Below are 144,179 nucleotides of genomic sequence, written 5' to 3' on the forward strand. Positions count from 1 at the left end.
GGGAGGGGTGTCAAAGGCAACAAGAAGGCTTTCTGTAATTGTATCAGTCACAAAAAGGGAAAATGTGAGCCTGATGCTGGTGAAGGTGGCAGGGGCCCTGGTGACACAGGACATGAGGAACTGAATGCCTTCTTCACCTCAGTCTCTACTAGGAAAACCTGCCTTCAGCAATCCAAGGACCTGGAGACAGAGGGACAGTTTGAAGCAAGAAACACGTACATGAGGTGGAAGAGGATCAGGTTACAGAATACTTAAGCAAGCTTGACATGGACCCCAGTGGGATGCACCCGAAAATGCTGAGGGAGCTGGCTCATGTCATTGCATTTTACTTATCTTTGGATGATCATGATGACTTGGAGAGGTGCATGAAAACTGGGGGGGGAAGCAAATGTCACTCCTATCTTCCAAAATAACCTGAAGGAATACTCAAGAACGATTTTTTTTAAAGACAAGCTACTGATAACTCTTCTCCAGCCTGCGATAGTCTCAGCTCTCTAACCTAGAAACAGCACAGTGTTGGTTCTGCTGCTGCAGAACTTTGAGCAGCAGCTGTTTGCTTCTTTCAGAACCCTCCAGACTTCATTTTGCGAGATCCCCTTTTTTCCTTGTACTTTGCTGCTGAAAATAAGCTGCAGGTGAGAAATTAGAAAGACCTTTGAACGTGAGTTTGAGTGCCAACCTTCAAGAATTTGCTGGACAAGGATTGGCTCTCTGCTGGCTGACATGCAACATAAGTACAGCCTTAGAAAGTTCAGGTTCATGTTTATTTGTTTGTTTTTACAGGCCCCCATAATTTTCCAGAAAAATTAAGGAAAGAAAAAAACAGTGACTTTTAGGATAATATGACTTTTGTAGCTCAGCCAACCCCTTAAAAGAATTTTGTGGCATAAAGGAAAACCAGAATGCTAGCCTTAGAGTTTTGTCCTTGCCTACATGGTATGTAGTCCTTGACTACATAAATGTGGAACATGTATGTGGTTCTCAAAATAGGTGACACAAACTTTTCTGCTAATAGTTCATCAGTCCAAATTAGAGATTAGATCTTATTTTTATTTCATCTTGTGGCAAATTGAAATCCTTAGTAATAATGATCCTCGTTATTATTATCTTACATTATCCTAATAATGCTTAATTACATTAACTGATAATGGGATTTACATGCCATTTCAGTCACATCTGTAAATATGCAGATCTTGACTACTTTGGTCAATAAGCTCTTTAGCAGGAGCTGTTTCAGAAGAATCTATTGTAGCTCTAATACGCTTTCTAGCACCATGACACACACAGGATCCCTGTTTTCTGCCTGAACTGACAGTTCTCTGTTCTTGCCTATCAGTCCTTCCACAAAGGCTGCACAGAAATTCCAGTTGTGTGAGTTATACGAAAGGTCAATCTCATTTATATAATAGCCAGCTGAGAAGAAGTAGTGCTAAAGTATCTTGCCAGCTCCAGTGCTAGGAAGATCATGTCACTGCAGTTTTGGGCTTTTGAAACAAATCTGTCAGACACATTTTCTATAAAGCAATGTCAAGCCACTCTTTAGCTCCAATGCTTTCTAGTTCAGCATAATGCTATGCTCCATGAACACAGGATGAACTGTGAGTCTTTGAGTGAATATGTGCCCAATTAAAAGTAAATTGTCAGCCACGCTTCCCAGGGACTAATTCTATTTTAAACACCAGGTGTCACTGCAGTATACTGCTGATTCCACACCGAGCTCCCATTAGGTTAAAGCTTTACTTTTATGTGATGTCAAAGCTCATGGAGAACAAAGATGCTTGTACTTTCTCTTCCCAAGTGTCTGCACGCGGCTATATGATTAGCCAGAATCTGGGCAAATTGTTCAATATTTCAACCAGACACGTTTATAGTTCTGTGTGGCTGGCCTCAAACCTGAAGCTAACAATAGTAATAGAGCTATTTTATGGCTGGTAACAACTGTTCAGAATGAAGAATTTAAAAAAAAAATAAATCTATTAAACAGTTTTCCTGATAATAATGCTGCATGCATTTTTTTTGCCCCGAAGAACAGCCCATATTGGATAATATTCAGCAGTTACTTAATAAAAAATTTCTATCAAATTGCAAATTTTGCATATTTTGCAACTTCTTGGCCCATGAACAAATGTTCAGTAAAAAACAATCGTCTTTTACACTTATCAAATCCTGAATGATTTTGCGTATGAAATATTCCTTATTTTTCTCTATTATTCTCTATTTGACCTATAACCTTGTATCTTTTGAGTATTAAAATATACTTATTAGATTAAAAAGCCATTACTTTGACAGTGAACAGATACTACTCGTCAGTCTCTAATTTCTACAGCCTCTCAGCTTGGCATAACTAATCCCTGTCTGCACTGTGAATTTTCCAGGATCCTGTTCATCAGTAACTACTTAGTATTAAGTGGGTAAAGCTGCTCTTTTCCTATCTGTAATTAAAGATAATGAGGAGGAAGGTGCAAGTCATGGAGAGTGAAGCCCCAAAAGGTTAGGCACTACTTTAGCCTCATGCCCTAGTGTACAAAGGAGCCTTGTTCCAGTGAAAAGATGACATTTCTTTGTGTTAGACTTACATGCAGAATCTGTGTTACATATTTAGCAGTGGTCCTAAGTCACTTGCCTCTGAAATGCTTCAGGATGCTCTTAAAAGTATTTCTACACAAATGAGTCTTGCTACTGACAGCAGTGCAGCAAATGGATGGGGAACATTACCTAAAGAGCATCTATAACAAAGGAAAGGGAATCAAATGCCATGGCAATTTCAGAGGATAATCCACAGGGCTGGTAATTGCAACTTTAAAAATGCTGAAAGCTGCACATCTTTGAAAGGCTCAAACCCAATATTCTTACCTGCATTAAAGAGCGTAGTGCCACTACATTCATGGCAGTCCCTGCTTTAGTCAGAGACAACTTATAATTGGTGCTGTTGTGTACATGCTTGAATCTTGACAGGATTGTGGCTTTGGGAGGAGTAAGGTGCTATATATCACAAAGAAGTCTTAGTAGTTCTTGTCAGATAATGAAATCAGCACAAAATTCCCAGAACAAATAGAATTCTGTAAAATAACACAGGTTTTAAGACCTGCAGGATGAAGTGACTGCAAGGACTGAATAATATATTTGTTAACAAAACAACAAGAAGAAGCACAGGTAAAAACTAACCAACCAACCAACCACTGAACAAAACCACTAAAACAAAAGACAAAGCTTATTTATTGTGGTTTATTCTGTCTGGCTATTGAATTTATATATAGATTTTAGTCCAATGAATTTTGCCAGGATTTTTAAATTAAAATAATTTCATTGTAATGTAACATGTTTCCCATTTGACATCATTTACATGGATTTCCGATAATTCCAAGAATTATTTGCAAATATAATAACCAGAGAAAATGGCAGAGTCTCTTTTAAATGCTTTCAGATAATACAGCACAGAATCATATGATTTTTTTTCTGCATATAAACAAGTAAATATTAGGATACTACTGTACATAAATAAAACCTGCATTTTTTATTATTGACTTAGGTTCTTACTTTTAGATAACTGCTTCATATGTTCATGTAGCCTTTTTCCCCCAGAAATATTTACATAAAACTTGTCTACATTTACAGTAAATAACCATAATTGCCTACTGTGCTTTCAGCAGCCAAAAGCTGAATTGGCTATAGAAATATCTGATGAAGATTCTAGGAACAAAGGTATGACTAAATGACATCAATTTGTGTATACTATTACAAAATATTGAGAGGAATTTAGTGGCATTTGTTAATTTACAAAATGCAATTTAGTGTTGGATCTGAACTGCTCTAACAGTAGGATAAACCCTGCAATTACAGTTAAACTACAATTTATGGAACATCCATTCTGCAAAACAACAGTATTTGAGTGTTTGCAGTGGTGTTGATGAAAGTATTTTGATTTCAAACAGGTAGCAAGCCAAATAACCCTTCATGTAGCAAACAAGCCCTAGTAAATGCCATCTCAGAAGCCTGCATGCTTTGACTCCAGGTGCATATGGCACAGTCACTGAATCACTGAGCTGCTCTCACTGCCTACAGAGCTTCTCTTCTCAGTATGTTCAACTATATCCTCTCTAAGATAGCCAGCTCAGTTCTAAACCTCTTTTCACAAGCTCATACTGTTTTGAGGATGTTTTGCAGTTCTGTGTCAGTTATCAGAGACTCAAATAGTTGTTTCAAAAGAAAACTTTTTTTTATAGCTAGAACACTATGTAAGAGAATTTTGCTCAGAGATATTCCAGTAAGACATATTTTTCCATTATAAAACAATAGATAAAACAACTGTCTGTATTTACAAATTCTTATCCGCTATCTTCTAAGTATGCAGTGTTCCATATGTAAAGCAATTTTATGCTGAAGCTCATATAGCACCCAATTTTAAGTTACTCTTACTCTTGAGGCATGATTTTAATCATTATGGACATAATTATCCAAATAACTGACTATTTTTTGTTGTTCTTGTGGAAGTCATGTCAATTCACTAATATAAAAGAAAGAAAAGACATTTCACTGAAAATACAAACAAAAGTACCTATCACTAAACCAAACTTCTAAACTCTTAGGGCCCAATCCTGCAGCCTTAGCTCATGCAAAGAATTCTATTTAAATAAAATAATCCAGTTAGAGCTGGTTTTTTGTTCATTTGGGTTTTGGATTTGTTTTTTGCTAAAAACCCCGTATGATGCAAATCAAGATCTACATATGGTACTTACTTTAGTGCATTTACATTTGTCTATGTTGGGCTTCTAATAGAACAAAGTAATGTATTTAGAATTTATTAATTTCAGTTCTGTTGATACAGAGGCTTGATAAAAGATAATCCAACTGCATCATGGTTGAGTGGTGCTGAATTGCTCCCACCTCTCTGTATATAGGGAATACTGAGAAGAATAAACAATGTTGTCCATCTCCTGTGCAACTCATCCCTTTACTGTAACCTTTTCTGTTTTAAAAATCTTTTGAGGCAGGTTGTCTGTGAGATGGGGGAAGTGCAAATTAAACTTGGAAACTTAGCTATTGTTACTTTACCTCTTTCTTACTAGCTGTGCCTGTCTTACCCTGACAGTGGATGTTTTTTTGTGGGTCTGAAGGTGGGCTCTCAGCACACTTCCATCTAGAAAGACCAGTCAGACTGAGGAGAAGCAGCTCACATGCCCTTCCTTAAGTTTAAGGGGTTGGGACTGTGAAGCAAAAGGCCATTCCTAAGTAGTCACTGCCACAAAGATGAGATGAGATAGGCCCTGCTGGGAATCATCAAGGTGGTACGTGCAGAAACTCAGGAGCCACCACAGTGGCTCATTGCAAAGACCTGTCGGCTGGTAGGACGTTCTGAGGAGACTGGTTATGTGACCTTTCTCAGATACAATGAGCAAATTCCAGGATCCTCAGACAAGTGAGAAAGCAGGTTCTTGTGCTCTTAGATGTCTCTAATAATACATATAAACGTTGTGACACTTCACATCCTGTATGTATCTCTGAGTGTCATGAGTGCTTGCAAGCTACAGAATTTCTTGCCGTGAAAGAAAGTGAAGACATCCACAGATGTCCTCCAGACAGGATGTGATTACCTTGGAACATCTGACTGAAGTCCAGGCTCCTGAGTCTCACAGGCCCATTGAAAAGGGCCCAGTCAGAAGTGTTAATGTCATGCAGTTTCTGCCCCCTCTGTACAACTGTCATATTTCACTAAGGACACAAGAGATACTAAGATAGTGACAGCTGAACATAGGGGGGAAAGAGCAGTTCCATAAATAAGAGAGTAGTCTAAATCCCACCTATGCTGAAAGTTAAAATAGGAGTTAAAATTGTTCTCTTTTTAGATGTTAGGAATTGAAAACATCAGCACTTCACATCCATCAGTGAGGTTTTTTTTTAGTAATAAGATTTGTAAGATTTAAGCCCCCTCCCCAATATAACAAGATTGAAAGGACAAGAGTTGGTTATATTGTCTTGTAGTGAACAGGAGGCATTCTGAAATCTCAAATGAAGCATTTTGAAGGCAAGTGATACTTACACACCTTATAAATAATCTAAACCGATTGTTGCATTATAATAAACTGTAAGAAATAACATAGCTGCTTTCTAAATGAAAAAAACCGTTTTGTATTTTCTGTACAAACACATGCTAGTTAAAATTAGCCAATGAATTTCAGAGACAAACCCTTGTCAGACTGTGCTATTATAACAATAAATGAACAACAGAAATGAAAGCCAGTATTTAGGAGTGTGTATAGCAAGAGAGCACCACATACAGTAGTCAAGTGGCTGTGCAGTAACAGTGAGCATCTTTACCTTTACAGAAACATCCATATTTTTAGGCACTTTGCTATCATATTTGTAGTGACTGTCCTTCTGGCCAGTTTAAAACTGAAGGCCTCCAGAAACAAAACCTCGCAGCTTGTTAAAACAGAACTGTAAGATTTATGTTACCCATAGACTGGGCACAGACCAAGGGGTATGTAATAATAAACAAAGATCATCTGTGCATTTCTATGGAAATTGAGGTGCTGGAGCTAAAATATATCTACATTGTGTAGACACTCTTGCTGACCTTTGGATTATATGTGAATTAAGTTTTATCAGTTAATCAATGGGAACCTTATATTACAAATAAGTTGCCATCTTTCTGCTCTTCAGAAGAAAAGAGCAGTGACTACTGTATGTCATATCCTAATACACTCCTGGAAAATCACCACATAGGCAATTAATTTGTTTAATACATTTTGTAAGCCTGGGATATTTTACACTGACCAACCTAAGGGGTTCTCTCTCCTTGAAGAAAGAGAACCCTGTATTTTAATGTGATGTTCCATTTTCAGCATTCATCTTCAACATAATCCTGAACATATGTTGCTTGCCAGCAAGGGGTATATTTTATATATATATATATGTATATTATATTATATATATATATATACATATATATATATATATGTTTTCTTTTCTGAGGCTGAGATCTGCTCTGGCAATGACTTCAGCCACCACCATCCCAGAAGAGATGCTACAAATCAACTACAACACCAGGGTATGAAATCATATTAACAATAATTATGTTCCCTGCTCCCAGGAAGAGACCTGCCCTTGAAAGTCTTCAGCACACCACCAAAAGAGCATCTGTCAGGCTAAGCATCTTTCTGCATTCTTCTATTTTGTAGCAGACTACCACTCCAAATTACTTGTGAGGCATGTAAGAGCCTTATTCAGGTGTACGCCAATCTCAAAAAATAAAATTTATCTGAAATAAATGGTTATTTGCCTAAGAGCAAAAGTCCCTCACAGGAGTGTGGTCCAAATTAAAATGTTTGTTGCAGAAACAGATTTCTTACAGTCACATGGCAAACAAATGTATATGCACAACAGGAGACAGAAAAAAGGTTCTTGAGCTGGGCTATGATGTTTCCAGTCCCACAGTGCAGAGATGAGTCATGTTGCCTGGCCTGAATGGCTGCTTTTAAACACCCATGTCCCAGCCTAGGCAGGCCTGTCACACGTGGTGACTCCACTCTGGCTCTGGTGAGATGAGCAAGGGACAAGGCAGCGCTGTCAGCTTTTGTAGCCAGGAGTAGCACAGTTAACGCTAAGTTCTGGGAAGCAGACAATACCGGAGAGAGCACTCTGTGTCACAGCTTTACACGTCAGCTTTCAGAAAGCACATGCAAACCATTTATCCAGCATCTTATAAAAGCACCATTGAACGGTTGAACAGAGAGCACCACGTATACGGAACTGTGTTCGAAACAGCGGACAGGAGCTGTTCAGGGAGCCATGGAGAAGCACGCAGCCCAGAAGCATCCCTGCAGGATGGATTCCTTGAAGGCACGATAGATGAGGGCTTGGAGAACAAGGCAGCTGGTCATCAGCCAGTTGAAACTATGGGGATAACCCAACTCTGAGTTAGTCATGAACATGAATCCCCACACCTACTCGTCCCTTACTCCATGGATCCTGCTACATGTAAGCAAGTCTGCAATTTATATTAATAGAAAGACTGAAGCAACGAATTGTTCACAGTTGACATGAACACCACCTCCCTGAATGCTCACTATTGTAAAACCTAGTTTCTTCAAAAGAAGACAGATAATTCTTATTGCAAAGCTTAGTCATCATAGCTACATTACTGGGCTTTTCACTGGATGTTTGGGAGTGAGTATTGCTATTGTAGGGCTAACTGAGGTCCAGTACATTAAATGTGTCTTTATAAAGATGTTTCCAACTTGGAACAAGTAAACGTTGGGGTTGTCCCTTTGTACTTTTGAGTTTAACACATGCAGTATGGAAAAAAGTATGGAAGTACTAGCTACTTTGTAGAAAAGGCACTCTTAACTGATCTAACTGTGGTAATTAGGTACATGCCTGTGCTACATGTATCTGCAAAGAATTTACTTCTGTCTGTGGCTGAGAAAGTTATTCTACACTATGGTAGAAAAGGATGACTGGTTTACATATTGGATTAGCACTGGTTTAGGTATGTGGTAAGAACAATGCTCATGGGAGACACAGATTCATGGAAGAGATGTCTGAACTGCATTTCCTATTTTCTACCAGTTCCTAGAGAGAAATCAAAACCACCTTTTTACTAGTGCAGTTATATTCTGTTATATATATATATACACACACACACACATATATATACATTATATATAGTTATATATAATGTATATATACATTACAGCTTCTCCTGGCCTTACGGTGGCAATTTGATGTGAGATCTTATTGTACAGTTGTGCCAGAAAAAGGAAGCAAAGAAATAGACTGTGAAGCTTCCCCAGAAAACATCACCAGGTAACCAATACTTCATTTTGGATGTTGACATCTTCTTTAGGGATATGGTGAAAGAGTTAAAAAGAACAGTAAAGAGACAAGTAGAAGAGACTCCCTTTTCTTTACAGTCAGATTTATCTCTTTGGGGATTACTGCTGGAAAAATCTTTCTATCAAATATTTTAATGAAAAGAAAGCACTGACAACAGCTATAATGGAACAAGTATTACTTCTGGGAAGAGGGAACTAAACCAGATCCATGATTCTTTGTCAAGAAATGTAAATACTTACCAACCTCAGACTAAATTCTAAAACATTTTCCTTTACCATTAGACTACACAATGGAGATTGCAGGGGAGTTATGGACTCCTCTGTACATCCTTGTTCAGGAGGAGAATTCTTTTTTGCAGCTTCTAAGTCCAGTGTATGTGGGTCTCAAGGCTGAGGGCAGGATCACATCCCAAAAGCAGCAATCCAAAATGTGAACTGTTTCTCCATGAGATTGAGGTCTGATGGACCATTAAAAGGCTGTGACCAGCCTGAAAGTGATTTAAAAAGGAAAGAATGTGCCACTGCCACAGGACTGCAGACATGGTACCAGCTCCCAGTGCAAGGCTGTATGAGACAGATTAAAAACAGAAACCAAAGAAAGAAGAGAGGGGGAGGAAAATTCTTCTTTCACTGTGAAAAAGGGAAGTCTAGGAGGTCTCAGGAGCAGTTGTCAGAACAGACAGAAGAAAGAATGGCAGGACTTGTGTCCCTTCCTACAAAGCAAGACTTCTGGTCTGGCAATGAAAGACAACAGAATGACTGGACAGTCCTATACCATCCTTTGACCTGCTGGTCTCAATGAGGGTATTTCTAGAGTCATGTTTGCTTTTCTTTTTTTTTTGCACCTTAAAATTTTACAATAAAGAATTCAGCGCTATACTTTGCTATCAACTGACATTATCTCAAGATATCTTTGAATTGGTCTTGGAATTGAATCTAGTGAACTTGGCAAACCTCGTGTTCCTACTGTTTCTCTAAAAGCAGTCATCCATGTAAAGGGATAACTAAATCTTGAGATGTATTTGGGAATTTCAGGAGTTGAGGTATGCCTGCCACTAAGCTGCAGGAGTCAGGCTGAGGACTACATATATAAACTGGTACCCCTGAGCAAGGAAGAGACAGCAAACACATAGTTAAAGACTAAAGACATTCTCCAGACTTAGCACAACAAATCTTCTGAAACATGGTGCATTTTATCTTTGGCCTGAAACAGTGTGAAGTAGGAGAGAACATTCACAGGTAAACTTCATGAATTCACATTCAAGGAAACAGACACAAAAACTTTTACAAAGGGAAAAACTCCAGAAAGCAAGACCACAGTCATCCTTAAAAAGCACTGAAGTGGAAGCAAAGGGTTTTCTGCAGCTGTCAAAACATGGCAGCATGGTCAAGATCAGGATGGATGTAGAGTGGTCTGAACTGCTTCTCCTCCAAGGAAGAGTGTTGTAGATCAAGTGTGCTGCACTGTCACACAAGACCAGGATCCATGAAGTTTGAATCACCCTGTGGGCAGAGGCTGACTGCACAACTGCACTGCTTCTCAGAGCTGTACTACTTACAGGCAAAGCCTGTAAATCAGCACGCTTCTTTCAGTTATGAAGCTATTTCTAATAAATGTGTGTAACCAGATCTATGTTTGCTCTTTATAGTACCATGTCAGGTTGAGCACTGACCAAGGATCCGAGAAGGGCTCAACCTTCAAAACCCAGTACCAACTGAGCTGAAAGTAAACCTGTTTTGTTTACTACAGAATAAGTCAACCTCAGTTTATGTACTGTTTATTTTGAATTAAAAATAAACTGCTTTTCAAGCGCATGCCAGATATTACGTATGTGAATGTTTCCAAGTTTGGACTATAACTTATACTTGTGTCCAAATTACAAGTGTATGCTTATATACATGGGGATATGTGCACATGCATGTTACACAATGCTAGTTCTTTCCTGCTGGACTATTCTTGTACTATTGTACTATTTATTGTATTATTCTTGAAGAAAAAAAGTACCAATCCAGTACCCGCGTATTTCATCCAAGCACTGTACTTTGCTTTGCACAGTAACAGAATAACTCAGTATTTTTGAAAAGCCAGTGGCTTTCAAACTGCTTGTCAGAGGCCCAAGAAGATCCTGGTTGCCCCTTGTTCTGCCTTTTAGCAGAAGAACAAAGACGGCCAGTGGCTATACCTAACTAAATCCCACTGTCTCTTTCGCCTCTTTTTTGCCCTTTGGCAGTGTTCTTTTACACAGACTCTATGATTTTAGCTTAAAAACTGCAAGGCATGTTCCATATCCCTGCTCAAGGAGACAGAAAAAGCCAACAAAACAACCCCAAAGCAATTCTCATTTATCTACTTTTGAAATAGGAAAAAAATTTTAAAAACAAAACCAAATAAAGCCCAAATAAAGAATGGGATTCCTCCTGTTACAAACCCCAGTAAGTTAATCTACAAAAACTCTGAAGATGAAAAATATGTTGTAAAAAATAAAAATATTATACACTCAACACAGTACATAATTTTTCCTATATAAGAAACTAGACAAACATATTAAAATATTTAAGTCTTTAAAAAGGGCAAAATTCTGCAAAAAAATTACTCAACACTACTAAGGTTAGACTACACATTATGCCAATGCATTCATCTGCACAGCTTTTTGCAACATGACAATGGTCTGGGGTGTGTATGTGTAGGTGTTTGTATCCATTTGAGGGAAACAGTGCAAGAATGCTAAGGGTGACCACTGCCATTTTAAAGGGATATTTCACAAATAATCAAACAAAACCCCTACAAATACCAGTACACATCTCAAATGCTGCAAGTCACATTCTACAGCCCTTGACATTAAAAAGAAAAAGAAAAAAGAAAAAGCCAGCAGAATTAATTCAAGTACATTTGTAAGTCAGTCCCTTGTGAACTACTGTTGTTTGCACTTTAGTTGCAGTGAAAGTGAACAGAGCTCCCCAAAAGACTCAGAAGTGAGTGCATCTTCCCCAGCCCTGCAAAGAAAGTCTGAGTTGAGGTACAATTATCCGTGGTTTGCTCAACATTGTGGATGCCGAAACTTGAATGAAAAATTATGCTTGAAAAACACTTTGAAGAAAATGACATAAAATAATCTCTTAAAATGAGAAGCTAGTTTTGTGTAAAAGTAGTCTTTTTGGTACATAATCCTTTCAGGATGACGAGCACGGTACTCCCCAAATTACGTTTGCCTTGGAGCTAATAATAATAATAAAGAAACCTTTACATTGTCCTGGTCATCTTTCTGACCTGACGTACCCTTTCCCATGAGCCTTGAACCACCACTCAGAAAAACCAGCGGCTATCACACCCTGGCTGAAATATACATTGCTTCTTCACAACTTGTGTTCCAAACTTAGCTTTGTTCCTCAAAAGGAAAAGCACTTCCCTCTCCATGTTTCACTTGTCCTTTGAAAATAACAGTGGGGAAATCTGCTGCCGGAGTAGTTAAAGTCTGGTGAATTCCCTGTGGTGCTGCAAGTCCCCTATGCTCTCATAGTCATTCTCTCCTGAAAGAGCAGTGTGGTTTGTGTTAGGCACAGACAAGGTCCTCTCTTCTTCTTGGCTCACTGACTGGATAGCTTCATAGTCCGGCTCCAGCTCCCCATTTGGTCTGTCCGCTGACTGAGGCACAGTGGTAGAATTTAGGGTGTTTTCAAAGTCTTTCACACTTGCATAGAGGCCACTGCAAATAGACGGCGACCTCTGAGATGTGATTTCTTGAATGCAGGTGTAAGGAGAGTCCAGTGCCTTGATGGCCTGTCCCGGCTTACTCACCGATGAGTACATGGCTGAGATCTAGGAAAAGGAGACACCTGCTGAGTATGAAGCATGGCATAAAGCTTAGGCATCAGTCTGTACCCTTGTACTACAAGGATGTTGGTTATTTAAGGAAAGACAAGATCTTCTGATAAAAAGATATCCTTTCTAAAAGAATATGATTTTTTCCTTGAAACAAATATAAAAATTATTTCTTACAAATCCTTCTTTTTCTAGTATGCATTTATAAATTGGTTTTCTTTCAAAAAAAGAGTGCTTTATAAAATAATTTTGTAAATGTAAAACTTCCATGAATATAAAACCCTGGCAAGAAAATTAGAACTGGGCAAAAGGAAATGGCTTTGTGACCAGGAGCTCTTGAAAGTTTTGCTGTGGTCCCGGAGTCAATTTGGACTCAACAGGGAGAGAGGCATCAAAAGGAGGATCAGATTGAACTGCTGTAATGTAGGAGAAGGATGCTGTCTGATCCTTAGGGCTTTTAAAACTATTGTTACTATTTTTAATGGTTGTGGCTACTTTTTTGCTTTTAGAGACACTGCAGTAGAAGAATAGCTAATTGTTGTTTTTATAGGCAGGACTAAATAGGCACCAACACATGTGAAGACAGTATTAAAAATCTGTAAATAAATTACTCACACCAGATAACAGCCAATAGTGCCAATACTGATAGGTCTGCTCTGTTGACTATACTCTGCCTACAAAGAAGAGCTGCTTCTCAGGCACTGAGTATGTGAACTTTAGACTGGAGACTGAAACTTCTCAGCTGTAAACAGCAGAAAGGGAGACAGCATTTCATTCCTAACTCAAAATTCCCTCTGGTGAGGTGGTATACTTCAACAAGTGCATGAAAGTGGCCCTTCATGAAATAGTGAGGAGAAGCCCACACCCACACATGTCCTTCTGCTCAGGGATTACCTGGGCTTGGTGCCAAGCACAGGGATCAGGCTTAAATCCCTCTCCCAGGCCAAATGGGTACTAGCCCTTGCACAGGACAGATGGCTGAAATTCCCTGCATGGCATCTCTGGTACCCAGTATGCAACACAGCTCTTCTATTGCATTTAAAGTCTTTCCCAAGCATGCAAGGCCATTCTCGGTTTGTATCGATCCAGTTGAAAGAGTAGATTGGCATGAAATGCGCATTTCCATTCAGCAACACAGACTGAAGCAGATGAATTGGATGACTTCTGATAATTTTGGGATTTTTTTTGGTGTGTGTTTGTGTGAGGGTGAGTTTGGTTGGTTGATTGGTTGGGGGGTTTTTTTTGTTTGTTTTTGGTTTGGGGTTTTTGGTGCTGGTTGGTTTTTGTTTGTTTTAGAGGGACATCAACCTGGAGATAGCAATACTTCTAACTTTTTACGATTTCAGCTAACCAAACAAAAAATGGCTTTTTTTCTCATCTATACTTAACTCTTCTCAGGATTAGATTGCATTAACACAGTTCAAGATCAGGTTATTCATTAACGTCTGGGAATGCTTCTCCTAGCAGAAGGCATTAGCTCACTTAGCTCATTGCCAAGTTTGTGTTTACTTTTATGTCCAGATAACATATTTATAAATGGCATGGGTGTACTGGAGATGATCCCAAACAGCCTTATTTATGTTTAACTTTGCTCTTTGTTTAACTCTCCTCCATTTATCTGACCAACAGACATTTTAAAGAACAGTTTATGTTCCAGTGCTTTTCTTGTGCTTCAATTTACTTCCCAGAGCCCCAAACACTTTGTCTGGGGAAGGTAGAGCATATGTTTCAAAAGGCTGCTGGTTAAACTTGAGAAGGTCTTGTCATCCAAATCAAGCAATTACCCCCTAAGAATCAACTAATTGTGGTCTCCTACTATTTTCTGACACCATTTTTCATCTTTGGGCCTGATACAACCATATGTTAGAATAGTTCTGATTTTAGGAACATGGCAATAGAAACTCTGTGCAAAGAATCTTGGGCTTTAATTTTCTCTTCACACAAGTTTCACCTTTCTTAGATTCTGCTTAATCATGTAGAGCTTATGCTAAATTCTGCCTAAAAATTGGTCTCTAGTTAGTTACTGAATTTAATGCAAGAAACCTACCTCATCTTCTGTAAGAGATGGATCTTCCTCTCGAGACTTGTAAGACACTGAACTAAGCCTCTGTAAAAAAAAGGAAGAAAGAAAGAAAATAAAAGGCACATTACCCATCAACAGTGCAAAATCCGTAACAAAACCCTCCCATTAAAATCAATACATTATATTTTATGGTCATTTGCTCTCAAGTTCCATTATACATAGTTAATATCCCCACTATTCACAGTACTTCTCTGGAGATAACAGCACTGAGGTTAATAAAGCTTTTTAATGTGTCTTCTCTTGTCCTGACCTGAAAAGGGTAAAAATAATGTAATGGTTAAAAGAAACTCTGCACCACTGTACCCCTGCCTTTACACTTATTATGAAGTATCTGCAGAGGCTTCTGAACAACTGGACATCAGCTGTTGTGATACACCAGTTGTCCTTTCAAAAGATGACAAAAGAACAATACTCAGCTGACACCTTTTGGATGATTGTTGTCCTTCACTCTGTAGATCCTGCATGGGAGAGCTGTGTCCTCCCCATCCCTGGAATGCAGTCCCTGTGCAGAGGTGCTCAGCAGCACACAACCACTCAGATCTGCTGAGGCCCACCCTGAGCTGGAGCCAGGTCACACAGCAGTCACTAAAGGATGGAGGGCTTGGTTTGGTATCAAGTCTAATTTCAAGCATCTGAAGTGTTCTGTGTAAAACAGGTAATGATACATCAGGGGAAAAGCATTTTGCTTTTATGAAAAATGCCTTCGGACCTTTACAACAACAAAGACCCTGCTGCTATACAGCAACTGTGGGTTGCCTCCTCCCTGGGGCAAGAAAGTTTTGCCAGACTCCTGCTCCACAGTGATTCAGAGGGAGCCTTCCAGCACTGTTAAAAGGCTGTATTTTGGACTTTCACACAACTTCTCCAACTAAAATACTTCATACCACCTCCAATGCAAGCCAACAAGGAGGACTAGAGCTATTTTTAGCCCAGTTTTTTATTAAAAACCACTTCCAGGTACACAGAACTTTTTTTATTTTTTCCTCTCAGAGGCTCATTGTGATAGATTCTTTCCTCCTTCCATCTTCTTGTTGTTTTTACTTCTGGTAAATACCAAACTCCAGGTTCCTGAGCACTTCTGACAGTTTTCTGGCCCAAAGCATACTGAAGTTCTGCCTGTTGCTCCTGAAGAGCTTCCCTCACACTGACAAACTCCGTCACTTCTTTCTCACAGACTGGTGAACAGTGCTCTTTAACCTGTGCTTTTTTTTACTTAAAAAAAAGGGAAAAGTTCAAATATATTTTGGCTTTGTATTAGATCAGTACAGCAACTTAGTTTAGTCTTTCCTATCTGCAGTATTATTTTTTGTGCTGGGGAGAAAGCTAATTTGATCCTCACACATTAAAACAACCATGTGCTCATAAAATTCTTCAGTGATTTTTCTGTCATCAGTGTGTCAATAAGCACCATGTGTCAGGACCCCTTCTACAGTTTCCCACTCAAGTACTGATAAATACCCCAGGGTGTTTGCCATCCTGTGCTGCTCCCCTGGATATAGCATTCTTCCTTCTAAATGTGAAGCTTGTGACACATCAGTTTTGGAGAATATTGTTATCCTTCAAAGTTAAAAAAATCCCACTTGCCCCTAAACCTTTTGTACCTAGCAACATTTTAATCTATGCTGAAACCTCAAGAGTAGCAACACAGACAACATGTTTCCTTATTTGCCTTCCACTTTCTTTTCGTTCCTCAACAGCACTTGATTTTTTGCTCTTTGGCTCAGCTGCTGCTCCTGACTTGGGCACAAGAACAAGAAGAACATTCTCCTCTGGTGCATTTCTAAGAGATGCTTTGCCCATCCTCGGGCTGTGCAAGGCTGAAATCAGATGGCAGCAGCCAGATGGACACACAGAGAGCATTTCTACTGATGCTCACTCTGGAAAGACCTGGGTGAAAAAGGAGGTCCATACTTCCTTTCTAAATAAAAGAAAGAACTAAAGAAATCTATTCTACTTTCCCAGTATCATTAGAAGAACTATGCACAAGGTTTTGCAGGTGATAGAGGCCTATAAGAGGCTTTGTGCTATTAAAGGTATGCCTTTCTTCACCAAGTCTTTCCAAAGAGTTTGGCTGGGTGACAGCCAAAAACCAGTTTAGGTAAATTTTCATACATTATTTCACACCGTCCTCTTAAAAGAACGCATTGTTGTTTTCATGCTGTTATATATGGGAATGGTCTCTGGCTTGGTGCACCTGGTTCTCTCCCAGACTGGTGTGCTTCAGGGACTGGGCACGGGCTGGGGATCACCCTGGCTGCCCCCTTTTAGCTGGTGAGACTGAAACAGCTTGCACACAGTCTGTTCCCTCTGTTGGTAGGTAGAAGCCTCGGTTACACAGGTGCCTCCCTGCCTGTCCCTTCTTTATGCCCTCATTACAGTGAGGGACACTTGCATGATGTACACACAACCTCTGTCTTCATCAGGGCCAGAGTAGAAGGTTGAAGAGTTTGGGATACAGATGTCATGCTAAACAAAGCAGCTAAGTAGACTCATAGAAGAGGAAGCAAAACCAGAAGCACCTATGGGGTGTAACTAAAAGAGTTATCAGTGTAACACATATTTCCAAGAACCTCTTGGTTTCGGTAGCCACATTGTAAAAACCAAGCATTGCTCTGCACTGCTTGAAGCAGCAAAATAAAGGGAAAAATTATCATCATCACAACAGAAAAACAATCCCACAGCCACCTCCCTGCACAATGCCAACAATAATGACATTTATATATTCCATCAATTACCATATCTCCAGCTCTGCTGCAGCTGTAGCTCTCAAGGACAGGACAGGCGCACACCTCGATGCATAATGCATGTACCCAGCAGCGAGCACGGGAATGATCTGATGCTGCCCAAGATTTAACTCAGGGTGGCTTCAGCCCTGAATAAATTTTAATTAGACAAACACCTTTTTTCTGGCACTTGGGGGACTGCGTGTGTCATCTCCTGATTAATCCTTCAAAACCCGAACCATTTTAATCAATTCCCACTCCTTGCAGTCACTGACACTGCATACATGGTGTGCTGGGGAGCTACAGAGCAGCAAAGCTCTGCATCTGTATCTCTTTTCCTTTGTATCAGTGCCTGGGAAATACAATTACTTTCTGCTTGTCTTTTCACACCTGGTAGGAAAAATGTCACTGTTATGCAAAGCTGTTTATCTAAAAGTTTAATTAGAAATTACTTATGGCTGGAATGTGGGAGGGGGGAATGTTGCTGGACTATTGTTGACAATCACTTCTTAATTTTCTACTTAACGAGCTCATTATTTGTAAAAATGTGCACTGAAGAGTCTAGCTAAACAATTTTTATGCTGCAAGAAGTCTTCAGTTTATTCATTTGGACTCTATTGTGCTTTACAAGTTACATGGTTATTTATTTAACAAGATATTATTTGGCCTTCTTCCTGGATTACTGAAATTCTTCAAATAAGAGAACAACCAGAAACAAGTAACAACACCTCAGCTCTGCTGTGATATTTCACATAAATGCTTACATTTAGAAGACACATTGCATTTTAAGAATTTTTTTAAAAATTTCCTCAAAATCTACCTAATATTATTTGATAACTTGGACACCAAAAATCCGCTAAACCTACAGTTCTTTCATTCACAATTAATAAGATATCTAAACATTCTGAAAAATGCAAACTCAACAGTTTTATGAGAAGTCTCTCCTATGATCTGAAAGCATCCTTAAAATGACTTCTGATAAAAAACTACAAACTGTTGAAAATGTCATAGTTCTATTTTTCAAAGAATTCAGCACAACTCACTTCAAGGGGGAAGCATAAGCTGCTGAGAAAACTTAACTTTTGGCTGTGATTTCAACACTTAGAAATTCCTTATACGCTGTTTATTATGTGACATACAGAATTTGACAAATAAAAAAACATACAGCTGCAATCTCTTTCTATACCTCACTCCTACAGCAAAAGACAAAGTGAGTCACTTTGAGGGAGTGCCTAACACTTGCCCAGCTAAGTCAAGGTGGCCCAACAAAAGAGGCATATCTAAAGTAAGGACACCCACCACGGATGCCCCCTTCTCCTTTTTGTAAGTTGCCGTTTCATTAGGAAAAAAAGAAGAGTGGGCTTCAGAACAAGATATAGATGCTGACAGATACTGGATGTGCTTTGTAATAGCTTCCACAAGTATAGAACCATCAAACAAAGAAGCAGAGGCCTCTTATGCAATTCCTGGATAATATTTGGGAAAAGCCTTATGCAGTGCATAGCTGCAACAATCAAAAATACCAGTGGCAATAGAATGAGCCTATGCCTCTAATGCAAAGACTATACTATACATTATCATATTTCCATTTACAGTCTTGTTTCATCTTGAGAGGGGTTTTTTTCTTGTTATTTTTTGTTACATAGAAATAAAATCCTCTGCCACCCATATGTTCTCTATCATTATTTGGCTATTTGATGAGGAAAAATATTTGCAATATTTACCTTTTCTGGTTTACTTGCTCCTTCTGTCACTTCTTCTTCCACATCTTTTTCTTGCACATTCTCATTTTCATCAAGAAGTTTCATGGGTACTGGAGGGGGAAGCTCATCTTCTACATCTGGTATGCTGTCAAGAGGACTTTCTGAATTTGCACTTTGGCGACTCTTCTTATTTCGGTCAACAGATGCATATTCTGCTGACTCAATTCTGCACTCAGGAATCTGATTCTGACCTTCAGAAACTGTCAGTGAAGCCTTTGATTTGCTGTTAGAGTTCCCTTCCATGCTGACTACTGCTCCAACATCTTTAATTTCCTTCACAGTTTCATACAAGCAGTCTTCAACTATGTTCTCCTGAGAGGAGCTGTCTTTCAAGACTTCATAAGGCCCTTCCATTCCAAGACCTTGATCATTTTCTGCATTTCTAGATGAGATTATAGTTTCCATGGGGTTGTTAGGGGGAATACTGGGTAGTTCCCGGCTCTGGTGACATTTTATAGACTTTCCAAGACTATCCTGTTGATCTAGTAGGTCAGATGTCTGTACTTCTTCATAAGGCTGGATACAGGCAGCTGTGCTGTCCTCAGAAAGAACTAAAAAAAATTACAGAGAAGAATTACAAACAAAGGCACAACTAAAAGGTGTGACTTGGTACTTTCTACATCACTTTGTGATATCTGGAAAGGATAAATGATACTAATGCCTGTAAATTAACAGGCTTTTTGCTTATCAAAAGGTTCCAGTTACAGACATTTCTGCACCCTACTGGTAAAATATCTTTCTGACAACATCTAAAATAGTCTGTACACCCCCGAGTCACATTATATGGCAACAACATTCACTGTCAGAACAGGGGGTGGAAGGTTAGCTTTGCATGGATATTCAGCTGCCTTGTACTCAGTTTCACTGAATGATTAGAGTGCTCAGTAGTCTCAGATGGGAAACAGGTGGGAGGCTCCAACCAAGCGCCTTAAAAAAAGTCCTTGTTAGATTTTCCTCTTTGCATTTCCCCATTCTTTGGAATCAAAAGGAAAGCCTTCCTTCTTCCTCCCTACCACCCCTCAGCTTGTTTAACATGCTGGCCAAATTCTCGTTGGAATTGCACTTTGCTCAGCCTTCCCTGCACGCTCACCAGAAGCTCCTCACTGAAGGCTGAGCCATACTTCTCTTAGTCTCGCAGCACATAATGTAGGTTGACAACCTACTAACGAGCTGGCCATATGTACAAGAGAGAAGACTAGACTTCAGAAGGTAGTGTTAGGCAGAACATGTTGTTTTAGGTCCCAGAAGTGGGCCACATGTCATTGTCACTGGAGTATTAGCGACTGAAATGTATGGGGCTTCTCATCTTACACCACACGTGTGACATTTGCATGCATTCATGGGCGTATACAAGCATGTTTCAAGCATGGTAGGTAACTTTACCTCACACTATTTCTTTAAAAAATCACTTCTGAACAGCTTTACTTTTCCTAGTACAGTTCCTAAGGCACTATCTCAACAAAAACAACCCATTCTTCTGTGTCCTTCAGTGTGCTGACAGTGTGACAGAAGTGCTGCCAAAGCAATCAATGCCCTTGATTTGGTGGTTGCCACTGCCATTGCTTTCTCTTGTTTTCAGGGCATACAGACACAGCATCTGCAGGGAGCCATACTCTGACAGCAAAACTCAGGACAGAAGTGGAGGTGTAAGATGGTAATCACTGACTGAATGGGAGATGGGCATTTTGCCTTTCTGGTCCTTGATTCTAGTGGTTTCTATGCTGTGCTGAGCACCCTTACAGAACTCAGCACACACCCCATTCAGGCTGGAGGGGATAATCAAAAACAATGAGAGCTCAAGTTTCTGTGTTTCTGTGGTTATGGGTGGTAGCACAGAAGGGGTTGGTGTAGCTGAAGGGCTGGCATAGACGAGACAATGCTGGCAGGTTGGGTAAAGGAAAAAAACACAGCATTTGATGGTTCTGCTTCCATAGCTCTGCCCCTGCTCAAAAAGCTAGCAGAAACAATAATAAAAAGAACTACTAATAAAAAGCGCATAAAGTATAAGTAAGAAATAAAAGCATGGGGGTTCCTGTTATTCAGAAGGGCTGATATGCAGAGTGTAAGCTGAGTATAATATCAGACAGTCTGAAAACTGTCTGCTGGTTGACAGCACACCTTTTTGCAGCAGCTCCGACAGCTGCACATGTGGTGACTCATGGCAGAGAGAAATGGCAGAGAGAAATACTTCCATTCTGAAGAGCTTTGCTCTGCACATCAAGTCCCTCAGGGAACCACACCTACATACACAACAAGCCAATGGATGGGAACAGCAATTAGCTGCAAAAGCAAAGTTTAGAAATTACTTTGGGTACGTGTCTCTAGGGGGTAAAGTCTGGTTGCAGGAGATGTAGAGAGCTGTAAGTTGGAGTGCAGTCCCTGGTGCTGGTGTTAGTGTGAAGTCAACAGTTGGCTCCCAGTGGCTCTGAGCTGAGAGTGAGCTTATTTTTAGGTGCAGCTGAATAAAATATTTTCCAGTGATACTTCAGGGTGAATCATTTTGAGTGTTCAGCACAGCAAAGACTAAGGCAAAAAAAGGAAGCCTATTTATGTTGCCTGTTTTATAAAAAGTAAAAATATAAGTGACAGCAGAGAACAGGACTCTGATCCAAAGCTGTAATCCCTGGAGGAGGACCTAAAATATTTCCACAGCCTCCTGGAGCACTTTTGAACCTCTAAGGTGCAACTTCATCTTCTGGTTTCATCCCTGTTCCATAGCTTACCAAGATTAGGGAAGGTCCCAATCTCTGCCTGATGACCTGGTCAATCTGCAGGTATGGCTTGGTGACCCAGACCCAGCAGCCCAGGAGAGGACCTCAGCACTTGCAGTGTTGTCTGTGCCAGAGAGCACACCCAGTAGTGGAGATGCAGCCTAAACCACCCGAATCTCCATGAAATTATCATCTCCACTGACTTCCCAGAAAGGCAAATGATTCCATGGCATTTTTAGAGTTGGTTTTAAGTTCTGTGTGATCTGGTGTCAGACCTGCAGAGGTGTGCAGAGTGTTCAGACAAATGGCTTGCCTATGTGTTTGGGAAGCTGATGGCTAGAAACCTGAAACCTGAGGGATCACCAGGGTGCAGCTAAGGTGGGAGCTGTGAGCACTGTGTTGGTGCCACTGGCTCATCCCACCCACAGGGGCTGCCACTACTCACCCTCACCGTTGCTGAGTGCTCCGTTCTGTTCACTGTTTGGGGGAGGCTCTGTAGCTGAACTTGTGATGGAATGGCTGAAAACCTCCTTCTCAGAAGGCTGCAACACAAATCAGTGACCATTGGAGCAAAATAAATGTTCACATGAATACACACACAACAAACTTCATTCTCATCTCCAGAGCTCTGACTCACAGGTATTATTGGCAGCAGAACCAAACCATGCCAATTAGATTCAAAGATTTAAGTGCCTGTGTTTACAGATGTTAAAAAGAAATAAATGCAAAGATGTCCAGAGTGATGTCCTTTTCAATCTTTATGGTAATAGACACTACTATGGCTTTAACTCCTGAGAAGACAGCAGCTGATAAAGGGTACACTGCCCTTGGGCTGCAAATGGAGTGAAGGAAAGCTGGAGTACAGTGGTGGCAGAAAGGGCACCGAGAAAGTGCAGATTATCAGGATCTACACAAGTTTTCCTCCTCTTCCTGTTCTGCAACTTTTAAAGTTTCCCATGCTCAACCATCTTGAAATTCCTGAGCTATTTTTTTAATCTGCTGTATTTTGCAAGGAGCCTGGTACAAACCAACCACAAGACAGACACAAGCTGCCAGAAATAAATACTTACCACATTCATCAGGTTTTCATGATCTCCATTCTGATTTTTTGCCTTCTTTTCCCTTAATGAAAAAGGCAAATGCATTTTTAGTACAAATTATGCTGATATACAAATACCCATCATTCACAGACCTTACACTCCTGCAGGGAACAGAACTATGATTTGCAATAATATTGAAAATGGAATAACTGAAAATTATTACAGGAATTGGTATGACCTCTGTGTAAAAACACAGTTGAGGCAGAATGGTGATAAACATAACTGAAGAGGTACAACAAATACACAAAACCCTTCTTCTCACTCAGTGTGAGATCACAGTGAGAAGTGACCGGTGATAATTACAATATAATGTAAATAATTATGTAGAGACAGGACATGAGGAAATGGCTTCACACCGAAAGGGAGCAGGTTTAGATTAAATATTAGGAAAAAATTCTTTACTGTGAGGGTGGTGAGACACTGGAACAAATTGCTCTGAGAAGCAACTACTTGTGGATGCCCCATCCCTGGCAGTGTTTAAGGCCAGGTTAGACAGGCTCTGAGCAACCTGCTGTAGTGAAATGTGTCTCTGAAATTCTCAGATATGCATTCTGGTGACAGACTACTTAGGAAATCCCTCAAACTGTGTCAGTAAAAAGTGTGTATCCTATGAGGAATTAGAAAAGGCCAACAAAATCCAGGTAACTTCAGCTAAAAATGCTAGTCAACTTGGCAAGAAGCATGAGCAGTTCAAAAAGGTCTACAAATTTCATAGCAGCACGGGCCTACATTTGTAAAGGAATCCTGCTTCCCTGGGTCCTTCATAGAATTCTAAGTATGGATCACATTTCCACAGTTTTTACCATTTGGGAAATACAGCTCTTATTCAGAAATACTGCAACAAAGTATGAGCTTAATATAATGTTACTCCTTCCCCTAGATGAAATGTCAAGTAAAAAGGCAAGAAAATATTGACAATATGAAATTTTTGCTTCTTCTAAAGTCTGCAGGGAACTGTACTTCCACATAAGCAACTGTTCAAATTCTACCTGATTGGGAAATAAGCAAGTAAGCATGCAGAGCAGAGAAAGCTAAAAGCTGAATTTCCTCTCTGGAAGTTTTTCTGACTCTGATAATTTAGAAAGAACAAATTTTATTCAGTTTTCTGTGTTCTCATCTGTTTTTGAAGAGTAAGCCAGGAAGAAATTCTGCACAACAAAGGTTTCTGCAAAAACAAACTTCCCAACAGAATGTCCTGAAACAAAAGATACTGTGTCCAAACTAGCAACACAAGAATTTATTAAAAAACATCACCAGAACATTTCAGGCAATGTATCTTTGTAACTACAAAGAATACTCAGTAGTTTGACCCATCCTTCCAGAGATGTTTCAAGGATTGTTATGTTACAGAAGAAAACACAGAATTATTGAATCATTTGGGCTGGAAAAGGCCTTAAAGACAATACACAGTACCTAAATGCAATTTTTGTGGAGTAAAGAATATTTAAATAGGCTTTCTACTTTAAAATAAATATATATATTAAAAAACAAACCCTATTTTTTTACACATATATCACATGAAACTGTAACAGTAAGAAGATATTGAAGTGTCAACTTACAGTTTACAAAAGTGTTTCTCCTGAATCACATGAAATTACATGTTCTAACTTAGGCTTTTTAGGGTTTCAACCAACTTCAAGACCTCTTTTTGCCCACAACTGTTTTTTTTGCATGGTGAACATTAGATAAATCCTGCTGAAAAACAGGGTCTTCCACTGCAGACACATCTTGTGCCAATACAGTACGTTTTATGGCTGCACAATTTCCTCAATGTTCCCAAAGCTGAAGGGGTGAAAGCACATGCATCCAAACTGCAGATCTTGCTGCTGTACTGGATTCTTTTCCCCCATATTCAGCTGTGCTTGCAAAATATAGTAATATGGACCACAGCGGTCCCACTCCTCACAGCAAAGGGTCTCTGACTGGTCTGGCCTGTGGACAGGCACCATGGACAGACTGCATGTCCAGCTTCCCTGGGCAGGGCTCAGCTTACATGTCATGAAGGAGCCTTGAAATGTGAATAAACAAAGTCTGTAGAAGTGCTTGTATTGGTGGAATTGAATCCCCTCATGGAGAAGAAAATAAGGATAAGCTATAAAGCATTAATTAGTACTACTATTTAATCCTTACTCATTTTTGCTTGAAAGGCAGGATCAATACTATATTCCCTATACTTCAGGAATGGCCACAGCAAAGCTGAAGTACATAACCACTTCCCTTTCCCCTTCACCTATCATTTTTTTTTTTGTCCTGTTTAGCTCACCTAATGTTCTCAGTTTCAGAGAACAGTTTTAAGGGTGTGATCTGCTAACACTCAGTGTGTCTATTTGTGCTCCAGGCTTCTGCTTAGGGGAAGCCACCAAACAAGCACAATTGTGTACTTCCTTCACAGCAAAAGAAAAATATAATTAGATTTTAGAATGAATAGAACTGTTCAAGCTGAAGTTTGCTCTGAAAACTGCACCTTAATTTAATTTCTGTACCTCAGTCCTCAGTATTTCCTGCTAACTATTTATGCATGAAGCTATGTCCAAAGTGAATCAAGAACCATTAAGCCCTGGAGCCTTACCCATTGCAGCTGGAGCAAAGGAAGATGAGGAAGGTGAGGAACAAGAGTGTCGTCATGGCTGCCAAACTTCCCCACAGGATCACGTGGATCTGTCCACTGCCTAAAAAAACACCCTCTAGCCCCATGGTACTAGCAGGAGCTGGTATCACTTGGGGTTGAAGATGTTACTCCTTGAAGAAGACTGACATCTGTGCTGCATGCACCTTCTGTTTCTGCAGAAGGAAAAACACCATCAGAGGTTAAGAGAAATTCTGAAGATAATGAATCTGACAGCTACGAGTCTGGCAGGAGAGATTTTCAAATCCAGATCTTACGAAAACCAGTTTCAAGTACAAGCCAGACAGCCAAAGAGATTTTCAGCTACATTTCTGACAGAAACATTGACTTGTCAAATATTAATGCAAGCTGTTACCTATCTACAATCTCAACATGAATAAAAGGTAGTACAGCATCTGTGTACTTTTATTTTCAGGAACAGCTTTATAAATCCATTTTGAGGGACAGAGTAATCTATTTTATGGTTATATATTATAAATTTCATTGAAAAGTGAGCTTTCAAAACCCACTACAACTTCTGAGAAGTTAACAAGCCAAAAAGAGCTGCACAACAAGTGCTCATCTCCTTCTCTCTGTCTCTCCTGCCCGCACGTGATTCGAGGCTTAAAGTGCAGTGACAAATAAGCTAGGTAAGTCTTTGACGGGAACAGCACAAAAACCTTTCTCACAGCAGATAAGATCCAGTCTTATTTCTGTGTGACATGCTTATTTTCTTAGTAGTATGTCTGGAAAGTAACAATACTGAATTTTTTTAGCTTCTCCCCACCTGAGTATGAGAAAACAACAGAGCAAAGTAAACTCTGCTTTTTTAAGAAATTAAAAACCACAGCTTTTGCTACAGCACAGCAGCCCATGGGGAGGATTCCTGGGTAAACCCTGTTTGTGACATATAAGTTTTGGTAGACAATATATCCTAAAATTCTGTACATATAATTAATGCAATACATTGTTGACATGACAAAATTAAAAAAATGTTATTAATTCTTCACTGCTGAAGGTATCAATTTCTCCATATTTAGGGAACAGGGAATGCAAAGCCTATTTACAGGCTTTCAGCCTGACTTGATTGATAAAAACTGAAATATAATACAATGGCTCAAAAACAAATGAAAAACTAGCACAAATATGAGACTGACAATGTCTAAAGCCACAAATTGCTTACTTGAATGCATATATTTTCACAGAATTTTTTATTGGCATAGGAAATATGTATGGAAATATATTTATTTCTTTGCAGCAGCAGCATCCTTTTTGAAAACAAATTCAATTAGGTACTAATATCATACTTGTTTACAAAAACATATCACCATTTTGCTATTAAAATCTTATGAGAAAAGAAGATTTATTTCCAGAAAAAGGCCATTCAGATCAAAGGAAATCTGGTGAATCAGAGAAGATACTTAGTTATACATAACAACTAAGTTATGTGACTGTGTAGCTTGGGTAGCTCTTATAAGTAACATCTCTGTTCCTGCAGAAAATTAACTCATTCATTTCAACCATGCAGGATCAGACTTCTGAACACCTTCCAAGAAGAACCTTACTAATTTATCCACAGTGAATAAAAGCTTTTGAAAAATACTTTTTTCTTTAGGTAATAATAGCATGGATATAAACTGAAATGGAAAGAAACAAACAAAAGATGGGAGAAGTTGCTGATCCTGAAAAGACCAATTTCAAGGTGTAGCTAGATATTTTTAGTTTGAGCAAGAAACAAGAAAGCCTGACATTGTGTAACTTCTCCAAACCCCTAAATACACATGAAGAACAGGTGCCACACACCTTGGCAAAGCACATACATCTGACTGGTAGTCTTGAGCACTGACACCCAAGAGCCACCGCTCTTCAGCAATGACAACTGCCAAGCTGTGTGCCTCTCTGGTTATCTTGGCAGAGCCTGAAAAATTAAACATTTAAAAGCAGTGGAAGATCATTCTAAAAGTTATGTATATAGCAGATGATACAGCTTTGCCTCATCCCTATTTCAAAGACCAGGTTGGGTTATTTCTACACTGAGTGATATAGCACTGACTGTGAAATTGGAGAGCCTTGAAGGGAAAATCAATCAGTTTTAGTCAGGAGAAAACTTGGTGTAATGCCCACAAGGACCTCTTGATGTCATGCAAGGGCACTGTGCATTGGTACGGACTCCTGTAAAGGTGATGAACTGTCCTCATCTAGAAAATACTAAAAAGCACACTGTGCTGGCTGCCTTAACTAGCTCCAAACCCTTGTTAATATGGTTGAATACAAAGTACTTCCCTTTTAAACTTTCCTTTTCTTTTTTGTGAATTTTCAAAGACATTTTCTGCCCTGCTAAAACTTAAAAAAAAATTTCTTTAAAAATCTTCTAGTTTCTTTTCTCCAATCACTTTGCCTTCAAAACCCCCTAATTTTCTTCTTTTTTCCCTTGGGAAAAAAATATGAAATAAAAATGGAATATAAAAACAAAGGAAACTGAACAAAATACTTTTTCATAATTTTTGTTTTCTTTTTTTCCTTGGTTTTCCCAAGAAATAAAAAGAATGCAAATGAAAAAAATAAACAAGAAAGAAAGAAAAAGAGAGAATAGGGATTTAAAATCTTCTTCGTAAAACAGAAACACAATTTTATTTTCTTTTAGAGAAGACACAGACCTGTTTTTAAAGATATTTAAATTATTTCTACTAAGTTCATAATTTTGTATCTACTCTGAATACTATATTCTCAGAAGACTACATAATGTAACTTAAGCTAATATAGTAAGAGAAGCGGTTTTTAAAAATTCTAAATACATATTCTTAAGGTTCCAGGACTTTAAATAAAGATAATATTTGAGCTAAGGAAAGCTAAGGATACATGGGAAGCAGCCCCATGGAAAAGCTGGGTCTTTGAAGGCATCAGTACAGAGTTAGTAAGTGTTGGGATGAGCTGGAGCAGATGGAGTTCAGACTGAACTTCAAAAGGAGTGAGATCAGAAACAGTCCATCAAGGAAGACCTTTCGTGTGATTTCAGGAGGAAAGTGCAAGACTGATGCTACATGTGAAGCATCCCACCAGGCAGAAGTCAAAATAGGAAAGGGAAGGACCAAGGCCAAAAGATGTAGGTAATTTACAGGAAAACAGCACAAAATGCTTTGACTATATATGCTGAAAGAGGTCAGAAAAGGACAGAAAAGCACAGTGGCACTTGAACCAGGGGAGGTGACTGCTGCAGACACCTGTGCAGCAGAACAGAAAATAACTAGGAACAGACTGACAACAGGTGAAGCCCTGAATGAAGGAAGCTGAGCAGGCAAAACGTGATCAGTGATTCCTCTGAACTCCTTGAACAGGAGGAGTTTAGCCTAAATGCTAAAGGACCTAGAATCTACTCAGCACATGTGACAACCAGAAGTAAATACAATTGGAACATAAAAACATCTCAGTCTTCCAGTACCTAAAGGGGACCTAAAAGAAAACTGGTGAGGGACTTTTTTAAATGCCATACAGTGATAGAACAAGGGGGAGTGGCTTTAAACTGAGAGTAGGTTTAGCTTAGATCTCAGAAGGAAGCTTTTTTTCAGTGAGGGTGGTGAGGCACTGGAACAGGTTGCCCAGAGAAGTTGTAGACACCCCATCCCTGAAAGTGTTCAACACCAGCTTGGATGGAGCTCTGAGAAAACTTGTTTAGTGAAAAGTGTCCCTGCCCTGGCAAGTGGGTTTGAACTGGGTGACCTTTAATGTTCCTTCCAACCCAGGCCATTCCATGATTCTATGGTTCTAGATTCACCCTCTGTGAACCCTTACCTTGCAGAAGTCATCAATTGACATCAGAGGGCTTACTCCTTCTGTTTAATGCCTCCCAGTAAATGAGGCTGAAATAATATTCACCCAGGCTGATGCCTTTAACAGAGGAGAGTTTCTGGAATGTTTGAAGGTGGACCAGCACCCAGCAGCTGCCCCAACCAGCCCTGGATAGAAACCTGGCAAAGGCATACATTGAGAAGACAATTGCTTGAACTCTCTCTGCTTCCACTGTGTGAATGCCTGGACATTAAAACATCAATGCCTAATACCTTGGATTTAGGAAATGCTCTAGAGGCTAGCTTTAAAGAGAAACTTATTTGAAATCATAATGATGGAACAACAAGCAGCTAATTTCTAAGAGCTCTCTGACAGCTGAAATTATTAACTTCTACTTTTACAATAGAAAGTGATATTGTGCTGCCCTCTGGTGAATCTCTCTGTTTTTGTGGGGATTTGTGGCTCTTACGAGGGTGCTTCAGAGCTCAGTGCAAACTCTGCTGCTACAGATGGAGTTCACATGGGGCCCTTCATCTGTCAGGCTCAAAACAATCCTACCTCCACCCTTGGAAGTCTGTCAGACTCAAATAGTTCAACCTTGCAGACAGACACTGCTGAGACAGAACAGTGGTCAATGGAACTGTTCGGAGTTTTAAACATTATTTTCCTGTGTGATGACCCTTTAAAGATGAACATTTCTTCCACTGTACCCTTTCCACAGAACTCTCCACACAAGCTGTTGGGGATGCTGAACTCTAAAAGAGAATAACAGGGAAAGGCCTGGAACATATGGGTAAAAAACCTGGTTATTTCATCTATGGCAAAGTTTAAACAATAGTCTGCAATCACATTTCAAAATCACTACCAGTTCAGACAACTAATCTTTACAGTATATTGGATAAAATGTCTTCTTCTTGTGGGAACTTCTTGCTTTTTAGACATCAATATTTGCCATTATTGAAATCTGTATGATAAATGATGCCTGTAGCCATTCCTCAAAATTGCACTTAAATGCCCAATTATATTTGAGGTTTCAGAATGACAATATGTGAATAACCCACACTTTTATGGTGAATAATGTGTTATTTTTGCTTGCAGCTGTTGCAGGGATAAAGCAGAGCTGAGGCAGTTCAGCCTGACATGATGATGAGGAGAATGCAATTTTGGTTCCAAAAAATTTGTATCTGGAGTGAAGCAGAAAGACAGGCTGCAACTCTGGGGAGCACATGAAGAATAAATTTTAACTCATGGGGAAGCTGCTGCAAAAGTTTGTAGTGAGACCCGAACAGCTTTGAAGACTAGCATCCAAAAGATCCAGTGCACTTCAGGTACAGGATCTGGCCAGGATTTTCTGAGCAAAGTCCTGCCTGAGTTTATGGTGGTAGATGTAAAGGATGTGCTTGTGACAGGCAGATGCCATGCTTTGGTGTCCCAGCAGGAGACAGCAGCGTGTCCCTCTCCCACCGCCTTCCTCTTGGCTTCTGGGTTTAGAGCAATTTCATTCATGTCCTGCTGCAAACAACACTCGGCCCACGGACGCCTTCCAGAGGGAAAAGAGTGGGAAATGTCAATAGCTTCACTTCTCTGGGTTTCTTAATGAATTATAGATGGAGCGTAGGCAAGAGACTAAATTGTTCTGACAACTGGGCGACTTTGAATGTGAGAAGCCAAACGCGACAGGACAGGAGAGATTCATGGAGGCCGTGGGGATTGCGGCTCCCTGTCCGCGGCTGTCAGGCTGTGTTCGGCTAACGGGGGCACTGCCCAGGTGCTTCATGTGCTCCCCCCCGAGCTTTGTGACAGGACTCCCTTGTGAACTGCTCAGTCTCCCCCTGCCACCCCTCTGGCTCCCAGGGATTTCAGTTATCCACTGTTAAATGGCAAAACAGAACAGGACCATGAGATGGTTTGGAAGATCCCCTCCACCCCGCAGCACAGGCCTGGAAAGGGCAGGGAGAGTGGGAAAGAAGGTGGGAATTTCATATGAGATTTTTATTACTCTGGTAGCAATCCCCCAGAGAGCTGTATTAAACCAGAAAATGGGGAAATGCAAGACATGCAGACCCACAAACTGAGACAGGGACTGAGAAGTATAAAGCCAATGTCCTGTTGTTGACATCCACCAGCAAATGCTGTCATTCAGACACAAAACCAGACCAGAAATCTGGGCTGCAACAAACAGTCATCAGCAGAAACTGTCCTGCAGGTGTGACTAACACTTCTCAATATAAGCTCCTTTCATCTTCTGTTCCTCCAAATCCTGAAAATATACTTTCTCTAGGAAGATAGCGTCCTACAGGAGACCTGAGGACTTACCTTACTCCCACTCCAGAAAATTCCCTCTGCAGCTTCAGACCCAGCTCAGGCACCAGCAGGCAGAGTTTATCTCCAAGGGCCCAAAGACTGAGCACACCCTCAATGTGTGTGACACCCTTAAGGCCACCCTAAAGAAATCATCTGAAAGCAGGCAATCCACAACTCCTGTACCCACAGCAGCTCACACCAAACTACACACCTCATTTAGAGAAGGGGGAGGACATGGCAGATGCACTTTGCTCAATCCATAACCATTTCCATGTCAGGACTGTTCTTCGCATACAAATACCATGGTGCCGGCAGGAAAATGCCATTTGTGCTCCTGAAACAACCCTTAAGTGTAGCACTATGCTGACCTGTGTTAAAATGAAATCAAAGCACTCTTCCTTCACCCAGACAACCTTCCTTTAAACCTGTTGATTTAAAATTGAATGTGTTTTCTGACCTTTTCCACTCTGAGGCCTAAGCAGGCTTTAACTGGGAAGTACCTGGAGGCAGCTCCCGAGTGTCTCCTTTCTGTAACTTGCCACAGTTGGTGGATTCCTGACAGCATAACCTGATAAGGCATTACACACATATTTTATGACATCATCAGGGTTGCATTTGTTCTTGTGTGGGCAAAATACTTGAGTCAAACTTTTCATAGGTATCTCCTACTGCAAGTCCTGCTTTGGAGCCTGTCTGCAGAAAATGGTGGGAGCTTTGAACATTAAGGTTGGGTCAATTGCAGTAAATTAAACATGTTGGAGATAATTGTCTTGTACAGCCCAAGCCCACAATCTTACACTTTATTATTCTCCACAGAATGGTGGTTGTATTATCTTTCAGGAGTGCTCCCTGACCAGAGGTAACTTCTGAGTGATGCATGGGATTGGTTTTGGAAAAGAGCCTTTTGACTGCAGCCAAAATTATGCTTCAGGCTGTTCTAACTTGGTAAAACCACATCTTTTGTGTTTCAGACTGGGCATCTGAAAGTTCATCCTTTGGACCTTAAAGCCCCTGTATTAGAGATCTGGTCTCTTCTCTCTCCTACTACCTCTCCACCACAGGACATGTCCAGCTTTCTATCCACTACAGCTCCTCTTTCTCTTTCAGTTCCAGTCCTGTTTGCTGCCTGATGCAACCACTTCTGCTGCAGGTGAGAAGGACTACATTAAGATATCAAAATAGAAATAAGTGTACATGAGAACCTAATAAAAAAAAAATACAAAGATGACAAAATTTTATCAAAAAGAGACATTTCAAATAATTCTCAGGCATTGCCACATCAAAAAAGATGGATACTATGGAACAGCCTGAATATACAAACATGATCATTGCTTTACAAGTTATTGAGTGAGTAAGAGCAATTGCAATTAAATGCTTCTGCAGACAGTAGGAGACAAGGAATGCTGTTTGGGCTGAGGTGCTGCCTGATAGAACATCTCCTAACACTACAGTGTAACTGGATTCAGGATTGGGAAGTTACTACACAGGCACTTAAAAAAAGTTGTGAAACATATTTATAACTGGTCTAATTGCTGTTTCTGCATCTGAAGTGCCTTGTGTTGGCTTCTAGCTGTCTAACTGTAGATCTAGTACTAAACTACACAAACTTTAAGACTGAAATTACCTTTCCCATGCAGAACCTAGTGTATTTTGCTTTTAGGGCTCCTATGCAGAAATCAGGACAAATCCTTTCCTACAACAGGTTAAAGCTCTTCTGGTGCAGTTGTGTTTTGAGCCGCTTGGCTTGGCAGCACTCATTTATGGAACAGTTCAAGATAGACACATCTTGTTCCAAGCAGTGAAGACCAGATGTGCACAAAAGTAAGGCCTGGTTCTGAAAGCCTGATGCTGGAAGGAATTAGTGACATGGATCAAGTTGCTCTTGCAGGCTGTCAGACAAGGCTTGCAGAGACTGTGCATGCCATAAGCCTTCAAAATAGTTCATGTTTCTGCTTTGCAAAGCAGCAAAATAATCAGGTTCTGATCTAATGTACCTGTACCTACTTCTTCAGAAATCATGGCTGGTTTTTCAAAAGATATATGTGTGTTCTATAATGCAAAAACAGATCTAAGACAAAACCAAACAGTCCCAAACCACTGGTCACTTTTAATCCCTTCTAAGCCTTAACATATTCTAGAGAGAAACCAAGTCTCTCTGAACCCATTTATCTGTGGCACTGCATAAAAATTAAAAAGCCTCTTGCAGCAGTAAAGGCTGATCCATGTCACAATCTGCATTCATACTCCAAGCAACTCATTCATGCCTTGTCAGACCACGTCACCTCAAGGTTAACATATTCAAAGTTGACCTGACTTCTCCTGCCACTCTTTCCTTTCTGTTCCTACTAGAATTCTAGTAAGTCCACACAAGCCTACAGTGCAGGAAAACTCTCCTCAGAAAGAAAGAAGTTTGGGAAAATGGAAAGAGTCAGGAAAGTTGTATGAACAATTAAGTGTGTGAATTCAAGAGCTTTCTTCAAGACCGTGGAGTAGTTTTCTTAAAATAGTGGAGAATTTCAGAAAATAAGAGATGCAACCAGCAAGGTTTCATACCAGGCTGTAAAATTAGATTGTCAGAGGAAGGTGAGCATAATTGCATGTGAATGTGATCACGTCCCCGTGAAACACAGCCTGCATCCTGGGGTTAATACATGAGCATAATTATGCACCTAACCTGCCACAGAGCTATCACATTTATTTCCTGCACTCTCAAGGCCTTTCTGTGTATAAACCATACACTCACCAAGCTCTGCCAAACACAGCTTCCATTATACATCAGGCCCTGAGCAAAGAGGTTTGTAACCAAAAACTTAAAGCTCACAAATACATTCCACAGTGCCTAATAAGGTTCCCCCCATTCCACTACCAGCAGTACAAACCTCCCCAAGCACAAACAGAGAGATGGGGAGTGCTAAGGCCACAGCTCTCAAATGCAGACAGCAATGGCTGGGCTTGCCCAGCTGCTGAGGAAAAAATCCATAATGAAGCCTCTGTGCAACAGCTCCGAGGAACAGCACCACATATTTTCCCCAGGCTTTTGCAGCCAAAGAATGACTGTCTCGAATGCGACAGCAGAAAAGCTTTATCTGCTGAGTGACCATGCCAAAGATTACAGCTTAATTGTAGCATTATTATGTTCTTTCCCACACCCCCACAATATCCCATATTGCTTTCTGGCTGCAGTGAGGTAATTAACCACGATTACTGCATACTTTAGAGCATATAGAAATGAAAGCTGTCTTTGTGTTTTCCAGCTCTGACACAACTACTCCTGATAGCTTTGCTTTTCCTGGAACTAGATGCTCTTTCATGTTAAACAAGGCCTGTTTATAATTGCACTTTGCTGTTTATGTACTTCCACCATGCCAAATCTCCTTTCAGTTTTTGCAGTGCAACCACATTTCGAGCAACCCTTTTGTGAACTCAGGTAATAATAATGGAAACTGAGAAATTCCCCCTAGCCTGGGAAGTAGGCACACACAGAGTTTGCCTCAGTCATCTGACCCGAAAGACCTAAAATCCATGGCAATTGTACTTGTTCAAACTGAGAACTGCCCATGAAACAAAACAAATAGATGGTACTTTTCCAGAGGCTACTTCTAATTTCCAAAGGACCCCACAACCATACAAGACTACAAAAGATTGCAAAATATGCAGTAGCAAAACACAGTGCTTTGATTGTCTCCAATGAAATATTGCTTTTTTAATTTTCCTGAAACAACAACAACAAACAAACCTTCTACTTAAAGTGAGATTCCAATTCTGTATGTTTACATTTCTTAAACATAAAGTTAAACTTACATTTCTGGTTTACTCAGCTGCTATCTACACAGTCTCACCCGTGAGATCTCACCTCTATTCCCATCACAGGAGAAGACTAAATGACTTCTACTAATACTAAACTTTCAGAGTGCTCAAGTTTTATTACTTATAGTGAGAACAACTCTACCTAAAATGAGAAATTAAACAAATGTCCTGTATCCAATTGTCAGGATGCTACAGCCTTATAATGTACCTTGAGTGAGATGCACCCCCAAAATGAAGCACATAAAGATCATCCCAATTTTTTTTTTAAAAAAATAATAATAATTTTAAATCTAAACAGTCTGGATTACTGAGTGTCAATGTTACCATAAAATCTAAGGATATAAATGTCTGGAAGACAGGAGTGTTCCAGGGAAGCCAAGTGATGGTCCTTGGAGGTAAAATACAAATTAATGAGAAGGGCCTGTTATATTTAACATTAAGTAATCTTGAAACAAAAGAAATTAGTGAGAATTAAGCTGTGTGATATCCCACAGCAAGAGAGGCAGCAGTGATTGAACTTGGTGACAGATCAATTTGAAGAAAACACTGTTCACCTTACAATGTGTATGCATAGAGCTATTTCAAGCCCAAATTTCATTTCACTTTGATTGATTCAATAAAATATTTTTTTTTAACTTTTTAGCATTTATATCTCATTAGGAATGTCAGCTTTTCTTAAGTATTTGGTGCATATATGCAGAGCCTTCTTCATTGCTAGAGATGGTCCCTGTCTTGAAGAGCTTACTTTTTGTCAAGATAAGACCAAGACAACATATGAGAGAATCCCTAAGTAACTTCCTTTTCATGAAAAAATGTCTAAGACAAAGAAGGATTTGGTGGTTTTTGAAGAGATCTTGCAACTTATCCAGACACCTGGTGTCCCCACCCAGTGCCACCTCTCCGTGACTTTTGTTTTCTCTGAGTTGGAAACACAGCCATATGTTCCTTGAGGGAAGGTACCACATTAACTTCAATCTTGTAAAAATAATCTAAACTGGATACCTATATGCTCTGCATGATCAGTAAAGACTCACTTCTTCCTGTGGAGAGAGGGGGACCTTCAAAGTTAACTGCGATTGTCATTCCTCATCTCCCCTGACAGACCAGTGAACTTTCAGACACCTAGAATTAGGAGAGGAGCTATCTATAAATCACGGACAAAACTAGGGGAGGTTAATGTGTGCTGACCCACTGGGAAGGGCCTCAGATGCACTCCTCTGAGCTGACCTCCTTGGCTGACCCATCAGACCAGACAACGTGGACAATTAAGCCTTTGGGCAGTGGGAGCAGCCCGGGCAGATCACACCTTTTCACAGCCTCATGCTGTGGCACAGTTTCATTGCAGCTTCTCCCTGAGACCAGCATAATCATTCTGCCTTTTCAGTTGGAAGCAGAGATGGAGTAAATGAAAACATAATTTGCTTTTGACAGTCCAGAATATCCTGCAGATTCACCTCCCCACTGAGCCACAGGCAGTGTCCTGCTGGGCACCTGCAGCAGCACGGAGCAGGGAGGCAAAATAAACCCAACTCTGTCCTGCCCCCCACACCAACGCTGCAACACATGGTGGATTTTATCCACCTTCATAAATAGAAAACCCTGGGATTGATTCCAACAGACCGAGGCAGCAGAAACTAATCATGAGTCCTGCAGGAGTGATCTATGAGCTGGATACCGCCCCCCTCAACACACCCAAACCCCTTACTGTCTCATCCTGACACACAGCAAATGCAATTATAAGATCTAATCAACTGCAACTAATGTCATTCTGAAAGTCTTCACAGCTAATGAAAACCAGGTCTTTCCCTTCTCGATTTAATTGAGATGTTTGGTTCACACACCGTGGAAAAGAAACCTTCCATAAAGCTATGTATGAATATTGCATTTACATATTCAGCCTGTCACAGTATTGGGCTCTTTTTCCTGACTGTTGGATATTACATGGTAGGAAACTATCTGTGAAGGGAAATGAACTTCAGAAAATAAATACTTTCTCATGTTGTTTCAAGGGAAATCTCCAGTCTGAATGTCATCTACAAACTACCACTTTTGTAGGCTGAACTTGGCATAAAAAAAGCACTTCCTTAACATGAATAAATCATGATCCCTAGTAAAAAAACCCTCCTCTTGCATTAAAGCAAGAATCAGAAGACAGAATTTGGCCTATAGCTTGTAAACTCAAATTTGTTGAATAACAAATGACTAAAATCCCATTTTAGCCCTTTCTCTAGTGTGTTCTTGTTGCCTGTTGGCATTGGTTTTTCTGCAGTTTAAGCATCACTAATGCTTCAAGACCCCCTGCCTCTGTGCTTTCTTGTGTTATCAATAGCATTATTTTCACAGGAAGCGCTACAATATGGGCAGCACTGCAGAGAGAAAGATAAATACATCATGCCTCCCGCAAAAAGTTTTGCTACTACCTAGAGTTACGAGCTGCCAAAGCATGATGACAGAGAAACAATGGCTGGTAGGCAGGAGAAGCAGAGCATCACATCACTTCATGCAATCAATAACCAGCTGGGCTTTGCTTCTTCCAGGTTTCTCCGCTGTGCTGACCCAAATCATTACCTCTTCCCCATAGAGCATAGTCTTGTTAAGGTTTTGAAAGAGAAGACTAAGACTGAGATTTGCTGAAAGCCTGTCAGGATGCAGGATAACTGCTCTCCAGGGACAGGAGAGACAGACAAGACAGACCAGGTAAGAACAGTCTTTCACAGTGATGTATGAGGGAAGAGCAGATAGCAATCTCAAAACCTTTGTAGGGCTAATCAGCAGGAAGCATTTCTGTGTCATTCCCACAGCAGCATGAGGAGAGTCTTCCAGCTGTGTAGATGTGACTGCAGCAGGCACTGGAGGCCTGGGCCCACATCCACAGGCACACTCACCACAAAAGCAGGTCCTGCCTCTGCTCCTGCATGGCCAGGAAGCCTCTACCTCTGATATCCTGCCTCCTCTTGGCACCTTCACCTGCCCTCTGCAGCCCACCAAACCTTGCTCTTCCTTCCACAACTACCTCCTCCTCCTCCCTTCCAAAGGCCACACCAGTGTTGCCACAGCTCCACGAGCTTCCATCAGCTCTGCACCCACCCTGAGGCTCAGTGCTTTCAGCAGAGAGCACAGCCACGCTGGCTATTCACTGAGTATTTCCCAACCTGAGCAGCCTTTTTGGTTTATCTCTTCTCCTTTGAATTATTTTTCTGTAATAATGCACCGATCAAACACCCACACAAACCCTTTATAAAACTGCCAGTCCTGATAACAACATATATTGATTACTTTGGTTATAGCCTATTAGTATCAGGATGCCCAAGTGAAAAAAGGGCATGTCAGATATACAAAGAGCAGATGTTGAGAAATATATGAAAACATTCTCTCAGAGAGAGAATGGAATGACAGGAATTAGGCAGTAGAAGAGCTCACCTAAAATGTGTTAAATAGCCTTAAGCACTATACCAGACACAAACATAAGTGATAATGAATAGTCAGCTGAAGAACATATACAGCTACAATACACATCCCACATTCCCACCCAGTAATTTCATCAGCTGCTTATTTTTTATAATTTACAATTGCACCACTGTTATAATGCCCTGTTCAGATTCCATTTTCCTGAACCAAGGAGTCTAGACTTCATCTGTTTTATTCTTTGAGAAATGTACCATGCTCAGGCCTCTTGCACCTCCTGAACATAGTTCATTTTAAAGGATAACATAATGCTATATTGGGAAAAAAGCTTTTTTTTCCTTTTTCATCACTTTGGGACACAGTTTTATTGAAAAGCAATCAGATTCTGCATAAGGAAACAGTTTTTAAGGAAACCATTTATAAGTCAAGAGAGTGACCATTAGTTATTGAAAGCTGAAACATTTACAGGTTGATTTGACGGCAGTGACAGTAAATTAATTTTTCCTTTTGTTGAAAATTTTTCTTGACTGCAATGAACACCTGGCAAACAGCCTGAAATACAAAGGTCACCTAGCTCTGCATTTACTTAGGTTTAATAACGTGCTACTTTCAGAAAAACAACCATGTTCTGCTTTTAAAGAGTCCTTTTTGAATTTTCAGCTGACTTGAAACATATGATTGCAAATGTTAGTGTGGGGCAGCTGCTAAAGTACATGCTTTGCTATGTATTTCATGAGTTATTCAACCAACAGGAGAACTGCAAGACTTAGTTCATCTGGAAGAAAGCAGAAACAACAGAAAGACTCATCGCGCCACCCCAGTTTCACAAGTATAAAAATAGCAGAAGGTGCTAACAGATATTATGTGGGTAAGAATGAGAACTAGATTGGCACTGGAGAATTTATTCTTAGAAAATCCCTCCTTTTGGAATTGTTACAGGCATGCACTGACCCAAATAGATCATGGCTCCTATCATTCCCTAGTGCATGTGAACAGATAAAATGCTGACACGCACCAAAAAGGTTTGGGGCAAAAAAAAGGCATGCACAATCTGCACAGAAACTGCCAAAAGAAGAAAAAGCAGAGCAGCTGGGACCCAACTGCTAATAGGCAAAGACAGCACTGCTGGCAAACACAGGTGAAGCGAGGTAAAGGAAAAGGCAAAATGATGTTGGCCCAAAGAGATAGAGAAAACAAGCCAGTTACCACAGGGTACCTACTGCTGTCTCAGAAGGACAGTCAATAGATACACAAGGATACACAATTTATTCCACTGGGCTGGTGCTGCCCAGTGATCAAGCCTCAGGGCCACTGACATCCCTCTGGTGCAGCTTTCTGACTTGGCTTGATTGCCCAGTGGCTGTTTAGTGGCTACACAGATAAGGCAGGACGACAGGGAGACCACAGATCAAATCCACAGTGTGTATCACCAGCTGAGCACAGCACAGCAGTAACACGTGCAGAACTACAGTTTCCTCTCCTTCCTTCCTCAGCCCTTCCACAATATTTTATTTTTCTCCCAACAAAGTCCCAGGCAGCTCTGCAGGCTGTGAGGTGTCACGCTTGTGACAGGGCATGTGGCAGTCACCTCAGTGAGGTGTTGAGATGCCCAGGCATGGCCATGTGTGAGTGGTGTCTCAGCCTCCTGTGTTTCCAGGGGTACCAGCAATGAGCCTCACAAAGGATGCAGATAACCAGCCCAGGGGGATGCCATTTAATTGCCTAAACACCGGCAGCTAGAATCACCTGAGCTGCCTAAAGGCATCCGGGATGCCTGGAGGTTTATGCAGGTATGTCCACAGAGATTAACAACCTGATGCATGAACTGCAGGAGATTTGTGTCCTTCTGGAGGGGCAGATGGAGGCCAAAGGGCACAGTTTATGGCATTTCAAACACCACTCAATGCCATCTCCTTAGGCAGATGAAACCTGCACCTGGATGAGGTCAGCAGACATGGCACAGGACCAACTCTCATGCTTCTCAAACAGCTATTAAGAAATTATGAAAAATGTATCAGGGCACCTCAAATGGCACCAGCTGCTTCTGCATGAGCAGCTGGTGAGGGCTCTGATTGCCACTGACTATAATGGGGCCTGAAGGTGCCTTGCAGACACTTGCCTAAATTTAGGAGGTTTCAGTTGCACTTGAATCTCACACCAGTAATGCCATGCTTTACTATTACACAGGCACGAACATCTTCCTCTAAAATAATTTCCTACACAAAGTTGAATGCTCTTAGCATTAAATCCTTCTCAGAAAGCCATAAGGATTTATTCAGGGATGAAACAATTTAGTCTAATATAAGAAAAACACTTCTTTCCAAGTAAAACAATGCCAGAGCATCACATTCCTTCCAGCTGGCAGGACACAAAATTAATGTCCAGACTTTCAGAAACATTCACTATCACAGACCCTATAATGTTTAATTATCTGATGGTGCTTAGGACTTTGGGTAGAAAAGAAACAAATAAAACAACACAAATCTAGTCATCATATGAATATTTAAGACCCCTCTGCTGGAGCATCAATGTGTGGGCTCATATCAACACTGTGTTTAACGTCCCTGTGCAGCTACTGAACACATGTGTAAGCATAAAATTAGCGAACAACTATCTAAAGACCTCTGTTCAGGCAAAAAAAAAAAAAGTTATTTTCCCTTTATGAACATTTTTAAACAAAGTATTCTTTTTTCCTGTAATTTTTCCTCATTAAAATTTTATGTTACTGCAAAAAGATAGAAAGCAGTCTGGCCCAATTTTGTTCCCAATTGCTCTGTATAGTAACTGGAGGCAGAATTTTGTTCTCTCTGTAGAGTTTTGTACAACTGTAGATTTCCATTTATTTAATGCAACATTAACATACAGAGATACAGAATCAAATATTAAAACTAAATTACAGGCAACACTTCTCCAATTAGCTCATATAAAAGTAGAATAAATAATTAAGCCTCTTACTATCCAGTTAAAGAGACCAGCAATGTTTCTAAAGCTACAAGAAAATGCAGAGATGTTAATAAAAATATAAAAAATATTTCTGCTGCAACAGAAAGTTTCCAGGAAACTCAAAAATTTGAAGTCCAGTCATGGACTTCTGTTGTAGGCTACTCTTGCTTTGCCTTTAATACTGGTGTACTGTTACTAATAAAATAGCTAAGTGTCCTGCAGTCAGTGCTGAGGACTAGTTACTATTTTCTGGAAGTAAGTTGCAACTGACAATGTTGCCTTCATTTGCCTTCAAAGTTAATCTGCTGAGATCGAGTCTCTTCCCAGAGTTAATCTATTACACGTCAGTAAATAAATGAGATATAAATAAAGTAGGAGCTCTGCAGAGTGTAAATCAGGCATTGCCACCATATTAAGAGGCTTATGGCAATGTTACTTAGCAGTATTTGTTTTAAAGTCTCAGCAGGCTTGTCCTGCTGAACGTTTTGTGTAAAACCATCTGCTGAACAGACAGAATCGATCTCCGAGTGTGTCCTGCTTGGTTTGTAAATTTACCTACTGTGACTAAGTACATAACTCATTATTAAAAACAGTCAGACCTGGTCTTTCCTGAGGGTAAACTAATGTTTCTCATCATCCTTAAAAAAACAGCACGCAACATGAGATAAGGAATCAGCAAGGCATTTAAATAAGAGCTGTTATTTGAAAGATTCACTCCCGTGGCCTGAATCAACATGCAAACGTGGACTCCCAATCATCTTCAGAAGATAATTATAATTCATAATTGGCACTTTAAAGCGTTTTCTCAGAGCTGTGCAAATATTGACTAATTAGCCACGCCAGAATCCTGTGGGGTGGGTAAGCAGGTACCCTAATCCTCTTTTTGTCTGAGTGAACTGCTGGGGAATAAAACCCCAACCCTCACCTGCTGCAGGGGATGAGAAGCTGGGGAGGTTTCCAGCCCCATTCCTTTCCCCCAGCCCACACTGCTCCCACCACTGACATTCTTCCTCACCTAGAGAGGGAATAAGATGAGCTCTATGCTAGCAGTGCTCTGGAAACAGTGGACAAATCTTAGTTCATTAGCTAAAGTCCTGATAAAGGTCTAGATATTCAAATGTCAAAATAAAGCCTGAGGATTTGATACAAGTACATGCAGTATTTATATGAGGATGGTAGCCTCTTTTGCAAAAGAACACTTAAACTATGATGTACTGCACAATTATGGCTTACTCCTGGAAATAAAACATTAAAATGATACCTCTAACTAAATAGTAGGAAAAGAGCTCTATAGGTATGGAATAAGACACCTCTTTACTTAAAATTCAGAGAAATATTATTATTCAATGCGTGTCCAAGACTAGGCTGAAGAAAGTGTGGTGTCCTGTAAGAGCCTTCAAGAGGCTCTGCCTTCACCACGCAATAAAATGCACCAGGCAAACAACATCTTCAAGACAGGTCTAAAAATGGACTGAAGATCCTTGGAGGCCACAGCAGCTAGAAATGAATACTGAATACATCCTCCATTAAATCCAGCTCTTTATTTAAATTGCCTGTAGGAAAGCAACAATTAGGCATTAGTGTCTCAGGTTTTCTGATTTAAACCAGCAAACACTAATGATGGCTTTATTCTAGAGCTTTGTTACCAATCACCACATTCAGGGGCACACACAGGTCTTTTCCAAATAACTGTATTATTACAAGCTTAGAATGTACACAAGATATGCAACAAGAACCATTGGTGTAATCCAGCTTTGTCTATTGAAATAATTGGTCATATGTTGTGTCTAATTTCAGCTACAATCTCTTTAGGGCAAAGACTGTGTCCCTGTGGTTTTGTAAAGCCTCATTCACAGTTATAATGGTGTATAAATTAAATAAATAATGAGAAATTATGAACTGTGGGAATTTATTCTGCATTTATCAGGAATTCACAAGTGAGGATTTACATATTTTTTAAATGGGTTTTTTTAAAGATCTTCCAGAGATCTGGTTCTCTCCTCTGCTTTAGAAATTGAGAGATGCCTTTCAACCGCAGCATCTATTTAGGTAGGAATAATAACAGGAAAAACCAGGTTAGTGTGGTGAGTGGTTGAATAATAAATTCAGGGTTATTCCACTCTGAAGCTAATTCTTCTGCATGGTTCATGTATAACAGCTTCTGAAACAAGTAGGTTTTCATCCATGGTAAAGAGCATTAAGATGATGGTATTTTAACTGCATTAATTATCTAGTCTGAGCAAGACTAGACAAAAAAAATAGCAGGAATAGATCAGAACTGGATGCATTAGTGAGCAAAACTTATTTTAAAATAATGCCCAAACCAGTAGAGTACAGGTTAGGTGGCTTGGACTGCAATATGATAAAAAAGGCTTCTGTGCTCAGAAGGTTTGGAGAATCATGAAACAGTTCAACAAAAAATAATATTTTATACATATGTCACTCCTAGCCACTCATCCCACAGGAGTCCACTAAATGCTGGAGCAGAAGCTGAGGGATCATGGCCACAGCAGGAAACACACTCTGGACAGCAACAAGCCAGTCTTAAGCCAAAGCAAGTCAATGCTAAAGCTCTGTATGCTGTACCATTGTGTGTGTGTGTCTGTGTGCGTGCATGCACGCATTTTTTTTCCTTTTCAGGGGGAAGACAAGGGGGAAAAAGAAAGAATTATCTCAATAACGAAGTATATTCATGCAAAGAAGCATTCAGCTTGCTCTGAGGATCCAATGAACAGCTCAAAGGACCTCAGGAGCAAGCTGGGCTCCCACACCTGGACCTGGCAAGTTAGTGGGAACACAGGGTGACTTGGGTCTGTAAAAATAACAGACAAACACTGAAGTGAGTGCCTATTTCCAGCTGCCCCAGTAGGTAAAACACAGCAATAAAGTAAAATAAGTCAGGTGTGTTATTAGAAATGTTAACTGTCCTGGCTGGCCTTTTGCCCTTAAAGACCCACAACTTCACGAGCCTGTAAGGTGAGAGGTCTGGTCCCCACAGTCTGAGCGTGTAATTACAGATGAACATGTCCCATCCTTCAAGATGCCAATCCAAACTCATCAAATGCTTCATTTTTCTCATTTTTCTTTTTGGTTAACAGAAATAGAACCTGCAAAGGGAACAACAGCATGTGAAGACACCTCTGCACTAAGATGGAAAATGAAGTGATTTGCACAGAGTTAATAATATGCCCTAAAATGGCCATTCACCCTCAAAAGACATTAGCATGTAATAGCAGCTGCTTATCCTCTGAGTGCAGATGAATATTGGAAAGAGGTGCTGAGAGGCTTTGTCCTAGAATTACATGTCACTGGTTTAAACATGATGTGTGGAAATTATTTTAATTGCTCATATTAGTCCAGGGCTGAAATGGTCTGGTATTGTTAGGAGTGGTGCAAATGTCTTTCTCTGGTCAGGGTGTTGTTTGAGAAGAACATGTACATACTTGAATGTCTGAAAATCCTCACCACAACATGAAACTAAAGAACAAAAAAAATCACCCCAATAAAATACCTTGAATGATAGTTTTTGACTGTCTTACACATAAAGATCCAATTTCTTGCAAGTATGAACACAGAAAGAGCAGGAACTATTATTTTTGAGATAAATGTTACAGTTCAAATGTCACAGACTATATTACAGACATTCACAACTGGCTCTGAGATTTAGGGAAAAAACCCAACTTACACTATTGTATGAAGGTTGCCAATGATCACAGTGCTAATGACCATGAGAGAAATATGAGTTGTTTTTTTTTAAAGCATCATTATCTAGTGGCCTTGAGTGCTAATCAAAACAAGGACTATAATGCCTGCTTTAATGGGGTTTGTCTCAGTAATGCTCCTAAATGGAATAAATGATATTAAATCCAGACAAGCTACAAAGAGAGACAAATGGCAAAACAATACACTGAAAACTTAAAGATTCTTTTAATCTGTTATTAACTGGGTTACCATCCATGACAGTCATAGCTAACTGTGGTTTTGTAATCCATTTGCTGAATTGTACAACTGAAATAGAAATGCTGTCCTTCTGTTTAAAACAACAGACTAAATAAGGCCCAAATCAACACACAAAATGGCTTGGCAAAGACTATACTAGAACAGGCTGCATGTCTATTTTCTTTAAAATTCAGGAAAGCAGCTCCTCTGGAGTTTTTTCTCGAAGTGGAGGAATCAGACCCCACTGAGTTAGAGGTAATGCTGCACATAAGCTGAGCATCTGTGCACCACAAGAAGGATGCCCTGGGAAGACAAAGGGTCCCACAGCCTCCCTCACTGACCAGTGCAGCAGGGACAGACACTGATACCCATAGGCTTTGGGTCATCCTCCTAATGGTGACAGGAAGAGGCACTGAATGCCAGGAAGATGAAGTAATCATCATCCTCCTCCACCTTGTTCCTTTGGCCTTGCTCATCCCTCCTCTGCATATGCGGACCAAATGCAGACATGCTGAATTTCTTCAGCTTGATAGCTCAGAGGATCAGTTATATTTGAGTTCTTCAAAAGCAAGTAAATTCCTATCATGCATCTGTATTTCTCCCCCTGTGATGGGAGGATGTGTGGCAGCTGAGGGGGAATGCAGGCTACAGCATTTTGAGCAGATCTTTCAGGAAGAGGTGACGATTTACTGATTTACGACAGCCAAGGTATAAAGGCAGTGACACTTTTATGTTCGTTTACATGCAAGAGTGAAATATTTCCAGGGGGTCCAGTTTTAAAAGGATGGATTAGCTCTTTGTTTGTGGTGTACATAAGTAGGATCATGCATCTTATCTTGAATACATTTTCAATAAAGATCTTTATAAACTGAAGCTGTAGCTTATGAAACATAAAATTCATTCTGTAATTAGTGTGTTCCCCCCAGTATTACAGAGAAAAAATTCCTATGGTTTTATTGCTTTTGTAAAATGCTTGTTCTCCAGCTCTGAAGGGACTGCCAAAGGTCAGAGGTGTTGCATATACATGATTTATGAAGTCCTCTGGGATGAGATGTGCTGTGTAAATATAAAATATTATTACAGCATACTCTCATTAATTCATGTACACTGAAATGGAATTGGCTGTGCCATGAGAAAAACTAAGAACCCAAGTCAGTCTGATGACAGCAGATTGTCCAAGGCTACTGACAGTCCAAACAGCACAAGGATAAATTAATTTCACAGATATATTTACCTAATGCTGAAAGTTACTGCTATTCATCTGGAACTGGTCATATGTAGATATGAATGTGAAGATTGTTACATAGAAACGACTGAACAGGCAAAGATCATGGTCTGCTCTGTACTATGATGAAAAAGGGGCTTCTGACAATGCTGTAGGCACAGGAGCAGCCCATGTAGCCCATCTACCTTTTGCAGAAACTCCACCTGACACAAGTCTGTTCTCAAGTGTAAATCATGCCAGAGATACTTGGGATGCCGTGGTCCTCACATGCTTTGTGAAGTCACACTCAGATGGCACTTTCAGCCTCAAAATATGCATCCTTTTAACCCCTGCCTTTGATGGAGGCTTCCAAGTTTCTCTTGCAGATTTGAACCTTGTGATTTGTTCACCTCCAGCTATATCTATCCATAGAGGCTTCCTAAAACAACAGTCTCTCAGAGAACTGGGGTGGAATGAGCTGAACTGGACTAGCAGTCCCATTCCCTCTCAGGGAAGCATAAATTACACTCTCAACCCGCTTTTTGGGATTGATTCCAATTCTCTTTTTCTTCTGTCCACAATAGTCTATACTTAACACTGCAATAAATAATCAGTTTGAAGTAGATTTCAAAATATTTTAACAGCTGGAGCAATGACATTCTTACTTGACTTTACTGTAAATGGAAAAATTCCCATTCCCCCCCTCAAAGACAGAGATTGCAAATCATATTCTGAATTATTTTCAAAACCTTGGCCAAAAGATATCATCAGCACAGCCTGTTCCTCTTCAGATTATTATTCCCACTCTCACAGATTCTTTTATCTAACTCTCTTCTGCCCCAAAGTTTACAATCTCCTTCCAAAAATTTCTCAGCTGCACTTCCCGTCTCTTAAATTCCCTCTCTCTCATCAGCTTTCAAATAATGTGACTTACTTTTAGAAAAATGATGCTGTGAATTTAGCACTACAGAGTAATCTGTTTCTACATTTTTCCCTGTGCTAAAACACAGAATCTAATATTAAATCCTTTTTTTTTTTCAAAGGCACAATGCAGCTTCTTTAGCAAAAGTATATGAACTTCCTGCTCATAAAGGAAAAAAAAATTAAGTTCTTACTTTTGACTGTTTTAATGCTTTCCCATGAAAATTGATACATCAGTCTGGGAGATAAAGGAAATTTAGATTATCTGTATTCAAGAGAATAATTAAAAGAAGTTATTGCACAAAATGATTAGATTTTCTAGCAACACAAGTCTGATTCTGTGATAATGTTAAAGTTATTTTCATCTACGCAGAACACTTCTCATCCACACAATAGGGGCTCTTAATTTCCTCTGCACTGAAAAAAAAGCCATTGTATTTTCTCTTCACTGGTGAAGTTTAATATTCAATTTCTTCTACTTTCTTTAGATAATTAAATAGATAGATTTGCTCATTTGGCTATAGCTAAACTGCTGTAGTAGTGGCAGACAATGACACTTTTAAGGCTACGCTATACATGATTAATCTTTGCTCCAACTGAGAGCATTTATCATCTGGGGGCTACTCTTCCTGTTTGTCTTTTCCTTGTGTTTTCAGTTCTCCTTTCCTATCAAGGAGAACAACAAAAATCATTATGGGTTTTTAACCTAAGGAATGACATTTTTAGCTCTGAGGCCTATGTGTAAATGTAAATTTCCAGCTGTTAGAACAAAGAAATACCAAATGTGAGGCAGATGTTAATGCATTATCCATTGTTGATAATACAAGCAAAAATCAACCTTGAAAAATCCCTCAGCTATTCCAGTAATGAAAGCTTACTCGCTTGGGTATTTTCATGTACCTGTGCCTTCAGAAATAAGATCTAACCAGTTTCTTGCAATCCATGGAGTCTAGACAAATCCTCTGTGTTGTTTCTTCCTCTTCTAATATTAACAATTCAAGGGCTAGAATACAGAGCCAATGAAATCATCTCCAGATGTTTCTTCTGCTTAGCGAATACCCAAAGACCATTTACTGCACAATGAAGTCAAGTGGAATCTGGGAGGATTCTGGATCCTACACTGTTTTTCAGGACCACACTCAGTACCAAAAGTTAAACCACGTGTTTGGTTTCTGTCAAGCACCACTTGATCGTTAAGTCTTCACGCACTTATGAAGCCAGTTTAGGCAGAACTCATGAGCAACCACTCTGAGCTCCCTAAGAACTCTGCTTTTCTTTGAATCCACTGGCTGAAAAATCACAGCACACCTGTGAATGCAGTAAGGTGCTTCTTGCTGAACCTAGTATATCTGTTGCTTCTACCATCTTCTAACCCTTGAAAACTTCAGAACTGACTGTCCTGGCACGGTGAACACAACTCATAGTCAGTGGCATGGAAGAGCATGGACATTCAGAGCATACTTACAAGTTTAGGTTTCCCTCCAGAGATTCTCCAGCCTTTGTTTAGCCCTCACCATAGCACATCTCTCATTATCTTATATCTCTCATCTCCCATCATCCTCCCCATAAACTTGGATCCCCATGAATCCTGAAAAGTCCTTCATTCTAGCATTAATACAGCAGCAACTTCCGAATGCCTTGTGTCAGGCACATTTGTGTTTGTAATTCCTTTCACACCAGGCAATTCATTAAGGGCTCTGTTTTGATTATCAAAATGTGTGAACACAATTTTGTATCTCATCTATACAGGGTCACTCTTATGTCAGCTCATTTCTGACTGTGACAGTCTTTTCCCATCCTAAAGGCAAAACAGTGTTTACATTTGGCTAGTTAAAATATTTACATTACACATTCAAATGATGCATTTTCCCAGTGACAGGGCTCTCCCTGGTATTTCCTCCTGTACCTACTATGCAGCGGAAATGATTAAGAAGAGTATTCTGTGTGTCTCTAAACAAGCAGATTAAGGAAACATGCAGCACAGCTGTACTATACTAACACTGCTGGACTTTGTAACATGCATGCAGGCTGTGTGAACTGCCTAGCATGAAAGCCTGTCTTTTAGGAGCCCAAAGCAGAAGAGTTCCACATTTCCTCAACAATTTATTTCAAACAGATTCTTCATTTATTGACAAATTATTTGGTCACTCAGTGTATGAGGTAGAGTAAAACACAGGGCCTGGGAGAGGAGGTGAGAATGGCTCTGTCTGTTGATCGTCAGTCTGCCTGTGGATAAAAGCCTCGAGTGCACTGCAGGGGAATAGACACGATGGGGACTGCCACCCAGACAGAGAAGAGTGTAGAAGAAAAGGTGACACTAAAGCTGGCAGGGGAAGGCCATGAAGTGACAGTATTTCTGGCAATCAGAAAACACCCTGCACACTCCTGTTTTAATGTGACATTACCAAGTTGAATAAAACCCTGCTGGTGATGCTGCACCAAGAGGTCCTCCAGACACACAGCATGAGCCTCTCCCCAAAGGGACAGTTTGAGGTTAGCAGGAGAGAAACCGAAATTCAACACCATTTAAGACATATCTACACTGTAAACCACTGGTTTTGTTCATTTATTTCCTACTACCAAATAAAGGAGAACCATATGCAAGTCTCTCTGGGAAGAAATCAGATAGAGTGGAGCAGACAGACACTTCGTAGCAATGCAAGATTAATTAAAGAACACGCCTAAAGTGTATGCCTTACCTTATAACATCACCCACACAGGTCTTCATACAGGCTTTCCCAGTGAGGAAGCAAAAGCTTCTGGGCTGAAAAAAAGATGAAGCGCTGGTTAAAACATTATCTTAAAACCCCTGCCTGTGCTTATATCCATCCCAAACTCTGCTGCATCTTTTTTGTTTACAGAAACATATACAATAGACTGAAGTTTACTTTGTAAGCAAAAGCTATTTATCTTAAATTGACCCTGCCCATTTAATGTCATATACTCTGAAGGAAATGAGTTATAAAAGTCTCTGTATAAGGGAGGCACGCAACATCTAGCAAACACTCTTTTGTCTGGGATATGTATTTATTCCACTTTTTTAAACTAACAGCAAATGAAACTTTGTTTGCCAGTTAAAACCAATCAGTAAAAGAAAAGTAACAGGGTCTACACCACGATAAGGCGGTGTATTCAAAATAATGAAGAACCAATTTTGATTTAACCTAAAAGCCAGTGTGGAGGGAGTGAGCAGGCTCATAATCTGCCTGCTTGGTGCCCAATCAGCCCCAACGCCAAGGGGCGTGTAGGGATTAATGGGCAGGACACTCCTGCAGAAAGGGGATGCTAGAAATCCCTGGGCTGAGGGGGCCAGGATAAACACAGATTCTGCATTTTGAGCCAGCAGCCAGCAGTCTCAGTTTTAATTCAGTGCTTTGAAACGTGATTTCCTTTGGCCAGCCTCGGGAATACAGAATTTGCAGCTCCCAGCCTTTGGCTGGCCAGCTCACAAAGCCCTGTCGTTTTTGGCAGAGGAACGTCCAGGATGATGGGCAGCGGCTGCCGCTGTCACTAGCAGGATGTTTTCTGGAGTTTCTCCTACAAGGCAATGTGTTTATTCTTTGAAACAGTTGCTCCCTAAAGATTAAAACTGAACAGAAGCACAAAAGCAGCGTGTGTCCTCTGGGGCTGCTACATGCCATTGGGCAAATAGGAGGTACAAGCTGTGTTCTCCCAAATGGCACAGAACGAACGGCACAGCACTGGCAGAACTGAGTAAAGTTCTGCAGCAGACAAACTGCACTCTCCTCATTTTAACCTCTTCTTAGGAAAAAACCTTTCAAACACCATTTGTGTTATTAAAAGCTCCAGATTTAGAGTTGTGTGGGGAGTCTTCAATGCAGCTGAGCCCGTTCACCCCAAAAGCATGTCAACCCGGGCACAAAAAATGAGCAACAGCTACAAGCCTTGTGCTTTTAAGACCATGTTTGTTATCATCCTCAAAAAGCAGTACACACTTTCAAAAACAGCCTTAACAACCACAAAGAACAGACAGCAATATGAACAGGAAACACTTGGACAAAATATATCTTTACTTAGAAACTTAAAAAATAGCCATTTAAAAACCACTAAAATAGGATTGAAGTACTAAGAGCGCATGAGAAATACTGGCACAACAATGAAAAATCTGTTTGGCACAGTCTATGTAATCACAGTTATTGCAAGGTGGCTAGACAAATAAATGCAACAATGATTTTTCTTTCTGCTGAGGTATGTGCAACAAATGTTATTTTTTTTTTGCCACTCTACAGGATGCATTGTACTCCAGGGAGTACCTTGAGGAGTGAGGCTGTCTCTGCTAATAAGAAGTATTTACCTTGCCTAATGGCTATATATCTATGTATTTCTAATCGCAGAATTAATTTAATATTGCACATAAATAGTAAATTTTGGCTTAAAAAGTAAGATGGAGAAGGAAATTGAATAGTCTTCCTCTGATGGGAACACATACAGATTTTCTTATTACTGGTAATGCAAACTAAGCCCACATAGAGGGGAACAGACAAACTTCAATGACCCTCAGCACGATGCCACCATGAAGCTTTATTCTCCTGCGGAGCACAGAGGACTTCATAACTTTCCTCCCTGTTGTATCACTCTTATTTTAATAAACAACCAAACGGCAGCAACAGCCACTATCTTACGCTACTCTAAAGACAAAAATATTACCTTTGATTAACAAGGACTCCTCATCCTAGACCCAATTTGCACTGTGCAGAAGATAGCAGGAGAAGCTGTTTCAAACCCGCCCCGGGGGTTAATGCAGCTCTGGGAGTTCCTCAGCCGCGTCCCCGGCCGCTCACCGATTCCGTATGCAGGGCGCAGATCCCACCTTCTGCGGCTGCCAGGCGGGCACAGCCTGCGAACAATGCCGCCTCTGTCAGCCCGCACAGGGGCACAAAGACACGCTCATCCGCAGCCCCTCTCCTTTCTTCTTCTTGGAGTGCGGGGTGATGAGAAGGAGCGGGAGAGAAACGCTTACGTGTTTATGATAAGCCAAGCTCAGCTGTGTCCGGGATCGAGACCGTGTCAGGGCACCCGGGCGCCTGGAGAGGAGATGGAATCTGCACTGGCAACAGCACTCCCTGCCTCGCTTCACACATTTTTGTTTCGGATCCGTGGGTGGCTGCATGAGCAAGCAGCCGGAATAGGGGAGGGGTTAGACAAAATGCAATTTAGGATTTGGAAGCCTCGTCTGCCTTTTCGAGAGGAGGAGGAAGAGGCGAAATCGCAGTGCGGTGGCAGAGCAGCGCGCCCTTGCCACCCCGCCTGCTGCCACCTGCCTCTCCAAACTTCCCGGGCCAGCGCCTCTCCCTGCCTGGGCGTGATCCCGGGGACACAGCACAGAGCCAGCAGCTGCTCTCGACCCCCGGTAACCACACTCGAGAGCCCCTGAGCACGCTGGCTGCTCAGTTTAATTTTCAAGGAGGGACGATGCTTCATGATCTTCATGAGCAACTAGAGGAGGAAACAATAAAGGACATCCTCAGCAGATGTTTACAGCTGTCACTAGGCAGAGGAGGAGACAGCACCAGCTTAAATCTCAGTTTTCAAAGCTTTCCTTGGAAATCCAAGAGGCAAAGCCAAAAGCCCTTTTTAACGTCAGATGTCCATAGTTTTCTTGTTTTGAAAGGACTATCATGTGCATGTATTTCATGCAACTTCATCTTTGTTTTCCTTCCTATGAGAAAATGACAAGCAATGTCTGGCTCAAGATGAGACAGTGATGATTCCTGCTGAAACCAATTAGAGTATTACAGTTTAACTCAAATATTCCCAAGCTAAGCTCTACGATAGATGTAAGATGTTGCAACGTTCCTCCACATTAATTATAGCTAAAATCTTCAAACATTGCAAGTGAATGGAACAGCAAGCAACTTTATGTTTTCTTCTTGAAGTAAATACCAAGGGACACAGAGCTCTTGGGTGCAGCACAGCTATGAACTCATTCCAGTCCCTGATGAACCATTGCAGCCTTACAGTATTTTCCCATGCAATTAGTATTAATTGGTGACTTGCTGGCAATCTCCCAGGGGCCCTATCTCACCCTTTTAGCCAGTCCTACCAGATCAATCAGCCTTGAGATGATCATCAGGGCTAGGCAGCCATCCTGCTGCCCCACCTCTCAAGTGCTCTTACATTTTTGGGGACTTCAGCAAGGGTTATCAAAGATACGCCTCTTCCAAATTAATGTATTTGAGTTTGTAAGGTCAGACAGCAAAGTTGGAGGATGACTTCTAGAGGGAATTTATAAGCACTTATTTTTAAAAATATGTTGTTTCAAAGCATTTCACTGAAGCTAAACTCCAAAATAATTTTCAGGAGAACTGAGCAGCCCTGCTCAATTCAGTGTCTGGATAGTAACATACCTGCAAAACTCTGCATCTTGTACTCAAAATTAAGCTGATACAGGCCAGCTGTAAATGAGCAATAATCTCTTCTAGTTTTATTATTTACTAGCAATTCTTAAGGATTTCCTTTTATGTATTAGTAAGATAAAATTTGTCTTAAGAATCTTGTCAAAAGGATTTAAGCAGGTTCAAAAGTGCTTTATAATAGCAGAGCCCCACAACTCCATGACAATAAATAAAATCAAATGTTCTTTGACTGAACAATGCAAACATCTAGAACATATTTCAGAGTAGCTTCCAGCACAAATCTCTTTTTGCAGAATTACATAAGTAATCTCAAACCTTTAAAAACTGGTGCTGAGGTGGTTATTCAAAGTCAAAAGGATGCCTGAAAAGAGAACTGTGCAGGGGTAAGCCTACACACACCACTCAAGATCTAGTAAGGAATGCAACATCTAATGGTAAAATACATTAGGAAACGGCCAGAGGCCAAAAGAACTACTTCAACTAGAACAGGTCAAGTATAACCAAGAGCAATGTCCAACAGGCCAACTTTATTCCTTCTCCTTTTTCTGCTTCTCCTAAGTTTCCAGTCCATGTAAATCAGTGGTCCTCAGTGTTACTCTTCTCATATCACTTTTGTCTGTTACTGTACAACATCTAGAAACCACAACATAACATAAATAGGTGCCTAAAAATGGTGTATTTTGGCTTGGAGGTAGTTAAGAACACTAAAGATGGTTATTTCTCTTGGAAATCTTGAGTCTGGAGTGGAAGAGCCTGCCTGCGCCATCTCATTTCTGCTCTAAGAAGTCTTACCTTTAGATTTTACTTAAGAGATCATGTACCTAGCGTACATAAATGTGAAAGCTAAAACCCAGTCTTTACACTGGTCGACAGATGTAGAGAGATTTATCACTTACATAAAAGTTGCTTATATGACATGGTTTATTGATTTTTTTCTTTGGAGTTACTTCTCTTTCTGAATCTTTGTGATCCTACTTGGTTTTCATATTTTAAAGACCTTACTGTCTATTTTTTCCCACATCTATGGCAAGTAAAGATCCAGATATTATTTGTCAGGGCTCCATGAAAAATGAATACTTTCAGACTATTCTCACAAATACTTTAAAAGTGCAGAAGAAAACCTCACTGTCACTGGTGTAATTTCCCAGCAATTCCATTAACTTGCAGTATCTTTGGATGTACACCATCAATCTGAGATAGCCCTCACCTCTTTCTCACACATCCTTAGCTCTCAAAGTGTATGAAGCCACAAGGATATTACTCAGAGCAGCTTAGGTGGCAGAAGAATTCTGACATTCAGTGGAGGGATGGATGAAGGAACAGCAGAATAAAAGTTTCAGATAACTTCTCCATAAAATCATGCAAGAGGAGGTAGCACAGCACACAGGCAGGGACAGGAAGGTGCCATATGTGTCTTTGGAGGTGTAGAAAAACTATTAGGTTTCTTAGTATGATGCTATTCTGAAAAATCTGGTTTGCCTACAGGATTTTAAAACACACACGTGTTCAGACTCCCACTTTACATTTACAACTGAGAGAAAGAGGGACTCAACATTCAGTTTTCTGAAAACAGAAGGCCAAGAGATTCTTTCTTCAAAGACATATGCCAAGACTTAGTCACTGCCACTCTAATATCCTGATAGCAAATTCAATCTTTACAAATACAAAGCAAACATCTTTAAATAAATTATGAACATCTTTGGCCATACAGATAAGACTTACACTTGTAAATTACTTCTCTAAATAGGTGTTATATCAAATCTCCAATGAGTCCAGGATAGATGTGTTCAGCCTACATTAGGTGATAATGAAACCTGAACCCGAGAGATCTTAGTTAAATTTGTATTAGCTGTTGATGAAAACCAATTTGACAACACTGCTTATTCCAGACTTCCCTCAATTACAGTTTTTCCAGTCAAACCTGTCACTGCTATTCCTTCTTTCCAAGAGCATTACTTTCGGTGACGATTTTATTTGTAGTGTTACGTGGCATTGGTACATGCACCTCACCAGGCCCTTCTGCTTGCCTGAGACAAATGCTGGGTCATACCAGCTCCTCTCCATCTATGGGGAACTAAACACAAAATTACATTTAACCAAGCATCACCTCTGGCTCTGGCTGGGAGCCTGTGAGAGCTGAGAAGTGTGTCTCTCCTGCACATGCTGAAGACAAATACACACCAGACTGCCTCCACTGCTAAGAGGTCTGTATTTCATTTTGAGCTATTGATCAAACTGAAGTATTTTACTTGGACACAGATCATTTGGGTCTGCACTCTCTTCTCAGCTAAAAGCTCTTTAACTCTTGACTAACTCAGGTCATGTGGATTTTCAGTTTGGCATAACTTGCCTGTGTCCAAAGCCCCTTCTCAGAGCAATCAAGTCAAAGCCTTACAAAGATCTACAATGCCTACCAAATCTAAGTCTAATGTCCCATACGACAAAAATGCAAATAATTTTCTTAAATAATTTTTCTTATGAAAGTTGATTTTCAACATTACAGAACTTACAAAATACTATACATCCAGCAAAGTATTTAAGAATAACTAATGTAATTTGCAAATTTATTTCTTACCTGTCTCATAAGCGTTGACATTGGAACTGAAACTTTCACCTCATCTGAGGTGAAAGCATTTGAGCATGGCTCTTCAGTTTCCATTTGTAGTAATCAGAATTTCCAACTGTTTTTTCACCATTTGATAGATTTGGCCTTGTTTCCTCCAAACAAGCCCAAATGTATTCAATCCGTCACAGTCAAGGCTAAATACTTACATATGGCTTCCTAATGTTACTCATTAGGACATAGATGGCTACAAATGTGCTTCCTTCGACTTCAGCTGTCTTTTATTCTTCCCTGCAGCTTGCTCATTTTTGTTAAAAAGGAAGAAAGGAATCGAATTACTACGTTCTCATTTTCCACTCTTCCTAATTTTCAAATTTATGCCATTTATAAGGCTCAACTATTCTATGACAGGAGTTTTTTACACCATTTAACAGGACCAAAATATTGAAGGAACAGAGATTTTTTTTGTTGTTGTTTGTTTAATCCTTTCCTGTATCCACCCACTTTTCCTATTTTCCACTCTTTAATTAAATTTCAGGTCAAAGATCTTTCTGACTCAAGAGATCCAAATGTTTTCAGATTTGGCTAAAAAACTGTGCAAATCCATTATCCTATACTGTCATATTTAACCAGGAAAAACTCACCTGAATTATTTGAATACATGGACAAGACCTGATTATCTAAATCCACCTGCTAAACTAATGCACAAGGGAATACATATTTTTTTTAAAAAATGTCAAATATGATTAGAGTACACACAAAATAATTGATCAGACTATAAGATACCAGTGGGCAGAGGTTCTGGAAATGGAAGTGACACCACTCTAATCAGGAAAACAGCCACCAGAAAATATAAATCTATTTATGAGGATTTAATTTTGAGCTAAGTTCAAGAGACAAAAAATTACATCCTCCTGTTATTTGTTGACAAGCTGCGATAGAGAAGGTTTGTCACTACTTCATCACCATCCATGACTGCTCTGCATCTTGCAATCCAATGGCTGACTTGCATTTCTGACTCCTGATCCTGTCAGACCCGTTTGAATTATCCCAGTTTTTTTGCCATGAGTGGTGGCATCCTACTCAGCAAAAGCACACCAGATAAAACTGTTTGTGCTCAGGAAATTGCATGATATGAAAAGTAATTATTAAGATGTGATTTTCTCTGTACAAGCATTTGCACAAACTGTACAAGTCCTCTTACCACAGCCACTGCCACGTAGAAATTGTGGAAGCACATATAAGTATTGTGGCAGTGATAGAAGTGTCCACAGCATTTATTTATTCATAAAACAAGGAACATCAACACAAAAAAAAACCCCACCCCAAAAACACACCCCCCCACAAAAAAAACCCCAACCCTCTTAAAAACTTTTGTTTAACCACAGTGAATTGAGATAGTGTTAATACTCGAAGTTTAATTTCAGGAAAAACAGGATGGGACGTAAACTGAGAGCTACCCGTTCTTGTTCTCTTTGATTATCACTCTATCTTTCAGAGTGAAAACTGGTTTAAAAATCAGGAAAAACAAGATGGACAACCTTAGACCCAATCCAAACAAAAAGCTAGTTAATTACATCAAGCATTTCTTAATGCAACTAAAGGTGTTTGTGCTGTCCTCCTAAGTACCCACAGGACAGAACAGTGAGCTGGCTGCCCCCGCACCTGCTTCATGGGACACGAGACTAAAATCTATCAATGTTGACCAAAGCTTGACTGATGTATGTGGTACAAAAAAAATAAAATTGTAAGGATCTGCTGACCCCTCAGATTCAAAAAGCTTTTGAAGCAGGTGAGCAACAGATCAGTAAGAGATGGTGTTTTCACCTTCTTTCTGCTGTTGTTGTGTGACTTCATGCTTTTTGCCTGGACTCCACATTACCTGTGAGAGCTCAGACCTGTTTTTTAATCTAATATTGTCCTCCAATACTTTGTTCTCCCTTGTAGATACCTGTCATGGATGGACTGACACATATCTGAAAGCCTTGCCCAAGCTTGGTTCACAAGACTGAACTGAAAGAATGCAGAGGGTAATTGAAAAGGAATTTAAAAGAACAAATCTTTCAAGTGTCTGATAAAGGGAGTCTTATGCAAGGGTGCTGAGAAACTGGGCCCTGCCCCGACTTTAAAGTATACTTTAAACAATCATTGCTGAGAGTGAAATGGCCCAATAAGCCAGAGGTGCCCATCCACCAGGAGATTCCATAAAAGCTCTCCAAGTATCTGCTAATAAAGGCTTTGCCCTGGTCACACAGCAAGGCTCTGACAGCAGCTGATTGGCTTAGTTTTTTAAAGTAACTAATATCAACATAATGAAAGCTATCCTGGGCATCAAGAATACATTCCAGCTAGCAAGCAGAGGCCCAGCTTTTGGCATGCCCCTACTCCACCAGCCTTTGGTACACGACAGCCGCCTGCAAGGGGGACTTGACCCTGCAACATCAAGGCTCTACAGGAGCATGGCTCAATAAAGCAGGCACTGCCAAATGGAAGGTGCTGAGGCAGAGCACCCATGGCCAGATTTCCCCTCCATTTTGCTGGGTGAGTTTGCAGACAGCTGTCTTTTGGGTGCCACCACCTACCAGCCTCCTCCTGTGCATGGGAGGTGACATGTGGAGTGGGCTGATGGATGGAGAGTGCAGAGCATCACTGCTCTGACCAGTGTCCCAACAAGGAGGACTCCCCAGAAAATCTGTATGTCTCTCTTTTGAGAAGGATCTTTTAAATCCCTCTGCCAGTGAGAACTGAATATGACGTTTAAAGGAAACCTGCAGTAACTCGTGGATGGTAAGATTTTTTTTTTTAAACTCTTTAAATGTGACTTCTGCATTTACATGAGTGGCTGAGACAGCCAGAGTGTTAGTGTGCATATTCTCCACCTCCAGACTCCACGCTGGACTAAATGCAGTGGAGAAGACAGTAAACAGAATTTCCTATGCCAGCTCACTGAATTGGGAGAGATGCTAGCACAAAATCCTAAATCCCAGAAATGGGATTTGTTTAATCAAGCAAGCTTTGCCAGAAGATGTAATCACACACCACAGAAGATTACATTAGCCTTTTAGAAAAAAAACCCACACTTAACCAGCTCCTGAAATTCTGCTTTGGTATTTGCATTAAATCCATGCAAATTGTATGGGCTTCAGCATGTGTTTTCTCCCACACCAAAGCAGCCAGATGGACAGCCAGGGATGTGAGAAAAATATTTTCTGCTAAGCCTGAGGGGAGATGAACAAGGAAAGAAGCCCCCATGTGCTTCTCTCCAAGTCCAGTGCATAAATCCCACCCCACCATACTGTGAGCCTACTTTTCACAGAGATCTCTTCCTTTAACTGTGGAGAAGGCAGTGTCCTGGCAGCCAGTGGGCAGTCCTGGCTAATCCAGTACTCCTGCCAGCTCCTCAACCACGGCCAGGAAGTGCACTTGGGGTGCTCTGTGCTGTGTTAGAGCAGGAAAAATTCTGGGGGTCCCCATCCTCACTGTCCTGCCATCCAGCAAGGCCCTGGGAAGAGGGGTCACCCTGTGACATAGCCATCAGTTACTGCAACACATAAAGTGTCATTGTAGAAACAGCTTTTGTTCCACTAAAATTCATCTGCACGAGCTTGCTTCCTTCCTAACAGTTGTTAATGGATTTCATTACAGTTTTTCTCCTTTTTCGTGTACATTCCTCCCTCCATGAGGAAGGCATGTGAGCAGCTGCAGCCAGCTGTGAGCTTCCCCACTGGGACCCTGACTGCTGCCTCTGAGACACCAGTGACAGTCCCGTGATGATGGAGAGAATCTTAACTGCACATGAGATTGCTTGCTGCTGCCGTGGGAATCTGGGCAGCAAAGTGCTGCTCACATTCCAGCCAGGGACAAGATGAGTGTGCCTTACACACTGCAAGAAGAAGCACTTCATTTGAATTCAGCAGGGCAGCAGAAACAAATTCATCATGTAGAACGTTTAGGAAAGCCTCACCCCCTCTGAAGTGTTTCTGGAATAATGTTCAGCAATGGTAATTGTACCCTCCCCACCTTTGCTTTTAATAACTGAGGAAGGGAAAGACAAAACATTCATTCTCTTTTTCTTAAAATCCAATTTTTAGGTGGCTGTTAGCATCCTCTCTGGATCAGATATCAGAATTCACCGTGAGTCAAAGCCGGAACATCTTTGCTTGGACAAATCTCCTAGGAACATCAGCCTGGAAAGCATGCCCTGGGAAATAAATCAGTAGTTCCTGACATCTCAGGATCAATAACCCCAACTAATGTGGATCTCCTCATTGTTTCACTTTCCTAATTTTATGGAACACAAAGAAAGTACACTCAAATAAGGGTATTTCACATGTGCATGTCCAGTATGTCACATGTACAGCCACTTCAAAACTAAACCCCAGATGTTAAGAATGTGAAATACCAGACATATAGAGATATTCTCCAAATGATCCAATTGGGACAGAGATATAACTGGGCTGGCAGATACACTTTCAAAAATTACAGGTCTTGTACACACAGAGAAATCCCCTTGCCTCTCTCCAGCAAGCAGCTTTTACTGCTTGGTTAGGTTGTTTTTAAGTTCAGTCTTTCAATTAATTCCAAATCCTGATAAAATAAAACTTAGTTTGCTTGATCATAAGCTCATAAAACACAAGAAGAGCTTAATGCAAAAATGTGAATGAGTTAAGCAGTCATTCAGCTATTTGTTCATTTAAACAGGAGCATTCTTTGCAGTAATTTAATGTTGTCAAACAGACACAGGCAGCATCAAATGCTTTCGCTTTTATGTTGCTCCTCACTGATATAATAATATAATAATATATAAATATATAATAATATTTCCAACAGATCATTTAAAAAAAAAAAACACAACAAAAAAACCATTTACCATGCTATTTGGGGGTTTTATAACAATATTTAACAGAGGAGATAGGATAAAAGGATAAGGGCCTGAAGTCACGTCTCCAGGCAAAGTACATACGTACTACCCACTATAAACTATGTGCAAAACCACTGTTCATGGACACAAAGACAAAACTAGTCAAGGTCTGCTGTCACCTGTGGCTGCCTTCTCTGACCTCTGCTCCAAGCCCCTGTTCTTCAGCCACGCCTTTGCTGCATCCCTGTCCTTCCCCTGCAGCTCCAGCTGCTCTCCCCTAACAGCGTTATCAGTACGTCTCACAGCACTGCCCATTGCCTGCTTGGTTCATCACTGAATCAACACAACATAAATGCCCAGGCACACCGAAGCACTGCTACATTAATGCTTCATCTATGCTGCAGAAGCATCATTTACAATGCCTAGAAAATTGTTTTAGAAGACCCTGCTTCTGTTCTTGCAGCACTCTAGTGAGGAAGTGGTTAAAACAAAGGTAAAAAAATCACAGCAAGTTATCTGAAAGTCTGTATTCCCATCATGTTTGCCACTTCCAATGCTACTTTTTTTCTATACAAGTCTTTGTGCATTTGCTGTTAAAATCATTAGGAGGGCTCTGGCTTTCTGCAGGTGGAAAAGGCCAGAAGATGATCTTGTGTGCAGGAGCAACACCTCTTCACCCACCATGAGCCTGCAGTGCTACATCAGTCCTTTATTTCTCCAGACATGCCTGCTTAGAAAGAAGCTTTTACAGGAGTTATTTTGAATACATTCCGTCCCATGCAAGCATGCAACCAAAGAAGTTTAAACACTGCTCTTGACATAGTCTTTTTCAACACACATGGGAATTCACAGGAACCATTTGTCTTTCACATTTGTGGTTTCAGCTTTACAATTTCCATTTGCTCAAGACATCTTGTCACATCTCATTCTTATTTTAGTGCTAGCTAACTTAAAAGAGTTACAGAGATGATCATTTTGACTCAGTATCATCTTCCTATCTTCAATTTGCCTTAACATAAAGAAGACAAAAAAACCAGCCTTACCCCTCCATATAATTTTAGGTTCTCACTAATAGTGTCTGAAGGGAGGATACATGTGTGAGAACAAAACAGAGCTGCACACATGCAAGGGGAAGGATTCCTACCACTGCTAAGAGTCCATCTTCTGCGTTTTCCTGACTTGGCAGTACACTAGAGACACTCTGAAACAGTGACAATGAGCAAACAATTCCCTTTAAAAAAGCCTTGTAAAGAAGTATTTGATAGTGTTAAAGTTTTTGTCTCTTAAACATGCAATTCTCTAGTGAAAGCAGATAAGGTTAAGTAAAGTACTGGAAAATGAAGTGGCTTAGGATTATACACAGCCAGTTGGGTTTTCTCTAAAGAAACACTACACAGACCCTTTACAGCCTGTGAAGCTGAGTTTCTAGAAGCCAAAAGAAGCAGCATGGAGTAACTGAAGGCTTGTGTCAAAGGACAGCAGCAGGCAGGACCCCACACAATGGGTCTGCGTTGCAACCGCACTAATACCCTCATTGCATAAAAGGGCAGGAGCAATAAATAGGAATTAAAGGGAAGATTAATTCCCAGTGGGTTTTACAGCTAAGAGGCATATTACTGGGGCAGCAACACCAGCCAGGAAGTTTTGATCCTGTGGGCTGCCTTGGTCACTGCTCCAAACCGGATCTTGACTCTGCAATATCACAAGCAGGACACCTGGTGAACACTACAGATGAGGAGACTGTGGAGAGCTAATGTAGAAAACATATAACAAAGCGTGCTTCGTTCAAATACCCTCATTCATGGCTTTAGCTTTTGAAAGGAACAAAAATAAAAGCGAAGAAATGACACTAGCGACGCTTGCCATCACTTTCAAGAAATGGAATCTACTATACAATCTGAGAAATTATAAATAGAAGAATTCAGGAACGTAGAAAGAATTACATGAATTCAGAGCAAAAATGTGTCTTACAACAAAGCCATGAAGAGAGTAACAAATAGAACTGGCAAAAAATACTGGTACATTCAAAAAAATCAAACTATATAAATAATCAAGTTCGAATTAAAACTACTTAGACTTAGCTATAGGTATGAAAAGAAATACACCTACAAGGAAGAAAATAAAGCAACATGGACTTAAGAAGCAATGTAGCTATGTTAAAATAAAGCCATATTAAATTCTGTGCAAGTTGTGAAAGATTCTTTGCCTTTTTTTTTTTTTTTTTTTAGTAAAATAGTAGAGCTCGCCATCTGTTTGTGGACAGCACACGACAAGAGTCCTGAAATGCTAAAAAAATCTGCACCAGAAACCTCCATGCTCACTCTGATATCCCATAGCACAGCCACACCAAGTTCAGCTCTCCTTATGTCATTTTAAGTGCTTCCAAGCAAACCAAGCAGCTCTGTGCAGAGAGCCGCAGGATCCCTGAAGAGCTCACCTTGTGCTCCTCACAAATCCCAGCACTCAAGGAACAAATCTCCTTTTGGCACTAAGCTCACCTAGAGCCTTAACAGGACCATCCACTGTGTCCTGTAGCCATGGATGTCCCCTTGGGTGTGACCCCACGGTGTGGTGTCTCACAGACAGGCCTGCCGCAGGGGGCTGACTGCTTGGGAGGGTTTGCTGGAGAGGAAACACCAGAATACACAGAGAAACTGAGATAAAAGTTCCTTCCTCATTCTGCCCTGTGCAAGGACCTGAATCTTCAGCTCTTCTGGTGGATTCTCACCTTTGCACTATCTTCTCCACCCTCAGCACTGCTACTGTGAGCACTTCCAGGATGAGGAGGCTGTCACCACATCAATATTCATCAAGGAGATCCTGAAGAAAGTTCATTTATTTTTCAGAATTATTACAGTTAATTGGAAACATCTGCTACAACTATCTGTATGCCAAATCATCCCAATGTACTAGGCAGGAATACCCACTCTGACCTTTCTGGATAGGTTTTGCCAACAGCATCTTTATTGACAAAGAAAAGACACTACTCAGCCAAATGCAGAGTTTAAATTGTCTCTGCTCATTTACACCAAGCAGTAACATATGTTGTGCTATTACAGCTGTGAAAGGTATTTTCATCCCCATGTTGGCTTTTAACTGCTTTCTTGCAGTGAGCCAGGTCAAAGAGTTTCAGGAACAGCACTCCCCTCTGACACCCAGTAGCATCCCAAACCTATCAGAGTGCTGCAGTGAGAATATCCAAGCAATCAACATTTTACATTTGTATTGAGATTAATGCCAATAGATTACAAGAATGTAAGTACACTATTTAATGTAATGTGAATGCTGAATATTTGTTGAAGTATGTATGTGGATAAAGGATAGCTATTTGAATGTCCAGTGGCAAAACACTCCTGTGGGGATAGAATGCAGCCTAAATATGAAGTATTTGCAAATTCCAAAAAATATTCACCGAGACCTAGTGAAAATCTCAGCTGGAACTTGCAAACATAGAATTTCTAAACAGGTTGTCAATCATAATGAAAAATGCATGTGCAGACTGGACTTCTAAGTATTATTAGCCTTCTGTCTAAATCCATTGTAATTTTGTTTTTAATAGGGCGAAATGTGAGGCATGATCATTTTTAGTAAAAAGATTCTGTCAAAATTGTGAATTATTAATGGAAATCACAATGTCAAATCTATTTTCTTAAGGAAAAAGATGAACAAGACATTCATATTAAAGAGTGAAGCATGGTTGTGCCTCTGATGAAGTGAGATGAATGTTTATATTATAGATCTTACCCATAACAGCTGGAGACTTTTTACTGTCTGTATGAGGTATCATGATGGAAAAATTTGTTAAAAAGATAAGGAGTAATAACTCGGAACCTCCAAAGACATCTTTGAAGCAGATGCTCTTCCCTGAGATGTCAGATGAGAAAACCTTACTCAGGGAGAGAAAAAAAAACCCACAAAAAACCCAGTGATAGTTTAAGCCAGATTTTTTTTTAAAAATTACATTACTATGGGTAAAATTTTTACACAGATGGCCACTATGAATTCTCATCCTAAACCAGATTAGAAATAGATTTTCTTTTTACACAAACAACAGAAATCATTTTTCTGTAATATAATCCTCTTAGGTCCTTGCCTACCCCAAGGGTAAGAAGAACCACAAATTTCTTGTTTAAGAGTGTGGGAACGTACAATTGTTTGTTGACACCATTAAGAAGTTTCAAATTATGGTGAAAGAACTTGTATGCACCAACAGACAATAAAAATGAACTGAGAAAAGCAAGAAGACCATGTAATGTCTGGATACGTATTTTCAATTGGCAGAATTGTAATGCTGATAGTAATAATGCAAAAATAATAATGCCTCTGACTGAAAGAGCAAGTATTCCCTTATTGCCTAGAACAGAATAGTTCCCACACTATATTATAACTGGAGCAATAATTAGGATGTGAACTTCTGGTCCAGTTCTCTTCCTTCTATGTAATAAGGTTATAAGGACATTCACCACTTCATCTCATGAGTTTGAACAAACTGGTTTGTATTGTTTTTCTGCCTTCCTCAAGAAGAGACAGTGATAAGGCAGGCAATGATTAACAGTGAATATCTAGAGATATTAAGTGAATAAACCCGTGGATCTCGGTGTTCAGGTTAAAGTTCAATGCCAGTTAAGAAGCGTTCTTGAACCCTCATGATACTGCTATATAAAAATAATACAACTGCTCTGCAATTTTAAGGCATAATCAAGTAGAAAATTATAGAGTGAAGTGTATGGTCCCTGAGCACATTCATAGGTCTTCATGCCTTGAAATATAAAATCCTTCCACTCATTTGGACTGTGAAGCAGCTTTTTCCTCAGAGAAGCAGTGGACAGTGCCACAGCTTCCTCTGTCCCCTTGGGGAAAGCCCTGATCAAACTTCTCTGGATTCATTGCAGAAATACAGAAGCTGTATTCACAGGGAAGTGGGAGATGTGCCATTTCTGTTGGTATTAAACAGAACTAGATGACAGAGAGAAAAATCACACATTCTTGTCTGTAACATCAAGTCACTCTTGATTCTCATGTTTGTTGGCTTGCCATGCTGCACGTCTGACACAAAAGACAATCCTACTTTCACAGCACAGTAAATCAGCAAGTAAAATTCTTGGAAAAACAGCACTGAAATCTGTCCAATACTTTCCTAAAAATGCATATTAAATCTGCTTCAGCCATGGGAACTTGATTAATGTGTTTAATATATTTGGAAGAAATAATCATTCATATCAAGGGTAAACAATGCAATCATGGAAAATGGGTGAGAATAATATGAAGAGAGAGGGGAAAAAAAAGAAGCAGATGCTTCAGAATATAATCCCACTACTGATAACTGTTGCCATGGCTAATCCAAAAAGCAATATGCCCTAAGTGGAGTAAATTATCTCCACTGTGTGATAGTTAAGGCAAAATGAGTATTAGCATATGAATAAATGAAACTAATGGCTGGATTTTCTGTGAAATCTTAAATTCTGCTTTTTCAAGATTAGGGAGACCAGAAATAGTGACACATGCTTTCTCTTGAAATCCACACAGCCCAACAAACCTCAGAGGAACACGTGCGAGGAGGGAAGATGAGCAGCCACAAGAGTGGGGAAGAAGCAGCACCTGCTCTGACCCAACGCAAGCACCACAAGCTCAGCTGCAGGCTGATCCTGGGGCCCAGCAAACCACCCACCCACCACATCCTCCTCTGACACTCGAGCTCCCTCCTCAGCGCACCAAGGTCCCCTCTCAATGGCAGTACCCAAGCAGCAGAGAATCCATGCTTTGGCCAGAGCACAGTGACGGTACCCAAGGGTCCCTGTACATGCCTGCCCATGAGCTCTGCTGGCAGGAGACACAGCAGAGCTCATGCTTACCCACGGTGTGCCCAGCATGGGAAGCCAATTAGACCAAACAATCAGTTTAAGAGCTCCAGCCTGCCATTGGGAACTGCAAAAATGTGGGATGTGGTGCTTACCTCACCATCAGGACACATCTCTCTCTTGTCTTCCAAGAGCAAAACTTACGTGCTGCAAAAAGGGATTTTTTCTATTTCTCTGCAGGCAGGCCAATATTTAGATTGTGCTTAAGAGCAGTGATGGCTGATCATCCAAAGAGGAGCAGAAACTCCTCACATTCCCACAGCAGCAAAGGGCCTGGGATAAGCAGATGTGACTGACAACCATCCCTCCAGGAGCTGCAGAGTTTGCTCTTCTCGTAAGTCTCCCCCTTTCCTGCTGTGCTGCAGCTGCGCGCACAAGAACACATCATCCTTCCCGCTGCTCGCAGTGCACAGACACAGACACCACTGGGGAATGCTTCAAACACATGGAAGCAGCCAGCAATTTAATTAAAGCATCCACACACAGAGACGCACATCCCATTCCTCATGAGAAACACCTCAAATAAATACAGGAGCACAGGACTGCAAGGAAACTCACAAGGCCCTTCTATGAACTCCATGATGCTCCATCCTAAAGCTGCTCTTTATTTTTACCTCTGCTACAGCTGGAAAAGCCTGTTAACAAACCTCAAAGATAATCAGGGACTGTTTTTTATTGCCTGGCCTCACTTTACCCAGAGTAAAAAGCATGGCCTTGCACTTTGCACCATTGCATTTCATGCCATTTCTATTACACCAACTCAGAAGAAAACAATGCTGAGATCCTCTTCTGAAATGCCAGTGACTCTTACCTTTGAGTCACCTATAAATTCATAAGAATTCTGTCACCTGTCAAATTCATGAACATACTACTGCTTATTTATGACAATGATACAAAAATATTAAACATGTTTCATCTCCATTGAGGAATTTAATTAGAAGATTCCCTTTGGCCCAACACTCCCATTTTAAGACTAATATTGACATCTCTTTATTCCATTCTCTGCATATTTAGAATTTCTTCTATAAATCTTTCTCTCTTGCCATTCTGATAGATCTCCATGTGGATACCACATTCAAATTCTTTATCAAGACTGAGATGAATCACATCTATTGCTTTTATTTAGCAACAGAACTGAGTAAAATGGAACAGCTAACCTTGGCACAAAAATATTTATTAATAATTTTTTATTTTATTCCATTTTCCATTAGCTTCCCTGACTCTATTATGTTGTTCAACATTCGTTCTAAAATATTATGTATTCTAGAGGTTGGCCGAACAGGCTGTTATTTCCCCAAATCCACTTCCCCTGGCACCATCTCAAAATCTGAAGTTTACACTTTGTATTTCTCATTCTCATGCCCCACTGTTCAATATATTCTTCAGAAAGTCCACAATCTCATGTAACAAAAAATGGCTTTCCAGGGAGGAGCAAAAATGCTTTTTAGAAGTAAAATCTGACAACCTCTCTCTGCAAGCCTCTGGAAAAGAAGTGATGGATATTGTTTCTCTGCCTTGTCCCTGAAACTGCACCGCTGTTTTAATGTTGCACTACACTGGTTTTCTTCAATAGCTAAAATGGGAAACGTGATTCCTATTAAAGAGGCCTCCCAAATCAAACCTAAAATCAAATACCTCCCCATTACTTAATTTAATAGGTTAAAAGGTCAAGAGCCTCTTCAGTACCAAAGTACTTGTCCAATTCTCAACAGGAAATTTAATATCTGTCATCTGGAGCAAATGTGTATAATGCAAATGGCATTCAGAAACTCCACTGCACTTTGAAACTAAACCCACTTTTTGCAGCTACTGCTTTAAACATCATCAGAGTCTGGAAATGAAACAAAGCCTTGTCTCACTGACATATTCCTGCATTAACATGAACTCCAACAAGTGAGTTTAAATGGGTCTGGCCACCAACTGTGGAACTCTGATGTACATTCCACTGTACACTAGTTTACAACCTAATTAACAGCTCTGCAAATATTCCAGATATCTGCTAATATTATGCACAAAGACGTAATTAGAAGTGTGTGTGAACACAGATATGTTTGAATAAAAAGAGAACTAATGCACAGCTCCAACTGATATTGTTATTAACTCGTTCTCAGTGGCGGTATCACACACCGGGTTAGTGTAAGGTTAATGCATACCCCACACTGTGACCTTTCAGACTGAATTTAATTGCATCCCTACCAACGATATAGCAAAATGATAAGGTGCATCCTGATTGATTTTCTTCCTTGCAGACCACAAGAGCTCATTTCAACCAAATCCTGCCATTAAATTTACAGCACAACTGAATAGGAGTTTTAAATTATATACACCCTAATCTAATATTTGAAACTGTTGTATCAAAGACTCTCTCCATTATAAGCTGCAAAATCCCTATTTGCCTCTTCTGTAAACCCGTTACACTATGTACAGCATTATCCTTCAATTGTTAGTGTGCTTAAAATGTGTGTCTAACACTGTCAGAGCCATGCTGTCAAGCGTTAAAGAGCACTTTTAGGCATTCTGCCCCTGTAATCCTTGGGGACTTCAGAAACTACAAGTCAGGGGAAAATCAAAGTAAAGAGAAAAGACAGGTAGATCATCATGGACCTAAGTGCAATGTAATTTCATGACAGACATTTCTACTCTGCATGCACAACACATTTAGGTTCTACAAGAATTTACTATCCCTACTTCAGTAAAGCTGGGACGAGTATCTTTGTTAACATACCAGTGCACTACCTGAACTGGAAAATTTTGCCAGAATATTTTATAGACTGTGATTACTGTATAAACTATTATATGCCTCATTATAACAGGGTTTATTTAAGACTTAGTGTCTTCTGTTTGTTAACAACTTAGATGTTTTGTGAATTTTTCGTTGTTCTTCAAAACAAATTTTTGGTGTTATTTTCACATATTAAATACTAAGACTATATCTTGCGTTAAAAATGCCCATGGGAAACTTTGAGATATGTGTCTGTTTTAAGCAGTTTCCACTCACAGTGGATGAAAGTAACAGCCAACCACGCTGGGATTTCAGGGTTTTTTTTTTTAAGGAGGTGATGGCAGGCATATTCTGTTATCACTGTATAAGAGTTTTAGCTATTGCACTCATCATCATGGTCAGAACAGCTCATCTGCATGAAAGTTCTGAAGAGCACTGTGCACAGCTGAACCATCACTTAGATCACTAGCATTTAGAGGAACAGCAACTTGGATGAGACCCAAATTATGTCAGACCTAACGTCTCATTTGCCAGCAAATCATCTGTATCAGAAATTACTTTAAATGACAATGCTAAAGTTGAATTTATCCCATGTTTAACATGCCCATTAGAAGGAAATCCCTCAGTGAGGCTCAGATGCAGGGAATCAAATGACCACGTGGTCATGGCCGCAGCCCACCCTCAGCAATATCCCCGACTTCGATAACCTGCAAATGCTCTGGAGTCAAGGAGGAACTACCCACTCACAAACTCTCACTTTTACAGGTGTTCTATCTTCATGAGTCTCTGATGCACAGTTACTGAGATACTCTGGCCTACTAGAGAATCTGTCACTTTACCATGACTCAATTTTAATTTCACAGCAAGGCCATACCCATGGTATGTACCCATGCTGGAGCCTCCTGAAGCCTTCAACCACCCCCAGCTTCCCTTGGATGACCCTCGGGAAAGAGAACACAGTGGCAGCAGAAGGTTGGGGTGGACCTGAGGCTGGGAGAGTTTTGCAGAGCTTTCAGCAACGTCAGTGCTCTAACAAAGCAACCTCTTGAGAGCCCACTGTGAACCTAAACACCGAATTTCTCATTTAATTCATCAGAATGCAAGTGCAGTGTGAACAACTCCACCAAGGCAAAGACAGAATTAGCCTCATCACACATGCAGCAGCATATGTCTCTTTCAACATGCACTGCAAAATAGATACTGAATGGAAAACAGATGACTTTTAACTTCCTATTCTGTCTACTGGTGAAAAAAAAAAAAATCTCAAAATCCTGCATATCTTCATGTAAATTACTGTATTGTAAAGATAAATATCAAAGTTATACAAGATGATAGATAAGTAGAAAGACCTAAAAGAACAAGGAAGGAATAAAAACACCTACAAAACCTCCAAAGACAAAAAGTAAACAAGTTTATTTGTGTTCCCAGGAAAGTCCAAAGCCAAATATTAGCATTTTTTTCTGGAGGCAACTTTCTGTGTATTGAAAGCCAGCTTAAATAAACGGTTGGCTTTCCTTCTCAGAATATTTGGGGAGTCTGCAAATTTTTTTCTCCTCTGAGAAAATAAACATGAAAAACAAAGCAGGAACAACTTCACACAGGAGTAGTAAAGAAATTCAAATGCCTAGTTAAAATTATAAATGAAATTTTGACCATGAAAAATGCATATGAAATGCTGTCAGGTGGAGTATTTGCCAGCCACTTTCCGAGGAACAATCACAGAAATCTACCTTTGTCGCCTCCTTGTTGATCTCCTTTCCCCACACTTTATTTAGGCATTTTATGTGGCTTTTTAGTTTTATTCCCATATAGTCTTCCCTCTTAGTCTTACCTTAGCCCATTTCCTGCTACATCCCCAGGTTCTTCTTTGGTATCCCAAAATCTCAGTGGAGGACTTGCTGATATCTAACATTAGAGGTTCAGGGTCTCCAGTCAGCTTTAAGCTGCAGTAAATTTTACTACTCTGTAAAGCCTGAAGGGATAGTACTTTTCCTTCCTTGCTAAGTAGTAAACATTTCCCTTCCAGTAGGCAAACAAATTATCTTCTGTTGTTTGTAAAGACACTCCAACAATACACTTGTTTACCTTTAAAAATGTCTTTGTGCTATGCCTAGTCTAGCTCAGGGAACTGAGCCGAAGGTGGTGCAGCTGACATGCAGCAGGCAGGAGTAAATGCCTCAACACCCAGAGAATCTCTGCCCAGCCAACTACACAAACAGTCACTCTGAACCTGAGTTTGGGCTAAGACAGAAGCAGCAAACTGGATCTCAAGACAGTAAGTATCTTTAGTAAGCAAATTAATTTTACTCATCGAGTCAGCAGAAATGTGGTTTTCTGCCCCCAGGGAAGGGTGCAACGTGTACTCATTAATGACTGTTTATTCAGATCAACACTACCGCTGTATAAATTCCCCACCGCCACCACCTTACATGAGGCATTTCATGATCAAAGTATTGAAATCAACACTGCCAAAGCAACATTATTTGAGCAGTCAAGTTAAGCACAGGCACGTTTGAAGGATCAGAACTTAATGAGGTTTTTTTGGTTGTTTTTTTGGCATGAATACAACAAACACTTCAACACAAACATAACTCTGCCCATGAGAAGTACAGAGGTCTGCTCATGCAATTAGCATCTACAAGCACAAATAACTATTTGTGAGAATCAAACAAATCATTCAATATTATTAATTTATTTCATAAATAGACTAATTACTTCTGAAATAGCTGCTTTCCCAAACAACGTGGCTGATATGTAATCTGTAACCTTCATTTACCAGTTTTCATTTAAACGAATCTTACAAATGTGACCCAGCTTCATTAAAACCAACAAATGTTGCACAAATCATTGCACATGGATTCATCCAAATGAAAACCAGTCTACTGCTGACAAAAAGGCTGAGAGCAAACTAGTAGCTCTGTAGTGGTCACCACAACCTCAGCTGTGTGATGTGCATCAGCATACACCTTAGAAAATGTAAAGCCTGCTAACTCACAGGGTCCTTCTGAAAATGTGAACACATCCACTGCTCACACTGCTCTGTTTAAAAGCTGGTTCCAAATTTAGCAAATGCAGTTTGAAACTGAAGGTGACTGAAATGTTTTGCACTACTAAGTGACTTGCTACGAAAGCTGACGTTAAAAGTATTTCCCAGATGTGGGTTAAGATTTCCACAGAGAGAGCAGGTGAAAGGGAGAGAGCTGTGGGCTCCTGACCAAAAGCCACTGACAGCCTGCATTAAACAGCATTTGCTCAGGATGTGTCTCACAAGAGACCTGAGGCTGGGCTCCTGTTGCTACAGGAAAGTGGCTGGCCAAAATACACTTGGCTGCTCTGGCAAGAGTTTCTCTCCATATTGTTTCATTAACGTTTCCAGAACGTCCAGTTTTGCTCCTGTATGAAAATACAGAACTCTCACTTTGCACCAAAATAAACTGTGGGGTTTGACTGGTCACAGCCACACACTTCCAGTGCATCTCCTATCGGTGCACAAAAAAACTTAATATGAACTTTTCATAACATTTAGTAAGAAAACTTACATAAATGTCTCCTCCAAACTCTGATTAGTACCTGCTGCACTTAGATTATTTTTGGTTTTTTCTGTGCATTTTCCACATTCAGAAACATTTTTATGGTTTTAAGGTTTTTTATGGCATCAATAAGCTACATGAGGAATGAGACAGACAAAGCCAAAATGTAACACAATAGGTCTCTAAAATAAGCTATAATGTTGTCATTACCAGACAGTAACTACAGAAACATCATGGAAATAATACAGGCAATAAATTGAAGCTATGTGAATATTTATTTTTATTTTCAAGACAACTCCTGAAATTATGAGATCAATTTGGCCTTTTTTTCCTCTCATCACTTTTCAAACTTGTCAGAAGGAAGTGTAAAAACACTGCAATCAATACTCTCTCTCTTGCTAGCCTGGATTAATAGATTTATGTTAATTGCAGACATCTACATAAAAATACCTCCTAGTATTCTTCTTCCACAGGACTTCTACTGGGGATAAAATTCTGACCACACGAATAAAGTAACAAGAATTTTTTTTACCATTTTTTTTAAAAAAAAAAAGGGAAAACTTCCTCTTGTAGCACACTTTCGGCAAATGCCACGAAAAGGTCTGGTTGCTTCCCAAGGCTTTTATCTTGCTATCATGCAGCAGCTCCTGCCTGAAACAAGTGACCCTGGGGAGACTCTGAGGGAATGGGGATCACTCATCTTCTAAACAGTCTCCTCACATCATGCTTTTTCATACTCTATTTCCTTCCAGTCTGGACTGCATGAAGCATCAAACCTCTGCAGCTCCAGCTAATGGTATGGGATGTCTCAGCTCCTGAAAGGCCCACACTTCTCAGTGGACAGGACAGCAGGACACTTGCTCCCCCTGAGACCTGCTCAGGCTGGTGGAGTGGTGCTCAACTTCACCTCAGCTCTCTGAACATCCAACAGTGAAACAACAGAAAAACAACTAGCCAGCATGGATCACTCACAGCTTTCAGACAGGGAGAAAACCAACAAGAAAAAGCCTTAGCCAATGGATGGAGTTTCTGTGGCTTCTGACATTTCTTTCAACAGCATGAACTAAGACCCAGTAAGCATCAAGTGAAGAATGAGTTGTCCTGGCTAAGCACTGAGCTTAGGTAGTGGGATAGAAAATAACAAGAAAAATCGCTGAAAATGCAGCATCTGTTGACATTTTCCAGCATGCACTGACCTTTCCAGTACCATTTGGCTTTGCAGCACAATTACAGTTTCAGCTCTATGTATTGATAAGATCCTCATTATCTGAATTCTATCAAAATCTTTACTCTTCTCAAGAGAGCATTGAAAAATGTCTGTCTGAAAAAATATTCAGTTCAGTGACACCAAAAAGACCCCCACCAGCTGCTGGGGTTAATTGTTCACACCACTGGACTGTAACCTATCCAGGTAAGCAGGGGGAAGAGGCTGATAACTAACATGAGGATGATTCCTCATGACAGTGACAATAGAAGGTGGATAAAGAGCACAGAATGCAATATTCAAAGACAGAGCCTAGAAAATGACCCTTGCAATCACAAGCTCACCTGTAATCCAGAAATCATTTCATGGTACATGCGAAGAGTCCAAGTTAATTTGTCACTCTGACCTCAGAACCCCACACTGTTCCTAGTTTAAATCAACTTACGAGGTTATAATAGCTAGTTTTGTTTCTAGCCACTAAACCTACAAACTTGCTTTCCTTCACTTCTCCTCCTCCACTTATTTCATATGCAAAGGTAATAGATTTTATAACAGAAATAGGGAAGATCTGCATTAAGTCATGTCTGCTTCAGAATTCAGTTGACTCCCCACCAGCTGGAATCTATTATTTGATTAAAAATGTTGCTGTGCCAGCTGCCGTGCAGCACGTTTCACTATTCTGAATCCAGGTGGAATTAAATCCATACTGAAAATGAAGTCTAGCATGAATCAGCCACTTCTCAATACTAATGCACACCTGGAAAATAAAAGCATTAAAAAATACCACAAACCTAGCCTTCCTAGACCTGGCCACCCCAATTTCTAAAGCAGAAGGTGTTCAGTGGGGAAAATTTCAAATTTCACATATTATAAAGTAGTAATTTCATAAAGCAATGTCCTAATTATACCCTCAGGTTTGTTTTTAAAAGTGATCTCTCTTACCACAAAAACAAACCTAACTCCTCTTCCAACAGAACCAGTCCTGAAATAAAAGACAGTTGCCGAGAGAAAAAAATTAAAAGCTTTTGTATCTCCCTGGCACAGTGAAGTATTTACTTGTGAAGGGTAATTATTAGAGAATGTGCCCAGAGTGAAAAATAATTTATAGTTAAGTCTGTTACTGCTAATTCAGTTAGAAAGATTGTATTGGACGAGAAGCCCATTTAATTTGAGGAGGATTTTGGCCTCTGCAGTTACAGACTGCAGGAATATAAGCCAGGAGTATATACTCTGAATAAGCACTGAAAATGTTGCTTAGCTTCTTGCAGTGCAAGGACATTAAAAGCTTTAAGGCAATTACTTGCAAATGCATACTTACAAGGCCTCTCAATAGAAATACAGCGATGGCATATTGATAGGTCTGATTCTTACTATTCTCTTTCTCTTTTAGCTCAAAGCAAGTTGCAGACTACAGCTTCAGTAGCTCTGAAAAACTCCATTGTCAGCTCTGAAGAAAGTTTTTATTCAGTGGATGTTTGCAGCTTTCTCTGTCCAATGGGTGGTCATAAAGTTAAAATATTTTGATGGCTTCAGACAAGATACAGTCTCTTAATATGCAGACATAAGAACGTGCAGAGGGTAAGGCTGAAAGCTGAAGCCCACATCCATTCCTGGTGGTGTGAAGGCAGAGACAGAGTGCTCTATACTTTATCTAGAAGAACTAGGTAAATATCATGTGGCTGTTTCACTGATTAAACTGATAAACAACAGTCAATCTGAATTCCCAAGTGGCAGTTATGCCATGTACAAAATAGCTCAGAGAATACAGTAGGCTTTAATCACAGCACTGAACATAACTGAGGGGTCAAATCACCGCTGACCCAAGCTGCTGTGACTTGATGTTTGCTGAAACTGAATGGAGGCTCTGAGCAGGGCAGAGAGTACCCAGTGTGAGCACAACAGAGAGTGCCATCGTGATGGGCAGCCTTGCTGACAGTGGCTGCAGGGAAGTGAGTCCCTGCAGCTGGGGCCCCACAGGTACTGAACTCCTCTTCAACCCTGAACATGGATGCCCAATTCTGACTCTCCAGAGAAACAAAAATAAATGAAATTTGTTGCATCTTAGAGATTTTCCTTTCAAATATATTTTAATTTGGTTTGGGAAAGCTTGACCTCATTTTTCTCATTTTGTGGGTTTAAATTATTTCCATTTCCAGATAAATTATACAACTTTCTCAATAAGCAAGAAATGCATTATTTAATCTATTTTTAAAGACTGAGCTTCACGTATTTTAACTTTGCATTCAACATCCTCTTTCACACCAGTACGAAGTATCATAGTGTAGCCCTTTCCTTGCTCAAGCACCAAGTAGAAAGGCAGTATGTGTGCCCACATTGACAAACACCCCATCAATACAGAAGACATGAAAATAATGTTTGTGCACTCCTCCCACTCGCTGGCTTTCCTGGCAGCATAAGCCAGCAACCCCAATGCACCATCATCAAATGAGTCAACTCGCTGTGGATGCACTCCTCCTGTCTGTCCTGCGAAATGGAGATACTGCCCCTGCCAAAGCACAAGCTTCCAACAGCACCTGCTTTACTGGGAGGGAGTAACAGCTCATCCAGAGATACCACAAAGAGGACTTATACCACTGGAAAAGAATTTTAACTTCTCCTGGCTATACTTGTTTCAAGTGTCACAGACAGTGACGTTTAAAATCATGATCCTCATATATCCATAAAAAAGCCATATATTGAGATTTAGCATGATTTCAGGAAGAGAGCACTATATAATAGGAGTACAAGTCCCACATTTGCTAACAGAGGCATTAAAAGAATTGATTAAATGGCAATTACAATATTCCTATCCCACATGGTAACTAAAACTTTATCCCACGCTATACTGGCATGTATTGTGTGTAGGCCTTACATGTCAATAAAAGGAAGCATATGCTTTTAACAGCACACTACAGAGTATACAATCTACAGGAAGGCTATTACACCTCAATAAATATTTGCTGACTAAATGTACTGTCAATTAACATAACCTCTATTGAAATAAAAAAAAGATACTGAAATTTCACTAAATTTTACAAAAAAAACTACTGAGTTGTAACAGCTGTAAAGTATCTTATGTAAAAAAATAAATGTATTTATATATTCCTATTTATATTTCAATACCATTGGTGTAAAATCTGCTGTAAGGGGAGGCGAGGAGGAACCTTTTGTGATTCCAGGGCAAAACCACCCAAATCTGTACAGGCTGATGCTCTCCAAGAGGTAGGGCAACACACAGAGCCCATGACTGCCAAACACACATGCACAAATGTGGCAAAAACCACGGTGCCCTGAAAACACAGCTCCTGATGCCTGCAGTCCTTCCTCAGCCTGCCCTCGCAGCCCAGGCACACACCATGCCCTCAAGTGGAAGCTGGTGGTTTACACAGTGGGACAGGTGAAGGCTCCTATGTTACTAATTTTCTGTGTATTGCCAGCCCATAGGATTGTTGTTCCCTTTCTTCCATAATCTGTAAGGCAAAAAAGTCACCACCACCAAAGGAGACCTGAGAATGTGAGAGGATTAAACTGGTAACATAGGACCTGGCAAAGAGCTCCTTACAGGTACCTGGGAAAACACAGAGTAAATGTGCCACCCATACTCAAACCTCCATTTCCCAAGATCCTGATGTGCAGCAGTGCTGAACATACATCTGCAAATGGAAGCTCCAAGAGATCTGAAATACTAAGGAATGCCACAAGCCCTTCTTTTCTAAAAAAAACCAAAACCATAGAGATATTTGTATTTTAGCTCAGATATTTAATAATTATTAGAAATCTTTAAGAATATGCCTTATTAAGGACATATGCCATCATTTTTCACCTTTACTGTATGACAACATTTGTTTTCTTCACAGGGTGCTGTAAAAAAGTCTGTGACAATTGTGAAGCACTGAGCCATCACAGTTGTATTCTCTTCACTGTGTAATGATAACATAGAATGATAGAACAGCCTGGGTTGGAAAGGACCTTAAAGATGATCTAGTTCCACCCCCCTGCCATGGGCAGGGACACCTTTCACTCCACCAGGTTGCTCAGAGCCCCAACCAACATGGCCTTGGACACTTCCAGGGATGGGGCATCCATGACTTCTCTGGGCAACCTGTTTCATTGTCTCACCCCCTCAGTAAAGATTTTTTTCCTGATATCTAATCTAAACCTACTCTCTTCCAGTTTGAAGCTATTCCTCCTTGTGCTGCTGCTACATGCTCATGTAAAAAATCATTCTGCATCTTTTTTGCAGGCTCCCCTAAGGTACTGGAAGGCCTCAACTAAGTCACCCTGAAGCCTTCTCTTTTACAGGCTTAACAATCCAAATTCTCTCAGCTTCTCCTCCTAGGAAAGGTGCTTCATCTCCCTAATCAACTTGGTGGCCCTTGTGGGGACCTCATCTAGCAGTCTCAGGCAGGGTAGAAGCACACAGGGGGCTGTGCTCAGTGAGAACAAAGTAAGAGAGCTCTCTCCTGGAAAGCCATATTTAAATATTGAAAAAAAAGGTCCAGTAAGTGGATATGGATTGTTGACAAGAAGTAGGAGGAAACAAAGAGACCACATCAGTCAACACAAGAGGCAGTGGCTGTAACACATCACTAACCTACTTTTTAAATGTAGGGATTATGGCAGAGGAGACTCTAAGAAGGGATTTAAAAGGAGAAAATGAGGTTAAGTGTGTTGATGTCTGTCCACAGCTCATCCTTAACTTCAGCATAGCAATGAATAAAGCCTGCAGATGCTGTTTTGAATACACAGCAGGTCAGTGACAAAGCAGTACTGCAAATGAACTGGAGGGCTGTGTGGACGGATGGGCCAGAAGTGCTCTGGATATGAAATCAGACTGCTTCCTTCTACCATTATTATGAGAGAAATACATGAACATTACAGAAACACCCATAAGAAAACATATTTCTTTTAATAGCAGGTTGAACAAGGTCAAATTTCTTTTAACAGCAGGTTTGAACAAGATAAAAGTCACATAAGCTGTATGTGGACCATGCTTGACAGTGGCCTGAAGGATGGCATTGCTTCATGGCCACAGGCATCCCTAGGGCTGGCTCCTAAACATGTCTCAGTCACAGACATCTCTGGAGGAAAAAGAACACCTTACTAAACAGCTTTCATGGTTCATTTTTTAAGATCTGGACATCATTAACTATGTTGGTTATGACAAGGAGTTACTATCTTCTAATGACTTCTAAAATATCTGTATGTAACACCTGGAAACTTCAGCATTCCATAATTAATCTGGTCTTTCAAACTGTCGTGGTTTTAAATCAGTAACTAAAGAAATTACTTATTTCTTGATCAAAATGTAAAAGATTAAGGGGTTTTCTGGAAATTTACTCTAGTGTTCTTATTATTGTAGTTTGTTAATAAACTGTCTTTATTCCTTTTAAGTTTTAAGCCTGTTTTGCTCTTGTTCTAATCCATATCTCACAACAAGAAATAAGTAATTTCTTTAGTTACTGGTTTAAAACCACGACACAAACACTGATTTACAAATGTACTTGTTATTTAATTCTGTTAGAGAATGCCTAAGGTAGCATTTTTTCTGTCACCTCCTTAGCACAGCTATTTACCAAGTTAAAAGAGCAGTGTCTAAGGGGCCCATTAGCAAAAAAAAATAAGGAGCTCAGTAGCAAACCTTGGTCTTAAAACACATTTTCCTCTCAGCAGATGATAATCTCAACAGCAGTGCAGCCTTTTATCCAATTGATCCATGAGATGGACTGGTTTTTGCCATCCTCTTAGTTCACCTCTGAAAATACCTGTTTGTTTGGTAAGGCTAGGTGTTTTACCAAAGATATGTTGACATTGGGTAAACTACTGAAATAAGGAAGTAAAAAATAGAAAATGGCAGCAGACATCATCTTCCCATGTAAGGCCTTTATAACAGCAGTTTACAAATGAACCACTTTTCAGCAAAGCATCAGAAGAAAGCAATTTTAGGAACACAACAGTATCACAAAGTTAAGAAAATCCCTTCTCCTGTGCTGCACTGTACTTATGCAAACCTTACCAACAAAATGCCTGTTAAAAATGTAGACTATCTTTGATTATTTTGCTTAGTGCTCTTCAGTGTGTCCTTTAAAAACTAGTAATCAACACTGGAAAGCAAGCCAGGAGGTAACTTACGAGCTGGCTATGTATCACTGCTACAAATCACAGTAGGTTGGAAAGGCACACCAGTGGGAGTCCCAGCATCCTGACAACACAAATACTGTGGCACATCCAGCCCAGTCTCTCACCCATTGTAAGGAATTCCACCAAGCTGAGCCTGGCTCAGGGAGACCAGCAGTGCTTTCCAGGCTCCACAGGACACAGGGATGACATTCCCACTGACTCCAAGGGAAATGCTATGCTCACACACAGACACAGCTGCTCAGGAAGGAACTCAGGGTGTGTGTGTGTGTGTCAGCCTGAAACTGAGCTCCACTCCACAACTGGGTCCTTATTACACTCAGACTACAGCATCCTGTAAGGTTTCTGTAAGACACAACTCACCATATAATAAAATAAGCCTGCAAAATATGTTAAATGAACCATGTCCCAAGAGTAGCCACCTCCCTACTCTGACTAGAACTGGGCCTGGGCAAACAGCTCTGGTGCACACATCCTCTGCCTGAGTGTCCTGAAGAGCACTCCAGGCTGGTGAAGCAGAAAATGCATCTATTAGTGTACTAGTGCTTTATCTGGGGTGGGTACTCCTCTGCTGTCAGAAGCCAAGAGTTATCTTCCTGACAACAGTAAGGACAGGACTAAATCAAGAAAGGAATTCAGAGAGGCAGAGAAATGCAGTTGAGCTTTTGCTGAACAAACCTCATTAACTGGCTGGCTATCAGCTATCCAAACAGATAAAAGAATTATTATTACAGCTGTAGTTTAACAGTTTGGAAAAAGTGATATTTAAAAGTTCCTACATAACACTGTCACCTGTAATGCTATGCTGTAAATTTGTTATTTAAAACCTACTTGTAAATACCCAGCAACTCTTACAAGTTATTGGCAGCATTCAAAAGTACTGGCAAGAGCAAATAAAAATGCATCCATTTTGGGGAAATTAACTATTCTTATGACTTCATGTTCTCATCAGATAGCAAGCATTAAAAATATCCCCACTGCAATGTGTACAATAGCCCAGAAAAATGCTGAGTTTGCTACACTTTCTTCAGATTGAGTCAACTGAAGTTAGGTTTTAAAATCCATGAAAGTCAGGCATAGTCAAACACTGTAATGCTTTCCCAATGCCATCATATGTCAGAACACTACATGTGAAAGTTCACACATTTGATTTCCCAGAAGACACCACTATTGCCTTCTTTTCTAAACCATATCATGAGAAAAAAAACCAAAACAAATGTGTGCATGTTTCAGACAATCTTACTTCTTGTGGATGGACTCAGATTATGCTGTCCCAGCTGAGTGATTTAAAATTGGATTTATTGTGATTCTTCATGACTGAAGAGGTCAAAGCCTTCCCCAGGGAAAACAACTATAAGGTGTTATGCAGTCCAGTTTAAGGAGTACATGTGAACTTCTTAACTTCACAAGGTTAATGTGTGTCTTGGTTTCACTGTAACATCTTATTAACCATCTTATTAACCAAGAGAAAGACAAGAATTTTCATGTCTATAGAGTAGAAATGAATTTTTTTCTTACATTTCCTCTCCCCCCTCCAAATATGCAAAGCAAATTTTTAAATTCCCAATTCAATATATATCAAAGAAGAAAAAGGTTCAAAGTCAAGCCCTAGAAAGTAAAGAAATGCCAGAACAAATTTAGTTCAGCTCCCTTGTGCTTATACATCAAGATGAAATATTTAATTACATGATGACATGCTATTTTTTGACTGCATTATCTGTGTTTTAAAGAACAAGCAACAAATTCCATAGTGGCCTGATTGGACCAGATGTTTAGATGTTCATTGCATTTCAAATATAATATTTCAGTAGTTATTTATCTTATTGAGAGAAGTATTGGTCAGATTTTTTCCCAAGATTACCTGATAGTTTGATTCTTTTTTTAGTAGAAAAAACATTATTGGAAATAAAATATATTTTCCACCAGCAAATACTACTTGATTGCTATGATCTAGTTTTGAATGAACAAAACCAGAACAAATCTCATTTGGCCTGTTGTTTTTTTTTTCAAACAGGTCTATCACAATGACTAACTTATCAAAATATTTGAAATTGCATTCTAAAAATACCAGCTATTTATTATTTTACTCTGCTGCACAGACATCAGTCTAACACTCAATCAGAGTAAGTGGTGATGAATCATGCACATTTTAGAAATGTTTTGGCTCTCTGAATAACATTTGGGTTCTAAATCTTTATTGATAGAAATATCTTACTTCCAATAGAAATTTACATACAAATGTGTAAATCAGGGCTAGAGCATCAAGTCTGTGTTATGGCTAAGGGGTGTCTGGGCTTGGCTAGCTGCCTTCAGTGCCCACTTCCACCTTGGCTCAGATAATTGGAATAAAGATGAATGAAAATGAAAAAAAGGCCTGCAGTTTTAATAGTAACTATTTGTTATTTAAATTTCCCGTTCCACATTAAATGATTGCAAAAATGTGTGCTCAGAATTAAAAGGCTGCTCTTCAGCATCAGTGCATTGATTTCTTGGGGGTCCTTGCAAAGCTTTTCACATTTTTTCTGGACTACAGCTCTACCTCTACCCCTCTAACTGCCTGTCAGACATCATTTCAGCTTTATGAATAAATAATATGATGCCCAGGGGAAACGTTGGGCTAAGACAAAAAAATCAATATGGGTCTAGCACGTATTAGGCAGTTGTTCAGCTGAAGTCTGTCTCAAATATGTGGAGTAATTTTAATAACAAAACAAATTCTTTCTACACTGAGCTCAAAAGAGGGTTATTAAGAAAGCACCACCTCTGTATCACTCTGTATCCTATTTGAAGATTAATAATACTGTTCTAGAATGTGAATAAATATTCTGATTGCAAAGTATTTGTTGATTATTTGACTACAAATTTCAAATATTCACACTACAGAAAAATGGTACCAAGTGGTTTTTTATTCTATTCCTCTTGGAGTGGTGCTGGGGCACATCTGCACTGTAAAGCTGTTATTACAACTGACTTGTTATTTTAAAAATATCTTCCAAAATCGACCTTTTCATTTTTTTTTTTTTTTTCCACAAGACCTGGGATCAGAAGTGAAACAAAAGCAGGGTAAATTAATCATTCATGCAGCTCTGTAATCATCTTAGTTGTTCCTGCAATGTAAGCCTATTTTTGCAGTCACTTCAGTTCCCAGTTCAGTCTGCCACCATGCCCAGATGCAAGCCCGTCACAGGAATATCTGAATCACTCCACTTCTACAGGACCTGTCTAAATAAACAAGCCTAACTCTTGTCATGGAGCAGTTCTTAAATTCCTTTGCATTATGACTGAGAAGGACTGGTTCTGTTAAGTGTACCGTACAGGACGCAGCATTCACTGCAGGAACCGCTGCTCACTTGCTCTCCTGCAGCTTACTGAGGGTGGACAGGCTTGACTCCTGCACTCCTTCTTTCCTTCATCACCAGGAAAGCTTGGGCAGTGCCAGGCAGCAGCACTCAGCCCCTGCACACAGCACATCACTCCCCCTCCCAGTTCACTGATGGCCAGCGGGGCTGAAGGCTCACCCATCCTCGCCCCCACAAAAACGTTGCTTTCCCACCGTGTTCCTTGAAAACGGATCTCAGGTTGGAAAACGATGAGAGATGGATAGGTTAAGGTTATTTTGGGACAAGGGGAGAGCTGCCAGTGCTCCTAGGAGCCCACAGGCAACCCAGGTTCAGCACCATGGCCAGACAAACAGCAAAAACAAAGAGGTGAGGACAAACAAGCAAGCTGCAGTCAGACCCACAGATGACCTCTGAGATCCTTGACTCCAAGTCACCAACATTCAGCTCATGGACATTGCCCTCAAAGGGGGTTTTTCCACCCCCTTGCTGTTATGCAAACCTTTTAGGGCAGATCCTCCCCACGGGAGCTTGCTGACAAGGCGGCTCCTCCTGTTACGTTCAGGATAATGAAAAGCACAAACTTCATGTATTTATGACCATTTCAGACTGATGAGCTGCAGCTGAGTGCCCTTGCCCGGGGGTGCTTTCTCCTGCAGGAGAGCTGGCCATCTGGAAGGGCAGCCTAAGGAAAGCAGAGGGAAAACCTGACATCTGAGGCAAACAAACCCGCAGACATGCAGCAGCTACTACTGATAGTAGCGGAGGTACAAGGTGTCCTGAGGCTCACACCAGCCAGCATGGTGGAGCCCATTAACATCAACACTGACAGAAAATGCTTTTGCCAACTCAAAGGAAGTGAAATGAGGAAGAAAAGAGGGGACTCTTAAGAACAAAGAAACCAAAAAAGAGCAAACAAGAGCCCCCCAACAAACTCAACCTAAAAACAAAGCCCATTAACAAACAAAAAAACCCCACACCTGTCAAGATGAAAATAACCAGGGATGGGACCACTGTGCTATTTAAGATGATTTATTGCTCAAATAAGCCAGATAAGGTATCAGTCTCAAAGGCATGAGATTTGGAGAGATGCAGCAAGTCAGCCATAGCTCAAGGTAGTCATGGGTTTCTTCTTCACACAGCAAAACAGAACATTTTGGTCCAATAGACAGTTAACACAAAACTTGTTTCTACTTAATAACCTATCAACTTTGCCTAATTTTGCCGCACTGCGTCTGCCTTTCAGCCAATAAACTGATAGGTCACGTATGCACACATCTGTAAATCAAACCCTTCAGTGTCAGTAGGAGCTTCCATTTTTCTGTTTCTCACAACACCCACTCCTCAAAACCCACATGGGCAAAAAGGAGAAGCCTGAGGCTGATGCTTGTATGGATTTCTATTGATTCTAAGTACCTACAGCCCCAATCCCCAGGTGCTTGGTGCAAAACAGCCAGAAAGGAAACTGAAAGCAGAACAGTGATTTTCAACACAGGCAAGCTGTCAGCTGTAAGCACCAACCCACGTATCCTGTGCAAAGTCACTCTGAGAGAAGCACCCCTTCATCCCTTCTCCCTTTCTGGCAAAGGCCATGGCCAGGTCCCTGGCAGCACTCCTATGCCAACAGGCCCTTTCCAGCTGGCACCTGGCTCACACATTTTCCTTCAGCCACTGGCCTACACCTCTGCCATGCCAACACCAGGCCAGACAGCTCAGAGAAGAGACACTGGGAATGCAGGCAGACCAGTGAGACACCCAGCCATTGCCACCACAAATGTGGAGCAAACCAGTCCTGCATGTTCTTTGCAAGACTTAAGTTACAGGGGATGACTTGCCAACACCTCTTCTGTCCTGCTGTAGAGGCCTACCCAAGAGACCCCACCCTGCTCTTCACCCCTCACATGTCCCTCATTCCCCTACCACAGTGTATTGGTGTTATATAGAAGCCATTCCTGTGCTTCTAAAAAAATGACTGCACAACATGTATCCTGCCAGCCCCCAGGAGACAGGACCACTTGACCTCGGACACTTGACTCATGATCACTCAACTCGCACGTTGTTATCCTTTTGGTGCTATTTAAATGAATAATTAAGCTTCCAAAAACTGACACTGGCTGTAACCTCTCAATGTTGCGTTTGCAAGCCACAGGAACCTTAGGGTTCCTTGGGGAGCCTCTCAGTGAACCACCAGACCTGCCTGTGTGTGCAGTGCCTGGAGATGTGGTTCCTGACTGGCTGAACAAAGTCCTCAGTTCAGCAATCACCTTTATCACCTGTCACACCTGCCCTCTCCACCTCCATCTGAAGGTACTCCAAACCATACTCATCAAGTGACCCATGGAGGGGTCATTTGTTTTTTGGCAAATCTGCCAGGCTAAAGATTGATAGTATTTCACCACCAACACAGCTGATTTAAAAAGGATATCCTGTCCTCACTTTCCAGCCCCACTCACAGCTTTTTCTGGGCTGTACTATAAATCAGAGAAGTACATCCAGACTTCTGAAGGATCCTAGAACCCAAATAAAACTTTTTTTTTTCAGCTGTAAGGTTCCCAGCTTGTAACTGAAATGATGATTCTCTGGACCTACAGTTGTCCTCCTGGCACTGTATTGCTGTCTAATGCTGATAGAGAATGATTACATGCCATGATAATATCTGTTCACAAGTTCTGATTTCCTCTGCAAGAGTTCAGATGATGCAGGTCCATCAGACACGCTTCAGAGTCATCAACACATTTTTATTGCAAACAGAATTTGCAAAATGATTAGCCACTCAATGGAGAAGAAAGACAACACCCTCAGCTTTCAGATGTGTTTCATTTCCTGATGAGTATCTTTCACAGAAAATGAGAGTTCGGAAGTAAAATGCTTCATCTTTGACAGATTGAAAGGCAAATATCACAGACCTTTAGCTTCCACAAGGTAAAAGACACCAGAAGCATGAGTGGTAACAAATTGATTTTACATTAATTTTATCTCTAAGGTGTCTGTACAAGCTCATGAATTTTTATGTTCATTTTAAAGACAGCTATTCCCAAGAAGCAATGATTCTATGAACCATATTTATGCTGTATTTATTTATGCCTTTCTCATAAGCTCAAAATCTGGAACTGAAGCATCTCTGTCCTTCATAGAGGTAATAAAAAGAGACAGAGAGGGACTCTGAGTACCCACACAAACTCATACAACCAGTCACTGTAGCTTAGGAGGCACCTGGTCAGACAAGCTGTGGTTACCATGTATGTTATCAGAGAAGTGCACTCCATTTTGCAAAGGAAAAGCTAAACCTGTCTAGGGTTTAAAAAATTAACCTTGTCTGAACAATCCAACCTCCCCTTTAGGAAAAGCTAGGAACATGCAGCAGGTCAGTTAGCACTGTGGGGTTACCCTGAAAGATTTTGTTTGCTATACTGTCAATATGAATGAAGTGAAGACCACCTGCTTGGTATGCAGTAGCAAAGCACAGATTCCTCACAAAGTTTCAAGGCTCTTACTGTATTAAAAAAGGGACTTGAAATCTTCCCAGTATTTCTCAACTCAGGCACAATTTGTGTATTACACACAATCAAGTCAAGTCTAGTCTGGTACCATACCACTTACTAGTAACAGCCACCCAGCAAGGGCTGGGACGCCTGGAATTAAAATTAACTTCAGTCCTTGAACTTTATCTTTTGCCAGGTGTTGGAAGACATTATTTAAGAGGCAATGCAATATAAATTTGGTTTTTCTCAAATCTCATCATTCCTCCAGTAAATGAATATAAGCAGGACCAGCCTGCACACTGAAGGCTGGATGTTGCTGGTCTCCACGCAGAGGTACCAGCTTTGCTCTGCAGACTGCACACCCACGCCAACTCCCTAACCACAGCACTCTTTTCTGCACCCAGAGCAGTGGGAGAGCTTTGTAACTTGAACATAAATATGAACCCCCAGCAGTCCATTTTGTTCAGCTGCTGTCCACACCCACGGTGAGCTCATTAGCTCTGCTTCCTAACAGGCTTTGAGACGAGCAAATTGATGTGTAGATCTGCAGCATCTACCACAACTGCTACAGCAGAAACAGCTTTTATCAACTTGGAAAAGTGAGCTAAGACTGATTTCCAATGAGGTGGCCATCACGTTGTTTGAACAAAACACTGACACTGACCAAAGCCACCTTCCTGGGGAAGGAAAGCCTGTGTCAGCACTGCAGGACCCGTGATGCCTCTCACGCAGCTCCAGGAAGAAAACCAACTAAAAGATTGGGATGCTGAGGGATAAGGAACAGCTTTCTGAATGACCACACACAAACCCCTATTCAGCAGATTATACCTTTCAGCTGGGACTGGTACTGGTGCTTCTTCAGACACAAATAGAGGAACTGCATTTTTAAAATGCATCACATCTTTGTTTTATACACACACACTGGCAACCTCACACAGCTCACCCTGGATTCAGAAGCTGTAAACAACAGTTTCTGTAAAAGCTGTAAAGTAGCTGTAAAGTAACATTGCTGCTAACCAGTTTAGTTGCTTAGAACTGGTACCTTCATAAATTACAGGGGTCTTCAGAAAATGAGTTAAAGCCAAGCTGACTACCGCAGGAAACAGAAAGCAGTTGCATAAACAATTACCTTGTAGTCTCTGTAGGGCTTGATGTTCAAGTGAGATACAGTACCGACAAACGATTCCTCCTAGGCAGGAAAAAAAAAAAAATCTTAAAAAAATTCACAAGTTCAAATTCAATTATGCCATACTTTAAGAATATGAAAATATACATTACATTTTCTGGTTCATCAAATTTAAAATCATATCCACCTGAAAAGCACCTGAGGAAAAGGTTTTCTTACTATATTAAAAATACCCAAGTGTAACTAATAGAGTCTTTAATTTCCTTTTTATTATTTTTGTCTGTAAACTATCTTTTGGCTTTTAAAGATCTGATAAAATTAGTCTGGGAATTAGGACATTTTTATTCTCTCACCTATGCAATGTTGCCAGTAATACAAATTTCATACAACAAATCCGAATTAAAGTCTCCTATATGTAAAGTTGGGGTAGTTTATACTCATACAGTGACAGTTTCTTCAGAGAGATTTCTGTAACTGCTTGGGTTTGATAAGTAAAAACTCACTGTCACTTAGCAACTGTACTGGTTTAATATCCAAAGAAAAAGCATCCAGGTCAGTGATGAGAGATTTACCAGAAACAGAGAGAGGTAAAGAGGCTGCAGATTTTCCCTTGGCACCAGCCTTGGAACACATACTTTTGTTTACGGGATGACAGAGGTGCCATATGGTGGCAATTTGTCCTGAAATGCCTACACAATAAAAATGACTAACTCTGGACTTTGTTTTTTCCCCATTGCTTACATGAAATATTAACTAACTTGCTTTGTAAACTGACTTAGTTAGAAGAAAGTATGTTCCATTTCCTGGACACTTATTTCAGATTTAAAGGGTCTTATACTGTTAACTTTGTAGGGGACTAGCTCACTAGGGAATTTAAGACTGGTTTAAACAAAAATTAGAGCAATAAATAAATTAGGCTCTGCAATACTGACCTGTAAGGCTGGGAAACATAATTAACATCAAAGTAAGGAGAAACAGATATAGACTATTTCTGAAGGAATTTGTCATTTCTTCTACACCATTAATTTCCAGAAGCTGCTTAAGAAATCAGAGATACTGTCAGGCTATCTGCTTGTTCAGACCACAGAAGGATATATTGATTCAATTACTTTCTTTTGATGTAAATCCAAATTGAAATCAGTATAAGCACATATTACAACTCAAACTTCATGCAAAAATATATTTTTTCCTTTTTAGTAATCATTAACCAGTTGTTTTGCTCATTCATACCCGTGTGTGTCCCATGTCCCCCCACTGCACTGGTGTATTCAACTAAAAATAAAGCAGTGCATGCTCCTGGAGAACTGTTGCTTAGCTACATTCTCAATTATCACAATGCTGGCCTTACCCATTCAGTGACAAGGTCAAAGCAATTGTTTCTTTACTTTAATGATGAAGTATCCTGTTTATAAAAATCTTATCTGTTTCCTACTTGGTAAAATATTGCACATTTCAGTCAATCATTGCTGCCAAGTCCCCCAGAGAGACACAGTGTGAGAACATAACCAGCAGTATTCATTTTTGCCCTTAACAGAGAGGGTTTTTTTCCCCATCCCCACCCTGAACGACAACTACCTCACACTGGCACACAGGCAACCAATTATACCAACATTAGTTTTCCTTCTCTGCTGTGGCCAGGCAAATATGGCAGAAATGCAGTAGTTGTATATTTATTCTTATTTTTCCCCCCATCCAATAACAAACATAAGTAAAGTGGCAATTTTTAATTAGCATGTACCCAGAGTCGGTGCTGTGGGAAAGAAGAGAAGGATTTTCCCCATCCCTTGTAAACACAAGAACTTTTTGGTTTTTCTTTGCCTTTGAGGGCAGGTGTTCAGCTGCAAAGGCTGCAATTCTCCCTGGGCTAGTCCGGGCTGCTGAATATTTCATAGCCCCTGAGAAATGCAGCTGTAATCAACTCACAAATAATGAAATGGGCAGCAATAATAGAGCAGAGGTAAAGTGCACCATTAGAAAGCATCAGTGCTTTGACTGCTGCTGCAGTCCTCTTGTAACAATTTATCGGGTTATTTGATAAAATAATAATGCTATCAACTACGAAACAAAAATTAATGTTATGCAAAAAAAACCCCAAAGTGTCTCAGGTGGCCAACATGAATAGCAAATAGAAAAAAGTCAGAATGCATGTCAAAGGAGTCACATTCAAGACTGAAATTCCATTAGATGTATTAATCACATGCCAATTACACACAGCCATGTTTGGGTATTAATAGAAAAGTAAGTTTACAGAAGTTACTTAATGCAGGATAAGCTTCATAAATATTAAAATAAAACAGAGAAAATATTTTGGAAGTAATAAACATGTGCATCTTAATAATATCTTGCAGAATAACCCATCTGCTGTCTTAATGTCTTTGTAACAGGATCTTGAAGTTTGACATTCAGTATCTCAACAGTTCACAATGTCCCACTTCCATTGTTTGGGGCTGGTAAACACCAAAACTGCTGCAAAAAACAGCAGTGGCATTACTGTAACAACATTTCCTGAAGATATGATGTGAGCTAAGGTTAGGAAGCTCATCCCAAAACACAGGATCGATCAAGCAGTAGTGATACAGGTTTTAACTGGGTGGATATCAACATGCACCTATAAATTATGCAGGAAGGCTCCACAGGAAGTAGCTCTTCACCTCATTTCAGAAACCCAGCCCAAAACCTGACTGTTCCAGATTTTTGAGGAACAAAACAGACTGCTTGTACAAACTTAAGTTAATGCCACCAATGAGGCTACAGTGGCTATGTAGGAAAAGGGGCAAGTTCATACACAGTGATCCACACAGATGGACAGTGAGACAACCTGAGTATTTTCTATCAAGATCTCTAAACATCTTTATGATTTTGGATGGAGGTGTGACATACACAAACTGCCTACCCTGATCTGCACTGATAAGCACTGATAGGTTAGGAAATGCATTTCTTACATGTAGGAAAGGGCTCAAATGACCTCCTTCAGAGCAAAAGGAGTGGTGACTGAGCGAAGTATGGCCTCAGGCAGTTTTTGCTAACCTCATGGTCTGCCATGTATTATTAGCACAGGTGAATTCCACTGCCAGTGTCCAGACTGTAAAATAGAATAGAACTGAATATATCAATTGAAAGGACTACAACTATCACCAAATCCATCTGTCCGATCAGTTCAGGGCTGACTGAAAGTTAAGGCATCATCCAAGTGTCTCCCAGACACTGACAGGCCTGGGGCATCAACCACCTCTCTAGGAAGCCTGTCCCAGTCTTTGACTACCCTCGTGGTAAAGAAATGCTTCCTGTTGTCTAGTCTGATCCTCCTTTGACACAGCTTTGAACCATTTCCCACACATCCTGTAACTGAGTAACAGGGAGGAGAAATCACACCTCCTTTTCCACCTCCCCCTCTCAGGAAGTTGTAGAGAGCAGTGAAGCTGCCCTGAAGCCTCCTTTTCTCCCAAACTAGACAAACCCAAAGTCCTTAGCTGCTCCTCATTGGATATTCCTTCCAGCCTTTTCACCAGCAAACAGCTGGTGAGAAAGCTGTATTTCAAGTGACTCTGTGATATGCAACTGTGGGAAAAAGCAGCTGAGAAACAAGCAAAGGCTGAAGAATAAACATAGTGCACCAGTCTTGCCATCTGGGAGCGCAGCAATCTCCCAAAAATGCCATGCAGCAGGTGGATGCTCCCCCTATGAACCAGAACACGCTCCAGTACAGAAGAGGGCAGGCACTGTCTTCCCCAGCCCACATTTTCCCAGGTACCACAGGACACCCTGCTGAACTACATTCCCATGGCTGCATAATCCTTTCTCCTCCTCCCTCCAAGCAAGGGCTGACACTCAGAGCTGCCTCCCGAGAGACACAAAGAAGTAACACGCCAAGTTGTATGCAATTCACAGAAGGCTGTCTGTGCCTCCATCAGTTAACTGCTGATACTCACAAGAATATGCTGAATGCTATTCCTAGAAGTTTAAGGAAAGTCTGGATGCAGGGCTGTTGGTAGGTTCACATGCAACACGGCATGTTGCGAAGAGAAGTCTTGACAGAAGTGTGAAGTTGCACAAACACCTGTGCAAGCAGAAATCTAACAGCAGTGGGAAACAGAAATTGCTACATGCTTTGAGAAAGCATCTCTACATGCAGGAAGTCTTCAATTTATGTCAGTCTAATCATCTGTAACATGCTTCAAAGAGGAATTCATAGAACTCAGATAATCTAAACAGATTGTGAAACAAGTCAACCCTCTTCAAAACACACCCTCTTCCTTCAGTGCCTTTGTACTCGTTATGTTCTCTACAAGGATATGCTGTATTTTCATTTCTTTCCTCACCAGCAAAAGATAGAGATTGTGGACACTGCCAGAGAAAATGTGGTGTACACGTGTTCAGTGCAGCAGGGGGAAATGAGGTCTAACATCCCAGAAACACATCACCTTTTACTCTGAAAGAAAGTGGTGTCTCAGGGTGATACTGCACTGGAATAATTCCCACACTTTGATAATTAAAGTAGTCCTCCTAATGTTATCTTCCATCTACTGGAGAAGAAATCACACAGATAGGCCTTCTGGCCACACAGAGCACACAAAAATTCTCTTCAGCCATCAGAAAGCTCAGACATAACTAAGATGCCCTCATTCATATTCTCCTACACTCCCTCCTGCAAATATCCCAAGATAAATTACTCAGACAAACTCCAATTTGGACTTTAAATGTCACAGGAAAATCTTATGTTTCTCATTTTTCCTTTCACTTTCTTCCCTGAGATGAAAGAATTTTATTAACTCCCTGGGGATCATGTCTTCACTCTACTGCGAAAAAGTACGTGATAGGCAGAGACAGACCTTGAACAATATAAGGCTGGTAGAGCTGCTCCACAAGTTTATCCATTAAAAATTCAAATATCTATTTCAACAGCTGTGTATTTTCTGTCACATCACTAATCCTCTTCCAGGTATCAGCATCCTGGTCTAGCCCTTCTATAAAATGGTCTGACTGTGGTGATACAGGCTGCTGTAGTTTGTGTCTTTTTTTAATTTTTTTTTTTTAATTTACATATCTAGAAGGATGATTTGGAGATACACACACACAATTCCAGCATCAAGGGACTCACAAACCATGCCCAACTCCTAAGTGGGGCTCTCACTCCTTAAATAACTCTTACAAAGCAGCAAAGCAGGCAGCAGTTCACTGCTCATGTGCTGCCTCCTCCTAAGGCAACTCACTCTACTAGGAGCCTTGTAAAATTTGCAGCATCATATTAACTCTTTCCAAGACTATGTATTTGCCAATACATTGTGCAAAAGGACTTTGAAGACATTCAAAGTTGGCATTTTGTGATGATAACTATAGGAGGTGAGGCTAGCAGTGGCGCTGCCTGTTACAGCTGTTGGCCACTTTCCCCTTTCCTGATAATTTTCAATTGTTAAAAAATGCTGCTTCATGCTAAATGTAATTTTGGGTACCTCCACTAAAACAATGCTTATGTTTCTGAATATAAAGCCAAAGAAAAGCACTTTTTGCTGCACAAGTTAAAAGGTCTTTTTCTTTGAGAAGCTCAAGTATCTCTACTCTTTGAGGAAAGGACTTGACAAGACCCAGGAAAATGCTTTCAGAGAGATGCTTTTTACTGCCTTCTGAAATGAGATAGATGTACTCCTGTGAGAACAGGAACAAGAGTAAAGAAATTGGAGAAAAGTAAGGAAAGGGGGGGAAAACTGGGATTGAGAGATGTGTGGGCAAGATGATGGATAAGAATAGGCAAGGAAGTTTGGCAGGGGAGTCTGGGAGAAAAGCAGGATGAAAGAGAGCAAGGGAGGAAAGACGGTCAATCAAAGAGTCAGTCAATCTAGCTAAAATCCAAGGAGAAAAAAATGGATGAAAAAGAAGAGTGAAATCAGGAGTTACTTGGATGAGAATAGAGTGAGCTGAGACCCATCCAAGATGCAGCTGGTACAAGGGGAGACTGGCACTGGCTGGGCAGAGACAGAACTCAGAGCTAAGGAGGTAGCAGCACAGACCTGGAAGGCTGGATGGGAGACTGGCAACAATGGGGTGTCAAGTGGGTGACAGAGAAAGTAACCCAAGTCCTTTGGGACAGAAAGCAAAAATATACAACAGATTGTTAAGATGAATCAGCACCTGCAGGGAGAAATTCACTTAGGAGAGCTGTAAGTGTGAGAAAATCATGCAAGAATTAGGCTTAGGAGAAGACAAGCAACACGAAAGTAGAAAGGAAACAGGTCTAAGTCAAAAGCAGAAGGTCAGAAGAGACCATCTCTTGGCAGAACTAGACAAAAGAGTCTGTGTCATGAAAGCATATTCCTCTCCAGAGCCAGGCGCGTGACTGAGTGCAGCTATGCAGTCACAGTAACACATACACTTTAGACACAACCCTAAATTTTTGCTTTACCTAATTTCTCATCTCTGCTGGCACCAACAGCACAAAGCAGTAGAGCAATAAAACAAACAGACATTACAGGACAGTTCTTTCAAAATGTCATATGGTAGCACCCTGTCCCTGTTAAGGATGTGACACAAAAGTACATGAGCTATGAATTTTGTTCAAACTGACTTCTTTAAATATGCCAGTGGCTCAGGGGTCTGCCATAGGACCCTGACTGTCCTTGGAAAACCAGACTGGCCTGCCCTGTGATCCCTCATACCCAGATTCAGCAGGAGGCTGTCAGGAGCCAGCTACAGCTCAGCAGGGCACTGATACCACCCATCCTTGAGGTGCTTCCAGCATAGCTAGCTAGTGCTTTCCAAGTACAATCACAAGGTTGGGAAAAAAATTATCTTTAGCTTCTGTAGACAAAACAGGGACACAGCTGGCAAACGGCATGAGATGGGTGGCCAGATCTTTTTAGTGTTTGTGATAGAAGGAGAAAAAACACCCACCTAAGTAAACAGATGTCCAAAACTTGCCAGAAATACTGAGGTGCTCTTGTCACTACAGCTCTTCCTGGATTTCCAGAGGCTGGCAAGAAAAGCAGGGGTGTAGGGGGCTCCCTCTGAACTCCACATCCAGGCACTACTCCTGCAGAAACCATGATGCAAGGGATGGAGAGGCAAGAAGCACTGGGACACCTGCCTCAGTTTCACTCTGATGGGTCATACACACTGCATACCCAGATCTGGTACTCATCAGCCCACTGGTCTAAGTGTGCCCTTAACCATTACCAAACTAACCGGCAGGCACATAACCACCCCCTCATGCTCTAGTCTTTTTCCATTTTAATACATAGAACTGATCTGTAGAGCCCAGGAAAGAATGATGATGGCATTTATTTCTTTATTGAAAGAGCCCTGCCTCTTACTCCTAACACTCACCAGTAAAACACACCATTAACAGTGGTCTCTAACTGATGCATTTTTCAGAACAAATCAGAGTAAGTTTACAAAAGCTTTCTCCCAGAATTTCCCCCATTTCCCGCAGAGTACAGCCAGCTCCACACACCATCGTGATCTGGTTCACAGCTCCTGAGCTAAACAGGCAAGGCTCCTGTCTTGTATCTCTAGAAACCTTTCTGTTTCATGGAGAACATGCCAGTAAATTCACACCACTTGGGGCTGCACAGCTTACTTCTGAAACAAAGACACCAACTTCAAAAGATCCAGTAATTTTAGGCATGTTTTATATTAACTGGGGATTAGATAGATGATTTCCTGTAGGTTTAGAAATACTGTTGCTGCAGCTTATACCACTTTTTGTTATTTTTTTCCTTTGCCCAAAGGTTATCTGCTGCCTCAGACTGATCCTTTGCTTACACACTCCCAATGTGATGGTAATAAATATGAAAGACTAAAGGTCTCCATGTTCTTCTGTAGTAATCCACCACACTGCCTGAATTTTAGGAGAAAATACTGGACAGAACTCTCTTCATCCCAGAGGGACTTGTGTGCTGCAAATTATTCCTTTTAAAGTGAGATACAGAAAGAGGCAACTAATAGAGCAGTTTGTAGCACAACACCCAAAGTTGTTTCTTCCCCATTAATCTAGACCCAACTGCAAGGCATCAGTGGTATGTGATATATTTAAGAATACTGCCAACACACATTTTTCTTTCCAGTCCTCCTGAAGGCCCAGCACAGAGCAGTGCTAAGCTGCCTGTGGAACAGACAGCACAGCAGATCACTGTCACATGCTGGGATCTTAGGAAACTTGCCTTTAATCAGGCAGCACAGTCCAGAGCTGGTTGAAAAAAGGCATCGCTAAGAAAATACCCTGCATCTCAGGCACAGAGAGCTTCCTGCAGGAAATCTGTGGACAAGGCTGAAAAGGTAGCAATTTAAAACAGCAAAATGGGACAGTAAGAGCATTTACCTTTTATCTAAACATGATTCATGAGGCAGCCCTGCAAGGTGACAGACAACAACAAAGCAGTTCATCTACTATTGATAACCCAGCATTCCTAAGCCATCAATAGCCATCTGAGTACTCCCAAAGTAAATTTAGCTTCATCTTCATTATTTTCTGTATTGAAAGACCGAGGATGTATTCATGGATGTTTATGCAATGGCAAGAGAGCACAGTATTGTATGTTTTATTACACTTCCAAAGCAGAATCTCGTTCAGACATTGCTAGCATATAATTTCTGTCTCTCTCAAAGCTGGAAGGCAATCATTAGCATGTTGAATCTGGCAAGTTCCTATTATCTATCTGGTAATTACAGAAAGATGGAGAAGCCTTCAAAAAATACCCTCCAACTTCTGCATTTACTACGCACCTGATCAAAATAATATCCCCATTACCTAAATTAACAGATATTTCCCATAAACCATTATTCAGAACATACTAACATTAGTATAAAAAACATGAAATAATTATTAGAGGCCATACAGACCATTAATTTGTCTTCCATTCCAACTTTAGAAATATAAAACTCTGAAATAACAACCTGCATGCAGGAAAACATCTTACTGAAGGTGATGACAAGCTAGGCTACCTGGTCATTTTTCAGGCAATATTAGCCCAAATGAACACTTCAACACAGCTCTAGGTTTTCAAAATATGTATACCATTACTCAATGCTATTCATACTGAGGCAGCAAAAATATGCTAAATACACACTCAAAGATAATCCCATCCTCCAGAGACTGCTGTAGAAAAGGACAGAAGGATGAGAGACAAGGCAGTGGGTGGGGCCATACATATGCATATGTACACAAAGTAATTGGGGAAATTGGCCTGTGTCTCGTTATCCCAGTTATTCATGCTTCAGGTAGAGGGGGAAAGAAGAGGTGACAGGAAGAGTACAGAAGCTGAGACAAGATTGGTACAAAAGGAGCTGGAAGAACAGAAATTAAACAAGAGCAAGGAAGGTGAGGCAAGGGAAACAAGACCATGAGAATGAAGACAGCCAGCCAAAACCAGTGATTATGGGTAAAAAAACCCAAACAAATGGGGGACAGTCTGCATGGAGAGCACAGGAGTGCAGGGAAAATCTGTGAGATGCTTTGGTTGTTTTATTCTCAGGCACCTCACACAGTCTGGCACCTCAGAGGCCACATCAAGCCCCATGTCACAGCCTGAATGACACCAACCAAAGCAGCAGAGCTCCTTATCTCTCTGGTTTATGCACCATTCCAATTACACTGCTTGTCCAGGCCCAGGGCATGCTGTCCCCATGGGGCAGCTTCCTGGCTCAGGACCAGGACAGATAACCAGGGTGTCCCCAGGGAGCTCTCCAGCTCTTGTCCCAGCCCTGCCTGAGCTGCAGCATGGCCCACCCCCATCCCAATGCCTGCCTCTTGTTTTTTGCAAAGAAGCCTTATGATCAGGTAAGGATACAAAGGCTGCAGCAAAAGCACGTCAGTACATGCTCCTCACTCCCCACCAATTCCCAAAACTATAGCAACAAACAAGCAGATTCAATTACCAAGACAGAAACTAGCCCAATTCAAGGGGATTGGTACATCCATTACAAGGAGATGCTGGAGCTGCAGCCTGATCACATTTACATGAAGAAATCACTTTATGCAAATCTCTCATCCACAGTGAAGGCTGTACAGGAGAGGAGAAAGCACTGTATGGAGATTCACGGCAGATAGGCAATTTAAGGTAAATCATACAGTTCAGTTATACAAGACATATAACCTGGGGAGAAAGTGTGTGGCTTCAAAGTCATAAATTATTTACAAATAATACAGCCTTCTCATGAAATATCCAGAAGGCCAAGCACCTATTTTTCACATGATTTTTCTCCACTTCCACAAATCACAGTGAAACTGAAGATGAGTATCTTATCAAGAATGAGCTAGGTTTGGGAGAGGATGGACTTAAGAGCGTGGAGTTAGGGGTTTGCAGGCTGGACAACATGAACAGAAGGCAGCAGGGCTGCTGTGCTCACCCAGCTGGAAGGGAAGCATCAGAAGTTGAAAAGGAGGAAGCTGCAGTGGGTTGAGGAAAGGAACTGTCCACCTGGCTACTCACAGCCTCCCAAAACTGTCACTGCCAGCCTATTCCAAATCAACACCTGATTTCCATTAAATATTTCAGGGTTTTTAAAATGAAAGCCATTCCTCATATTCACAAATCACAGCTATGGCATCCACATGTGTGGTGTGTTTTCTGTCAGCAGTGATGCCTCTTCAGAGCATTGGCCTTGCTCTGTACAACACATGGTCACACCTCTGTATTCAATTTTCAATTCTCCAGCTTTCTGCAGCATTTCTGTTGTGATGCCTCAGCAATTTGACATCTTCTCATCTCTCTTATCCAACACACCACCTGCCCAAATTCTCCTGCAATGACCAGTTCAACTGAGTTACTTTTTCTGATGTCCTGCCTAGTGACCCTATGTGCCTTCCAGTGCTCTCACAGGTATCAACCATTTCAAAGATATATATATACAGCTCATAATTTTCTTTCATGTTGCAGACTCTTTACTCTTCAAAGTCTTTTTCAGATCTTCATGCTCAGCTTGCATCCAATTCAACAGTTTGGCTGGAGTGAGGGTTTTTTTGGGGGTTTTTTTGGTTTTTTTAATCATTAGGGGCAGATATCCATCTGCTCAAGGATATTTCTGTAGTCTGAGCAACTCCTAACATTTGTGCTTTCAGCAGACCACCGTTTCTGCTTGCTTATATACACATGCCTTAAGTGACTTTTACAATGTGTTTAAGCAGCTTCCCATGCTGAGCCTGAGGATACTAATTTTCTCTCTTCTGACATTCTCTTGTTTTCAACTGATCTGCTGCTATTTTTGTTTGGGACAAGTACTTCAGTGTATAAAAAGCCCTTGAGGTTAAGATACATTTTTATACACTAATTCAGAATTTTTCTGAAACTCTTCAAAGTCTAGGAGGGCCTTTTCTTTGTATTACAGGTTTGCCTAAACACAACAGCAGTGTTATTCTTGAGTTCACTACTTGTGTCACATGTGCAGCCAAATAAGGCAAATAAAATTATACAACAGAAAAAAACCCAATTTATCTTACTAGCTACAGCTATGTCTTACTCAAATCAACTGGTTGCAATAAAAAGATAGAAATACCAAAATATTTCTTCTCAACTTTAGGACTGCAAGATTTTTACATGACCAAAATTAAAACTAAATGTACCTCTTGTATAATAAAGAGCAAATGTAGCACCAAGTGTTACTTCATCCTTGCAGTTACCTCTCTGTACCAGGGGTTCATATATATAATCCCTCCAAAGCCACCACATGGTATAAAATGCAAATTAAAAAGTGAAATGAAATCTACATTTTCAGTTACCACAGAAATCTTCTCAGTAGCTATTGCTAATGTACACCTATGCCTGTCAACATTTGCAACCTTGTGGTTAACAAAAAAGCCTGTTTCTGAACATTCCTGAGTATTTTTAAATCAACTAAAATGCCATATGAACTTAAATCCCCCCCAAGCATTTTTCTTCCTATGTGACACACTTTAGGTACCAAAGCCAAAGTACAGAATCTCTTTTCTGGAAGAAGGGATATTTCTCCTGGCTAAACTTCTTCCTACCTCAGCCTACCTCTACTTCCTAGGTCAGATGTAAAAAGAAGATGTCACCCATTTTACAGCTCACTGAGGTCTCAGCCACTCTCACACATGCAGCTGTTTCTCTTCTGAAGTCTTTGCTAGTGCAAGTATATTCAAATCTTAAATTGTACATAAGCTCTTGTGAATGCCTTTAATTGAGGAAGACCTATGCAAAGGCTTGGATTTCACACCATCCTAAAATAGTAACACTACTTCTCCTTTGGGAGAACTGCACAACTTATCATAAGACTGCTCCTCTTTTGCCTCAAAAAACTATCCCTGACCTGGAAAGCCTACCATAAATCCACAGTCTCCAAGGATTGCACTAGAGCAATAACATTTACACTGAGAAGGCAGCACCCGTATGTCTAAGATCAGGCTCTCAGTGAATTTTAAAAATTTTAAAAACCATGAATACAAAATAAATTTATATGCAAAATGCTTCAGCCTTAATTTTTCAAACAGAGAATCAGCAGATAAAGACAAATTGAACATCAACAACTGAAGGGTAACACTACTGCTGCTATCCTGTTGACAAAGATTAAAGCTATGCCTGTAATTATTAGAAAATCAGCTTGCAAGGCAAGGAGAGGAGTCTGAGGTCACTGATAACAGCTCCACTCCTCACACATGCATCAAAAGCAGCACATTTGGTAGGGTTTGTTTCCAGGGGTGTTAACTCACCAGAAGGAGGGAACATGCAGTGGTACACCTAACCATTGTGGTTTACAAAAGCCCCACCTGTAGACTTGTGTTGATAAAAGTCTCCTGCCTTGAGTCTTGGGTATGAAACTACTAAAGGCCCATTATTAATATGACAGCTATGCTCAGCACCTCATCTGCTGTGCTGTGGAGCCACACAGGCCATGATGCCAGCTAAAAAGCACTTGAAAACACAGTAAACAACAGGCTTTAAATGAAAGGATATGCTTCAAAAAAGCAAGACAAGGAGTTTGCACACTAAGCATTATTTGTCCAACACTTACAGGCTCAAGTCTCTGCAAAGAATGAGATTTTCCCTTATTTTTCACCTGCACATTTAGAACAATGATGAAGTAATTGCTCCTTTGCACACATCCTGCAGAAACAGGAGACAGCAGATACTGCACACCTGCTTTACAATCCAGGGAACCTGTAAAAGATTTTATATTTTAAAAACTAAAGGTGAAAAAGTGGGAGCAAACGGAGAAGTGTATTGCTATCCTTTTTTCATTGAGAACGAAGAACCTGTTTTAAATTTTTAGAAAACAAATTAGACAGCTGTTATTTTAGAACAGGCTCTCTTAAAAAAATCTGTGTCTTCAAAGAAGGAGGTACAGAGGTAGTCCCTACCATCTATTCAGCACAGCTGCTAAAGAGTGCAGTTGTTGCTGTCACAGAATCAGAGTGAGGTGGGAAGGGACCATTGGAGGTCACTTGATCCAATATCCCTGCTCGACTAGAGCCTCCCAGAGCTGGTTGCCCAGGACCATGTGCAGGTGGGTTTTGAATACCTCCAAAGATGAAGACTCCACAGTCTCCCAGGAAAACCTGTGTCAGTACTCAGCCACCCCCACAGTGAAAAAAAAATGTTTCTCAGTGTTCAGAAGGAGCCTCCTGTATTTCTGGTTTTGCCCACTGCCCCTGTCTTGTCACTGGGCACCACTGAGAACAGCCTGGCTCTGTCCTGTTAGTGCCTACCCATCAGGTATTTCTACAGATTGATGACATTCTCCCCTGATTCTTCTCCTCTCCAGGCTGAACAGTCCCAGTTCTCTCAGCCTCCCCTCATATGAGAGATGGTCCAGTCACTTAATCATCTTCATGATCCTTTGTGGGATTCCCTCCAATATGTCCATTTCTCTTCAGTACTGGGGCTCTCAGAACTGCTGTGGCCTCACCAGTGCCTAGAAGAGGGACCAGATCACCTCCCTCCACTTGCTGTCAGTATTTTGTCTAATGCAGCCCAGGACACAGTTTATCTTCTCTGCCACAAGGGCTCATTTGCAGGCTCATGTTCAACTTGATGTCCACCAGAACCCTGCACCTTCTCTGCCTTCCCCCTGCACATATGGGTGTCTGGGGCTGTTTCATGGGAAGGATGTGGTACTTCCCCTTGCTCCCAGTGCCTAGCACTCAGAAGCTGAGCTCTGGATGTGGGATAATGCCTAGCTGCTCTCTGCAGCAGAGCAGAAGGTGGCATGCTCTGGACACAGCACTGCTCAGCTAGGGCCAGCCACAGCAAGAAGCCAGACTCTGGTCAGCATGTAAATGACTTGTGATCCTTGATCCCATGTTGGCTATACGCCCCAGCAGGGCCCACTTTACAGTCTGCACTGTATCAGCATCTCCTCATTTAAAGCTCCAGAGGCACAGAATTGCCAGGCTGTGCTTTTGGAAGTTAACCCTTTCCTGTACCAAACACCATCACTCCCAGAGCTGAGGAACAAAAGTCCTTTGGAGAGGATCAAGCAGAAGGGTGAGAAAACGCAAGTTTAAGTTTCAGTCCCAGCGCTCCTCTACTGCTAAACTGAAACACCAGATACAGGAAGGAAGAGAAAGCAGCACTGAGCTTCTCCCTGACACCAAAACCTCACTCTTGACTACACAACTGACTTAACAGCACTAGTTTTTTTGTAAGAGCTTGCTCCTTCCTGCACACAATCAGGCCGGTGCACACAAGCAGGCACACACAGGTACTGGAGTGCTAATAAAATCAGGTGTTTAAAAGGTATCACTCTCACAGGTCTTGTCTTGATCATTTACCCACAGCAATCTCCACACTTATTTCTTCTGAATTCAGTCCTTTTAAGTGCCAGATACTGATGAACTGCAGGGAACATAATTTTTATTAAATTATGAACATTAAAACATTGTTATACCTCAAAAAGACAATTTCCTACTGCCTATGGACAGATAGCTCAAGCCCAGAAATTTCCAGGGGTTTTCTGTGGGCACTTTTTTGGTTGGTTTTGGGGATTTGGAATTTTTTTTTCTTAATTTTTTTTGGTTGGTTGGGTTTTTTTTCTCATTTCTCTAGAATCCAATGAAAGAAAGCCTTTGCTGTTTAAAGTGGTTGGTTTGGGGTTTTTTTTAAGCACCAGTGTAATTAATTATAGAAGCTAATGCTTAATATAGAAAATACAATTGCTCTGTGGAGCAAGGCACATATCATGCTGGCTGGAACATGGAAACTGCCAAGACTTTGAAATTCTGCTTCTCAGGGAATCATACCACTGCAATGTATAATTTCTGCCTAGCTCAGAAAAACAAGGGAAAACAAGTTTCCTTGTTTACTGTGTTTCTTGAATAAAATATTTACTGCTGATTAAAACTAACAACTTGTGCTAATTTCACCACTGTCCAAGAACTAATATTTCAGTAATTTCTACAGCTGGGAGAAACAAAAAGTGACAAGGATTTCCAGATTCCCAGATTGCCAGCCATGAGGTCCAAGCCTCCAGGGCTTTGATGTCTCAGGGTAGCTACAACCAGCTCCTTGGGCCATCCCTACAGGAGTTTGGAAGTTCCATCACCCTTTTCACAGACTAGGCCTCTCCATCCTACAGATAATGATGTGCCTATTGAGAACCAACTGCCCCACGTTACTTGTGCAGACTCTGCCTGAGTGCTGAGCAAACATGAAACACAGAAATGCTGAGTTATTTGCTGCCTGCCTGCTTTGGCAAATAAATAATAGAGCTAATTATGCCTCATAATAATGGCTTTCCATTTTGGTGGGAAACCAATCCTCTGCTACTAGTTTGCTTTCTCCAGTTCTTCTCCAGGGGTGGTTTTAGCCAAACCTGTTGAGAAGAATGATAACAAGATCACTTGGAAACCAGCGTTAACTGGTCAGGTCCCACACCAGACCCAGATATCACCTCCTCCCTTATCATTCCCCTGACTGTTACTGCTGATCAATTCCTGGTACATTAGCTTTCTAGGAATGAGATGAACTTGTCAGGCAAAATTAAAGATGTAGTCACAAGTGAGTAAGAGTTTCAGGGTTCACTCACACAAATTAAAATATACAATTGATACCAAAATGTAAATCAAGAGTATGAAATTGAATCTCCAAGAACTGAAAAAAGAAATTAATTATTTCTTGCACTTCAGTCAGTATAATTGACTGAAACAATTTAAAAGACTTGACAGACTGTCCACCAAGATACCCTGGAAAACCAAACTGCTGTACCTCTACATTACTAGCATAAAACCATTTCCCAATGAACTGGCAAATTTCATGTACTAAATTGCCAGGAATATTTTCTTCCAAATTAAGTTATACTTATAAAGACCAAAGGGTGACTCGGTGTTTGCATACCTTATGATTACCAAGGACATAGTTAAGAAAACAGGTAAAACAGAAGGGAAAGAAAATCATATTAGAAAACTCCAAGTGCATTAACAGATAATATTTGAAGTACACATGCAGTATAGGTGGTCCATAGGTTACTGTTTACCTCAGGTCCACATGCATAATGTCACATGCTGCTGCTCCCTTGAGTGATTAACCCACAGAGAAAAGCTCTGTGACAAGTCACTTCACAAGTCGCGAAATGGAGGTCACTGTGCCAGCCAGCAAATGACACATTAAAAAGGGGGAAAAAAGGCAGAAAATGCTCTTTATGCTTTCCACTTCAGTACAAACATGAGGGATTTATTTCACTAATCCATGGCTGGCAGTGTCCGGGTTACTTGGAGCTGCAGAGACAGAGAGAAATATCCAATTTTCAAATCCCCTCCAGCTACATGAAGGTAAGAAAGAAGAGTATGTCTGCCCCCACAGAGCTGTTATTGCACCGCTGCCAGCACCATCTCCTGAAAAGGCTGAGCTAGGGGAAGGGACAGCCCCTCCTATGACTAGGGGGGTTCAATTAAGACAGCCAAGATACTTCCAAAATATACCTTTTTACAGGGTCCTCATTTGTAGTTTATTTGGCGTGTCTGACTACAACATTACGTTCCTGTATGTAGAACATGAAGGGAACTGCACAAGTGACTTTGCCTACACAAATATAAGCTTACTCAAACTCTTTTAACATGAGGTCACAATTTACCCTTCTGAGGGCAAAGCAGCGTCCTTTCTTACAAAGTGTACTAAAAATCAAGCAATACTTGACAGCACATCAAAGTGTGAGACAGAATACATACACATCCAGTTGGGCCTGTGTTTTCTTCTTTTTCCTTAGGCAAGCAAATCTATAAAGCCTCTCATTTAATGTGTTAGATTAATAAATGATGAAGCTACAAACACGAGAGCCCCAACCTTCCATGGTGTGTCTCCAATTATTTTGCATTTAACAAGAGTAAAGGAAAACTGATTTAATCTCTGTAATTGCCAAACTAAATGACACAACCTTGCCTGTTATAACAGATCAAAACAATACACGTGTATTTACCAAGCTGTTGTAAAAACTGTAATTTTTACCCTGAATAGCTTTTTATTAAGCTTCCATTTAGCTTCCATTTGTGGAAAAGTAACTACCAAATGCTGCAGTGGAGGACACAGAGACTGTGCTTTTCCCCACAGCTAGGCTCGAGATCAGAGCTATTACTAGCTAAGCTCTCTGACAGCATTTCAAAAGAAAGTAAAACTATATTTTGGAATGTGCTTGGTGAATATCCCAAACTAAAGTAAGTCGTTCTAGTTTGCAGGCTCTAACAGTCTGAATGTTGGTCTGTGCACTCCACTAGAAGGAAAAGTTAGCTGTCGTTCATTGAAGGAAGAAAGTTCTGGAGACACTGCAGTTTGTTAGGAAATCACCCATAACATCATCAGTAGCAAATTCTTTAGCAACCTCTTCAACAATGTCTTCCTGTCCCTCCCTCACACTCCAGTCTCCTAAACCAGTGTGCCTGGGGTGCAGCCTGAGCAGTGGCTGTAGGCACCAGGGCTCCTCTGCACCCCTTATCCCCAACCCTGAACCCCTCTTCCCCTGCCCTTAACTCCTACTCTCACTGACCTCCTCATTAACTCTCCCCCAACCACAGCACAAGCCCTGGAAGAAGGCTTCAGGCTATCCTTCTCCATGCATCTTTTCCAGTTGGAAATCACCTTGCTTGACGTGAGGAGCAGCCCACTACCGGCAGCACCCCAGGAAATGGTGTAAATTCCTCTTCAGCCCTGGCCCATGGCACGAGCCCTTCCACAGTCTCTGAAAATAGCCCTGAGGCAGCTGAACACTTTCCTTTGCCATGTTTTGAGGGCACACTCCAGCAGTGGCTCACAGCTGTGTGGCAGCAAGCATAGCCAGGGCCTTCTCTCCTTCAGACACTTCTGAATGATGAGCCTCTAATCCCTTTGGCTTCAGCTGCAAAATTCCCATTGATTGATAATGGATTTTCCACTGATGTAGAATCGGGCACTTCGACTAGACCACTACGAATTAACAGAAGAGAGCTCTGTTAATCCTTTATAAGCAAGCTTAATCTTGTGGTTTAGAGAAGGGGGAAGGCTCTGTTCTTTCCAGTATCAGCCAGAATGTGATTACCATTTCAGAAAATCTTTTTCATTTTCTTTGATTGATCCAATATTTCTTTGGAAGACATAAATCCAGACACCACCACAGATGCATACTTCTGCCAAGTAAAAAAGGAAGAGTTTGAGCTATGAATCCTGAAGCTGAAAGCTGGGATCAGCACTCTAGGACTTCCAGTTAGTCCGCAGAAAGTGCTGTCATCTAGAAACAGGAGTCTGAAAAAGCCTTTATAGCATTCACCTTTCAATTAAAAAGAGTAACATCTAAAAACTCACATTAAAATAGCTGTAAGACTTGTTCGGGTTCTCTCTCAGTGATGTGATTTGATCATTTCCTGTACATTAGCAATAGTTGGGGCTATTAAATGCTAGCAAGTATCAGCACCTTTAAAGACTCTTGCAGAATCTGGCTAATAATTCTGAAACAATCAAGTCATCAAAAAGATGAACTGAACTTACATTAAGACACGTTTTCCATTAAAACAAGATTTTGTTAGATCAACTCAGACTTTAGGTCAGTGGACACAGAATTGTTTTGGTTTTTTTTTGCAAAAAAGGAAATTCATCACTATGCATCAATGTCTGGTAAATTGGAACTCACTCCAATGAGAAAGCACTGCTCACCAAGACTTGTCCCATTTGCAGCAAACAGTCTGTGCAAGGATACTTAATGGTATCCTTTGCAGTAAAATCATGAAAGATCAAGCCCAAATATTGCAGCTGTAATTGCTACTGAACAGCAAACAACCCTTAATTTGACGTCCTGCAGCACACTAGATGCAAACATTTCATCGATTTAGTAATTCATCGTCTGCACTGCTTCTATGCTAGGATGCAAAGAAGCCTTAAATACAGCAGCTCAGTGGTTCCTTGGAAACACTGGAATGCCACGTATCTCCATAAAATGTTTATCTTTGTCAAGCATTTCACTGCCACTGTTTAGCTGGATGACCTTTGGAAGGAGAAGCAGAGGCTGACGTGCACCTTCATTAAAGCAGCGCCTCCTTCTTCCCCCGCCTGCGAGAACAATGAGCGCGGGAGGGAAGAGGTGAGCAATCCACGGAGTAATGAAGAGATTTTGTTTCAGAGGGTTATCAATTATTTATGAGCAAATCCCCAGATGAACACATCCAAAGCTGAGCAGTTTTTAATACATTTGACTTCTGTACACACAGCACAACACAACCAGATGCAAGCTAAACTGGACTGGTGTGATTATTCGAGGTGCCAAACAGTGAGTTCAGTCTGGACATTAGTAAATCACCATTATGTTTTTCAAAGTATGATGGTCTCCTGGATTTAAATCTCTTTCACAAAAGTCCTCTGAGATTCACAGAAATCATTCTTTACAGTATTCCCCATTCATCAAGATCTCAGCAAAGAAAAATCTCATCCTGAAGAATTTCTGTAATTATGCTGATATAGTTATCTAAATAGTCTAATACTCAAATTCTAATATTGCCCAGCTGTGATTGGGATTTTATTCCACAATGGGATTTAATGGATCTGAACTTCTCCTGTTAAGAAAATGTAAGACCAAGTGAAGATCTTTTTCTCAAGAACAGGGTTTATCCTTTTTAAAACAATGACTTGCTTTCAAAGTAAAATTGTTTTACAACTGTACTTTTTAAAGAGAAGATCGGAAAACTCTTTCCATGACGTGAGAAAGACAAACATTACACATTCTTTACAAGCAAGGGCAGTGAAACTAAACAGTTGCATGTGCAAGACATCTGCACAAAAAGTCATTAATCTGTTTACAAATGCTATCATTGAAAACAGTCATCTTGCAAGACTTGAAATGAAACCCAATCCACTGGCACACAGTAAATGCCCAGATCTGAAGAACCTTTGAGCTCCAGTTTCCCACAGCTTCCAGCCAGCAAGATGTTGCCAAAGTCACCACCTCCACTGCAGCCACACTCCAATGATCGTGTCTATGGCAGCTGTCATGATGGCCCTAAGGCCACCTTTAACACCCAGCTCAGGTACTCTGGGGCACCCAGGATGAGTCCTGCAGAGCAAGCCCCACAGTCAGGTTTGCACCTGGCCAAGCAGTGGCATGCCATGCACAGGTGGCCCCAGAGGAAGGCAGCCAGTCATCCTGAGTTTGGGGGGCTCTTGATGCAGCCTGGGCTGAGCACAGACAAGGGGGAACGGACAGCAGGCCCTGCCTCTTGGAGCCTTGTCTGCAAACTGCCTTCCCAAGGGAAATGTCTGGGGAAGACACTCATCAAATAATACATTTTACGCTACACATGGCATGAACATTTCCTGCCTTAACTGCACAACACCCCAGGAGAAGAGCTGGGTCTCATGTTCTTGCACTCTCCCCTGTAGGCCAGCATTCACCTCAGCATCTGCACAGCTCCAGGAGCAAGCTCCATTCCTGGCCTAGCCTAGGTAGACTAAACTGCTCCAATATTAAAACAAAAAAAAAGCCACTTAGAAATCCATTTTAGAATTGTTTGCATTACTTTAAAGGGTTTGCTATATATTTGGATGAAAGAAGCCCATTAAGTACATCTATATTTACTTCATTACAATGTGGCTCTTGAAGTTAGATGAAAAGATTTACCCTGGCCAAGTTTGTTTATTCATCAACATCAGCTAGATATATTTTCAAAGGCTTATCCTCATCGCATTTACATGAAAGCACACAGATTTTTTTTTTTTTTCCCCAGCACCAGTTGTAAGGCGTTCTGAGAGGTATGAAAGGGCAAAAGAAACTTTAGTGAGAATTACAAAATCAAGGAACAGTAGAGGCACAAATCCTATCATTTCCTCTTATTAATGGGGGGGACCCACTCTTTCCCACCTGGAGTCATTCTTCTCATCCTGCAGATGTATCAACAGCAACAAATAGCAGCTGGATGCTCAGTCCCCTGACTCAAGCCCAGAAAAAGGCACCTGGCACACTGCTTACCCACAAATACCACAAGGGAAGTGTTAACTCCTCCTGAAGCTCAAGATCTTAAGCAAACATAGCCTCCCAAGTTTCGAAAGTATTTCTCTGCACTTTGACAAGAAAAATTGGATTTTTTTTTTCCCCATAGGTGGCATTGAAGATGAGCTCTTCATTACTGCTAGCAAAGTATGAAATAGAAGCACAGCCTACCAATGATTGAAGCCAACTGTACAAGTCCTAGCTATCTTTGACAGGAACTCAAACATAACTTGGTACTTGCACACCTTTATTATCAAAATTTTATCGTCAAGTTATTTAAATATTTAAATGACATTTATGGGCTATCTTTCCTCATGAATTTACACTTTCCCACGGAAGACTTCCAGAGTGATTAACAATGCTGATCTTTATCCTTCACACTGACTATTCATTCATCCTTTCTAAAACGAATACTGCTTACATATGACCCAAGAGGGCTGTAACAAGGCAGTATTTATCCCCACTAATAATCTGTTGTGGCTGCTTTAATTAAAACTGGGTTATATCACATCCATGAAGCAAAGGCTCATCTCCTGTCGCTCGTCATCCACCTCACAGCTGCGCTTGGTGCACCTTCTCAGGAGTAAGCTTTGGAGGTCCCACCACCTGCAGCTTGCCCAGCCCTGCCCAGGTAGCTGAAGGCAGTGTTGCTGCCAAAAAAACTGCTTCACCACAGAAGAGAAGCAGAATGAAACTGCAGAGGGGTTTGCAGTTTGGGACCTTGACTGAGTCACTGAACACCTGCAGGCTGCCATTCACCCCAGCTCACAAGCAGGGCACCACTGCTGGCATGGCACGTGGGGATTTTGGGAGGTGAGGGACCAGGGGGAAGGAGCGACTGATAGAGAACTTCCCGCACAGCACAGCAATTCAGAGCATGAGGGTACTAGGATGGATATGGGGAACAGCAAGGGCACCTCAATTATCTGCAGTAAATTGGCAGCCAAATCAGGATTCAGCTTCCTCATCTGTGTTGCTTCATGATGCCCACATGACTGCATAGTGATTTCAAAATTTAGAGTTTGCCTCTAGTAGTATTGCACAAATGAGTGTGTACTGCTTGCCCTTTCCATGTTTCACTCCATGCAAGAAGCATCTTATCATAAGAACATTTACAAATAGACCATTTTCCCATGAAAGAAACTTGAGCTTCTTCCCTCACCAGAACTTTTTTGGCATTATTACACCCAGTACAAGGCCTGCTACTGATGGTATCCTTGGGATGCTGGGATGGGCAGCAAGCAGCCAGGGCAGCTTGCCTGCAAGCCACAGGCTGTGCAGCCAGAGCTTCATCCAGCACCCCTCTCTCCCCTGCTGGCTCCACCCAGGGCCTGGGCCAGCAGTTGCCATACATTCAGCAAACCCTTGAGCATGGCAGAGAGGCATTCCCCATCTCAGCTTAGCAACCTGGGGATGAGGGTCAGTGGCAGCACCCTGCACCCCTTCCCCCTGCCAGGGCTCTGTCCCAGCCACAGCACAGCCATCAGACTACAGGACTCCTGTCCCTCCCCACCGCTGCTCCCAGGCTGAGCTACCCTCGCATCCTGCGCCTGAAATCAGCCCCACTCTCAAGACCTGGAAGCAGAGGCATCGCTGTAGAGGCCTCGGTAATGCTACCTGAATGATTAATTGTTTTAATTGTCACATGGTTTTGAGTCTTCTTGGTCTATTAATCTTATTCTTTCATTATTTTTTACATTTATAAATGATATGGGTTTGGAACTACTTTGGAAAAGCCCCTCAGTTCTCTGTCCCCATCCTTACTGGAAGTAAAAGAACTGCCCTGTTCCAGCCATTGAACTCTACAGCACTTTACCATGGTCATCAATGAGCTGATAAAATCATTTAACTCCTTTGTGTGTCAGTGAAGTTCCCAGTGCCCTGAGAAAGATGGTTCCTTAACTAAATGCCACATCCAGCAAGAAAAACTTGATTACTTTTCTTGTGGACTCCTCAGTACTTCCTAAAATATAAATTAACTCGAAGATCATCAATATTTCCTTGTTTATGACTTGGAATCCAGTTGCCACTTTCTGATAAATATAACTTTAATAACAGAATAAATTCAGAACTTAAGTTATCTAGTAGTAGTCATTTGTATATTCACATTCACTTTCAAAAGCCTGGCAATGAGGCTTATGAGGAACACTGTGTCTTAAAACACAATGAATTACCCGTTTCTTTTCCTCATTAAACGGCATCTCATAAAAGGAACCAAACAAAAGATAGGTGAGTTCAGTGATTGTCACATCCCACAACCTTTACTCATATGAGCAATGTGTTGCCTCCAGATCAGTTTCTCATTTGGAAGTTGCACATCCCCATTGCTGACACGAATATCGATTTCATGTTAATAAAAATCTGTGTTTAAATGCTGGTAAAATATAAAATTGCTCTAGTACTTCAGGCCTGCAAGGTGTTACACATACTGTACTATTTTCTTTTTCAATGAGTGCAAAAGACACTCACCCTTTACAGGAGATGCCCCACAGCCTGCAGAATTTGTCCTTTGTTAAATAAGCTAAGACCTGAATTAATCACTTTTCCAAGAAGGGGAGGCACTTTTGCTATAATGAAGCTGTGCACCTGAAAAAATTTTAAAGACGTTAAATAAAACGCCCTGGAATTTGAAATGTCTTGTTCTGTGTTGGCTAAGAGAAACAAATACAATGACAATGTACTTCCATTTACCTACTGGGTATCTTAAGCAGCATTTGCTTCTACAAATTCTCTTAACAGATGCTGCTCCAATCATCACTTATCTGCAACACAGACAGACTTTGAGAGGACTAAGGAGGATTTGCCACTGCCTTCAAGACAAAAACAAGCACGCTTATTTTTCTGAAGTTTAAGTTAATAAAATAAGAACTCTGGTTAAAAGTTAACCAAGCACAGCTGCTGGGCTTCCTGGGGGGGGGGGGGGGGGGAATATTTTCTGCCAAAATTCTGTCTTTGCTCTGTCTCACTCTTTTTTCTGCATTAATGGCTTAGTATTATTTCAAAGACCATTCCTTTTACAAATGGAATCAACTCGTGTATTTAGCACCACAGATGATATATTACTCTCCTGAAAACCAAATCTCTTAAGGCTAGATTAGAAAGAAAGGTTAAAGAGCTCCATCGTTCAAAGCACTACAGTTCAGATACCTATAAATCACTATGTTTGTTTATTTAGCTAATTGGCCCATTAGTGTCCGCAGCATCTCAAGCTGCACAACTTTCTGCTGTGACCGTGGGCCAGTTTCTCCCTTCCCTCTCCGGAGCACAGAGAGAGCCGAAAGCTCGGCGCAGCACACCCGGCACACGATGCGCTAGGGACAATCTGCGCTCGCAGCTGTCTTCGAGGAGCAGTCCCCGCTCGCCCCAGCGACCCCTTCCTTCCTCCTAAAGACTTTCCAAGCCCAAGAGCAGATACCACAGTGAAACAAACTGGAGCCTGTCACTGCGCAATAGGATTTCGATGGAAACACGGCTCCGGGCTGGCTGGCAGCGGCTGGCTGGAGATGCGCGCAGCCGACCCCGCCGGGGCCGTGTCCCGCACCTGTGCCCGCTATTCCCGGGATCCCCGCCCGCAGCAGCGCCCGTGCGCCGCCCTGCCCGCAGCGCGGACCGCGGCCAGCCAGGGCAGCCCCGCCGCCGGCCCCCGCACCGACTGCACCGACAGCCCCTCAAAACACACAAGCGGCAACTTCGCGCACCGCCCCCAACTCACCGGGAGGCGCCGGCCCCGCGGAGCGCTGTGTCCCTGGATGCCGCCTCCCGCGGAGCGCAGCCCGCAGGGGCCGGGCAGCGGCGCGGCCAGGGACAGCAGGGAGGGGAGGCAGCAAGTTGCGGCGCGTCTCTCGTCTCTCTTCTCTCCTCTCCTTTTCTCTCCCTACCCGCCTCCTCCTCCCCCTCTCTCCCTCCCCCTCCTCCGCCCGGCGGGAGGGTCGGGGGAGGCGGCGGAGGGGCCGGAGCGCGGCCGCGGAGCGCGGCGCGGGCACTGCGCATGTCCCCGCGCCGCCGGCCCCGGAGCCATCGATGCGGCGGCGGCGCCGCGGGCCGGCAGCGAGCGCAGCACCAGCATCGGCACAGGCACAGGCACAGGCACAGGCACAGGCACAGGCACAGGCACAGGCACAGGCACAGGCACAGGCACAGGCACAGGCACAGCACGGCACAGGCACGGCTCGGCACGCCCCTGCGGGGGCTGCGGGGCCGCGGCCGCCGCCGCAGCGCCTTGCTCCGCTGCCCAGCTTGCGGCACTGCCGCGGCCCCGGGGTGCCTTGGCCGCCCCCGAGCAGCGGGGAGCAGCCGGGGCCGGGCCGGCGCTGCGGCGGCGGATGCTGGGGCCGCCGCCCCGATTGCCGCACAGAGGGCTGCGCGGCTGGAGGATGCTCCGGTGGCCGGCCTGAAAGGGAGGAAAAAAGGAGCAATTGAAGCATCCTGGTCTTATTTTTGGGGGGTTTTTTGTTTGGGTTTTTTTTTTCTCCTCGTTAAGTGAGTGTGACTAAGGAAGATAGGTATTTGGCAAAAGAAACCTCGGCATAGTTAGTTACGTTTTTTTAATGTTGTATCGAGATCTTTAAGCAAAATAAATAATTGTATTTTTACATGATGTAGGGAAGCGCAAGGGCTGCAAGTGAAAAGCACTGTAAGAGCAGAGGCAGGAAAGGCTGCAAAAGCAAAATACCTAACTGAGCTCTCTGGGGATTTTTTTAGGGAAATTGCATAATTACTACGAGTTTCCACCCATATGTAAGGATTGACTTAACACCCAGTGAGCTCTTACTTCCTGAGAATAAGTTTAAACCCCATGTGCCATTCTGCAACAGCAGTGCTGTCAGATGCATGGCTGGCTCAAGGTTTGAGCCTGGATCTGCATTTGGTGTTTTCCAAGCAAGGATTTCCCTGTGCAAGAAAGTGCTGGTTTGTTGCTCGGTTGATTTCTTGGGTTTTGTTTTTTTTTTTTAAATCCAAATACTGTACTACCATCAGCATTTTCATTTTCACCTAATCTTTGGCAAGATTATAGCTCATTTTATTATTTCCATGCATATCCATCCAGTGAATCCTCAGAACTGATCCTTTCTTCATCCTGCCTTTCAATTTTGCCAGCTGTTGGGTTCCTCTGTTGATTTGTTAACCTTTTTTTTAAAAAAAAATTTTTAAAATCTTTTTCAAGCTGTTTATCCAACAACTTCTGTCTGCATTAGGTGATATAGTCCATGGTTAGCAGAGTCCAGCCCATCTAACTTTGTCCACGTGGCCCCTGCAACAAAATGCATATTAATCTAGCATGTAACCTGCCAGTTCTTGTAATATCCAGCTGATGGTTGTCATTTTACCAGCCTGGTGTTGCTTTTCTTCATTTTCCTGGCATGCCACTCACTACACTGGTGCACTGTAGCTGACCTAATGGTGTTTTTTTCAGACTGTTTTCTCCGGTGTCTTTTATCCACAGTTCTTGCAGAAAGTTCCCATCAAATCATTCCATTAGAAACAAGAAGACTTTGTAAAACCCCTAACATCTGTACCCACGTCCCACATAGTGACTCTGCAATGAACCCAACTACCCAAGAGACTTTAACTCTTTCACCTCCAACTGGTTTCTGGTTGCTGTAGCCAGTGAAGATTTGCACATGTGGAGTCTTGAATCGGCACTTTTGTTCAGCTTCTGCATTCTTTCATCCCTGACCAGTGGTTCTCCTGCTCTGCTCAGGCCTTGTAAATGTCCTGTAAATGTCCTATAAAGAGTGGTGGGCCACCATAGCCATTTGGTGCCTCTGTAGTGTCTTCAGTTTAAAGTATGAATTGTGAAATTGTGATCTATAGGAAATTTTGGAAGGTAACAGTGGTCTGTAGGTCCAAAAAGACTGGAAACAAATGTTCTAGCAGCTACTCTCCTTCAGCTGTATCTTTTTGCACAGTCTGATGTCATCAGCCAAATATCGTTTTCGTTGAGCAAAGCATGCCAGTACACTGAAACCCAGAGGAACTTTCCATCTCTTTAACCCTACCATAGACATTCCTAGTTCCTCCAGATAGTTATTTGGATTTAATTAGTTGTATAAAATCCTTTCAAAATCATAAGCTTAATCAAGTTCCTATATTTGCTTTTGAACAAGAATCACTGTGTATGTTATAAAAGGGTATCACCATATTAATCTGGTCTCTCACCTTAATCTGTACTCCTGTCAAAATGGAAACCAAGCCAGAGACAGTTCCAAAGGAGAGGGGAGGGTTTTGCTTGCCTCTTCCTTTCTCCTCTGCCACCTCTCATCTCCCCTTGGCCCTCCAGCTCCAAATACCTTTTGGTTTAATTTATCTGCTTGTGCATTTAGGAAGAAGACAGTATTGGATGTTTCTCTTTTAAATCTGGGGAAGTGGAGTTTGCTCATTATCTAACCTTTACTTGCAGCCCTAGTCATCAGACAGGCTGGCCAGGAAGGTCAGGAGGGAGAGATGCAGAGAATGAGGGACAGGAGCTTACGATTTCTTGACAAAAGGGAAGGATCAGGCACTGGATTCAAAACAGAGGAGTAGGAGGGAGGTGTAAAGGTGATGGGTATCTGGTGGAGATGGAGGGATAGGAGCTGCATAGGCAATAGGCAAAGATGAAGGCAGCCTTCCAAAAGGCTGGCAAAAATCAAACAATCGCAGACATGACTAATTCTGCACTCCAGAAGAGTGAAGCTATTCCCTCCTGCCATTTCTGTGACAGGCATTCCCTAAGGCCCCCACTGCTGCTAGAGCTCCATTATCTGAGGCATCGTTCTTCACACCGGTGACGTGCTCTCTGCCACAAGGGCCTTACAGTTTAGCATGACCCAAAATGCAACAAAGGAGTGTAACAAAATATTGTACAAGACCAGCAGAGGAAGGACAACTGGACCCTTGGATGCCTACATTGCATTTTACCTTATGTATTGTCACAGTTATAGTCAGAAGTAAATAACATACAAGTAATGTACCCACATAGCAGCAACCCACCCTCCATCCCAGGCATTTCCAGTCTTTTTTTCCCATTTAAGAATGAGGAAGTCCCAAGCATCCGATTTAACCTCCTGTCCAAGGGCCTGTTGTTGGTAGTAGTTAGGGCAGAAGGCTAACACAGGCACAGCTGAAACACAGTGCGTGCTGCTAGAGGTCACAGCCTTTGACTTGTGACATTCTGTGAGAGCAGCAGTAAGGAGCAGCTGGACACATACAAGCTTTGCTCTGACTCAGCCTAGTGTAGCCCATCTCTGTCCCTTGTTCTGCCCTGCATCGTATTGTCACAACTCTCTGCAAGTGAGCTGGGTACAGAAGTTACTTTTCAGCTGGACCAGTTCCCAGCCTAGCTCCTAGGGAAGGCATACACATATTCTGCCAGCCAGTGTGGGAAGAGTGTCAGGGGCAGGCAGGGGGGCAGCAGGGCCTGTAGAAGCTGCTGGAGACATTCTGCTCCAGAGGCACAGGACTGGCCTCAGCTGTGCTTGTGCGAAGCAGGTTGTATTACTAAACTGCATTTTCAGATGCCTAAAATGGATTTTGGTACTCAAGTTGAACACCTTAGTTTTCATTTTCCTAGGATGGTAATCATTAAGCCAGCAGTTCACCTCCACCAGAGTGAGAAGACCCTGTTCCCTGACGTGCAATCTCATCATCTCTCTTTTGTCAGCCCTGCTACCTGTGAATAAATGAAGCCCTTTAGTAGCCAGTGTTGGTCACTAACCAAGCAGAAACGTGACCCTGAAAGAAACAGCTGCCTGGTTTTCTGCTGTGTCATTGAGTTGTATCAGCTCACAGGCAAGTCAAATAAACTCCAGAGCCACCAGAAATGAGGAACCAGGCTCTTTGGCTGGGAAGAAGTTTGGGTTAGAGGAGAAGGAACAAGACTTCTCCCTTATGGCAAGTTCAAGCCACTGGATATGCTTAGGTGCTCACAGATGCATCTTGAGAGGTCAATTTACACGTGTTAAATAGGGAACACACAAACTCCGTAGGAGCTGGCAGTGCTGCAGTTTGCTGCAATCCCTAAATTCATTCCTATTTTATATAACATCATGGTCCTAGTTCCACATCTCTTATTCATGTAGAAATATTCATTAAAGAAGTTTTAGTAAATAATTGGAGAAAAATCTGTTCTCAGCCTGCATACTTCTGTGCTTTGAGGAAACAAGTATCTTTTGAAGATATGTTGAGGTACATCCCCTAATTATCATTTGTATATAGTATAAATAAAACTCATTACAAAGAGAATGCAACTTTAAGCCACAGAAGTGTAAATTTCCCATGAGTTCCTAATGCAGAGCAGTACCATGAGTTTAAATGAACCTTTTCAGTGTCCCTCACCCCTGCCAGTTCCTGGGATGAAGTGTGCCCTACCTGCCTTAAGACAGGGAAGATGTTCATCCTTGCTAAGCTCCCACTTACAGCACACTGGAAAAAAAAGTTCAAATAGACTGTTGTGTTTCTTTCTTCATGCCAGGCCTGCATCACTCCTAACTGCTCATCCCTCTAGCATGGACTTTGTCCTGACTTAACAGAGTGTATTATGACTGGCCTGGAGCTACCCACAAAGATAGCAATTACTCTGTATATTGTTGGCCTGGTTTTCAAGAGGCCTGAGCAATCCTACTTCTTCAAGGAGCAAAAGGGCCTGAGGACACCATCACCTCTGGAAATCAAGCCATTAGGGGTAGGAAGAGGATGTGAAGGAAGGCATGGGGGCTTGTAGGAAAGCATTGCTTCCATTCAAGGGGCACATCAGTAGAAAGCTGCCACAGTCAAGGGAAGAAAGTAAATAATCTAATAGAACTTTCTTACAGGCCAAAAAATCCTGTGAAGACCTGGATGGCTGCACACCACATCTCTGAAAGCAATGACAAATCACATTATGGTTGAGGCATGTAAAATAGTTATGTCAAAGCAATGCCTCCTGGCGTGGCCGATTTGACTGAGAGAGACAGTCATCATTAGTGCTGCTGCCTGGTTATTGCTGAGGCCTTGAGGGCAAGTGAACTATCTTCTCACTGAAGCGTTGGGCTGAGGCTTCCTCCAAAGGACAGAAATGTATCCAATAGACAAAGTCATTCCTTGTGATGCCACCCACAGGGGTAGCTCACTTCCATGCTTTCCACCGAGGAAGAAGACCACAGTAGTCGCTGTATCTGCTGAGCAACACCTGGAGCCACAGTCAGGCTTTGCTATATTTTCTATATGTTCCCTGCCCCTCTGTAGCAACAAGGCTTGGCAAATAACTGATCCTCCCAGTGTGGGACCCAGCTGTGGCTTCCCACTCCCCTTGCCAGCCTTGGAGTGCCTGGACTTGGCTGTGATTACTCCCCAGCGGCACAGCTACAGGGCAGCAGAGCAAGGGCTGCGGTACATCTGCCCAGCACTTTTCCACACACAGCTTTCCACACAGGAATCCTATTGTCATGAGACATTAGATGTTTTAGGCTCATTAATTCTGGTGACACAATCCAGAAATGTATTTTTAGAGGGAGTGAGCAGGTGTCAAGGCAGCGTTTTAGCTGACAGTGCTACAGAATAGCTATTCAGGAGTACTTGGTTGTTCCTTGTATCTTGATTTGTTGCTGAAAAATATGGTTATTCTTAATATTTTACCTCTTCTTAGATTCAGGAATGGCCTGGATGAGACAAAGGGAAACATTTGCACCCTTGAATGGACTTTTATCTATCAGATTTTCTCAAGGAAACTCGAGAAATGGTACTAATGATTCATCTGTAGTATTGATTGTAGATGATGGTTGGGAAAGAGAACAAAAATAAGAAATTAAAACTAATGATTGTAGCAAATTGAGAAAATATTTTGGTTCAGAAAATTACATCAAAGTCATGTGCTTTTTTCCCACAAGTATTAGAAAGTATTAGAAATCTGCATAAAAATTATTCAGTCAGAAAATGGCTTCCTAGTGTTAAAAATAATCACAATCTATATTCACAGTTACAAACTATTTTCATTTTTTTTTTTTTTTCATAACTACCTTAAATAAAATCTTTAAGGCTATTGTAATATAATCCTCCATCAGTATTTTTAATCTGCTGGACAAAAATATGTAGGATCATAGAGCTCATTTTCTAGGAGAAACAATTCAGTGAGTGAGTTTGACCCAAACCCCTTTGAATGTAATTACTAGGATGGCAAACTGGCTTCTAATGACAGTCAGAAGCATTATGCTTGAATCTACAGATTATTTCATTTGTCTGAGCTCCCACTCTTTTTATTTGTATAAGTACCTATAAATTTTAGTTTGCAGCAGCAAAATTCAGGACATTCTGCTGGCCTTGGGAAATTAAGGGCTGATTTCTCATTGCTAAATACAGACAGAGATGCTGTATAGAGGCTGAAGTGATCTTTACAAACATATCAAAAACCCTGTGAAGAAATTCATTACCACAGAGGAACCTATCACGTATATGTGGTCTGACCACAGGGCAGGTATTTGGAAGCAAATCAAAACTGAGTAGTAAAAAAGATTTTTCAAATTCACCAATACTCACTTCAATCAACAGCCCACCTGCTAAGTGTAACAAATCTGAACATGTTGTGATCATTAATGCTCTAAAGTAGCCTTTTGTCAAAAAAAACCCAAAACCAAACTTGAAACAATGTTGAAAGACAAACCAATGCCATTGTTACTCTCTCACATACTGAGGTAAAAAAAGGTTGATTCTTTTGTAAAGGCTAAAAAAAATTCCTTGTCTTTAGGCTAAGAATGATTAATTTTTAGTCACAAATACACCAGAAAAATATGGAGAGCAGGAAGGAGTGCTGAGCTCTGAGTCCGGAGCAAGAGCTGTGGTGGTGCATGAAGAGGTTTCCATTTCTCAAGGTGAATGCTGTCCTGCTCTGAGACCAGAAATTAGTGGACAAGGTACTGCAACCCATTCCCACCCCAGATAGGAAAGGGCAGGATCTGTATAAGTGGTTCAAGGTCTGGGCAAGTAAGGGCTAAGGTCCGGGGGCGGGGAGAGGGTGTTAGTGAAAAGAGTCCAGGCAAATGCTCCATTTGAATGACAAATGCTTCACCAGTGTGACTTCTTTTCACAGCTGACTGCATTTAGGAAGAGGTTTGAAGGATTACAGCCCGAAGCGGTTGACCTTTCCCACCTCCCTTTGCAGGAAGCTGGAGGTGAAATGAAAGGTTCTGAGTTCCATGGCACACTAAACACCACGTGTGGGGTGGGGCTCCTGGCTGGCTGCCCGAATGGAAGCACCATCCATCCCCAGGCCTTCAGACGGGGGAATGACCACAGGGCATCAGCAGCTGCAGCTTTGGGGAAGGGAGCTGAGCCAGTCCTGGTGCACAGCTGTGATGCCACGGAGTCCAGCTCCATATAGTTTTACCTCTGAATTCTGCAATAGTTGTTTGGTTTTTTTTCCTTTCTTTCAGACTTCTCAAATGGCTTTGAATTGTCAAGCAATCAGAAGTAAAGCCTGGAAGACCTGAAAAAAATGAATAAATTTTTTGAACCTCATTTACAGCTATCTATATCTCCTGCCTCTGTTGATGTCCTACAAATAAGAAGAAAGGATTTTTTAAAATAACCTTGAAGTCAATTTTTAATACAGAATCATAATTAATTAAAACTGCAGAAATTAATTTTGAGCTAAATGCATACCTCAGGTACCCCAAGACAAGGATGCATTTAAAATGACAAGCAAATAAAATTCATTACATAGACAGAAATTACAGACAGAATGAAATTTAAACAAGTAATTACTTGAAATACAAAAATGTAATATATATGTTATTTTAAAATAAGTTAGATAAATTATTTTTCCACTTTCTTTTCCCATCTTTCTAAATCTTGTGGAAGGATACATGCCTCAGGCAAACTCCAGAACTATTTCCTTTCTGATAAAAGGGTCTTTCTGTTTCAAAGGCTGTATGGTCAGTAATATATGTAAAGCTGTTTCACATTCAGGAGGAGTAAGGCTTTTGATTTAGTACAGTGTTAATGTTAGGAAAGATGTTTAATCCTCAAGTTTTTGAAGTGTCTTTACTGTCAGATATTACCCTATATCAGTATGCAACATTCACTTTCAAAAATGTCTGCTACCTTCTTTTTCTTTTCTTTTTTTTTCTCATTTTTGTAACAAGGTAAATATAAAAAATAAAAAGCAAGCCAAGTTATTTTCTTGGTTAGTATTAGCTCACTTCCAAGGGACCTGTTAGGGGGGTATCAGTTGTCCTGTGTTGGCTGGAACAATCCTGGTGTGCAGCCCCTTTTTTTTGACATCTTCAGACACTGTTTTCTTCCAGGGCTTAAAGGCTGCATAGCCTGCTCCTGCCTTTGCCACCTTACATGCTCCATGGGGTACCCTCTGGGATACTTTTTTGGAGGGTGTTGTGTGGGTATTCCAACTACAGTAAAATCTGATTTCCCCATCTCTAACTACAGGACATGGTAACAGAATAAAAATGCGGAGAAACTCCTCTAACCCTGTAATCTATTTGGTGTATACCATGGTTGTTCCCCTCCATCTTATCTGCCTAACACCTCTCCTATGCCAGCAAATTAATTCCCATGCAGCACTAGTGTGGACAGGCCTGGAAACAGTGGAAGAGGGGCAGAGAGAGAGAAAACCTTCCCTCTTCCTCTGATTTGTGGTCCTATCCACAGCAGTGGGGACCCAGCGACAGAGCCTTTCCTTCTAATTGCAGCAAGCCACAGCAGTGCTGAAACACTCTGCTCCCTTATTCAGTGCTGTGCTGCTGCCACCACTTTTTGACTTATCATAGCACTTATATCAATGAGTCCCAATCATAAATTTTAAAAATGGGGTTATTTTACTGTCCTCAATTCCTCGAACTGGTGACCAGACTTTAAGAGCTGATGAAGAAACATTAATGAAGAACCAAATTTTTTATGTATCCATCAAACTGCAGTGTAACAGCTGAATTGCTGATTTGTGTTTTTCCTTCTTTGCTGGATCCTTTTCCTCCCCTTCCCCACTGGCTGCACTGTATAACCATACCACAGAGATGTTAATGTAATTACTGGGCAAGACAAATCAATGCAGGCTTTGAACTGCCTGGGTGTTATGTTCGTGCCCTCTTTTCTGGGGCAGCCCTTGTACAGCCAGGGCAGGGAAGCAGAAACGTGCTCTCTAATCACCAAGCCCTCAAAGGACTAAAGCAATGCAGGAGATCATTTTACCATTATAGTGGTAGTGATACAGCAGTTACAATGTCTGCCCATAATTCTGCTGTAAAATAATATACTTCAGGACTTCCCAATGCAGCTACAGAAAGTGTTGTTCCACTTTTTGCTTGAGGCTGATTTTATGACATCGAAGCAAATCCTTAAAGAACTTAAGATGATAATCTGGTTGGGTTTAATTTATGAGAAGTCTTTCTTGTGTTTAAGAGAGTGATTAAGGATTTGCTTTGTATAAGCTCACGTGTCTGTCTGCTGGCATCAGAGTCAGGTATTGCTTTGTCTTTGTTTTAGAGTGAGAAGCTTGTGCCTCTGGGCCTGATGCTCTGCACCACCTTGTTTGACAGCATCCATCAACCATGGGCACAGCTTGAGGGGCAAACAGTCATGGAAGGTGCCAAACATGTCTGTCCTGAGCTTTTACCACCTTCCTCTTATGCTGGTAAACATTCCAACACCGCCTTCCTGAGAAGGTGCCTTAACAGGGAGGAATGGCTATGGAGAAAGCTGGTGTTATTTTAACCCCAAGAATTGGTATATTCAACTGAGACTGTGATGTCCAACATTTAGCTGGTGTAATTTTATATACATGTAAGCCTGGGCTTAGTAGAGCTGCTGCCTTGCACGAAGAAAGAAAAAAAAAAGGAGGCTCTTCCAGTAACTTTTTTTACAAAAAGAGGAAGAGCAGCAGAAGGTCATCAAAGATTATATCTGGGGTTGCAGAGACTGCCCTTTGAGAGAAATTCCTGTAGGGTATTTCCATGTCAGCTCATTCCTTATGTGTACTTGTTATGAAAACTGTTATTTTTCCCAGCATTCAGAATTCAAATTCTATTTTGTGACTTATTTTTGTATTTTTTGCCATTTCAGAAGCTCTATCCCTGTAAAACATTACAGTTTTCTGGTGCTGAAATGCCAGAAGGATTTGTAGTGACTTTCACCAAACCACCTGAAAAGTAGGTCAGTAGCTGTACAAATTCAAGAGAACTGCAATGCTACAGCAGAAATGGAGTTAATCCTGATGTATATGATGGATATGCCTCCTAACCTCACTGCAGGGGACAGTGTGGACATAAAAATATCTTCATTAATCTTTTCTCAACTGGTTATTTCCAAAGGGGAGGGCCTCATGATATTTTTTTTTCATTAAATACCACAGGGCCAAATCTGTTGAGCTTGTTTGTTCAAACAGGGGCATCTAAATCCAGATTTAGCCCATAAACTCTCATGAGAGGAAAATGAAATTTCATGGTTAGAAGAAGAATATATAATAAAACATGGTTTAAATTAATTTATATCTGGAATTCCCCTTCCCAAAGTAAATCTGCAATTAGCTATATTTAGATAAAGGACAAACCTCTCATGGTGATGGTTCAGCTAAATGTGTGGATTTAGGTCTAAGCAGCTACACAAAGTCACTGTTAAAACCCTGCAGGAAAGCCCTGGTGTGTTCTGACTTAGTGAGTTTCCCTGGAGCAGTTCTTCCTGGCTGTATTTCATTTCAGACTTGGTTTGTTGCTTTTAAATAGCTATTTTTAAAATTCTGAAATCTCTTTATAGCTGGCAGACAGAAAGCGTAGGCTGCAGGCAGAGAAATGGGTAGGGAAAAGGAGGGAAGGAGGGAGAGCAGATCTGAAGTACGTCAGAATTAATGCAAATATTACATAATATAATATGTAAACACTTCAAAAACAATGTTAAAGCCTTTTTAGACTGAACTGACACCAGAGAACAGAGCAGGGGTAAGCACACTAAACTCACATATACTGCATAGAATCCCACCCAGAACAGTTCCCACTGATCTATAAACCCTTGTACTAATGTGATGAAAAAAGGAAAATTATGTGTCAATAACTAAAAATAAAAATAGAAATATCCAAGTAACTATAGGTTGCCTCAGATGGGGACTGATGGGGAGATGAGGGATTATACAAAGGATTTTGGTGGCCTCTTAGGTGGTGGGTAAACATGAGCTCCTAGTGGGATGCGTGGCTTCAGAGGACTAACAGCAGGCTGCAAGAAGCAGGAGATGACAGGAAGAAACACAGCAGTAACCAACCCACTACTCAAATAGCATCCAGTCTTCAAAGGCTGCGCGTCAGGAGGGTGATGGGGAAATGGCAACAGAGCCACTGCTGGTGCTGCTGGGGCGATCAGCAGGGCGGGCTGTGCCGAGGGCTGTGACAGTCTGACGGCCCTGAAAGGTTTTGTCCCAATGAAGAGGGGACTGCACTGGTGAGAAGAAGATCAGATGACACTGCTGAGAGGGAGAGACATGAGTGAGAGGACCACAGCTGTCCTCCAGGGCTTTTCTTTGGGTGAGAGAGCTGGAAATATCTATAAAAAATCTAATTAGCTTGTAAATGAGGAGATAGCAGAAGTGATCTGTCACAGGCTATAAATAACACAGTTCAGAAAACAAAGTTCTAACAAAGGCTTTATGGGTGGAAGCTGGAGCTGAGTAAGTTCAAGCTAAAAATAAAATGTAGATCTTGACCAGTGAAGCACCTTATGACAGGATGTGGTTAGCTTCTCTCTTGCATTTAATCTTTAAATCGGGATTAGATTTCCTTCCTTAAAAAAATTCTCACATTCAGTCAGCAGAGACTTGTTCAGCACTGTGTTCCCAGGGCAAATGGTAAAATCCTAGAGAGTTATGTTGAAGCCTGCAATGATGCACCCTGGACTTAAAACCTGTGACTTTAGAATAACCACCCTTGAGCAATATGTGATTAGAAGGGTTGCAAATATGTATTAATTAACACTGAAAAGCTAATCAAAGTGGGTTGGTAAATCAGGCAACCATAAAGGACAAACTATAAAAACAAGTTAAGTCTCAGCACTAGAAAACATGTGGGAAAGAAAAGTGTTTCCAGAGAGTAATATTTCTCCTTCAAAACAACCCTATGTAAGATAATTAATTTAATTTAATAATTAATTTAATGTAGGCTTTTTGTGGCTAATGCATACTTAAAAGTTCCTCACTTGTGCACAGGTACATGAATTGCAAAACGTCCATGGATGTAGGCCTATGTGGGGTTACAGAATTGACATCAGGCTGTATATCTTCAGCACAGTCACACACTGAAAGCAGAGATGAGACTTGGGTACTTCTCCTTCGCAGCAAGATTTTTCTTTGAATGGAGGATGTCAGTTTTTGTGAGACACAGCTAAATGGCTCCAGCTTTGCCCAGCTGAGAAAGGCTGCAGATGAATTTGCTATAGGAATGTAAACCTTGGAAGCATGTAGATGCTTGTGAAATCCTCTTGGGATTTCGTCCCTAGTGTCTTAATGTGTCTGGTTAATTGTCAAGTGCCAAGTTTACATTCATCAATTAAATGAGAATGATTACAAACTGTCTCACCCATTGTCACAGAGGCAAAGGTTCCTTTCAACTCTAATAAATTAAATTAAATTGGCTCAAACCCTGCAACCCTAGACAGATTGGCTTTATGTTGAGAGGCATTAGTTTGATTGACACCTGTCTGGTTGACTGGGAATGGTTACCAGAATGAATAGAATCAGACAATGGGGTTTTGTGTGTTATGGGAGGGATTTTACGTGAATAGGCACAACATCAGCTGGTGGATGCAGCACCTGGGAAAAGCATCCAACCAGTTATGTAGCGCCAGTGGCTTTAGGTTATAATATAGGAGTCTTATGAAACCCTGAATGTGTAGATAAATGTGTGCAAATATTATCATTGTTTTTTCCTCCATCTAATTTCAGTTATCAAGCAGGAAACCCTGTGTGTATTTGCAGAGATCAGCAATTCAGTGACAAAACATATTTCATGTATGAGTTTTTCTCCACGATTCTTCCCAATTAGCAAATGCTGGGGTGACCATCAACACCTAGAATTTAACTTTATTTCCAGGAAGGGGATCTAAGTGATCTTTAACTTGTCTGTGTGTTTTAAAAAGTCTTTTACATCGTAACAGCTGCCTGCTCACCAGATCTTCATGTTTTTTAATAGTTTCATCAGATCACTGTCTGCAAATGTAAGCCCCTACACAGCATCACTGGTAAATCAGCTTTGCTATACCTCATGTACCCTGCATTTACTCTAAGGAATTGCTGCAACCTTGCATTCAGCATAGTGAAGCTGTACAGCCACACCAAACACCACATGATTGTGTTCTGGTAGCAGATTGTTGCACAGAATAATGAAATGGTTTGGGTTGGAAGTGACTTAAGATCACGTAGCTCCAACCCCCCTGATTTGGGCAGGGACACTTTTCACTAGGCCAGATTGCTCAGAGCTTCATCCAACCAGGTCTGGAACACTTCCAGGGATGGGACATCCGCAACACCTTTAGGAACCCTGTGCAGAAAGTAATTGTCTGGGAGCAGTTCAGCATCAGCGTTGCCAGTTTGGCTACCCAATAGTACAAATCAAGATGGTTCTACATAGTCCATTAAGCATTCTTTCTCATGAGGCTCTGGCATGTTGGACTTTTGAGAGGAATAGGAAAAGCTTGGAGGAAGATGCGCACATTTTTAAAATTTACTCAACTATTTCAAAGGTGCCTTTTGCTAGCATGCTGTGTAGTTGAATTACACAGCTGTGTGATTCAAAATGCAGTTAAGCTGGCTGCAATTTTGCAAATGTTTAAAATCATGGGTGGATAGCAAGGGAACTGAATGTCTCTGGTTATAGGCAGATCATATCCTAACTGAATAAGAAAGGCCTAACGTTCTGACTTGCTCTTATAAATTTAGATACAAAAGAATTCAAAGTAATAAGAATCAAAACCAGGTCAATGAGGAGGAATATACAAATAATTTCATCATGTGTGATTGACAGCTAAATGTATTTAGTATTCTGTTTTCTGGGCTAGTCCTTGTAGTTCATCTCATCCTGAGAAGTTTTAGTTCAAATTTAATTGAAGCACTGTTTTCTGGCCTCTTTTTCTAGAATCTTTACTAGAGCAGTGTCACTTCTGTCTTCCTTCCTTTCAATGCTTTTGGTGTGGTTCTCACAGCAGAGGCACAGGTGGGTATAACCATCAGCAAAAGCCTCCAGTGAGGGAACAGGAGCAGCCTGTGACAGCAGTTTCAGCAGGACTGGTAGCAGATGGGGGTGAGGGTGGATAATGCTGCTTGTGGTTTTTCTTACTCTGAAGATAAGGACTCTTTTTTACAAATTCTGCTTCTTTTCTCAGTCCTGCAAGCACAGCAGGTTTCAGTGTTTTGCTGCTGACTTGTCCATGTGCTAGACTGTCATATCAGTCAGTGAGAATGGTTTGTACAGCAGAACAGCTGACACTGGAGATCCTGTGTCTGTAACATGTGAAGAAGCTGTGTTTTTACGTAGCTGCTGATATGATTATGTAATGACACCAGAAGTTTATGTCTTGAGTCTAGAGAGATGTTTGGGAGACACCACCTTCAAAGTTTCTTTTTGAGGCTGAAAAATGAAAAAAAACCCAACGAAGACAGAAGTGGCTTGCGTCCAGCCTACATTTCACTACAGAGAAGCTGTGCCTTAGTGGCTGGTAAGATGATATGTCTGTTCTGTCAAGGGTAGGGGTTTTTGGCATCTGTGCTAGGAATTATTTTTTGTGGGTAGCATAGTACACAGAGAACTAGAGCCATTTTTATCTTCCCAGACTAAGTCATGGATAGAAATTATGAAGTATATGCTTTTCTTATATTGGCATAGGCATGGTTCTCCTCCAGATGAAATTGTATAACAAGACATTAATTCAGTTTTTGTATATTAAGTTTGTGACTGCAAGGATGGAAGAATAGCTTCTGACCGTGCCAGCACCTAGATGCAAAGAAATGATCAAAATATTTTTCTAATTTTCAGTATCTAGCATGCTTCATACATTTCTATTCAATACTATATTCCAGCTGTAATTCATAAATTATTTCAGTTGTATTCCCTTCTTTAATGATAAAAGCACACTCCTTGACAAAAGCAGTGTATTCCATTTTGAATTAATTAATTTTATGTGTACGTCTTGACCCACAGTAAAATATATGTGGAATAATTGTCTTCTGTAACACCCAACATAATTAAAACTACATGAGGACTGTTTTGACAATGTACTTTATCATCAGGACTTATTTTCCTGTCACACACTCAGAGGGTAATTTGATGACCATGCAAACAATTAATCACCTAGAAATAAATAAGGAAAACTTTCTCAACAGTCCAGAGATTTCATTTCCTTAGCAAGCCCATACATAACAACAGAAGGTAGGTACCAGTGCCACAGGTATCAAGTGTGAGATGTTGGTGGGGAGAGGAGCAGAAGATTATTGCTCCCCTTTTTCTCCAAACAGCTACAGATTCCTCGTCTAGATCATCTGAATCAAGGAGCAAAAGTGGTGAGTTACATCATGCAACACAAGTTGCTGCCATACACCCATGAAGAGAGGTTTTTAATCCATCAGGCCATTGTTATTTGATGACATAAATGTTTGAAATAGCTGATGTGCCAAGGTGGATGTACCGAGCATCTGCCTTGGTATGAAGATGCATGTGCCCTTGACTTGGCTTCACTAACAAGGTGGCATGCCCCCTGTCAGCCCCTGCCTCATGCAATCTCCTCCTCCATGTCCTCACCTGGCCCTGAACGCTGCACATGTTCACAAAAAGATGAAGAAAGCAGTGGTTCTTTTTGACTGTTACAGGCAGTGGCTGCTCTATAAAAAGACTTCTCTCAAGACTATGCAGAGCAAGAAAGACAGGGTGAACTATTCAAAGTGAAATCTAAATGCAGAGCAGGTCTCTAATTCTGGAACCCTGAAGGTTCACACTTGCAGGATCAACACATTTGTGCCTTGTATCTGCAGTGATGTCAGGAAGACAGAAAATGCATTAAAGTTTAATGCATGCAAGTCAGGACACCGATGTGCTGTGGATGGAGGTTGTGCTGCCTGTCCTGTGCCACACCTGCAGCATAGTGTTGTGGTGGGGGAGGAATTTCAACCTGCAATGAATCTGCTAGAGATGTAAAGCAGTATGTAGGAGCCTGATCCTCTGCAGAACTTGGGCAAGTGTCTGGGGGTCCTCCCTCTGCAGTAAGGGAGGTCTCAAATATTGCAGCTGGAGGACAGAAACTTTGGTCCTGAATTGTCTAAACTTAATCAAAACTTGTCCTGGATTTGGGGTAGAAAATCCCAATTCTTTCTCTTGAGTTTCTCCCATTCCTGCCACTGTCAGAAAAGCACTGCAGGGAGTAAAAACGGAACAGGTCCCTGAAGAGCCTAAGATAAACAGAGTTGTAATGGCAAAAATAGAGACTTGGAGAACACTGTGTATGAATTCACCTTTAAGCTCAAAGACCAAGACTGGAAACTATTGAGTATGAGATGTAAAAGAGCTTTGTTTTGTTTAGAAAAATGCATTTCAGCAGAGATAAGCAGAAAGGCAGTATTTACCATGGGAATGAAATTACCAAAGATAATTGTTACCTTTCCAAAGACAGAAATTCACAAAATTGTACTAGAGCTGTGGTTTGGTTTGGTTGTTTGTTTTTAATTAGATGCCCAAATAAAATATGCCCTGTGTCTAAGGACTGATCCTTTTAATTCCTGAGTTCTCAGTTCAGCTAATGGATTATGGACCTTCACTTTTAAAAGTTATGACTAATTGCACTGTGGATAGTTTAATACACAAAGCCATACAGAAATCTGCTGAAGCAGAATTTGTAACAGAGGTTTTTGCTACTGCAGCAGCAGTTAGCAGGAGTTGAGTGAGCTTAACCCAGTCTGGCAGTGTTTCTGTGAAAAGTGACTGCAATGCAGACATACTCAGAACAGCAAAAGAGGAGTGGCTGCAAACAGTGAAGGAGTTAGAGTCTATCCCACATGCCAAAGATTTACTATGATCCTAGGCAATTAATTGCTTAAAACCCAGTATTTTCTGAGGTGTTTCCCCAACATGTTCCTCATTTTTACACACTGAAGATAGCTGGCTTTTTTGTCCCTGTCTGAGCTACACAGCAGTGGAGGGGCTCTGTCAGAGTGCAGTGTGTCTGTAGTGGGTGCACCTAACCCATCCTGGAGAGGGGCCAAGCAGAAGTGATAGCTGAGGGCTCAGGGAGCTTGAGTGGAAGGCAGGGTTCTGTGTCTGGCTGAGTCTTTGCAGGCTCCACTGGTGTTATATTACTTGGCTGTGTAAAGGGGTGTCCTGTTTGGAAAGAGTTGAAGGAGACCTTGAGTAATCTTGGTCTGCCTTGAGAAGAAGCTCAGCTACTTTAAAGTGCTGATTATTCTGGTTTAGGCAGGGATAGAGTTAATTTTCTTCTCAGTAGCTGATAGAATGCTGTGTTTTGGATTTAGGATGAGAATAATGCTGATAGCACACTGATGTTTTGGTTGTTGCTGAGCAGTGTTTACCCTAAGTGAAGGACTTCTCAGCTTCTCATTCTGCCCTGCCAGCAAGGAGACTGGGGGAACAAGAAGCTGGGACCCATGACCCCAACTGGCCAGAAGCACATTCTGTACCATATGGCATCTTGCTGAGAGATAAAACAGGAGGGAGTTGGCTGGAGGTGGCCCCCTGCTTGGGGACTCACTGGGCATTGTTTCAGTGGGTGGTGAGCAATTGCATTATGCATAATTTCTTTTCTATATTCTTTCATCATTATTACTATTTTCACTTCTTTTTCTGTTCTGTTAAACTGTTTGTCTCAACTCACAACTTTTACCTTTATTTCCTTTTCTCTCCCCCACCTCAATGGTGGGGAGTGAGGGAGCAGCTGGGAGGTATTTGTCTGCATGCAGGGTTAAGACAATAAACCATCATAAATAAGAAAAACAGAATAGGGAAGCAAAGCCCTTCCTCCCCATCCCTGCTGATGAGGCCTCTGAAGTCAGAAACTAACTGCCTGAAAGAGAATTACCAGACAGAGAAGTCTGAGGGGTTTTATATGTATGGAAACCCCCACCCCCCACCCCAAACACTGATTTATACTGTTGAAATACTAATGCGCACCAATAAGAGATCAGGATGCTCTCTGGCATTTTTAAGGCTTTTTAAGGCTTTTTGTGTCTTTTAGGGCTGAAACCCCAGACATTTGTTTAGAATAATACAACAGAAAAGAAAATAAGATTCAGAAATAAATCATTTCTTTATGAGGACTTGTTAATTAATTCTTAATTAAGATGCGGTGTTAAAAGAGTTTGCTCTGTACCCACATCATTTATTTTCTGGAGGCTGCTTCCCTAGTTGAAGAAGGCAGGGAGAAGCCATTTATATAGTCACAGCCTTACAACTCCTTATGTGTAACTTGTCTTGACTGACAGGATCACTGTACCTTATCCAAACAATATGAAATCAGTTGTTCATCATCTCCTGGAAGATGGAGCTTCCTTTTCTTTAAAGAGAACCATTCTGAGCAGAAAAAGAAATGTTCATTGCAATTTATAAATAAAAGCCATATTTTCTGCATGGATTCTTGTGTTTAGATGCAAATGTAGCCTTTGGATCAAGCTCCATTAGATGTACAGGTAGAGGATAGTGCCTCTGAAAGGATATTGCTGATTTCTGCAATATTTGATTTATATATTATGAATTAAAGACAGCTCTACAACACAGCCAATATTTTGGTGTTATAGACATTTAAACTTTCTGCTAGATATCTTCCTTTGAATTCAGTTTGTATACTCCACTGGGCCTATAGAATGAAGAGATCTAAAGTGTATGTGTACAGTAGAGGCATACTGTTCACTTTGTGTAGATGTCTTTGATTCACAGCAAAAATTATTTTCTTGCAATTGTAAAGCTCAGTCTCTTTGCCAGCTAATTGCTACACTAGCTTATGCTTCACACCATACGGAAACACCCTTTTAAATATGCAAAGAAAAAAAGCTAAAAATAAATCACAGCTGCTGTTAGATGGGGGTTGAAAGATACAGCCAAGGCAGGAGGAAAAAAAATAAATAAAAATGAGCTGCCTCAGTTTAAATACAGCTAAACCATTTTTAATATTGAGAAGTTATTTTTCTGTTCTCCAAATCAATATTCATTAATAGTATTCAGAAAAGAGAACTTTGAATATAAAACACTGAGATAAAGCCAGTAATTTTAACATGCAGTTTCATAGCTGTAATATTTTTGTACGCTGTGTTGCTTTAATGATTGCTGTTATAATTTGTATTTGGCTTGTGAGGACTGATTTATATTAACACGTTTCTTACTGGTGCATTCAATTTAAGTTCAAACCTTCCTCTTAACTTATAACACACAGCTTTGTAGGTGGAAAAGAGCTTTCCCTTTGCAGCAGTAATTGCTCCTGACCAGAAATGGTAGCTTGACCTCACCCACACAAGATCAAGTGAATATATTGAGCTCTGATATGTTATCTCTGATTTCCTACGATCAGCAAAGTAGAAATCTGAGAAATATTTCATTGTGCTGTGTGTGTTTTCCAGAACTGATCTGTGATAAAAATCTGCAATTTATTGCATAGTCACACTTATTCTGCATAATTCCAGCCTCATCCAAACAGCCATTTTTTTCCTGTATCAGATCTGTGGGTGCCCACAGCACAGGAGTGGCAGTGAGCAAGGGGAAAATAAAATCTTTTCCCTCCCACCTTTCATCTTAAACTGCCATAAAACTGCAATATTTGTCTCACTTGAGGAGTCTAAACCAAATATCAGTGTAACTTTCATTTAACTCATGGTCTTTGTAGGATTTCCCATCCCTCTGTGTAAGAATGGAAAGCAGGGGATGGACCTTGCCTGCTCCTTTCCATTGGTGGCAGCAAGGCTGGCTCAGCCACTCTGGCTCCCCTGCTGCCAGAGAAGGGAGAGAAGGGGTGAGGGTGCAGAGATGGGCCAGGGAGAGGATGGCACAGCTGGGGGGACAGCAGGGCAGGCACCTGTGGATGTGCACTGACTGTAAAAGCAGCCTTGGTCATGCTATCAGGTAGGAGACTGTGAGCTGCTGTGGCTGAAATGGTCTCACTAGGAAAAGGTTATATTTTAATGCTGATCATTTCCCTGGTCCATCTGGTCCATTGGGACCTGTGGTGACAGTGCTGAGGGGATGGTGGGGCTAAGATTGAGGGAGAGAAGAGGAAACTACCCCAGCCTCACCATGGAGAAATTAGTCTGGGAGCCCATACCATCAGTCATTCTGCTCTTCTCCATCGTTCTTCAGGCCCAGCTGATACTGCTGGAAAACAGAAAGCATTCTCTCACAGGCAGTGAGAGAGAAGCAGTGGAAACTATCTTTGCAGTTAAAGAGGGGCAGCAGCATGTTCCAGATTAATAACAAATGTGTGTGAGTTCATCATGGGGACAACCTGGTGATAACAGATCAGACTCTCATGCAAATACTTGCCTTAATCAGTAACAAAACTTACATTGTTATCTGCCTCCATCCAGTGTACCACCAACAGAAATTTTAAAACTTCCAGTTTTACAGTAGCTCAACATTTTTTGTGTTTTTGGAGCAGTCTTCAAAGTCAAATTGCCTGTTTTCTGCAGAAAGCAGTGACTGACTAGAGCCACCACCCTCTGAGACAGGCTTCACCTCTCAGACAAAAACTAGTGAAGCAGCTGAGTTACAGACCTGAAAGATTCACCTGCAAAAAATGTCAGGTGTATTACTGAAATGATAAAAGATTGCTGGTTAGTAGAGTCCTCCAGGATGCATGTCTGAATGTCAGACCTGGAAGCTGAAGCAGGAGTGCGTGAAAAAAATTTGCTGTTCCCAGTACCAGACTTTCCTCTTGGAGTGAAGCTCAGGATTAATTAGGTGTTTCAGCAGTACTTTGTCCCTTGTGAAACAGACACCTATGACTAAGGCTGGCTGCCTGCTCATTTCCCAGCTTAAAAACCTTCATGTTCTCAGCTGGATTGCAATGAATGATTTTCTGAAGCAGTTTCTGTCTGTTACTTCTCCTTACTTAGCATGTACTTGCTAGTCTTACTCCTGACCTGAGGTGAGCCTATGCTCAGCCCCCTACCTGGTGTGACTTCCTTCCTTGCCCCAGCTGTCTCAGTAGAGACGTATCTGGTGGCCCATGGGCTGCACCTGAGCCTGTCACCATTACTGTCACCAGTACTGGCCATGTGCCACTGTCCTCACTGGGCATGAGGGAACAGAGCCCCAGCAGTGCAACACTGCCTGGCCAGCTGAGATTTCTCTGCTCCAGGCAGTGCCATTCCCTCTCTTTCCTTGCAGGACCACTGTGGATGCTGTCTTCTGGAAGGGTCTGTGTCGCTATCCATGTCAGCAGAGGCTTTCAATCAATGTGCCCTGATTCTGCTGTTAGGACTCTGTGCATCCCTCCCTGCCAGAGCTGGCATCAGTTACCAGCTGTGGTGGTTACTCACTTCAGATCCATCCTAGTACCAGAAAACACATAATAAAAGCCTTGCTCTGGCAGGCATCAGCCAGAGCTAGAAAGCATATGTGCCTGCTCCAGAGACTCCTCCACAACTATGGCAAATGGTTTTATTCTGTCTTTAAGGATTTTCTTCATCCAAGGCATTGTGCAAGCCATGACAAATGAGTCACTCCTCAACAAACAATTTGTATCAATTAATGATACTTCACTTCATACTGACCAGCCTCAGGGCTTTGCTGATTATTTGATGCTTTTTAATTATGCCTTCAGACACACTTGGTTTTTTCTGATGGGGAGAGATGACCACTGGGGCAGGTGTTTTTCCCTTGCTTTTCTTGTAGTGATTCCACATGATGCTGGCATGAACCTGACTGCCAGCAGTCTCCTTCTAGCTATCTTGTAGGATCTTCCCTGGACACTGCAACCAAATTAGCCAAAGAGCCTACAGGAGTCACTGTTCCTGACCATAACCAGCCCTCAGACAAACTGCTAACAGACAAACTGCTGCTACTGTAATGAAGGTCAGGCATGTGAGATTTTGGGGATCACATTCTGGTGTTTCTACTCCTTACTCTAAAAACTGTCCTTACTCAGCAGTTTGTCTGTTACTTCTCAGCCTTCTGACATGGCAAACTTATGCATTCCTGCTGTGAGCTCTCCTCATTTTCCACCAGTGAATTTAATTATATACGACAGTAAACTGAAAAACTTCTCAATTATGCAAACATGGGTGCAAATGAAGGATATGAAACTTGGCAAAGATCCTTGGAGGACAGCAGAAGGTGGAGCATAGCATGACAGAGGACATTCAGGAGAATGCATGGAGATTGCTGATGCCAGCTGCAGCCTCTCCAGGTGCCCTCTGCATTCCCCAGGTCACAGGGAAAAGGGCATCCTTAAGCACAGACTGCTGCTTCTCTGTTGTAGGACAAAAGGATTGCAGTAGGAATGTGGATTGCCAGGCCCTGCTCTCTACCCTCACAGGTGAGTATGTTAAGCTGTTCTTTTCAACTCCAGAAACATTGCATAAAAATCTCTTCCTTTATGTCATCCTTGCCTTACTCGAATAGTTACTCCAGAGCAGACTAGTTTAGAGAAGAGGAACATTTTTTTTTATTTCCAGCCTATCTGTATTTATGTCTAGAATGCAAACTTTGGTTTGTATTGCCTGTCCCTTTTCCAAGGTGTTCCTGCTTCACCTCCATTGTACAATTATGGACAACAAGAAGTGTGCTACACCTCCTACTCTCTCCTATTATTAGGATGGCAAAGTTAAGAGTCACCAGCCTTCTCTCACAGGAGAGACTGTCCCTTCCCCTGCCTTTCCTTCCGCTACAATGTGCTCTCCCATCCAGTGACCAACAGGCAGGACTCTTTGGAGCATCCTGTTGCTGCAGACATGTCCTGCATGTCCAGCAAACATTTGTTTTTCACATGATTGCCTCTTGTGGTGGTTCATTCTTCAGTCTGTAACAACATGCCTTTCTCTCTGTATAGCAACAGTAAGGACCTTGCTGTCACATGGGTTATGTTATTCTCAAAAATATAATTGTTCATTTTATTGACATCCTGTCTCTACTACTGTAGAGTAGTACTGTAGTGCTGCAGTACTGTAGTACTGAAGTTATCTCTCCAATAGGATATCCAGGCTTCCTCTCTTTTCATGTTACCAGACACATTCATGGCCTTAAACAATTCTCAACAGTGCTCATATTTGTTGTGCTGAAATCACTATTGGAGATATTAAAGAAGATGCATCTTAAGACTAAGGAATTTCTCATTAGTAACCCCTCCTTGGTTTTTTTACCGTGCCTCCATTTACTCCACAGTTCTTAGATGGCAAGAACTGACAGAAGAACTTGTGCACAGAGAGCACTATCTCATGGAACCATGCAAAAATGCAACTCCAGCCTCGGCAGATTGCAACTAGGATCTTCAGGCAAAGGCTTTATTACAAGCCAGCATCAAGTTGGTCTGATGGCAGCCAGTGAACAACTGTTTAGGGAGAGAATAGTGGTGGGAGTTTGTGAGGTGATTACTAAAGTGCTGTAGCTGCAGAATGTTTGGTTTTCCTATCACCCCTGCAGTGAGAGCCAGCTTGAGGAGCAGACAGTCTCCAAGTGCTGGTGATGGCATTTACAAATGTTCCTCTCCTATATGGACAGCACTGTGCTGCACAGACTCTGTGGACAAATCAGTGTGAAAGAGTAACACCACTGAGAATGGCTTATTTGACCAGGTGGGCAAAATCAGCTGCTGGTGTGTGAGCAGCTTCAGGCGTGCTCAGCGCTCCCACAGCTCCCAGTATCTTTCCTAGTAAACCCTTAGACCTGTTCCTGGCCAGTGCCTGGCCCGTGGCAGTGAGCACACCTCTGAGTAATGCCTGAGCGTGGTCAGAGCACTGTGGGTGGTTTGCTTGTAGCAACCCTGCTTGGGAGGATGAGGCCATTTATTAGCATAGATATAAGTCACTCAATGCCAGTTGGCCCCAGCACCTGGGAGCATTCCTAGGCACATCTAATTTATTATTATAGGCACAGACTTTGTGAATACCGCTGTGGGATACCTTGGCAGTGTGCATGGTGCTGTGTGGCCCAGATCTATTTGAATACAAAACCATCTTTTTGCCTTTAAAAATATGAGTACCTGCTGTTATATCGGGGTGGGGGGGGTGGGGGGGTCAGTGTACCCTCTACTAGTCTGGCTGATGAGGCCATTCCCTGCTATGAGAGCACCCGGCAGGAAATGGCTCAACTGTGTACTGATCTGCTGCTTAATGGTTGCAGAACCAGTTTTAGACAAACTGAAAGCAAAATGGACACTACCTGTAACCCAGCTGAGGTGCCAGGAAGCCTGGTGCTCTTCAAAGTAGTGGGCTGGGAGGTAAGTGGCACAATATTTACAAGGATAGTGCAAAGAGATTTCATTGGCATGGGCTTAGAGCACCATCAGTTTGCAGGCCTGGCACAGGCAACTAAACAGCTCATCTGTCATCACTGGGAGCAGTCCAGAAGGGGCTGGCATTGCAAGGGCTTTGTGTGCCTGGAGCTTTGTGTGGCAAGCAGCAGTGCACAGTGAAACAGAGTAAGGAAATGTGATGCTGCATTACTTTGTCACATCTGTGCCAACTGGCAACTGCTTTATGCAATTCTGAAATCTATTAAAAGTTTAGGTGAGCCTGCCTGTTTCTTGTGTTTCCTTAAGTACTTATCTGCCAGCAGAGTGTGTAACTATGGTCTTTATTAAAGCAAGTAAAGGACATTTAAAAAGAATGAAACAATTTTGTTAAGAACTAAGCAGACAGCAAGCAAAATTTGGAAATGTCAGCAAAGTGCCTGTGATACTGTCTGTGGAGAGGATCCTAGCCCTGTGCATCACTCTCCAGTGATGGGGTTACATGTTATCAGTATTTCTGCTCTTCCCCTCACTGTTGCAGTGGAAGAGGAAGAGGCCAGTGCCTGTCCTGATGGACCCCTGCCCACCTCAGCATTTTCCAGGGGGTTTCTCAGGTTGGAGTGAAATAGTAAAGAAATGGTGGTTGAGCTGGAGAGATCTGCTGCACAGTTCCCTCTGCTCATGCTTCCTCTCCCTTTAGTTACACATGTGGTGCTCTGATACCACCTTACCCTCTCTGGTCATCAGCAATCTGTCCCCATCTCCTCTAGCTCCTTGTTCACAGAGATCACTGAGCTCAGACTCAACCTCTACCTTCCTGTAGATTCTTTGTTTTCCTCCTCTCCCCTGGTAGCTCAGGTCCTCCTCTTCCCTTGAGAGCCCTGAGAGTCCCCAACTCCCTGACAGTCCTCAGTTGCTGTTGAAGTCTAGGAAAAGGGAAAGTCCTGTTTTACAACAAATGAATCACAGTATTTTCTTTGTCCTGGAAAAGTAATAAAAGGAAATACCTTTTCATAATCTTTCCTACAGCATGATCACAGTTAGATACCTGTGATGGTTCACTAAGCCTTTATTTCTTCTTTCAATGCGTGTCAATGCGTTCTTCATATCATAGTGCATCCAGATTTTATCAGCAGGTGCTAAGTGTGAAAAGGCAGTATTTTTTCAGTTCTCACATGAAAGTGTTTATATGCTAAAAAAGCCTTTTGTCATTTGGTGGTGGAGCAGAAAATCAGTGGATGAAGACTGCAAGTTACAAGAGGAAGTAAAAACTGCAGTGACATTTGGCTTCATAAGCCAAGAACAAAAAAAAAAAAAAAGCAAATATAAGCAGGATATTGAACAGTGTGACAAAAGCCTGTTCACAAGAGTTCTGTTTTAACCCCCAGCTTCAGGGTGCACACAGATGGACCAGGTACCCCTCCAGCGACTTTTCCAGTCAGTACAGTCAACAGAGTTTGTAACAGAGACCACACAGGACCCCATCTGAATGCTCATAATAGTGTCCTAAACTCAGTGAATGCTGTGCATAGACAGAGTACAGATACACAGTCGCTTCTGCTCTCTACCATTTTAAATACTGAAAAGGTAATATTTCATTAAAGACCAGTAGGAAAAAAAATCTCTAGCTGCAGGCTTGGATAAGCCCTCTATCTGGGATTGGTCTTGCTAGTGATGGCAGAGGAAGACATTACCTCTTCCCCTGACTGAGACAAAAGCCATCCCATTGCAAACAGAAGCTACCGAAATAATTTCAAACACTGGTCATGGACTATTACATGGACTATTTCTCCAGGCAACATCAACTTGGCATCAGCTGTGACTCCAATGCTGATAGGCAGGAGCCTTCTCTGCTTTGTTCTTAAATTTTACCCAAATGGGCCAGAAGACAGCGATCCAATCCTGCTTACTCTGCTGTTTGAGATTTAAGACTGCTGCTAGTCTCACCCTCAGTTAAAAGTGCAGGTAGGCTACAACAGCCATCAATTATGGCTGTGGGGCCCCTGCTGGATGAAGCCTTTGGCAACCTTGTGTTAGGGAAATTATCCCTGATGTCTTAGCTTGCAGGCAGTCTGCAATAGCAGCCTGGAACAAAGTCTGTGTTTATAGACAGATGGTATAGTGCAGTGTGGGTAAAAGCCAAACAAAAGCCTGTGGTAACACTACAAATAATCCAACGTGGACAGGGAAGCTTCAGTCATAATTCACAAGATTTTAGGTTTCTTCCCACACAGCATCTCTCTCCTTTGCCACCTTTCTAGGCCTACCACACCTGTGCAAGGGCTCCGAGGAAAGCTGTTTTTGTGGGGAGTGAAAGACACCTGCAGAATTCCCTACATCATGTATGTGCACAAATGCCTCCTCCAACAGGCTATTTCTACCACAGGGAGGGGGGAACAAGGTACCTACTTAGTCACACACAAATAGAATTAAACCACTGACAGCAGGAAAAAAGACCTCTTTCTCAATGGGACATGGGGAGCAGTGACCATTTTAAGGAACTTGGACTAATAGGAATGTCGTTCTAATTGGGAACGGCCGGAAAAGAACGACACAGACTCTCAAGGGAGTGAGAACAAGAGGATCCTTCAGTTTATTGCTTGCAGGCCTGCTTTATAGACAGATACGTGGAAAGTACAGAAAGGAAACTCTTATTGGTTAGTAAACTGCTACATTACCATCATTGGTCAGTGGGGTTCACCACCCCCCTGACTTTCTCCTGCAAGGAAAACAAGGAACACATAACAACACCTGCAAGGCTGTTTTGTGTTCCTGAGGATTGTTTTAATTCCTTCTCATGTTTTTCCCAGACTACTTTCTCAGGGCCAGCCTGAGAAGCTGTGCGGCCTGTAATCTGTACAGGCACTGTCAGAATTTAGCATCCATATAGGAACTTATTATAGGATACATAAGCATCAATCTGATGACAGCCCCTGTGGCATGCTTTGCCCTAGGACAGCAGGGGCAGCCTTGGAATGCCATGGTAACACTGCTTAGGTTTATGAGTTTTCATTAAAGCAGAGGGGAAACATAACTGCTCCTATGGATGAGTCTGATTCTCTTCTGCCTACCTAAGCTTAGGTAAGAAGCTGTTCTTTGGGAACAAAAACAGGATTGCATTAGTAGGTGTGAGAACTTAAGAATCAGACTTGTCAATCAAGGCTTTCACTGCAAGGGTAGTACAGTGGTAGAGTCAGTAATGGATATAAATTGGCATATGACCAGAATTTCTCAGTTTGTCTAGGAGAACTTCTTAGTTGTCATTTTGACCAGTGTGTATCACTGCAATGCTGCTAAGTGTGCCAGCATAGCTCTGTGCATGGCTTAGCATTCCTGAGTAAAACTGGCTCTGCCTCTGTGCAATGAGTATATTTCTCTGATCAATTTACACTTGAGCAGGGAAGATCAAGAAAAGTGGTAACAGTAGTATCTTACTGGCTGCTTGTAGCTAATGTCTTCTCTGCTTTTCACTCATGGCCCAGGATGAATGGTTTGGTTACCATTGAACCACAAGGGGAAGAGAGGAAAGGTACAGAACAGCTGGGTTTAATGAGCTGGAACAGATGTAAGTATTAAAGCAGTGTATACACTTGTCATGCAAAGAGGAGTTACATGTATATAAATGACAAGCAATTTAAATCAAGACTTCAGAGTTTACAACTGACTTTATACCCCAAAAAGAGTCCAAACTTGGTGTCTTAAATTCTGTCATTTGAAACAAACAAATCCTAAGTAATTTAAGTTATGGGGGCATAAACTATCAATCTATGTGGTGAACTTTTCATTTTGGACAACGTCATGGTTTACTTTTACAGCTAGCTGTTCCTCCTCCTCTCTTGAATTTTACATTAGGCTATCTGGGTGTTTCCAAGGCAAATTCCTAGAGTGCCAGTTGAGCAATCATTTATTCTTTCAAAGACTACTCCAGAGGTGATGCATTAACATTTTTGATTCTTTGTGTAACATTTATGTGCAGCTGGAAAGGAAAAAAAAAATCTTAAATCCATTGAAGAGAAACGTGATAGTTTTATAATTTCAGTGAAAGCATTAAAAATAAATCATATGTTAAGAGGATCTTCGTACTTCAACACTAATGCAATCTTAAATGACAGGATCTGGTATTGGGAATACAGACTTTTCTCTGTGGGATTAAAGATGTCAATTTATATTTATGCAAATAAATTAAACTGCTTAATTTCAGACTGAGATTAACTATTTTTCATGCTGGTAGCTTGACAGTTTCCTGTATTTAAAGGAGACTGGGATGAAATCATGATGGGAAAAAAATGAATCTGTAATTTATTCTTTAAATCAATGCAAACTGTTAGTACTAGGGTTAGAAATTTAATAAAACATAATGATTATTAAAGTGGAATTAGAGGAAATTAAGTGTTCCAAAAAGGTGTTGCTTTTGCAATGATGACAGTATCTGTGTTTAAAATTTGAAAGAGCTTTTCCTAATTACCCATGAAAAATTACTCTTTTGCTTTCATGTATTAAGTCCATAAAAGTCTCTCCCTACCATCAGACCCTGAGACAGGTGGGCAGCAAGCACCACTAGCAACTGTCCCCAGGCCAGTGAAATCACACATCTCCCGAGGGGATTCAGCCAAGAGAACTAGGCTGGTCCATTTTGTCGAGTGGCTAGTGCTTGACTGGTGTTTGTAAGGTGTCTCCTGCCAAAAACTCCTCCCAGCAGATGCTAACAGCTGGGTTATGCCTGACTTGGGAAAACTACAGAAGGAACCCTTCTGAAGGGCCTGTTGTGTGATCCCAATGGCTTTTCCTTGTGAGAGGGCCTTTGTTGTAGGAGGCATAATTTACTCAGGGAGTTTGGCAGGACACGGGTTGAGTGACCTGCCTTGGCACAGCAGGATATTGGTCTGGATCCTGCAGTACAGGATACATCCCAGCAATTCAGATGGAATCTGACCTTTGAGAATGTGAAATATATTCCTTCAAATAAATGAAATCTCTTCTTATTGCTGATGTCAAAAATATTTGTGACACTGGATATTTTTAATTGCTGTAAGAGAGGCCATTGAGACACTGTAAGGATATATAAGAAAAAGCAGAGGAGTTCCTGGACTCTGTGTGCTAATCTTTTTATCGGTGTGGACCTATGCCACACAAGGCTCCATACAACAGATGACTATGTAAATTACTTATCCCACTCCATGTGTAGATTGCAAATTATAAGTTTAAGCTAAAATTGTACAAAAATACATTTTGATTACATGTAGAAATAAATCACATTTCCTTTTTTTTTTTCCTTTT

At 41.3% G+C, this 144,179-nt stretch overlaps 1 protein-coding gene across 7 annotated transcripts; it reads right to left on the reverse strand.

Moving 5' to 3' along the window:
* Positions 1–3,193: 3,193 nt before the first annotated feature.
* On the reverse strand, positions 3,194–114,492 carry PAG1 (phosphoprotein membrane anchor with glycosphingolipid microdomains 1). 7 transcript variants are annotated; one of them, XM_015618755.3, is made up of 10 exons: positions 114,244–114,492; positions 89,151–89,210; positions 50,648–50,712; positions 27,443–27,557; positions 25,604–25,815; positions 23,005–23,056; positions 22,380–22,476; positions 19,185–19,774; positions 14,702–14,761; positions 3,194–12,651 (listed from the first exon to the last, which is right to left on the reverse strand). In XM_015618755.3, the coding sequence occupies exons 5-10, from the start codon at positions 25,726–25,728 to the stop codon at positions 12,301–12,303; spliced, it is 1,275 nt and encodes a 424-aa protein (XP_015474241.1). In that variant the 5' UTR covers positions 25,729–25,815; positions 27,443–27,557; positions 50,648–50,712; positions 89,151–89,210; positions 114,244–114,492; the 3' UTR covers positions 3,194–12,300. The 7 variants fall into 7 exon arrangements, with proteins under 7 accessions (XP_015474241.1, XP_015474244.1, XP_015474236.1 ...); XM_015618758.3 differs by lacking the exon at positions 27,443–27,557 and having other exon boundaries at positions 22,386–22,476; XM_015618750.3 differs by lacking the exon at positions 27,443–27,557.
* Positions 114,493–144,179: the final 29,687 nt, after the last annotated feature.

Source organism: Parus major, chromosome 2 (genome assembly GCF_001522545.3).
Source record: "Parus major isolate Abel chromosome 2, Parus_major1.1, whole genome shotgun sequence".
In the NCBI taxonomy this organism is placed as follows: domain Eukaryota; kingdom Metazoa; phylum Chordata; class Aves; order Passeriformes; family Paridae; genus Parus; species Parus major.

What these genes read in the sequence shown, in the direction of transcription:
- PAG1 (XM_015618750.3), bottom strand. Translation starts at nt 25,728, where the DNA reads ATGGGGCTAGAGGGTGTTTTTTTAGGCAGTGGACAGATCCACGTGATC. An exon ending in GAGCAAGTAAACCAGAAAAG is followed by an intron (nt 14,762 to 19,184) that starts GTAAATATTGCA and finishes TTTTTTTTACAG; the next exon opens with AGGCTTAGTTCAGTGTCTTA. An exon ending in CATCTCTTACAGAAGATGAG is followed by an intron (nt 12,652 to 14,701) that starts GTAGGTTTCTTG and finishes TCCTTTTCCTAG; the next exon opens with ATCTCAGCCATGTACTCATC.